Consider the following 144,179-nt stretch of genomic DNA (forward strand, 5'->3'; position numbering starts at 1 on the left):
CAGCCTTGCCACTGCACTGTGACCAATTCCAATCAGCGGTTTTGAATCGCTAAACCCTCCTTCCAGTTCTGACTGGAGGAACTTATAATTAATGATATATTTAAAATGGACAAATGGTCTGGATGCAAGAAAGTCAAATTTTATTAAAACTAAAGAAACTACATCACACGATCAAAGTAATCACGGTAAAATTGCTTAACAGGGGAAGGCAGATGGCAAAAACGAGGGATAAATGGCTACAATGTTAACCTTACAATCTTAGCAACATTTCCCTTAAATTACCACCCCTTTACTTCTCACTAGATTGTCTTGCTAGTGGGTCAGAAGCCTTGCTCACCTGCAGTCTAAAGAGTAAAAGAGAAGAGAGAGCTGCTTCTGGGAAGCTATCTTTTATACCCCTTTTTTGGGGCCCGCCCAGATCTGATGTTTCTGGGCTAAAACAAAAGAGATCCAAACTGTCCACTTGTCTGGGACGGGTTTGGTTAAAGTTGCAGTTTAAATGTGTCCATTGTCTGTGATGGCTTTCGAATAAAGCTGCAGTAGTTTGAATGTGTTTTCATTCATCCTGATGGGTTTTGAATGGAGTTATATTACTATGTAAACAGCTTGGGAGGAGTGTAAACAGAAACCCATTGTTTTGTGGTCACTCGAAACCGCAGTCAAGTGGTTTAATCCCTTGTGCAAACATCCTTGTAGCAGTTTCTGTAAACAAATCGATTATCTCTGCAGGGAGGGAACTTCCCGAACTGCCTTTGATTGGCAGATTCAAATGGGCTACTCCCCAGTGTAAACAAGCAGCTTGCAGGTTATCGGACCCGCCCAATACCACAGGGTGACTGACAGCTCGGGCTCCATTCAGATCCACTACAGGGCAGCGCTGAGCTTTTCCATATGCTAACAGCCTGTCTGTTTCATATGCTAACAGCCTGTCTGTCCTTTTAAATTCTGTTTCCATGTGGTCTGTTCAGCCATTTTTAACAGTCCAAAACTCAAGAGTACATCTTTTAATAAAATGTACAATCTTAAAGTGTGCGATTTTCACAAAGTTCTTTGATTCCAGTGTCCAAGTGCTGCCTAGCTTACAAGCTTTTTAACGCAGCCTTTTGCGGCTCTGAGTATGTTTTAAAACATTGTCCAACCCAGAGACAATTTAAATCACACAAGTCTTCATCCACGATGTGGATTAATATTTCCCGATCTTCGGGGCTGAGGGGATTTTGCAACCCCTACAATGTGAGTGTTGGTAGGTAGAGATTGTTGGTGGGTGAGTGCTGGGTGACGTAAGAAAACTACTAGGCTCTTGGTCTAAGTGTTAAACAACGCTTTAATCAACTGTTTTACAACATGGAGGTCTAGTTGTGTCCTTCACTAGTTCCTGTTAAGAATGTCCTGTGCAAGCTGGGCCCGTGCCCGAGTATTTATACTCTTCCTGGACAGTGCCACCCGTAGGCCGCTCAGTATTATTTCATAAGTCTTTCTTTCATGAATGACTGATTCATGTCACTGGGGGTGTGGTGCATTGAGCACTGTGTGAAGCTTGTGGTGCAGATCGTGGTATATAGCATTTGTTGAAGCCTTCACTCACCCTGCCCACCCATGTGAGCTCGTTAAACTTCCTCCTGCACTGTGTGTGGGTCCTGGAGACCACAGTGTTGCCCGTGATATGGTGTGCCATCTCCATCCACATAGTCCAGCAAACTTGTGGTGTGGGCCTCCTGCCAGTTGGTACAGGTCCGCGCACCTTCTCTCCGCCACTAAAATCAATATCTCCAAAGCTTCCTCCGAAAACCTCTGGGCTCTCTCCCTGGGACGGCAATCTGCCGTAAGCATTTGTAAAAAATGCTGCTTCTCTTTGTCCTTCTTCTTATGGTTGTTGAGACAGCTGCCCACCCAACAATGCTGAGAATGAGGTGCTGAAGCACCAATGGACCTCCCCTTTAAGCAGTGAAAAAAGCCTGTGGCAATCATTACTTGCGTTTATACTACACTCGATATTGTTCCATCTTTTCAGTGTAATGCCAATGAGCTTGGGTTTTTAGACTAGACTTATGACATCAATCATTTTCAGGAGGAGGACAAATTTTGCATGCAGTCTAGACGATTTTCACCTGGCGCTAATTCACCACTTTTAGTCAAAACACTGCCCATTCTTTGGCTATAATGAATTTCTAGCCCATTATCTATTATTCTATTGCTACGGTGCAACTGTATGAAATTGATGTGCCGTTTTAAGATCTATTTGTTGTTTAGATTCATCCTGGGCTCCATTATAAGCTAATTTATCTTAAGCAGATCCTGAAGTCAATTAAAGCATACTTGTCTGTTGCTGGTCAGTTTCTCTTCAGATTGGCAGGCTCTATTAACTTCCTGGCTTCCCCCTAAAATCAGAAGAAACCATCAAGAACACTTGGAAAAAAAGATTGACACAAAAATTTGCATATGTCATGAAATATGATGCCTAAAGTATGTTGGAAACATCTAAAATCATGGCACTCTCCCATGATATTGCTCATGGAAAATCGGACAATGTGTCATTTGAGAAGACTAGGATGATTATATGGTTCCATGTGGATTGTTTAATTTTACAGCAAAATAGAAAGTACAATAAAACAAATGTTTATATATAACTATAGTGGTTTGAAAAAAATGCAAATGACAACAACAACGACTCGCATTTATATAGCATCTTTAATGTAGTAAAATGTTCCAAGGTGCTTCACAGGAGCATTATCAGACAATTTTGGTGAGGTTGTTTGTGTCGGCACAGGGAATGTGCACCAGAAGTATAGAGATCGTGATGTCAACGTGCAACATTGATTTGACTCCAGCTCTGCCATTTTTGACCTCAACGCTGGAGCTAGCGCACTTTCTTAATCTCCCACAACTAAACGTGTGTTCAGCAGCAGAAGGGACCTCCCCACCAGTGCTACTTAAAGGGATCATTACCTGCTTTCAGGTTAGTTACTGATTGATTTCTGCTGGCTCTTGGTGAGTTTGCAGAGGGATTTCTTAGTTTGGTGTATTATTTGAAGTTGCCTAAAGTCTCCAAGGAGTGGTGTGGCAGGTTACTTCAGGGCATCTGCTCAGAGCAGTTGCTCCCAGATATGGGTGCTGTAATTTGTATCCCCTTTGGCCTGCAGCATGACAGGGAGAATGAGCAAAGGTGACAGAGGAGGACAAGCTGCTCGAAGAGGGAGGAGGGGGGAGAAGGGCTCTCAGCAGGAAGTCATATCCACCCAGGGTCTTCAGGGAGCACTTCTCCGACCTCAACCTCAGCGAGGAACAGTGCCTGCGATGTCTCCGCTTCACTAAGGAGGCGCTCACTGAAATCTGCCACCTGCTACAGGCAGACCTGCTTCAGAGCCGGGCGAGGACGGCATTGCCAGCGGCTGTCAAGGTGAGCGTGGCCATGAATTTTTATGTGTTGGGCTCCTTCCGGGCTGGAGCAGGCGACATTTGCAACCTCTCACAGTTCGCCGTTCATCATTGCATAAGGGAGGTCACTGAGGCTCTGTATGCAAAGAGAGGTGAATACATTTCATTCTCTCTTGTCAGAGAAAAGCAGGCGGATCGAGAACGCTGCTTTTCCAGGATAGCAGGCTGCCCCATGGTGCAGGGTGCCATTGACGTTGCTTTGCAGGTGCTGCATGTCCAGCTGGTGTGTGTCCATCCTCAGCACATCATGCAAGTCAATGCTTGGTATCCTGGCATGGCCAAGATGCCTTCAATCTGCAGCAGTCTGCTGTGCCAGCTGCATTTCAGCCACCATGACAAACCAGAGGGTGGTTACTGGGCAACAAGGGCTATCCACTGACCACCTGGCTCATGTCTCCAGTAAGCAACTTAACCACATGTGGGCAGCATGCATACAACGAAAGCCATGGTGCCACACGGAATGTGGTCGAGCAGACCATTGGGGTCCTTAAGCAATGCTTCTACTGCCTGGACCAATCTGGAGGAGCCCTGCAATACTTGCCAGAGTGCAACTCAAGATTTGTCGTGGTCTGCTGCATGCTCCACAACCTCGCCATCATGAGGGCACAGCCTTTACCACCAGGTATATGGCGACCAGCTGAGGAGGAGGCAGAAGAGGAGGAGGAGGAAGAGAAGGAGGAAGGGAGGAGAGAATCCACACAGCCCCTTTCTGCTTGGGCTGTCCGTGATCGACATTTCTGACTGCAGTACCACTGAACGCAACCCAATTTACCAACAGTCCCACACCTCACCTTATGTCCCTTACTGACCATCACAGCGTCCACTTGGCCACAATGCTACAATAAAAGCCACGACAAAACAAGCATTCCAAACAACATTTATAAATCAAAACATTCCAATATTTCATACAAAAGTCAACTAATCACCCTTGTACATTTCCTTAGTGCTGGTGTTCCGTGTGCCTTTGCCTGTCCGAGTGCTCCTACGCAGTGCTACCCCAATGGCTGCAGCATGGCTGGTGGAAGGCTGCTGACTTTCAGTGGGGGAGACTGCACCTGGCCTTGCAGGATGAGCTAGAGCAGCTCTGGGCCTAGTAGGCCTGGCTGCGGACTACACCACCTTGGCATGGGCGGCAGTAGTCTGGGTTGGCTGGCTGACAGGCAACAGCAAGGGCACTGGCGGAGTAGCAGTGGTGGGAGGACGAATGCTGTCATCCTGAGAAATGACAGCAGGTTTGTGCTCCAGGGAACCACAGCCACTCCCCCAGGGCGGCGCCTCAGCAATCCTAGTAATCTGTGTTCTGCTGTGACACCCTGCAAGCCCTTTTCAACACTGATAGAAGCAGTCTTTGCTTGCATGGCAACAAGTTGAGCTTGCACGACTTCAGTCTGAGCTTCCACTGCAGCACTCAGATGTTGGGTGGCTTCTGTTTGTGCTACAGTGGAAGCTGAGACATCGGCCATCAGAAGCTGCATGATGGCTGGGTCCACAAATGTGCTAATGGAGTTGCCCACTACTTCCATGCTGGAAAGGATGGGCTCCAAACTCTGCACAAATCCCTGTGCAAGGTTGGTGTTGTAATCTTCCATGCTCCTTGACATTGCATTCAGGCTTTCTGGCAGGCCTGTCAATGCACCAAGCATTTCATTGTGCATACCCATCAGCGTTCTTCTGTAGACTGCCTCATCGAAGTCCTCATCTGAGTCCTGTGAAGCAGAACCTGTGTGCGACCTCACCTTCTGGGGAGCTGGCACCTGCGCTACCCTTTCCCCCTGCCCTGCCTGCAGCCCAGTCATGCCCAGTGACTCACCATATGCAGATCCCACATCTATGCTACCCTCTAAAGTACATGGCGTGCCAGTATCTGAGCTGGTGGCTGCAAGCGTGAGATCGAGTGACGGTGCTTCTTCTTCATCAGTATCTTCTTCCTCTTCCACCATTGCATGCCCAGGTTGGTTTTCTTGGGTGTCTGAAAGGAGAAAGGCACAAGGGTAGGGTTGAGGTGAGGGGAGCGGGGGGCGGGGGGGGGGAACAAGAGGTGCATTCTTACACCACGTGTAGCTTGTATATAAGAAGAGATTGTGGGATGAGGGGGAAGTGGGATGTGAGAAGGAGGATTAGGTGTGAGTATACCATTATCTTCAAAGGTTTCAACCCTGCCACTGGCCACAGCCTCGTCACTGCCACTCCAATAATGGCAAGCACCGTCTCCTCCATCGGGGTTAGGATACACAGGCGTGCCTGTCCCCCTCCGGTTACCTCTTGCTGCCTGCTGTTGTGCACCACCTTCTCCCACAAGAGAGAGGAAAGTGTATCAGTGAGCGTGGTACAATGGCCTAGAAATTGGGTTGGGGCACCAAAGTGGCGCAAAAGTCACCTGAGCGCAGGATTTAGCGCAGCGATCGGAGTAATACCGATCGCCAGAAATTCAGTTTCAGTGCCCCTCGAGGGACACGGGGAGAGGCTCGAGGTGCTCCGCGTCCCTCTTAGGGCACTGAAACTGATTATCGCAGCGCAACATGCCGCAGCGCCACATGCTGCGGCACGGCACACTGCGGTACTGCAGGCCTTCCTCCCACTGTTAAGGGGGAGGTGCCTGCAACAGCGCGATCCCCGCTCGCGAGTGCCGGCAAATGAGCCCGGCACCAAGGAGAAGTGCCGGGCTCTCGGGAAATAGCCGGCAATGCCGCAGGGGGGGGGTGGTTAGGAGGCCAGGTACGGAGGTGCTGGCAGGCGGCCGCCGAAAAAGCGGCCGCCCCGCACCTCCACCTTAACTTGCGCCACTGCCGGCACAGTAAGGCCCCGTGAACCGGGCGTGGGTAGCGAGCGGCGCAACTGCGGCGTTCGCTACCAAATATCGCGAACGGGGCACAAATGGGGTGCTGCGCACACCAATGATGTCATCGGTGGCAGCGTAGCGCTAATGCCTAACGCCACCATTAGCGCCCCTACTGAATATCGCGGGAGATGCAGCCAGTGGCGCTACAGCCACTGACTGACTCTTTAGGCACTAACAGGTGGCGCTACTCACCCAATTTCTCCCCCAATGTGTTTGGTTGATGTGGATGTCATGGTTGAATAGCTGGCAGGGTGTGCAAGCTGTGAGATGTGGGTGTGAGGCTTGCAGCAGTAGTAAGTGTGTAAGGGTGAGGTGGAGCATATGAATGTGAGGTATGAATTGTGATTGATAGAGATTGTTGGTAGGTGAGTGATGGGTCAGTGGTGCATTGAGCAGTTTGTGAGGCTAGCGGTGCAGTTGGTGGGATATGGCATTTGAAGATGCATTCACTGACCTTGATCACTCATGTGATGTTATTGAACTTTCTTTCAGGTCCTCGGGGCAACACTGCTGGCATTGACATTCACAGCTATCTGCTCCCACTGCCTTTGCAGTGGCTGTCTTGAGGGCCCCCTGCGGATACAAGACCTCACACCTCCTGTCCACCTCCAGTGTTGTGTCAGAGAACCTTGGCACCCCCTCTCTGGCATGTTGAGCCATTCTTGTTTCTTTCCCAGGTGAAACTCCCTTCTGCAATGACTTCTAGCATCTGCTCTCGTCAAACTGCACCTCCCCTTTAAGAGTTGCAGGCTGGCTTTAAAAAGTACAGGCTAGCTTTAATTGGTGCTAGCCTCGCACAAACTTGGATCCCCTGCTGAGCGTGAGGTGGGCACATAATTAGGAATGGGAGGAATGGGAGGTTGGAAATGGGACGGTAGTTTGTGAGGGATCATGGGTGGGTACCTGGGGAGAGGGAACCATTTACAATATCAGCTAGCATGTGGGCAAGGAAGGGATATTGGGTGGTCAGCAGTTTGTGGTAATAGGGTCGAGAGAGTAAGAGGAGGGTCTCATGGACAATATAAGTTTGGAGAGGGAATCAAATCAAAGGGTCATATACTCTAACCAGAAAACAGCAAGGGCAAGAAATTTGTGGTCGTAGCTTCACTCCATCGTGCCAGTAAATGGCGCTACAACGGCGGCGGCCGCTCTTTCGCCAGCTGCTGACCTACCTTTGAGCTGCCGGTAAGTGGCAATGCCATCTCCAACAAAATGGCGGCGTTGTGACGTAAATTGGTATGCAACGCCAACTATACATCAAAAGCGCGAACTTCGAAGGGTCCTAAGTGAACCTGGTGCGCAAGTAGGCTGACAGTGGCGAAGTCTGTGCCTCTTAAAGGGACACACCATCATTCAGGTAAGTTTGGATTTAAGATTTTGGATTTTTAAATTTTTTTTATTTAAGTGGTGGCTTGCTGCAATAGATGTGAAAAGTTTTTTTTAAGTGTGTATGGAGTGCTGCTGGACGCTTACAAGGGCTTGGATGGTAAATGAAGGCATTTGAGAAGACAGAACATGCTGCAAATACTCAGCAGGTCATGCAACATCAGTGGAGAGAGAAACAGAGTTCACATCTCAGGTTGAGATGCTGCCTGACCAGCTGAGTATTTCTAGCACTTCATGCTGTCATTTCACATCTACAACATCTGCTTGCAGAGGGAAGAGGAAAACACAGAAGAAGAGGAAGCCGAAGGTTCTGTGATAGTGGATTGGCAGTTAGGATCAGATCAGCCATGATCTTATTGAATGGCGGAGCAGGCTCGAGGGGCCGATTGCCTACTCCTGCTCCTATTTCTTATGTTCTTATGTTCTTAAGAGGAAGAAGCAGAAGAGGAGGAATCAGAGGGAAGGATGCAACCCAGACAGCACCTTTGTGGCCGGGATATCCAGGATGGAATCATCTGCCTGCGGTCTCAGTGACCACAACCCCAATTCACCTTTCAACATTAGTCCCACACCTTACTTTCCCTCTGTTACTGACCATCACAACATCCTCTTTGCCATGATGATGAATAAAAGTCACCACAAAGCAAACTTTCCATCCAATGTGACATCAAGAAATCAACTCATCACCCATATCTTGTGTGTGCCTTTGCCTTTGCCTATCCTAGTGATGTCACACAGTGCTACCCCAGTGGCTGCAGCATGGCTGGTGGAAGGCTGCTGACTTTCAGTGGGGGACACTACAAATGTCCTTGCTGGTTGACCTTGAGGAGCTGGTGGCTGGGAGTGTGAAATCAATCTTCTTCTTCTTGTTCTTCTTCACTCTGCTCTCCCTTTTTTTGGTCACCCACTGGCTGGGCAGGCTGCAGTTCTTGGGTGTGTGAAATGAGGAAGGCACACGGATGGAGTTGTGGTGATGGGAGGGCAGGAAAGCAAGAGGTGCATACGATAGGAGGATAACGTATGAGGATACCAGCATCTTGTATCATTTCAGCCCTGCCACTGGTCAAGGGCTCAGCCATGTTCCTGCCAAGAATGGCCTGCACGGTCTCCTCCAAGGAGGTGGGTGAGGCTAGGAATGGGAGATGAGCCTTGTGATTGTTGCAGATTGTTGGTAGGTGAGTGATTGGGGTGGGGGGAGTCATGCATCGAGCAGTGTGTGAAGCTAGTGGTACAGTTGGTAGGAGACGACGTTTGAAAATACATTCACTGAACTTGACCACTGGCCTGAGATCATGAAGCTTCTTTGAGCACTGGAGCTAAATGGTGGGGGCGACACTGCTGGCAGTGATGGCCTCGGTGATGTAGTCCCACATCGTTCCTTCTGGAGGGCCTCCGATGGCTAGAGGACCTCACTTGCAGTGTTGACCCCCTGCACAAAGCTGGAGTGTTGCATGTGAGAACACGACAGTGCTGCACGACCCAGTGTTCAGCGCTGCTGATGTCTCCACCCCAACTGTTGCCGATTGCGCTCCAAGAAGGAAGTGGAGCACTTGATTTAGCGTTCCACTTCCTTCCTGGAGCACGACACCGTGAAAGCTCTGGTCGACAGTGGTAGACCCAGCCATGATGGCAGCAGTCAGAGCTTGCATGGCATTAAGCTGAGACTGCATGAGAGCAGTCTGAGATTGAATGCCACCAAGCATAGACTGCATTACAGCACTAAGACATTGCATTGCTTCCGCCTGTGCTGTAATGGAAGCTGCCAGATCGCCCATTACACACAGCATCAGGTCACGGTCGCCACGGTCTCTCTAGGAGTCTACCATCCTTTGCAGACTGGAAATGATGGGCTCCATGGTGTGCGCAGAGCCTTGTGCAATGTTGGAGGTGGACTCCTCCACGCTCCTTCCCATTGTTGAGAGGCTCTCGGGCACCCCTGTCATTGCACCTATCATCTCTGTGTGCATGCCCATCAACCTTCTTCTAAAGACCTCCCCATCGAGGTCCTCATCTGAGCCCTGTGCAGCAGACCTCACACATGAACCCGCCCTCTGGGTTGCTGGCCCCTGAGCTACCCTTTCCCCCTGGCCTTGCTATGACCCACTCATTCCCAGTGCATCACCCTGTGCAGATCCCGCTACTACACTAGCCTCTAAAGAAAGTGTAGTGCCAGTACCTGAGCTGGTGCCTGTGGGTGAGACATGCAGTGACGCGGTGTGTTCCTCCTCCTCTTCTCCCACCTCGCTCTCTACGGTGCCCTCAGGGATAGGCTGTTCAGGTGCTTGCTCGTTATCTGAAAGCATAAAGGCACAAGAGATGGGTTAAGGTGAGGGGAGGGGGTCAGGAAGGGAGAAATGCATGCATACAGCATAATTAGCTGGAAAGAGCGAAACACTTGTGGGGTAAGGGGGAAGTGGGATGTGAGAAGAAGGAATAAGGATGAACATACCATTATTGTCCTCAGGGGGATCAACTTCGCCGGTGGCCACGGCATGCGCCACCTGGTGCCCAATGATTTGCAGCACTCAATTCTCCAGCGCAGACAGTGATTGGGTGTCGACTTGTTCCCTGCCTGTGCGCTCCTGCTCCCTTCTGTTGTGAGCCATCTTGGCCTGCAAGAAAAAGGAAAGTCTGTGAGTGAGTGTGGAGCAATGTGTTTGATTGATGCGCCTGCCATAGTTCAATGACTGTCATTGTGTGCAAGATGTGAGATGTGGGTGTGAGTGTTGGTAGGTAGAGATTGTTGGTGGGTGAGTGCTGGGGGTGTGGTTTTTTGGGCAGTGTGTGAAGACTATAGTTCAGATGGTGGTATGTAGCATTTGTTGAAGCACTGACTCGCCCTGACCACCTGAGTGAGGTTGTTAAATTTCTTCCTGCACTGTGTGTGGGTCCTGGGGACCACAGTGCTGCCTGAGACGTGCTGCGCTACCTCCCTCCACATGGCACGGAAGACTTGTGGCGAGGGCCTCCTGCCACTTGCCAGGTAGAGCACCGCCCTCCGTCTCTCCACAGTGAACACCAGCGCCTCCAATGCTTGACCGCAGAATCTGCGGACTCTCTCCCTGGGGTGTGGATCTGCCATGAGTACAGCTGCTTCAGTCGTCTGGCTCCTTCTCCTTGACTTGCTGCTGCTTGCTGAGGCACTTGCACAACCAGCAATGCTGAGAATGAGGTTCTGTGGCACCCATGAACCTCCCCTTTAAGTACTGGAAAAAGCCTTGTGGTAATCATGACTTGCGTTTAGACAGCACCTGATATTAGTCCACCCTGTGAGTGTAACGCCAATGAGTTGGGGCATAAAGAGTTGAATTAGCGCTCTGATCATCTCTCTGAGCAGTGAGCATGAATTTTGCATGCAGTCTAAAGCATTAGCGCCTGGTGCTAATTCTCCAACTTTTCTAATTGTACCACCCATTCCTGGGCTATAATGAATTACTAGCCCAATCACTTTTAGTATACTAATACAAGACATGGACACATAAATTCTTAACACTCTTGTTGTGCATCCACTGACTCTCCATGATGACATGTCACAAATACACACTGCAAATGTGGGAGGAAATTTTCTTATATAATTTGTGATCACAGGTTGCAGTACTAAATACAATATAGCATCTGTGTGATTTACGTGGATGGGCAAAACTATGGCAAATGGAGTTCAATGTGGGCAAGTGTGAGGTCATCCACTTTAGGCCCAAGAAAGTAAATCAGAGTATTTTCTAAATGGTGAGTAACTAGGAACTATAGAGAAGAAAAGAGATTTTGGAGTCTAAGTACACAAATCATTTAAAGCTAGTAGACAGGTACAAAAAGCAATCAGAGAGGCTGTTGGAATGTTAGCCTTTATCTCAAAGGGGCTGGAATGCAAAGGGGAGGAAGTTGTGCTTCAGTTGTACAGAGCCTTGGTCAGACCCCATCTGGAGTGCTGGGTCAGCGTTGGGCCTTGCGCCTCAGGAAGGAGGTGTTGGTCTTGGAGAGGGTACAGCGCAGATTTACCTGATAGATACTGGCTCGGTCTCAAAGGGTTAAATTATGAGGGCAGGTTGCATAAACTTGGCTTGTCTTCTCTTGAGTATGAAAGGTTGAGGGGTGATCTGATTGAGGTGTTTAAAATGTTAAAAGGCTTTGATAAAGTAGATACGGAGAACTATTTTGTCTGATAGGGGAATCAAGAAAAAGGGGACATAATCTTAAAATTAGTGCTAGGCTTCTCAGCAGCAAAATCAGGAAGCATTTTTTCACACAAAGGGTAGTAGAAATCTGGAATTCTCTCCCGTAAAAGGCTATAGATGCTGGGACAATTGAAGGTTTCAAGACTGAAATGGACAGATTTCTGTTAGGTCATGGTATCAAGGAATGTGGAGCAAAGGTGGGAAAATGAAGTTTGAGATGCAGATCAGCCATGATCTAATTGAGTGGTGGAGCAGGCTAGAGGGGCTGAATGGCCCTGTTCCTAATGTTCCTATGTATAACCACTGAAATTGTTTACCCCATATTGATCACACAGTAAAATATTACTGACAAACATGTGAGGAGTAGTGTGACATTTGTTTAAATTCAATAAAAATACATAGACATGAAAAATATAGCAGCGTCTAATGTGAACACAAACATGTTAATTCTCAGTGCTGTTCCATTCAGTCATAAAGGCTTTGTCTGGTTCTGTTCAATATCAAAATTGAAAACAACAAATGATGAGACCAGTCAGCAAGCCTCCTAGTTCTTAAAGACCTCGTGATTCCAAACAAAATGTTACCATAACTAATGCCTTCTTCAAACATCAGCAATGTGCTTTAGCCCAGCAAACTATATCGTCTAGTGATTTTGTCTTGCAACGTTTTTTTTCTTGGCAACTGATGTCAGCTGCCAGAAATTGGATATCTAATTTAAGTTTGAATTCTATTACATTTACTTCAATGATTTTCAATCATTTTTACTTCAGTTTTCTTTTCCAAAATGAAGAAATTATAGAGATCAAAGGTGTGTTAGTGTTCCCTGTCACTGTTGCTGCACTGTGAAGTACAAGGAGAGCAGATTTATTGTTGGAAAAGTAATGAAGTTATCACTATATATCCATCTGCTTCTTGGGATAAATAGAATGTCAAGTCACGACTATGTTGTTTTGGCTGTAACCCAATCCTTCAAGTTCCTACTGGTACAACTATGTGTTTAAGACCTAGCGAAAGTATTTTTCCACTTCATGCTGTAGGATTACACCCACATGTAAGGAATAGCTAATCAGAGTCCTGACCGGAATTTATCACTAACTAGTCTAACCATTGTATAAATAATCCTGATTGCCCTCGGAGAGGCTAGGTATTGTAAGTACGCTCCCGTTCTGCGTCTGGTTTACTTTCTGAGTTTCGATGTGTCTTTTAAAGTATTGGAGCGTTCTGCTTGTGCTGCTTTCACCATTGACGCTGGAGGCATCTGGGCCGATCCGCTGCTTGCCCTGCACCGATGAGAGGTTGGCACACTGCCCACCCGTGGACAATACGTGCACAGAGGATGTGGTGAGGGAGCCCGGTTGCGGCTGCTGCCGGATGTGCGCACTGTCTCGCGGCCAGCCATGTGGGGTGTACACGACGCGCTGTGGCACGGGGCTCCGCTGTTACCCCCAGCTCGAGGAATCCAGACCTTTGGAGACACTCATGCAGGGAAGGGGCATATGCATGGAGGTAGCTGAGGTGGAAAGGATTCAAGCAATACAAGCAGGTAACCAAGAGAAATACATTTGTAATATGGCGATGGAAAATAATTTCTTTGTTATTAGTAATAACATGATACACTAGTATTGCTGCTGCTAGAATTATTAGAATAAATGGAGATAATCTACAGTTGCCGGTACAATTGGACTTTAATATCACTTAAAGATGTACTGTTGTCTTGTTTGCCCAAAATTCCTACAAAACAAAAAGAGTTTGCACAGAAAATGAATGTATCTTCATGCAAAGCCTTTTGTAAAATGTCACAATTTTGAGATGATCATATATCATAAAACCTGAAAGAGGTGTTGTGAATATCCTCCAGTGTTTGAAGCCTTGCTCTCGCTGATATTTGACCACAGGAGTGTTTGGCTTACAGATCAGGTTTCTGATGACAATGCACCTTCTAATACATGCTTCATTTGCTGCATTCCAGAGAAATGATCAGAAACACACATTTAATAAACAGAACTATGGCAGGGGACAGTGCACACAGATTGCATACTCAAAGCTGCTGAGGGCAATACAGAATCTACAGAGTGGTTTTCTACAGCTAGTTAAAAAAAAAAATCACAAGAAAGGACTATTTAATTTCATTAAAAAATCATAAATGTGTTAAAAAGGAGCTGGAAAGTGTGATATGATCTACTTCACTGCTCGCAGCAACTACATAGCTAGAATCTGTCATGTTTCTGAGTCATTTGATCTTTACCCCCTCAAGTAGTGAAATCAGTATCATACTTGTCATCATTTATATACACTTGTAAAGTTCACTCATACAGTTCTCCCTCTATGTAGACCGTGGCACAGGGAATGTTTCATGGAACAGTGCCACAAAGTCATAAGCATGCATACTAAATAAAAGAGAGAAAGAAAAGCAGATATTTTTTTTTAATATATTATAAAAAATCTTTGGGGGAGCCAAATTAGAGCCAGATGTTGGTGCTGCTTTACAAAAAATTGTTTAGAATCAGAAATGATTAACATGATGTTTCTCTTCATATTAAATCCTGTTATGGTATTATCCATTCCTGATCCCACCCCAAGTACACACACATAGCTGGAACAACACGGCATTCACCAGCATTTTATGGAATTTCTGAATTTAAGATTAAAGGTGCTGATGCATGCAGTCATTTAAAGATCTCCCCAATGATGAGGAGTTCCAAGCCTCTGTTCACTCCTGTGAAAAATTGTCAGACTCACTTGCATACACAACATTTGAGAGTTATGGATCTACCACACTCGTGAAATGACGAGAGAGGAGATATGATTAAGGATTTCCAAACCAGGAAAGTAGACTCTGAATGCCAGCAAATTCTTTAACATAATTAAGAAATGTTAAAACATGTTTAAAAATATCAGCTCACGTAAGGTTGCTAAGATTTCAAAATGAACAGCCTACTAGTGCAGTAATGCAGAATTTGTTTCAAAAGGGATTAAAACAGATTTATTGGTGAACAAAGGTATAGAGGGCTATAATCTTCAATCTAAGGACAGCCGATCTAGGTTGAGCAGGGAATGAAGGGACCAGTAGGGGCTGCTCCGCTTCCCCAGTGGCTCTATTATGTATTACCCTGTGTGGTACTGAACCATACAGGCCAGGAAAGTCCTGGTTTTAATCCCCAATTTGTGCTGCGTTAGCTGATCTCAGCTGGGAGGTAGCAGCGACATTAAAATTGACCTCACTGTCACTGGGCTAGAGAAAGGGAAGACTACACAGGATTCATGCTCCTGGTTGCCATATAGTGGAGATTTGGTAGGTATGGAATTAGGCTTGGCTCCATTGCCTATCATGGTCATTTAGCATCCCTCTCTAGTATGGCACATGAAAAATGGTAAGATCTGTGATTGCAGCCAGCACCATACCTCAGCATTAGTGACCTCAGGAGAGAAGGAGAGAAAACTGAGGGCAAACAGATCTGGGCCCCAATTTTAATTCCGGTCCAGTTACAAACTCACCCACTGTTCCAGAAAAGAGGCCCGGGGTATTTTAACTATTGGGTCTCATTTAAATCCCGTCGGCTGATGTCGCATCTGTTCTGGGTGGGAAGTTGGCAGGAAGCGGTGAAACATCTTGTGGCCTGGACACCACTCCTGCTCCTCCTGGCCCCACAAGAAAAGTTTTTTAAAAACTTAACTTTTGGGCCTCTTCTGGCCCCAATCCTCTTCACCACTCTGTTGGCCCTGCGGGAAGCTCACTATTTACTTCTCACTCAGTCAGTCAAGTTAAAATTGCAGGCAGGTCCCAATGGCATAATTGTTCATATGTTAAAAAAGGACCCAGACAGCTTTTGGCAGGTGTCCTCGCAACTTCTGGACAAACAAGTTAAAATTGTGATTGGTCAGTTCTCAGCGACTTCAGGGCCTGTAAGTAACCTGGGCGATTTTAACTGCCCACCTGTCTGGTTTCTGTCGGGCGGGAACGGTTTTAATCACCCCCATGGTCTATAAACAGCACTATTCCACTAATATGATGAACCAAACAACCTACTCTAATGCCAGATTGAAATGTGTCTTTATAATTAAGCTTGTATGAGATATACTGCATTTCACTGTTCCTTTTAACAAATCTTGTAAGTCTGGCTTCCTTTGTTTCCTGTGACTGGAGTGTGATTGTTAAGCAGTCATGCCATAGAATGGACCCCAAATCTCACTCATGCTGTAAACAGTTCTACAGTCAGTAATGTCACTCAGCTCCTTCTTGATTGTAACACATTTGTACTCATTGTGGTTCTCTGGTGTTCACATCATGCTTTGGTAGGTCAGTGGTTGATTTGAATATAGAGCCATACCCAATTTTGTGCAGCAGTAGCACATTATAGGTAGATCTTAATTAGCACAATTCAATCTGTTCCCATTAAGTTATTAGCATGTTTTGCTCATTATGTGTTTTTCATAGCAAAAGTATTCACTTATCAGGCATTCTTTGTGCAATACTAGGATGAATTCCTGTTGTGGAATTTCTTATTTCTTTTAACTGTAACTGAAGACTTTCTTCATTTAAATTGTTTTGTACTGTTATTGTTTTTAAGCTCCTGCTTTTTAATGGATTGGAATATGATAAGTCTTATAACCTAACATACTGAAGGTCACTGTGTGTAACTGTAGCTATAAACATAGCAAAAGGTATAAAAAGAGCAGAAGTACTCATTTAATGAGAGTTCATGGTTAAAATGATTCAGTTGACAGGAATCAATAAATTAAAATTAAAAAATTGCATTTTTAATATTTATGTTCATGTTGAGCAAATATTTCTCATCAGTTGTTAACTTAAGTGAAATCAACTGCTTTTACAGAACAGGTTGTGCAAACAGGTTTTCTGATACTGCACAGTCTACCTAGAATACACTACATGAACTGCCTAAGACCACACAACTGCATGGTTTTGCCCTATTGCCAGAGTTAAGTCATTTCAGCTGAGTTTTACAAAGCGGCTTTCTCAATGTTTCCAGTCAGTAAAAACAAGTTTCCCATCCTTTACTTGTCAACAACTTTGAGTAAGCATGTGTCTTCAGTAGAGTCATTTTTGATTGGCAGTGCGAAAACGCCCCTGATTTGCATGTGGTAAATTTTGCTTTGTTTCATTGGATGGCTGGGAGTTTGAAGTATGCATTAATGTCGCTATCAAAATAAGTCACAAGTGCTTTATGACAATGCTGTCACTGGTTCTGTTTTCTTTCCAGTAAATTGTACACATTTTCATTTGTACCAAAACATAAACCACATAGCTAAAAGGTACTCCTTCAGCTTCCTACCTAATAATGAAAGAAAAACTTGTATAGCACCTTCCACAATCTGAGGATGTCCCAAAGCGCTTTACAGCCAATGAAGTACTTCTGAAGTGTAGTCACTGTTGTAATGTAGGGTAACCGACAGCCAATTTACGCACAGCAAGCTCCCACAAACAGCAATGTGATAATGACCAGATAGTCTGTTTTTTTTAGTGATATTGGTTGAGGGATAAATATTGGCCAGGACAATAATGGGTTTAAATTAGCAAAACTTGCAGAAAAACAGAAAAGTCTTATTCATTGATAAAATGATACTGAAAATCTGCTACAGGTATTACATTCTGTGAAAGTAGGCATGAACATGTTTTTTAAATATTATGGATTTTAAAGTAAAAAAACCCAAAATGGTTTAAGGTATCTTAGTAGGTTTTGCTGCATGTATATATGGTATAGATAGATTCATGATAGCACCGATTGCACCTTTTCATTGCTGAGTTTATTGGTGAAGTATTCTGGCTTTCGGAAACCATCAGCTTTATTTGAGACTATTGAAATCAGTGGAAAAGAAAATCGGCCGAGCTGTATAACTACTGCCCAAGACCAATTTCACCCCCTACAACTCTGGACCAACACAGGACTGTCTGTGTGTCAACAATATTCGCCGTACTGACTGTGGGAGCTTTTCTAACGAAATGCAGCAGTTACGGCAACCAGTTATTTGTTCAACATCAGTGCTGGACTAACAGTATGATTTTCATGGTTAGCACTGTCATTCTGCAAAAGTCACCTGCAAACCAAAATGTACCTACTTTTGATAAAAGTGCAAACTGCTGATTACTGCGTGTGATTCAGTGGCATATAAACTCCGTCCTGTCTGAAGGGAGCCAGACCAGCTGGGCTCTGGTTACATTGGCCAGTACATTTGCATCGACATGCTGTGGGCTTCCATAAATTCTTCCAGCCGTAAGAGTTGTGGCTATCTTATACAGGAAGCTGTTCGAGGGTTGATGTGAAGCTGTCATGCATGTTTGTGAAATGAATGTTTCCTGTCAGCAAAGACTTGAGAAAGGGTTAATTGATTACTTCTTTCAGTTCAAACTCAACATAGTTCTGAGTTAATCATCACCTCATCTTGTCTACCTCAGTTAGTCATTTAACTGAACCTTTCCCGTTTTAAATTTCCCTCAGGGTACAAATGGCTCTTTTATTTCCCCCAGTCTTACAATCTCCACATTTCCAGTGGGCCAGTCGGCAGACGTGAGGTCTCCTCTGAGGTCTCTACAGATATCACTGGATATCAGCACACAAAAACAATTAGCAGACACCTCTGTCCCTGATGTTTCTTCTCTGTGGCAACATAAGCAATTCGGCAACGTGGGAGGTGAAACTTGCATCCCTCCCTCCCCCGTTTGTTATTGGCTCCAAACATCAGTATTGCAATGAGCTGTGCCACTGTGCTAAAGAAAAGCTTTCCGGTTTTCAATTTTCCTTATGCAAAGTAAATCTGACTCCCAAAATATTTGTAACATTTAATTGTACTTTGTTCTTAATTGTAATGAGGCAATCGGATGCATACGTAGCTCCGGTGTTGATTTAGTGAGTGGACGGTGTATAATTGGGGCAGCATGCCCGAGGACGGCACAGAATGCCACTCTGCGATCAGGCACATTTTGAGAGCAAATGGCTCTTTTGTGTGTTTTCCTCCTATAGGTTTGAAGTCCTTGCAGATAGATTTAAAGTACGTGTAGGTGCAATTTTGTGTGTTCAGCACGAATGTGTTAATGATTTAAAATGCGCGCTGCTTTGAAAGCCTCAACAGCTTTTTTTCCAAAATTGCTTGCTTGAAGGAAAACACTGTACCACTATCAGATGTAGAACTTTATTTTGCTGCAATACTTGTTCATTCAGGATTTTTGCAGTGTTCCATTGTATTTGTTGTTGGTTTAGGTTGTGGCCTTTTTTTGTATTTATTTGAATTGTTGATAGCTATAATTTAAGTTACCGCAATGACGTATGAGGAGAGATTGTGTCGATTGGGCTTATACTCACTGGAGTTTAGAAGATTGAGAGGGGATCTCATCGAAACCTATAAAATTCTGTCAGGCCTGGACAGACTAGATGCAGGAAGGATGTTTCCGATGGCCGGGGAGTCCAGAACCGGGGTCATAGTCTAAGGATAAGGGGTAAGCCATTTAGGACTGAAATGAGGAGGAATTTCTTCACCCAGAGAGTGGTGAACCTGTGGAATTCTCTGCCACAGAGGGCGGTGGAGGCCAGTTCATTAAATATATTCAAGAAGGAGTTGGATATATTTCTTAAGGCTAAAGGGATCAAGGGATATGGGGAGAAGGCAGGGACAGGGTACTGAATTTGGATGATCAGCCATGATCTCATTGAATGGCGGAGCAGGCTCAAAGGGCCTAATGGCCTACTCCTGCTCCTACCTTCTATGTTTCTATGTTTCTATGCAACCGCAGTTCAGAAGGTGGGCATCATTTCTGACAAAGGGTCATTGACCTGAAATGTTAACTCTGTTTCTCTCTCCACAGATGCTGCCTGACCTGCTGAGCATTTCCAGCATTTTCTGTGTTTATTTCAGATTTTCAGCATCTGCAGTATTTTGCCTTTGAATCATTTAAATATATCTTTCTATTTGTTGGTTGTGAAGAAGCAAGAGGAGGATCTGAAGAGGCATGAAATGGAGGCATACTTACATCAGAGGCGGTCTTGCCACAACACCCTCACCCAACTATCAATAATTAGGGGGATAGAGGGTAGCCTCTGCCATCACGATCAGGAGTCCAGGAGGGTGTGTTGCCTTCCTGGTACCAGGGTAAGGAATATTTCAGAGCAGCTTGAAAGGAACTTGGAAGGGAAGGGAGAAGAACCGGTTGCCCCAGTCCATGTCAGAACCAATGACATAGGAAAGAATAGGGAGGAGCTCCTGCTGAGGGAGTATCAGGAGTTAAATTTAAAAGCAGAACGTTGAGGGTGGTAATCTCTAGGTTACGATCCGAGGCACATGCTAATTGGCAGAGGGATAAACAGCTCAGGAAAGTAACTGCAAGGCTGAAAGAGTGGTGTGGGAAGGTGGGGTTCCAGTTAATGAGACACTGGCAGCATTCCTAGTACAGGAAAGAGCTGTACCATTGGCAACTGTACCCAGCTGGGACCAAGGTCATAGAAGCAAGAATAAAAAGGACTAGTGTAAGGAATTTAAACTAGTAAAGGGGGGAGAAATTTGAGAGGATATAATAGTAGCCTAAAGATAATAGAAAGAAGGGCTGAGAGCAAAGGTCAGTGTACAAAAAGAAATGAAGATAACATACATACTCAGGGAACAGAAAAGGTTATCGGAAGTAATAATAAAATACATGACAAAAAATAAGGCAGGAGTAAAATAAGACCATATTAAATTGTCTGTATAGCAATGTGTAGAGCATCAGCAACAAAACAGGGGAATTGGAGACAATAATTAAAAGTGAGGAAATAGATGTAATAGGGATAACAGAAGCATGGTACAGGCAAGACAGGATTGGTAGTTAAATATTGCAGGATATAATGTATTTAGAAAAGATAGGGAAGGAAGAAGAGGTGGTGTTGTAGCTGTGTTAATCAGAAATAGGATAACAGCAGCAGCAAGAAGGGATATAACTAACAAAGAGACAGAAACAGAATCCATATGGATTGAGATAAAGGATAGGAAGGGATCAGTCACACTATTAGGGGTATACTATAGACCACCAAACAACAACAACTTGTATTTATATAGCACCTTTAACATAGTAAAACATCCCAAGGTGCGTCACAGGAGTATTAGAAGACAAAACATTTGAAACCGAGCCACATAAGGAGATATTAGGGCCGGTGACCAAAGGCTTGGTCAAAGAGGTAGGTTTTAAGGAGCATCTTAAAGGAGGAAAGAGAGGTAGAGAGGCGGAGAGGTTTAGGCAGGGAATTTCAGAGCTTACGGCCTAGGCAACAGGAGACACGGCCACCAATGGTTGAGCGATTATAATCAGGGATGCTCAAGAGGGCAGAATTAGAGGAGTGCAGATATCTCGGGGGGTTGTGGGGCTGGAGGAGATTACAGAGATAGGGAGGGGTGAGGCCATGGAGGGATTTGAAAACAAGGATGAGAATTTTGAAATTGAGGCGTTGCTAAACCAGGAGCCAATGTAGGTCAGCAAGCACAGGGGTGATCGGCGAATGGGACTTGGTGCGAGTTAGGACATGGGCAGCCGAGTTATGGATGACCTCAAGTTTACATAGGATAGAATGTGGGAGGCCAGCCAGGAGCGCATTGGAGTAGTCAAGTCTAGAGGTAACAAAGGCAGTGGATGAGCTGAGGCAAAGGCGGAGACGGGCAATGTTATGGAGGTGGAAATAGGCGGTCTTAGTTATGCCGCAGATATGTTTTCGGATGATATTTCAGGGTCAAATATGACACCAAGGTTACGAACAGTATGGTTGAGCCTCAGACAGATGTTAGGGAGAGGGATGGAGTCAATGGCTAGGGAACAGAGTTTGTGGCGGGGACCGAAAACAATGGCTTCGATCTTCCCAATATTTAGTTGGACAAAATTTCTGCTCATCCAGAACTGTACGTCAGACAAGCAGTCTGACAATTTAGACACCGTGGAGGGGTCAAGGGAAGAGATAGTGAGGTAGAGCTGGATGTTGTCAGCATACATGTGGAAACTGATGCTGTGTTTTCAGATGATGTCACCAAGGGGCAGCATGTAGATGAGAAATAGGAGGGGGCCAAGGATAGATCCTTGGGGGACACCAGAGGTAACGTTGCGGGAGCAGGAAAAGGAGCCATTGCAAGTGATTCTCTGGCTACGATTAGATAGATAAGAATGGAACCAGGTGAGTGCAGTCCCACCCAGCTGGACGACGGTGGAGAGGCGTTTGAGAAGGATGGAGTGGTCAACCGTGTCAAAGGCTGCAGACAAGCCAAGAAGGATGAGGAGAGATAGTTTACCTTTGTCACAGTCACAAAGGATGTCATTTGTGACTTTGATGAGAGCCGTTTCGGTACTGTGGCAGGGGCAGAAACCGGATTGGAGGGTTTCAGACATGGAGTTGCGGGAAAGATGAGCACAGATTTGGTTAACAGAAGCTCTACATACAGCAGCATTACTAGTAATCATTTAGGTACACAGCCACCACAGTTCAAGGACTTTGGAGAGGAAAGGGAGGTTGGAGATGGGGCGGTAGTTTGCAAGGATGGGGGGGTCAAAAGGAAGTGAAATGAGAAATACGCAGTGAGATATATATGAAATGAGTAAAAAACAAATAAACTGGCAGGGAGAGGAAGTGAAAGGGGATGGAGTTGTTACAGTTTGTACAAGACTAATTTCTGACCCAATATGTAAGAAACCTAACACGGGAGGAAGCACTACTAGACCAAGTGGCAGGAAATGAACCGAAGCAGATAAGAGAAGTAAGCATGGGAGAACATTTAGGGAGTAAGTGTGGGAGAACATCTAAGGAGTAGTAATCACAATATAATAAGATTTAATATAATAATAATGATTGAGATAGATATAGATAGTACAAATGCCAAGGTAATAGACTGGAAAAAAGCCAACTATGAGGGAATGAGGATGGAGCTAAGGAAGATAAACTGGAGAAAATTATTAACAGACAAAGGACTAGAATGGAATTATTTGACGAGGAGATCAGGAACAATATATTCCACAGGAAAAAAAACACACTAGCTAAGAATGAGATGTCATGGTTAAATAAAGAGGTGAGAATAAAATTGAATCTAAAGAAAAAGGCAGGCACATTTACATAAACAATAAAGGCGAGGATAACAAAAGGGAATATGAGCATAGGAAGAGGTTAAAAAGGCAGTTAGGAATGTAAAGAGTTAATATGAAAATGAAATATCAAAAAATATAAAAAGGAATAGTCAATTATTCGATAGGCACATAAGTAACAAAAGGAGAATGAAGATAGGGATAGAGTCAGTGAGGGATGAGCAAGAAAAACTCACAGGAGATGAGACTGAAATGGCAACAATACTGAATAGATACTTTGCCTCAGTTTTCACTGATGAAGCTACCAAAGAGACCATGACAGCAGTAGAAGAACTCGAGCAAATATTACAACAATTAAGCTAGATAGAAAGGAAATGCCAGACAAACTGATAAAACTTAAGGAGGACACAACCCTAGGTCCACGTGGATTGTACCCATGGATACTCAAAGATACTAGGCAAGAGATAGCAATTCAGATTCAATAAAAAAAGGAATAGTACCAGAATACTGGCAAACAGCAAATGTAATGTTAATCTTCAAAAAGGGAGATAGAACTTACCCAGGAAACTACAGACCAGTTAGATTAATGTCAGTGGCAGGAAAGATGTTAGAATCTTTGCTAAAAGATCAGATAAAAACCATCTAGAGACCGAGAAATAATAAATACTCAGCATGGATTTCTAAAAGGAAGGTCATGTTTAAGGAACCGTGTTGAATTCTTTGACAAATTAAGAAAAAGAATAGATAAGGGCAATGCGGTGAATGTGGTATACGTGGACTTTCAGAAGTCCTTGGATAACGTGCTACATAGGAGACTCATGACAAAGGTTAGGGTATGCATGTTTTATGTGGACAGTAAACTGTTTGTACCCAGTATTTATGCACCAGTATTTACAGGTAAAAATTAGTGGGGAATTAAACTTCCTGTGTTATACTAAAATTGTCCCATAAGCCATCATAGCTCCTACTTGATATTTTTGATTTCAGGGATTGAACTCTCCTGCAAGCTGAAGTAAACAAAGATGACAACAAGAAGTGACAACAGATGAAATCAACTGATTTCTCTGTATTAAATTATAACAGGTTTTATTGACACCCGAGACAGGGAAGGGGGAATTCCTCATCTCATAAGTTTGTGTGGATAAGCAATTCCCATCATAATGTGTGATGTAAAGTTGGATTTTTAAATCGTTCCATGGAAAAGAAAATTGAACAGAGTGCAAAATGGCTGATGATTTTCTATTGCCCATTTTGCGTTACTGCTCAGGACAAATTTATACCCCACTGTTCTAGAAAATCCCCAAATACATTCTAGAGATGCATTGCCTTTACTACTTGAGCTACTCTGCTTCTTCCAGTCTGTGTGAAAATTTAAATCTCTCCTTATACTTCATTGTTTTTGCTACATGCTTCCCCAATCTCCATATTTATACAATCCCTCCACTACATCATTACTATCAGAAGGTCTGTAGAAAACTCCAACCAGAATCTTGCATTCTTTGCTGTTGTACCATCTTGAGCTTGACTGTTGGATCAACACATGAAAAAAAGCTTATTCTCACATATATAACCTGCATTTCAAGTCAAGTTTCCATTGCAGCAGATCCTGTCACAATGTACATATAGTAAATCAGAGCAATATTCAGATTTGTATTTTCAAATCAGAATAACTTGGATGTAGATGAATTCTGAGAATTCCCTTCAATAAGTAGTTCACATAGATAGGAACATGGGAATGCACAGGTCAAGAAAGGATAATTGCAGTCCATTTAGCCAGTCTCAAAGTTCAAAACAAACCATAGAATTCTGCTCAGTGAAAATGTATGATTTAGCACTCCCAGCGCTAGAGGTTTGCTTGCTGAATTTGGGTGTAGAAGTCAACATGACTAATCCACAGACTGCGCAATTTTCCATCCATTAAAATTAATATAGCATTCAACGGTCTCATGGGTCATTCAACACGGTTAATCATGTACTGGATGCACCTCAAGGGCATTTGGCTAAGAAGTGGAACCAAGTTATTCTAACCTTGTGTAAACCATCAACAAGAACACATTTGGAATATTAACCCTAGCATTACAAGGCTCCACTAGTTATGCAGAGCCCGGTGAGTATAAATAATAAATCTCTAGGGTGAGATTGTATTCATTCCAGAGTGCTGAAAGAGGACTAGGAAAGAGATTTGTGAAGCATTGACAATCTTTGAGAGAGAATCATTGGACATTGGGGAGGTACCAGAAGATTGAAAACAAATTAATGTGGTGCCCATATTCAAAAAGGTGACAAAACAGACATGGGTAACTATAAACGCATTCAGGTTACTTCCATTCTGTGTAAAATAATGGAATTGATTATCAGAAGTAAACTGATTATCTGTACAACAATAACCTAGTTAAGAGAAATCAACATAGATTCAGAAGGGGAAGATCCTGCCAGACAAACTTCCTCAACATCTTTGCAGAAGTGACAAACCAACTGAACTATGGTAAGCCCTATGACATGGTGTACCTAGTCTTATAAATGGCTTTTGACAAAGTTCCACAGGTACATCTAGTAATTAAACTCAAAGATGTGGGGATTTAGGATAAACCCTGGGAATCGAACATAAGAACAGGAGTAGGCCATTCAGCCCCTTGAGCCTGTTCCTCCATTCAATTTGATCATGGCTGATCTATACATACACTCCATCTACAGAGTAACTCAATGAATTAGAGACAGGTTGAAAGGTAAGAAACAAGAGCACTTATTTCAGAGTGAGTGGAAGTATTGACTGGGATGCCTCAGTACTGGGAACACTACTGTTTCTGATTTACATAAGCAATCTAGGCCGGAGTTTTCCCAGTCCCGAGCGTGCAGGATTGGGGGCGGGTCAGCAGTAAAAATCGCAGAAATTGTCAGCACGTCAGAAACCCGCTCGGTAGAGGTGGGCAACCTCATTGAAGTAATTAAATGCTTATCGAGAGACCCTTAAGAGGCTTTTATAACTTCAGGTTTTAGCTTTAACTTCTTTAAGCTACTTCTTTAACACGCACCTCAGGAACCTCACCTGTGAAGCGGAGGTGGAAGCTCAGTGGCCATTGTGCAAGTTCATTAATTGGCAGCTGGAAAAACCACATAAATACTCCCACATTACACCTGCTTGTTTGTCTAATGGAAAGACTCTTGCTGACTCCAATTTGTGCAGAGATTTAGCTTTCAGGAGTTTGAAGGTCATTTCTGCAACTTTGGAATCCACTCTCACCACATTGCTTATCACTCTCAGAACATTGAGGGATTGGGCCTCTGATCTCCACTTTACCTGCCATCTAGTAGATCAGCAAGGGTGCCGCTTACGCTGTCTCACCTTGAAACTCAGAATTGGACCAAGATGAGCCCCAGAACCAACAACACCAGCCACACTAGCAGCAGCAACCACAACAGCAGCCTTCTCCTCAACGACCTGATGCTCCACAGGAGAGGGGGCTGCAGTGTGCCAGAGGCAATACCTGCAACACAAGTACACAGGCAGAGGATGAGCGTCCTGGACATGACTGAGCAGCAGTGCTTCAGGAGGCTCAGGCTATCGCGCCAGGTTGTCACAGACATTTGTAGCTTGCTGGAACAAGACCTGCAGCCCAGAGGACCTGATGGACATGCCTTACCATTGGCTGTCTAAGTCACCACCGCCCTCAACTTCTTCACCTCAGGCTCATTCCAGGGATCTGCAGCAGACATTTGCAGGATCTCGCAGTCGGCCACACACAGATGCATCACCCAGGTGCTCGATGCCATGTTTCACAAGTCAGGCACTTATGTGTACTTTACCACTGATGAAGCCAGTGTTACTGAGCGGGCGCTCAGCTTTGCTGCTCTGACTGGCTTCCCACAGGTGCGGGTCATCTTCAACTGCACACATGTGGCCATCAAGGCACCCCCACATCACCCAGGAGTGTTTGTGAACTGCAAGTGCTTCCATTCCCTTAATGTGTGCACCAGATTCCCTGGCAGCTGTCATGACTCTTTTGTGCTGAGCCAGTCCACCCTCCTGTTCTTTGTACCTCCAAACAGACTTACAGGCTGGCTGCTTGGAAACAAGGGCTATCCACTGAAGGCATGGCTGATGACACCCTTGAGGAGGCCAAGTGCAGAGGCCGAGGATCGTTATAATGAGAGCCACATGTCCACCAGATGAATCATAGAGCAAGCAATTGGCATGCTGACGATGCGCTTCAGATGCGTTGACAGATCTGGAGGAGCCCTTCAGTACAAACCAGCCAGAGTCTCCAGAAGCATCATTGTATGTTGCGCGCTACACAACATAGCGCAGCAGTGCGGATCGGAGCTGCAGGAGAAGCAAGACGCAGAGCGCACAGCCTCTTCAGCGGAGGAGGAGAAGGAACAGGTGGAAGACGAGGAGGAGGAGGTGGGCAAACCTGAGGTGGGGATGGCACCAGCACATGGCTGCCTGGGAGGCCCAGAATGGCCTCATAATCACCAGATTTATTTAACTTCCTCCAGTGCACCCATATGGCTGCCACTTCCTGCACTAAGTTCCACCCCACAACAACACCACAAAGCAGCCCTACAATGACCAAGCCATTCCTCTAACCCAAATTCCCATAGCTCATGGTTAACTAATGTCTCACCATTCACTCCAAGTGATAAAGCCACTTCCCAGGTGGCAGGCAAAAATAGACAAGACCAGAAAGTGGTGCAAAGAAATAAATTTATGCGCGTCATAAATAGAACTGAAGCTTATCACTAACATTTTTTCATATACCAATGTGCATACCCTTGTGCATATAGGGTTGTGCCTTTTTTCTTTTCTGTGTGCTTCTACGAGGTGCAATCCCTGTGGCTGCAGCAGTGGTAGAGGCTGGCTGCTCACTTCCCTGCTGCAACTGCTTTGACACTTTTGACGGACATCCTCTGGGTTTTGGAGCCTGTGAGGGCCCCGCCAAAGACTGCTCCTCCTTCAACTGTGCAGGGGCAGACTTGGCCATCGGGAGCCGAGGAAGCATATGGGGCTCTGACTGAGGGGGTGGCAATGGGGGAGAAGTGGGAATGCTTTGAGAAGAGCCTCCACTTCCATGTCCCCTGTCAACATCATCCCTCTCATGGGCCACCCGCACTTCCCTGCTAGCAAGGAGCTGGAAAGCACCTTGCTGCACATCAGTGGGGCAATGAAGGCCCAAGTCTACATTTATATCTCTCCTCGAGATGAAGTCAATGAGCATCTGCCATCTGTTGTCCACAGCAAGCATATTCTTGTTGGACTGGTGCATTAGTTGCTCCATGCAGGTGGCCATCCTTTCCATGGAACAGCACATCGTCGCCATCGCCTGCGACATGGTGGTGCTCATGTTGGAGATGGACTCCTTCATTCTCTGCACATTTGCACACATCGCAGCTGCAAAAGCTGCCGGAGCCTCCAGCAATTTTTGCTGCCCCTCCAGGATCACCCTCTTTCTCAATGGCCCCCCAGGCTCAGCGCCTGCAAGCAGCTTAGCAAAGCTTGGAGCGTCTTGCGCCCTCCGGCGAGGAGCCTTCACTGCTGTCCCTGTCTCCACCATCTGCTCTTGCTCACTTGTGACGTGTGACACACCAGGTGACAACGCTACTGTATCTCGCACTGGACCCATCGAGGTGTGTGTGTCTGCGCTGGTGCTGGTGCTGGGTGTGCTTGGGTCTGCTGATGGTGCACCCTCAGAGGCTGGAGCTTCCTCTGAGGAGTCGTCCTCCTCATGCGGTTGGACAGTGTGGGGTGCGGGGGTGTCACTTGATGGACCTGTGGGAGAGTAAAGAGATGAATTAGAAGTGTTATAATAAGAATGGGTAACGTTACAATTCTGCACATGATGACATTTCACGGCTGCTGACATCAGTCACCATATGAGTGACTGCTGTATGCCATGTGGCTGTATGCAATTTAATTCTGCCACCAGATTTTTGGGAGGTCCCTCTCTCTCCATCTCCCACTGCCAGCAGCTCTGCAACTCCAGAGATCTCCAGGGCCTCCTCCTCTGTTGGAGTCAAATGACTGAAGACTGGAGGGCCACCTCCAGCTCTCTGCTTCTCCCTATTGTTGTGTGCTCTCTTCTCCTGCAAGGGGGGAAAGAAGAGAACTTTGAGTGAGAGTAATGTAAGGAATGACTGGGCTATATCTGAAAAGGGTGATTATGAGGGAGTGGTGTGACATGACCAAATGGCCTCCTTTTGTGGTGTTACTTGCTATGATTGCATTAGGATGAGGGTGAGTGTCAGTGGTGGTTAGTCAAATGGGGATGTGTGTAGGTGCACAGACAGAGAGGGATGGGTGCACCTGCAAGTGTGAGGAGTGATGTGCAGGAGTACATGCACGTCAGCATGTAGGTGAGAGTGGCATTGCAATCACCCTTCCTGACCTCATGAGATCATGGAATCTTTTCCGGTACTGGATCCACGTCCTCCTCACAACATCCCTGCTACTGACCTCCTCTGCAATCTCCAGCCATGCCCTTTTTGTCTCTTTGGATGGTCATTTTCATCGATCGCCAGGGTAGAGGACCTCCCTGCATGCTCTTACTGCTTACACCAAAACTTCCCAGGAGGCATCGGTGATTCTTGGCACTACCCTCTGTCTTATCTCCATGACCCACAGTTTTGTCAGTTTTATTGCATTATTTAGACCTCTGGAAACCACCTTCTGCACTCCGACATCAACCTTCAAATGAGCTGTGTGCCAGGCTGCTTTAAATATCTGCACTGAAAATGAGTCATTGACAATATCATCAGACCCACTCCATTTAATTTGGCCAGGAAATGTGCATGACTGTTTTAATTGGGGCCATTGAGTTCAACGCACAGTGCAAAACACGCTGTTCAAATCTTCGGGTTCCGGACTCATTACACGGCTCGCTACACACAACCCAACTCCAAGGTAAGGATTCCGGCTCTGAATTCAGAAACTCAATGGGCTGGATTTTACGAAACTCGGAGGGTCGACCATGGTGACTCCCGACCCCGCTGCTGTCTCCATCCCGGCCTCCGAAATGAATTTCCCCTGATTGGGTTTGTTAAGCCCGCCCAGCGTGTTTCTCGGCCAATTAGACGTAGCAGGTCTGGTGACGTCATTTGAAGCTGTCAACTCATCAGCTGATTCACTGGCCACTGACCTCCCACTTCAGCTTCACAGACGAGGCCTGGGCACAGCGGGAAACCCGTGGGAGACCTGCCAAATTCAAAAAGCTGGGAAAAAAACATTGTTAAGTGGCTGTAAACAAGCCACTAATGATTTTAATTGTCTCCCCCGCCGCTGTGTGTTGGGTCTGCTTAGTGCTGACAGACCCGACATTTGGTAAACACGTGTGGCGGCGGGTTCACAGTGGGGTCTCGGACGCGCTGGGGAAAAAAAACACTTTCCCACCCAACCCGCCACTGATCGCGTCGGCTGAGCCCCGCAAAATCCAGCCCAATGCAAAGTGATCAAATTTGCAGATGATACCAAACTAGGAGGGGAATGGAAATGGGAGAGATAGTTCAGAAATGATTCAGACAAGTTAAGTAAGAGGGTAGAACAGGGACAAATGAAATTTAATACAGACAAATGTGAAGTGCTGCACGAAAAAAAATAGATGACACATTGGTGTTGAAATAGCTAAGGATGAAGCTGAAGGAGACCTCGGAATCTTGGTAGACTCAACACTAAACATGTCCAACCAATGCAGAGCAGCAATCAACAAAGCCAATAGACTACTGGCCTAAATAGACAAAGCAGTAGAATCTAAGTCAGTGGAGTTAATGATCAAACTTTATAGTGCTCTAGTCAGACTGCACCTTGAATACTGCAATCAGTTCTGGTTGCTAAGACATTCAAGCAGTGAAGGTGGTAGAATCATAGAATCATAGAATGGTTACAGCACAGAAGGAGACCATTTGACCCATCGAGCCCATGCTGGCTCTCTGCAAGAGCGCTTCAGCTAGTCCCACTCCCTCACCCTTTCCCTGTAGCCCTGCAATTTTTTTTCCTTCAGGTACTTATCCAATTCTCTCTTGAAAGCCATGATTGAATCTGCCTCCATCACCCTTTCAGGTAGTGCATTCCAGATCCTAACCACTCGCTGAGTAAAACATTTTTCCTCCTGTCGCCTTTGGTTCTTCTGTAAATCATCTTAAATTTGTGTCCTCTGGTTCTCGACCCTTCTGCCAATGGGAACAGTTTCTCTCTATCTACTCTGTCTAGACCCCTTATTGTTTTGAACACCTCTATCAAATCTCCTCTCAACCTTCTCTGTTCTAAGGAGAACAACCCCAGCCACTCTACTCTATCCACATAACTGTAATTTCTCATCCTTGGAACCATTCTTGTAAATCTTTCCTGCACCCTCGCTAAGTCCTTCACATCCTTTCTAAAGTGCGGTGCCTAGAATTGGACACAATACTCCCATTGAGGCTGAACCAGTATTTTATAAAGGTTCATCCTAACTTCCTTGCTCTAGTACAGCGACTAAATTCCAGTGTCAGGGCTCTCAGTTATGAGGAAATTCTGAAGAGAATTGGGATTTTCAGCCTGGAAAGAAGGCATCTGAGAGGTGTTCTAATAGAGGTATATAATATTGTTAAGAGTATAGAAAAGTTAATCCAGAAAACTATTCCAAATTAAACTGCAGGAGTAGAACTGGGGACATAGGTTCAAACTGGAGAAGGGTACTTTTAGGACAGATATCAGGAAATTCTTCTTCATATGAAGAGTGAACCAGATCTGGAATAAGCTCAGTGTTTCCACAACTCACAGGTTCCCTGAGTGCTCCAGGAGTGATTTTTGTTCCCAACGCTGAGGACCACCCTCTCAACTATCAGTGCAAATGGCACTTTTCACTCCCCAGTATACTTCACCTAGTTTCTACAATCTATCTCCTAACTACTCTCAATACCTTCCCTGCCATTGTCTTCTATAATTTTAACCTAACGCACCCAGCGGGAAGCTGATGGGATTTGATCAGTTGCCCGTTTTACACTTCACCCGATTTTGCTTTCTGATCAGTGTGTTAGCAAGTAACCATGCCTCATGCAACTAGGTTGTATTGCAATAACTTTAAGTGTGAAGCCCTTATAAGATGTGAATGTGGCAGCACCAACAATTATTTATTATATCTTGAATATGTACCTTGCTGAAGTATACTATGCACAAGATGCAATGAAAAAGTTTGCCAAGGGCAAACAATAAATGTGGAATAAATTTACAGGCAACAATAAGGTCATTTTCAACTTTGCAATCTAGGCAGTAACCTAGCGAAGCGGATCACCCACATGTTGCTGAACCTCCCCAATTTCCCTCCCATTAACATTCCAGGCTGTAAAGTTGAGTATTACCCCCCACTTTGTGACACATTCTTGGGTTTTCGGCCTGGGTAAATGACATTATTTGGTGACATTATTAAAGTGCGCCATCTTCTCCCTTTTTCGTTCCTAAGTTCTGCAGGTAATGTGTAGGCTTTAGAGCCAGGCTCTCAGCTCCTGACAGGCATGTGTACTGTTTTCCCCTGGGAAGATTGCCTTGGAGTTCCAAACAGGACACAGCAGCAGCAGATCTGATTCACAAACCTTCAAACAGGAGGCTGGGCACTGTACTTGCATTTATATAGCACCTTTCACGACCACCGGACGTCTCAAAGCGCTTTACAGCCAATTAAATACTTTTGAAGTTGAGTCACTGTTGTAATGTAGGAAACGCAGCAGCCAATTTGCGCACAGTAAGCTCCCACAAACAGCAATGTGATAATGACCAGATAATCTGTTTTTGTTATGTTGGTTGAGGGATAAATATTGGCCAGGACACTGGGGATAACTCCCCTGCTCTTCTACAAAATAGTGCCATGGGATCTTTTACATCCACCTGAGAGAGTAGACGGGGCCTCAGTTTAACGTCTCACCTGAAAGACGGCACCTCCGACAGTGCAGTACTCCCTCAGCTCTGCACTGGAGTGTCAGCCTAGCTTTATGTGCTCAAGTTCCTGGAGTGGGACTTGAACCCATAACTTTCTGACTCAAAGGTGACACTACTTTTGAAGTGTAGTCACTGTTGTAATGTAGGAAAAGTGGCAGCCAATTTTCATACAGCAAGGTAATAATGACCAGATCATTTGGGTTTTTTTGTGCATGTTGGTTGACTGATAAATATTATTCGGGACACTGGGAAAACTCCCCTGCTCTTCTTAAAATATTACCTTGGAATCTTTTACATCCAGCTGAGAGGGCAGACAGGGCCATGGATTAATGTCTCATCTGAAAGATGGCACCACTGACAATACAGCACTCCTTCGGTGCTCCCTTTGTGCTCTAGTCTTTGGAGTGTAACTTGACTTCTGACTCAGTATGCTTTAACCTAGCATTGTTCTAGCAGTCAGGCATTCCCAGCTCTACTTCTTTGGAATCACAAAATTGTCCCAAAGACCCTATGAGGGTGAAGTTGGGCTATGCCAGTAGCACGTATCGGGGTCATAGCTGCCCATTTTACACCATACCAATTCGCTATGTGCCCATTTTGTGCTACTGGCGAAAACCAATTGCAGCCCCTATATATTTTTGCTCGATCCTCCATGTTGTTATTTGCAATATTTGTTTAAGATACACGAAACTCTTTGGTATCCAGCACCGACGGAACCGGGATGGTGCCAATTGGTTAAAAATTCCGAGGCTATTTTTAACAAACAAAAATAAAAAAATCAAGAAATGTGCAGTATACAGTAATTGGGTACTCACCTACAGAATGTTGTGTTAAATGGATGGTAGAAGATGCTTGATTAAGTACAGTACTGCCAGTTGAGGGTAATCCATAACTCTTTAATCGGAAGAGACTACTAGCAGTGTGGGAGACACACAGAAAAATGACGGATTGGAAGAGACTACTGGCAGCGCGGGAGAGTCAGACTCCTGTTATTGAGATGTTCGGACTTCCGACAGCGCCAAGAAGCCGAGTAGTGGCAGTTTGGAGAACTACCCCCACTGACTAACTCGGCCACCGCGGGAGACTCAGACTCGGACTCGGCAACATTTCCGGCTATTGAGGTGTTGTTTTCGGAGTATGAATTTTGCTGGTTAATAGAGAATTCCGGATATTTAGGTGTCGTTTAAACGAGAGTTTCCTGTACAAGTATTTAAATATATTGATTTTTCTCTCCTCCCTGTTACAACTTTACTTTCAGGTTTTTATCTGATTATAAAATATATTTTATCCTTATCCCACAATACAATTGTACTATTTCCCCTATCACATTTCCAATGAGCAGGAGTTTGAAGAAATGATCATTTGCCATGATCCATGTCAGATTGACTGACCTCAATTTCTGAGCTCAAAGTGCTGCGTAAATATGCTCATGTGGACCAGATGAAAACATCACCCCCACCCCACCCCGCAACCCCAAATGCCACAAAAAAACCACATATCTCAAACACTGTGAGCTCCCAACTTTTATCTAATGGCCTAAATTGTATAAAATAGTGTGTGTGTGTGTGGGGGGGGAAATCCTTTTACTTTTGATTTGTTTTCAATGTTGTGACTGGTAGATTTCTGTCTGGTTGTCATATGACATGAGTTGTTATAATACATCTTACATAGTCTTACATAGTATTTACAGCACAGAAACAGGCCATTTGGCCCAATAGGGAGACCAGAACTGTACACAGTACTCCAAGTGTGGTCTAACCAAGGTTCTATACAAGTTTAACATAGCTTCTCTGGTTTTCAATTCTATCCCTCTAGAAATAAACCACAGTGCTTTGGTTTTTTATGGCCTTATTAACCTGTGTCGCTACTTCTAGTGATTTGTGTATCTGTAACACCGGATCCCTCTGCTGCTCTACCCCATTTCAACACTTATTTTCCAAGGAGTATGTGGCCTCCTTATACTTCCTACCAAAATGTACCACCTCACACTTATCTATATTGAAGTTCATTTGCCAATTACACGCCCATTCTGCAAGTTTATTAAGGTCTTCCTGTATTTTGTTCAAGTCTCCTCTGTATTAACTACACCAATTTGGTGTTGTCTGCAAATTTTGAAATTGTACTTCTGATTCCCGAATCCAAATCATTTATGTAAATTGTTAACTGCTGTGGTCCCAGCACCGATCCTTGTGGAACACCACTTCCCACCTTTTTGCCAGTCTGAGTATTTAACATTAACCCCATCTCTTTGTTTTCTGTTTTGTAGCCAGCTTGCTAGACATTCTGCTACTTGTCCCCTGATTCCACGTGTTCTGACCTTAGTCATGAGTCTATTATGCAGTATCTTATCGAAGACTTTTTGGAAATCTAAATATATTACATCTGCTACATTACCCTTATCTACCCTTTCTGTTACTTCTTCAAAGAATTTAATAAGATTAATTAAGCATGGCTTTCCCTTTTGAAATCCATGCTGCCTACTCTATTATATTTTCAGTTTCTAGCTATTTTCTATTATATCTTTGAGTAAGGAAACCATTATCTTTCCTACCACACCATTATGCTAATTGGTCTAAAGTTCCCTGGACTTGTTCTATCTTCCTTTTTAAATATAGGAATCAAATTAGCTGTCCACCAGTCCTCTGGCACTATTCCATTTTCTAATGATTTATGTATATAATATATATATATCTATATATAATAGTGCCTCTGCTATCTCTTCCCCAACTTTTTTCAATATGCATGGATGTAATCCTGCTGGACCATAAGAACATAAGAACATAAGAAATAAGAGCAGGAGTAGGCCATGTGGCCCTTCAACCCTGCTCCAACATTCAATAAGATCATGGCTGATCTTCTACCTCATCTCCAATTTCCTGCACTATCACCACGTCCCTTGAAGCCCTTAATATTCAAAAACTATCGATCGCTGTCTTGAATATATTAAATGACTAAGCCTCCACAGCCCTCTGGGGTAGAGAAATCCAAAGATTCACCACCCTCTGAGTGAAGAAATTTCTACTTATCTTAGTCCTAAATGGCCAACACCTTATTCTGAGACTGTGACCCCTGGTTCTAGACTCCCCAGCCAGGGAAAACATCCTTTCTGCATCTACCCTGTCAAGCTGTGTAAGAATTTTGTATGTTTCAATGAGATCACATCTCATTCTTCTAAACTCTAGATAATATAGGCCTAGCCTGCTCAATCTCTCCCCATAGGACAATCCCTCCATCACAGGAACTAGTCTGGTGAACCTTCATTGCACTCCCTCTATGGCAAGTATATCCTTCTTTAGGTAAGGAGACCAAAACTGTACACAATACTCCAGGTGTGGTCTCACCAGGGCTCTATATAATTGCAGTAAGACATCTTTATTCTTATACTCAAATCCTCTTTTAATAAAGGCCAACATATCATTTGCTTTCCTAATTGCTTGCTGTACCTGCATGTTAACTTTCAGTGATTTGTGTACAAGGACGCCCAGGTCCCTCTGAACACCAACATTTCCCAATCTCTCACCATTTAAAAAATACTCTGCTTTTCTATGTTTCCTACCAAATTGGATAATTTCACATTTCTCCACATTATATTCCATTTGCCATGTTCTTGCCCATTCACTTAGCTTGTCTATATCCACTTGAAGTCTATTTGCATCCTCCTCACAACTTACATTCCCACCCAGCTTTGCATCATCAGCAAACTTGGATATATTACACTTGTAAATTATATATTAATTCTTTAAATGCCAGCCATTGTTTGTCCACCACCATATCTTTTCAGGTAGTTTCTCAATCTACCTTAGCCAAATTGCCCCTCATACCTACATAGTTTGCTTTGTTTAGACTTAAGGCCCTAGTTTCAGATTTAACTAAATTGCTTTCAAATTCAATATAAAATTCTATCATATTATTTTCAATCTTCCCTAAAGGCCCCTTTACTACAAGATTATTAATTAACCCTTTCTCGTTGCACAATACCAGGGGTTTTATCCTATCTAAGTTTGATCAGTTTATCAATTATATCCCCCGTTTTTATCTTAAATGTCTTTATACCTTTTTTGATCTCTTCTTCTAATGTCATGCCCAACATATTAGTCTCCCTGGTAAATATTGAGGCAAAGTAAATATTTAATATTTCTGCTATTTTTATGTAATTACCTATGAGTTTATCATGTGTATCCCTTAGTGGTCCTTTCCCTATCCTGATTTTTTGTTGTTTATGTGTCTGTAGAATACTTTACTGTTTCTTTTTATATCCCTTGATAATTTAATTTTGTAGTTTATCGTTGCTTTCCTAGTTGTTTTTTGATATCTTTCCTAACCTTTTCATATTCCCTTTTGTCTTCCACTCCATTGTTGTCTATGAGCTTAGTGTATGCCTTTTACTGCAGTTTCAATTTTGTCCTTATTTCTTTACTTATCCAAGGTGTGTCATTACTGGTTAGTTTGTTCTTGCTTTTTAATGGGATATATTTCTCCTGGACTCTATTGATCACCATTTTAAATCTTTCCTACTGCTGTTCTATTTCTTTGCTTGCCAGTAAATTTTTAGAGTTTATTTTGCTTAGTTCCATTCTTATCCCTTTTAAAATCAACTTTTTTCCAGTTTATTACTTTGGTCTTTTTCTTACTTATGTCCTTCTCAATCATTATCTTAAACCTTATTATTTTGTGACCGCTATTGCCTAGATTTTCCCCTATGCATACTTCTCTTATCTGTTCTGGTTCATTTCCCATTACTAGCTGCAACAGTGCTCCCTCTCTTGTTGGGTATTTTACATACTGGGTAAGAAAGGAGCCCTGTACACCTTGTAAAAACTCTATTCCCTGTACCCATTTTGCTACCTCTTCTTGCCACTTTATTTGGAGTAGTTAAAATCTCTCCTGATTATTATTCTATGTCCTTTACTCATTTCACGTATTTGCTTACATATTTCTTCCTCCACCTCCTTGCCACTATTAGGCAGACTGTCGTATTTCCATATTAGTGTGATCGATCTCTTATCTTTTCTTTCCATCCATATGGATTCTGTTTCTAACCTTTTAGTTATATCCCTTTTTGTCTACTACCATTATTTTATCTCTAAATTAATAAAGCTACCCCACCCCTTCTCCTTTCCCTCTCCTTTCTGATTATGTTATAACCTGCAATATTTAGTTGCCAGTCCTTATCTTTATGTAGCCATGTTTCAGTTATTCCTACTACATCCAATTCCTCACTATAGATTATTGCCTCCAGTTCCCCTGTTTTACTTTGGATGCTGTGTACGTTGCTGTACAGGCAGTTTAATTTGTCTTTAACAGTTGTCCCTTTTACTTTATTTTTAACTGTTCTTTTATACTTCTGTTTTATAACTGTATTTGTTCCCTGCTTGTTTATTTTACCCTTGTTCCTTACCTTGGTTTGACCTTTACTCTCATCTCCTATTTCTTATATCTTTAGACTTATGTTATTTTCACCATATTGCTCTGTGATATCCGAGTGGTAAGATCAGAAACTGAGAGAAGCGAGATATTAGGAACAAAACCCAACTGTTTATTTACCCGGTGTAGCAGAGAAACATCTCTTACAGGCTGCAAGCAAAGCACCATATTCTTACTGCATGATGGCAAGATGGAGGAATCACCTCTGAGTCATACCCATAATGCAATGCCACAATACCGTAAACACTGGTGTACCAGGACATTGAATACATGACCCATTACCTTAAAAACTGGTGAATGTGAACCCTTACTATTTGGCTCCATCTGGTGGATAACTTAAACATTACATTCCAGATTACTATATCCCTCCCCTCTTAAGTTGAACATTAATTTCTTAACAACATTCTTAAAAAGTCCCATAAGGAAACTCCTTTAACGATAGTCCATACTGAATGAATCTAGCAGGTCATTATCAATCTCTCTGGTGGCTTGTGAGGCCTTGGTGAACATCTTACAGTCAAGTCCCTGCTTGGTTGTGGTAGAGCCACCTGCTGCTCCTGAGCAGTACTCAGAGTATCTGACTCTACTATGATGGTTTCCTCTTTACGAAGGGGTCAACGTGGAACTGGCTCTGTTCGTGGTGGTGGTACCACCGATGCATTTGGATAACTGGGGGCCAACTTGTCCTCCGACATCTCCTCTGGAACCTCCATTTCGATTTCCCCTTGTCTGGTCAGTATCTGATCTACATGTCTGCGTACTACCTGGCCAGTTCCCACCATGACCGTATATAATACTGGACCGGTCATTGAGTCTATGACGCCAGGAATCCATTTTGGACAATAACTGAAATTCCTGGTAAGGACCGCATCTCCTTCTCCAAAACTGCGGCTCTTTGTCCTTCTGTCATGGTTCACCTTTTGTTTGATTTGTCGGTTTTCCACCTTCCTTTTTAGGTCTGGGTGAACCAGGTCAAGAGTGGAGCGTAGTCGACGTCCTAACAACAGCTCAGCAGGAGAGAGTCCTGTGGTAGATTGAGGTGTTATTCTGTAGCTGAACAGAACTCGTGACACCTTGGTTGCCAAACTCCCTTCCGCACTTTTTTTCATCATCTCCTTAAATGTTTGTACGGCTCTCTCCACAAGTCCATTTGAAGACGGATGATATGGAGCTGAGGTCACGTGCACTATGCCATTGTTTCTCATGAACTCTTTTGTTTCGGTACTCACAAAACACGTGGCATTGTCACTTACTACAATCTCCGGTAGCCCTTGATTACTAAAACTCCTACGCAGGCAGTCTATGACGCCAGGAATCCATTTTGGACAATAACTGAAATTCCTGGTAAGGACCGCATCTCCTTCTCCAAAACTGCGGCTCTTTGTCCTTCTGTCATGGTTCACCAGTAACAGTAGATGAAGCAGAATTTACAGGATACACATCCATCCATTTGGAATGTGCATCAATGATTATGAGGAACATCTTTCCCATGAATGGACCCGCATAATCTACATGTAATCTTCTCCATGGTTTATCCGGCCACTCCCAGGGGTGGAGAGGAGCCGCTGCTGGTGCCTTCCTGTGTACTTAACAAGTGCTGCATGTCTTGACTAGATTTTCTATCTCCTCATCTAGCTTTGGCCACCACAAGTAACTCCTCGCCAAGGCTTTCATATGCGAAACTCCAGGATGACACTGATGTAGTTGTCCTAGGATAGACTGTTGTGCTGGCTGTGGAATAATCACTCGTGCTCCCCACAACACGTAACCATCCTGCACACTCAGCTCTGTCTTCCTGACACTGTAAGGTGTGAAATCAGTCCCTTCCGGATGCTGTGGCCAACCCCTCATCACGTATTCTCGGACTCTAGACAGTAACGGATATTTACTGGTCCATGTCCTTACTTGTTCTGCAGTCACAATTGCTGTGTCCGTGTCCTCCAACATCAAAACTCTGTCCTCTGGAGCTGCACGGATAGGTGTAACCGGCAGTGGAAGATGGCTCAAGGCATCTGCGTTCCCATGGTACTTGCCCACCTTGTAAACGATGACATACTCATATGCCCTCAACGTCACTGCCCACCTCTGGATCCGGGGTGACACCATCTGTGGTACTGCTTTCATTTCATTAAAAAGAGATAGAAGAGGTTTATGATCGGTGCATATGGTGAATTTCCTGCCATATATGTACTTGTGAAACCTCTGTAGCCCAAACATTACTCCAACCACTCTTTATCTAACTGGGAATAGTTTTTTTCCGCTGGTGTCAGAGTTTGAGACATAAACCCTATTGGTCTTTCTGTTCCATCTTCCAAGCTGTGTGAAAGAACCACCCCCACCCCATAAGGCGAAGCATCATAAGAGAGAATGATGTCTCTCTCTGCATTGTAGTGAACCAGCACATCCGAGGACAGCATCAGTTTCTTGGACTGTTCAAATGAAACCTTCTGTTCCTCTTCCCACTGCCACTGTGTCTCCTTGCACAGAAGTTTGTGAAGAGGTGCTAACACTGTTGCCAAGTTTGGTAAAAGTCTGTTATATTAGTTCAGCAGTCCCAGGTAAGCTTTAAACTCAGTCACATTGGTAGGAGCTGGGGCCTCCTGCAGTGCTTGTACCTTCTCCTTGATTGGATGGAGCCCGGTGGTGTCCACTCTGTGTCCCAGGAACACGGCCTCATTCCCCAGGAAAGTGCACTTACTCCTCTTGAGCCGTAACCCAGCCTTATCCAATCTTTGTAGTACCTCTCTTAGAGTGCTCAGATGCTCCTGGTCGGTTCTTCCCATCACCAGAATGTCATCCAGATAGATTGAAACATGTGGGATCCCTTGCAGTACACCCTCGATAGTCCTCTGGAAAATAGCTGGACTAGATGAGACACCGAATGGTAAGCGGTTATAGGTAAACAAACCCTTGTGTGTATTTATGGTTACATACTTCTTGGATTCCTCATCTAGTGTAATCTGCAAGTATGCATGACTCATATCCAGCTTCATGAATTTCTTCCCTCCAGCCAGGTTTGCAAAGAGATCCTCTGTTTTGGGAATAGGATACTGTTCTAGCTTAGACACCCTATTTACTGTCAATTTATAATCTCCACAGAGTCTTACCGAATTGTCCGATTTTAAAACAGGTACAATGGGAGCTGCCCATTCTGAACATTTCACGGGTTCCACTATGTTCTCTCTCAAAAGATGGTCAAGCTCAGCCTCTACCTTTGGCTTCATGGCATAAGGCACAGGTCGTTGTTTAAAAAACCTTGGCAGTGCCTCCTTGTCTACATAAATCTTAGCTGGGGGTCCATTAAATGTGCCAAGTTCTTCCTTGAACACGTTCTCATGTTCAATCAACACGTCTTGCAAAGACAATTGTTTGCCTCCCTCTATTTGATTTATTGCTCCCCAATCTAATTTAAGTTCTTGTATCCAGCCCCGACCTAACAAGTTTGGTCCAGAACCCGATACTACAACTACAGGTAGCTGTTCCACAGTGTCCCTGTGTTGCACAGTTACACTAGCTGCACCCAATGTCGCCATTCATTCACTGTTATATGTTTTAAGCTGCATAGAGCAAGACTTTAACTCTGGGACTTTTGCACGGTTCCACAATTTTGAATACTCCTCCCTGTTCATTATGGTTACGCCGCATCCTGTATCCACTTCAAAGTTGACCTTAGAGTCATTTACTCTCAGTTGCAAAGTGATAGGATCCACTTTTGGAATGTTCTCTACCATACTATGCATTATGAACATGTCGTCTTCTTTCTCAGCTTCTCTGCTGATGTGATGTGCTCCCTGTTTTTTCACTTCTCTTCCTAGGTTTTGCTTTCCTCCCCCTTTTGGTTTATATTCCTCCATGATTGCTTTTGCCCTGCATGCACGTTTTATGTGCGCTTTTTTCCCACACTTGTGGCACTTTTCCTCCAGAAACCTGCATTCCCTCACCAGGTGATCGCCATTGCATCTATAACATGCCTTTACATGCTCACGTTGTGGTTTCTGACGCATATTTAGCTTGTGCACAACAACCTGACCTGCAACGTGCTTTGTAGTAGCCCAGTCTGAACCTTGTATTTCTTTTACATCTCGGTTTGCTGTCTCTATGGCTTGAGCAAGTTCCAACACTTTTTCATACGTAAGCCCAGTCTCGGACAATAATCTCCTCTGCATTCGATCATCCATTATCCCGCAAACTAACCTATCTCTCAGCATGTCTTTCAAGTTGTTGCTGTAATTGCAATCATGTGCCAATTGTCTCAACACTGCTACATAATCCAATACAGTCTCTCCCGGTTTTCTGTTCCTTGAATTAAATTTGAAACGCTGTACAATCTCACTCGGTCTGGGATTGAAATAGTCCTTCAGCAAGGCCACTAAGTTAGCAAATGATCTGTCTCCAGGCTTTTCAGGACTGCATAAGTTTCTCATTAAACTATATGTCTGACTTCCCACGGAAGTGACCAAAATAGCTCTCCTTTTTCCGACATCATTTATATCATTCGCTTCAAAGAAATGCATCAGCAACTCACAGTACTCAGCTCAGGTCTGCGTCTGAACATCAAAAGCAGAGATCTTTCCTACCGTAGCAGCCATGATCCTCTATTCAGCGATCTTTATTGTTTCTTCTTCAAGATGTGATCTGTTTATCCTCGTCGCCAATATGTGATATCTGAGTGGTAATGTCAGAAACTGAGAGAAGCGAGATATTAGGAACAAAACCCAACTGTTTATTTACCCGGTGTAGCAGCAAAACATCTCTTACAGGCTGCAAGCAAAGCACCTAATTCTTACTGCACGATGGCAAGATGGAGGAATCACCTCTGAGTCATACCCATAATGCAATGCCACATTACCGTATACACTGGTGTACCAGGACATTGAAAACATGACCCATTACCTTAAAAACTGGTGAATGTGAACCCTTACTATTTGGCTCCATCTGGTGGATAACTTAAACATTACATCCCAGATTACTATATGCTCCCTCCATCTTATTGGTTTAAAGTCCTATCAACAGCCCTATTTATCCTTTCTGCTAGGACACTGGTCCCATTCCAGTCAGGTGGAGCTCGTCTCAACAGTACAGCTCCTTCCTGTCCCAGTACTGGTGCCAGTCTCCCATAGAATGGAACCCCTTCTTCCCACACCAGTCTTTAAACCATGTGTTCACATTCCTGATCTGCCAATCCCTATGCCAATTAACACATGGTTCAAGTAGCAATCCCGAGATTACCACCCATGAGGTCCTTTTTTAAATTTGGTTCCTAACTTCTGATATTCCCGTAGCAAGGCCTCCTTCCTTTTCTTCCCTATGTAATTGGTCCCAACATGGACCACGACAATGGGATCTTCCCCCTCCCTTTCCAAGTTCCTCTCCAGTTTCTCCAAGATATACTTTATCTTTGCATCAGGTAGGCAACACACCCTTCTGGGTATTATAATTCCGCAGGGTATTATAGTTCCGCAGGGTGAAAACTACAACTGCCATGAGAAATCTCTCTCACTCACACACAAAATTTAGCAACAGGAGCTGGAACTTATCAGCACCCAAAGTCCAGGTGAAATTTCAATGCTGGGAATGAAGCACAACTCATTACTCAAGGCATAGAGAGAGGAACAGTGCTGTATGCTGGGGATGTGGGGAGGAGCTGTTTTCAGCCATTTTTAGCATTAAATGATTCATTTTCTATATAAATTAGCGATATTTTCCTTACTCCAGATTTACACTAACACTTCAATGCCAGTAAATGCAGCCTAAGAGAAATGATTTTATTTGTAGCCATTGTTAACATTTAGTTCCAGGTTCATTATACTATGAATAAATTACCCGCTGATTTTCCATTTTGTGCAGTAGCAATCCGAACTGCCCCAAGTGTGTTATTCTTAAATCCAGGGTCGTCGTCGTCGTCGTACGTGTCTTCACACTGTTCCCTTTTGGGGAACTGTATGAAGTGGTGGAAGGATTTCTGGCCACGTTTAACGCTCCTTCCGTGACCGTAATCATCTTCATACCAGCCATTAGGGTGGTTAATCCTATGGCGGGAGGGTTTTACGGGCTCCCACAACCCATACGAGGGGGGGGGACACCCACACCCACGAACGCAAGTATCCCGCTGGATGTCAACCCAAAATTTAGAGCCGGAACTCTGACTCCACTTGCCGGGACTGTCTGGAGCAGAGTTTGAAACCCTACACCTACTGGCCCAGCAGCGGGGATGCTACCGCTACGCCAAAGGCCCACTCCAATCCAGGGTATGAATATATAAATAGGACATCAAGGTTATACATCTTTAGATTTAGCCTGGTGAAGTTGATGGGAGTCAGAGAAAGTAGATGCTGACAGCAGCTGAAAAGCATGTCTTTGGTTTTGCCGATATTGAGCTGAAGAAAATTTTAACTCATCCAAAATTTTATGTTGGACAGTCAGAAAGTACAGCAACAATCTTCGAGTTGCTGGTAGAGGCAGAAATGCAGAGTTTTCATTAGCACACTTGTGGAAGCTGGCTTCAGCTTATCAATGATGTTGCCGAGGGGTAGCAGCAGGGATCAGAATCCAAAACGCAACAGAATAGAATGGATTTAGAAACATAGAAACATAGAAGATAGGAGCAGGAGTAGGCCATTTGACCCCTCGAGCCTGCTCCGCCATTCAATGCGATCATGGCTGATCATCCAAATTCAGTACCCGGTCCCTGCTTTCTCCCCATACCCCTTGATCCCTTTAGCCTTAAGGAATATATCCAACTCCTTCTTGAATATATTTAATGTATTGGCCTCTACTGCCTTCTGTGGTAGAGAATTCCACAGGTTCACCACTCTCTGGGTGAAGAAATTCCTCCTCATTTCTGTCCTAAATGGCCTACCCCTTATCCTTAGACAGTGACTCCTGGTTCTGGACTCCTCGACCATCGGGAACATCCTTCCAGCATCTAGTCTGTCCAGTCCTGTCAGAATTTTATAAGTTTCAATGAGATCCCCTCTCATTCTTCTAAACTCCAGCGAGTACAAGCCCAATCGACCCAATCTCTCCTCATATGTCATTCCTGCCATCCCAGGTATCAGCCTGGTGAATCTTCGCTGAACTCCTTCCATGGCAAGAACATCCTTCTTCAGATAAGAGGTCCAAAACTGCACACAATACTCAATATGTGGTCTCACCAAGGCCCTGTACAACTGCAGCAAGACATCCTTGTTCCTGTACTCAAACCCTCTCGCTACGAAGGCCAACATGCCATTTGCCTTCTTAACCACCTGCTGCACCTGCATGCTTACCTTCAGCACCTTTACTTTAGAGGTAGATAAAGTCTTTGCTTTCAAAATCATAATATTTATGCACAAGTCTTGAGACTTGAACACTTGGGTGGAAAAGTAAAGGATTTTATAAGCATTTCAAAAGTTGAAGAATAGTTAAAGACAGGGTAGAGCCACTTGGGGGTGAAGGAGGTACTTTAATTGTGGGGGATGTACAAATGGCAGAGACATTCACTGTCCTACAATCTGGCGTAGGACCCCTATTTGCATATTTAAGGAGCTTAACACCGTTTCAGGCGGGCGCCTTGGACAACTAAAAGTTTCCCAAGCCAACATGCTCGCCACATCACCAGAAATTCGAAGGCCTAACGCCCATTTTATGGGCAGAAAATGGGCTGCCATAAGTTGAATTTCTTGCCTTATGAGTCCACTTACTAATGAAGCACAGCTAAGCAGAGCACAAATCATAAATCATACAAACAATTAGTTAAAAAAGCATCTTTTGCTAAGGGGAGCTGCAAAATTCTCAGTGGGATATTAACTGTTCCAAATAAATAGGGAAATGACCTAAGTCTTTGAACATGGGTCTTCGGGTATAAACTGGGATAATCTCCAAATGCCATAATAAACAGGGATTTATATTCAACTAAAGGGTTTTGACATCTTAGACATAACTTGAACAGAGAAGATGACTATTAACAGCACATAGTCCAAGAGAACAATCAGATACATGCCACAATCCTGGATTGCTGCCATGTGGGAAAGGCGGAAGAAAAGACATGTCAATGCAAACTAACTCCCATTTAAGTTGGAGTAGAAGATAAAATCAGAGGCCTTCTACTTGTACCTTCTCTGGACATCCTCAAGGTCAATGTTCACACAGCAAAGCAAGGCCCATTTCTGACATTGTGGCCGCAATTTTCTCAGCGGTGTCAGGATGGGGGCGGGTCAGCTAGTTTCCGGGTTCCAGTAGCACCCCCAGCTGCCTCCGCTCTGCAGACGTGATTTTCCCCTGATTGGCCTTGTTAAGTCCGGCCAATTAACAGGAAGCGGGTCTGGTGATGTCATTTGATGATGCTTCATCTGCCAGTTTCCTTAAAGAGACCATGCACAATTTTATTTTGACAGTTGATTTTTCAATGTTTGATAGCATTGAGGTGCTGAAAACACTGACAATCACAGCACAAAGGTGAACTCTTGCACCCAGGCTCTCCAATGATCCCTCCATATGCTTATGGAGGGAGTCACAGTAGGCAGGGAGGTTCTCTTCCCTTCCAAGGGTGGAAGAGACCTCCCCAGGACACCAACTTACCTTGCACCTCCACCCAACCCTCTCTATCTACTTTATCACTTCCCCATCTCACTACCCATGCCTCACACTCACCCTCATTCTACTGCAAGCATACCAACTAACAACACACAAGGGTGGGCACTTGAGAGGTTTAGCTAATGTCCATGTGAAGTTTCTGGTAACGTGTTGTCATACAGTGAAATCTCTTTTTCAAAAAGTGCCTCTTATTGGACAGATCTGAGCGCATCTTGAGAAGTGTCTTACTGAGATCCAGTGATTATTCAGTCATAACTCCCCCCCCCCCGCTCCTCCCCACCCCGCTATAGTGATGTGTGTGCATGGAATAGCTTGGGCATTAAAGGGATGCTTCACAGTGCTGGTGTGGGATGGTGTCAACCTGGCGCCTTATGTGGCAGCCAGAGTTTACATCATCAAGTGAAGAAAGTCTGGCCATAGTGATGCCATTGCTGGCCTCCCAGCCAACAATTTTGTCAGGGGCTGATGTCCTGTGTCCAGTGCAGCATCAGGTGATGGCGGCAAAGGTTGGTGATGAGGTTAGTGATGTTGGTGTTGGGGATGATTGTGGAAGGATTCGGAGGACCAAGTTCTGATTGTTTCATTGGCTCTGATGTTGCTGCAATAGATGGCAGCTGCAGGTGAGATGACAGAAGTGATCTGTCACTGGTGAGAAAGGTTCTCCCAATGAGATGGCACTGGACATACAGTTGGATTTAAAAACTTGTAAGCTAAAGAAATCTGTATATGTATTAAAAACGCAGCAACCAACAGTTTCTTTGCTCTGAAACTCACAATGTGCAACATGGCATCCTTTACACCACTCCTGCAGCTGTCATCTTTTCACAAACATCAGACCAGACACACAACATGCCAGGTTGAGCTGGTGTGTTCCCGAACAGCAGGTAACCAGTGGGGGAGAAGGTAAAATTACAAGTAAGCCTCAAAAGACTCTTAAATTGGCTCTTAACAAGCCATTTAATTACCAGAATTGTCTCCCCCGCCGCTTGGTGTCGGGTCAGTTCTGCGTTGACAGACCCAACACCTGGGAGACTCGCGTAGAGGCGGGTTGACAGCAGGTTTCCTACCCGCTGTCAATCTTTACTATTTTGACAGCGGTCCCGCCTCCAAACACACACTCTGAGCTCCAGCAAAACTCCAGCCTAAGTGACAATTTATCTTCCCTGGGATTCAAGAAACTTCGATCACAGTATTATCACACAGAAGGGGAGATTAAACAGAAAAAGCTCAGTAATAAACGCTAGAAGAATCTGCTATGGATGTATGCACACTAATAGAGTCATCGTCATAGAGTCATAATGGCACAGAAGGAGGCCATTCAGCCCATCAAGAGTGATCAATTTTCCTACTTTGGTTACCAAAACCACTGCATATAGAACTGACCTGCTGCCATCTTCTAAAAAAAAACAGGAAATTCTACATTCCAACCTAACTACATCACTGCATCTCCAGGAGAGGAAGAAGAATTGGAGACCTACCCAATCTGTACGAAAGCATTGCACGTTTGCATCATCCTGACAAAACAATATATTTTTTCTCAGTGGAGAAAAGGCAGTGACTTGCATTGCTTAATCTTTGTTTTAAAAAAACTTTAAAAGTAACTTACGGCAAGTGTGCCTTCAGTTTTTTGTGCCAATTAAAAAATGATTTTCAAGCACTTTAATTAGAAGATGAATCAACCAGGACGGCCCTCACATTTTCCTAGTGGAAGGATAAAATCAATTTACAAACAGCTTTGGAAGAGTACTAGTAGCAGATCACCTTCCTGCCCTCTTATTCAGAGAACGGTGTGTGACGCTAAAGGAATTTGTAGTGAAGATGAAACAATTAAGAACTGAGTCAAATGTTTTTAGTAATAAACATTAACATGCCACACTTCATGTGATTATTATAGATTCAGAATTTTACAGCATGCAGTTAAAAGGTGCACTTTGAATCCAGCCAAAGTACATGTTAAACAAATACATGAGGCATAATGCAATAAAAGTGCTCTTCTTTCCAAGAACAACCTCTCTCTGGATATTAATCTAGCTCGCAGAAACCCATCTGATATGATATATAACTAAACCATGAAAATTATTATTTTTAATAAACAATTCAATGTGAAAAGTAGAAATGTATTCAATAATACAATTATATCAAAATTTTATGTAAAACACCACTGTCTGTGCATATATTCCGTTCAATTTGCTACCAAATGATGGAGCCCTGTTTTCTCTGCTGTATTTATTGCTTTTATTCTGTGCGTTTTCTCATCCGATCTAAAATTATTATTCTGTTTGTCATTGTACTTTTCGCTCCTCTTCCCTTCCATCTGAATTAGAAGAGGAAAATAATCTTTAGTAGAAGTAGTAATATAGCAGGAAGAATACTCACAGCAGTGTAGAAGTTGGACCTGATTGAGCCTGTATTACGTAGCATAGAATGGACACAATGAGAGCTGACTAATGTCCTGCACCCAAGGGACGCCTGAAAGTTGTCCGACCTGATAATGGCCCAGAAATTCGGGTTGGGGGCTTCCCGCTGGTGCAAGCCCCTGACCTGCACTTATCTTGCGCGCCGGCAGTTGAGCTGTAGGGCCCTGTGGAATTCCGCTCCGGGGCCTGGCCCAGCTGCCGGCGCGCTGTGTTTGTGTATCCCAGGAGCATAGTTAGTGCGATGCATCCCCTGGGATCACGTGAGCCATGGGCAGCCAATTGGAGGAGGGAAAAGCCCATTCATAAGATTGACAGGAAGACCTGTCAAAACTTATAAATACTACGGGCCCCAAAATAGCAGTAAACCTTCAAAAAAAATGTTTTTTAAATCACACTTTTTAAATAAACTAGTTACATTAAATAACTATTTTAAACAATTAAAATTTTTGAAAAAAATAATTTTATATTCTAACGGGGCTAAAAATAAACTTACCTTGCTTTAAAGTATTTAAAAATAATAAACCTATGGAAAAAATGTTTTAATTTTAATTAATTGACCACTTACCTTGCAAAAAGCAGGCCTTACGCCTGCTTTTTAAATGTGTAAATCCTGCAGGCTTACCCTCCCTGGAAAACCTGGAAAAAAAACCTAAGTTCAAAGCGCACGCGCAGCCTCCCCTGCGCGCACGTTCGACCTCTGAACCCCTTCGTTCAGAGGATCGGAAGTGCCGGTTTCCCGCGCATGCGCAGTGCATGCAGGAAACCGGCACTTCCATTCGGCCTACGGGTGAGTGCCCAGTGCGTACTCACCCGTGGAGACCCGAATTTCTGGGCCAATATTATTTCAAACAATTTTTCAGGCATCCCTGGCGGCTACTTAAAAACAGGAGTTAGGTCCATTATGTATGTAAATGAGGGGCCTTATACCTCTTTTAGGCCCCCTTGCCAAAATCGATATCACAACGAGCACCAACAGCTTGCTCAAATAATATTACTGAGGTCCAATTTTAGGCCAACCTCAGGCCTTATTGTTCGGGCACGTGTTGCGGCCGCTTCGCATCAACGGGTGGCAACAAATTTACACCCCAGCATATGCAGAAAAAAAAGGCAAACAAACTTGTCCCTTTAACAGACTGCACAATCTAACCTATTATGAACTTTACCCCTTATTAATGATCTGAAGGAACATTCTGAAAAATGTCTTCCTGTCCCCAGAAGGTACTTGAGTGAAATTTCAGAAAATCTATCTATTCTTATGTTTCCTTCATTCAACTCTGGCTGATTGCTTTGCATAGATGGTGATATATTTTCTGACTGGTGATTCAGGTACAAACACTTAACATCCTTATACTAAATTCCTCTATCCACTATTTTTAGGCAGTCACCAACCGCTTTATTTTTAATGGGTTAATGTGCAACTAAACATAGCATACAGAAGAATGTTCCATGAGCACATTTAGGGTCCATATACTAAATTTTGCCAGTTGGAAAATAAACATGTTGGTTCCATGGTCTCAGCCTTACAAGAGCTATTCCATCAAGTGTTTGATCATCTCTGTTCATGCCTATCTCTAAACCTTCAATGCAACTTCTAACCAGACATGCGTCCAACTATTTTGGAAGGAGTTAATTGATGCCAGGTACAATGCTTTTGCTGGAACTGGAAAATAAATAATTTCTACTAATTTGTAAACTTACTTGAAGATTGTTAGTTATGTAGTTATGTCCAGATCTGAGTGTACAGTCCAAGTTAAATAACATACATTACCTGTGTCTCTCAGCATGTTAAATATTTGAATCAATTTTATTTTCTTTTATGAAAAAAGCTCTGAAAACCTCTCATCGTAGCTTAGAGCCATAAGTCTTGAGATCATCTTTGTCACTCTTTCTTGAACACTTTCCAACACATCAATGTCCTTTAGACGCTAGTTACTTAAACATGTATGCAGTATTTCGAATAAGGCCTCATTCATGATCAACCGAACACTATAATAATCTATTTCTTTATAATAAAATGTCCTTAATATGCATCACAGTATTTAGTTAGCCTTGTTGATACCATCTTCACATTGGCTGGATACTTTCAGTGATTGTTCAAACATCAGAGAATTACAAAATCATTTTACCTTTCTTTACTGTCTATACAAATGTTATGTTGATTGCTCTCATTAACTATGTTTTGCATTTATCCATTTTAAAATTCACTGGCTTTTATTCACTGCATCTACTTATTTGATTCAGATCCCTTTGAATGCTGCCAATCTTCATCATTCTTGTCACCTGACCACTTGGTGTAACTAATGTGAGGGATAGATTGCAATTTGTTCTACATCTTTCATTGTGCTCGATACATTGCATTGACTGACATAAAGGCTTGACGGGATTCTACTCTGTGTACATTTGGTTAGATTGAAAGCGAGCCTCATTCTGACTTAGTAACATTAGGGCGGCTTATATGTTGATCTGATGTTAACCAGTTAAATGACTACCCGAAGCTACTTATAATTCTCCTAATAATCAAATTGATGCTTTAGTCATTCTACAGTTTTTTAATAATGGTAATGTCTGATTAAATGCAAAAGAAATGTGGTAATTGCACAAAAGACAGTATTATTAATAGTAATTATCCAGCAACATTACTACAACAGGGTATTTTACCACAAACTTCTTTACTGTCTAAACTGGGAATAGTGTTGGACCTGAATGGCTAGTACTGGTAGGAAACTAACAGTTGTTCATGCACATTTGTGGTTTTCATGTTAACCTTTTACAACTTTTAACAGACGTATAAATTATATTAATAGAGTAGGAACTACATGAGTTGTACATATCCACAGTAGTGATCTCTTGGCAGTAAAGCGGTACAGTTACCCCATATTCTGCACTTTGGTTGGTAACCAACTGAAGGCACAATTTGCACTAAAGTATCTTCAAAATTCTCAGGATAAAGATTTTTCTGAAGGAGAGCAAGGCCCTTTTGCAATAAAGCCATTATGTGAAATCAAAATGTAAATAAGACTATAATCCATCCCTCATGTTAGCGACTCCAACAGTCACCCGATGATCATGGATTCATTCATCTGCCATGCACCATTAGCAGAATTTTATTACCTTCCTCTAGATGCACCATTTTATTTTGGTTCCTACCATGCGGATTGGCTAGAGAGCAAACAACCATAGACCCATATGATTGTACTGTGCTTTCAACAGTTTGTAATTAATTCAATTTGCTGGTCCATTCTCCAATGGGAAGTATGCCTAATTTAATCTATTTATGAATACCTCTCCCAATCATCTAGGACACTTATCAAAATAATAGTTGGCATAGTTGGCCATTACTCAGTCTGTATACAAATGTCCTTTCATTGTCTTCTTAAAAGGATACAAACATGAAGTTTGTCTATATACCACTACAACTACATTATATTGTTAAAAGATCCAGGCCCCAGAATTTCTGGGGGCCTGCTCTGCTAGCCCAAATGCAGTGGAATAGAACACCCATAAACCCTTGCCTATAGGCCCCATTTCAAATTGCAGGGGGGTGTGGGGGTCATCCAGCTTTCAAGGGCACTTCAGCAGTGCCCACCATGTACTATCAATCAAAATAGTGTCATGCTGCTCTGACAGCAGAAAAAAGGCCCAGCAAGGATCCAACCAAGAACATTCTTTCTTAACTTTCTATTTTCAATGGAACAAAAAGGCTGCTTTGGAAAGGTTGTTCAGGGGTGTTTTTGAATCTCCTGCTACAGTTACGGCAGGAGATTGGGAGATCCCCTACGGAAATTATTGGTATTTAACTATTGATAGTCTACAGCTGCAGCACTAATATATACTGTTAGAAGTGTGGGAGACTACAGTCTCCTGCGTAAAGAAATAGGCAACACAGCGAGCTACAATAAATCGGTCTTTACTCCAACTCTCACAATACAGTACTGAATTCGTAAAGCCCGCAAACCTGTGATGACTCACGGATTGGTCACCTGCTGGAACCTGATTGGTTTTCCTTCTCTCAGCAGCAGGCAAGTCTGAACATGCCTTATTCCTCTCAGCTTGCAACTGTCTTGCGGGGGGAGGGGAATACAGCAGTTAAAAGGGGATTATACAGGTTTATCTACATACACACAGTGTTTCCCCATACGCCCCCCCCAGAATCCTCGTTAACTGTAAAAGTCAGTCTCTGCGGAGGTTTGACCAAACGGCCGTAGCGGCTGTAGTAGCCATCTGGCGTGTGAGGAGGGCTGTCTGGGAGGTCGGCCGGTTGGTTCGTCGGCTGGTCTGGCGGCTGGTCTGCCGGTGGGCTGGCTGGACGGGCTGCCGGCGAAGGTGGGGCGGCGGCCGGGAAGTAAGGTTCTGGCGTGTCTTGGTCCTCTTGTGGGGCCGCCGCCAACGCGGGAGGTCTGCCCCGCCGTGGGGGAAGAGCCGGACGAAACGGGAAGCTGAGGTCCAGGTGCGCCGGTTTGAGGCGGTCTACTGAAATAAGGTCCGGCTTCCCGCCGACGTTGATAAGAAAAACTTTGTCCCCCATCTCCAATACTGAGAAGGGGCCGGTGTATGGTGCCTGCAGCGGGACTCTGTGCGTGTCCCGGTGCACGAAGACGAACTCCGCATGTCGTAAGTCCCGAGGCACGTAGGACAGCTGCGTGCCGTGTTGCGAAGTGGGCACTGGACGGAATTGCTGGGCCACGTCCTGGTGCAGGGAAAGCTGTCTGGCGGCCGACCACGGCTCCGTTGTCAGGGGGAGGAAGTCGCCTGGTACTCTGAGCGGTTGGCCATAGACCATCTCGGCTGCGGAGGCGCGGAGGTCCTCTTTGGGTGCGGTGCGCAATCCCAGGAGGACCCAGGGTAGTTTGTCGATCCAGCTGGTGTTGGCCAGGCTGGCACGGAGGGAGGCTTTCAAGGAACGATGAAAGCGCTCGCAGAGCCCGTTGGCCTGCGGGTGGTAGGCTGTTGTCCTGTGCAACTTGGTGCCGAGGCCGGCGGTGATGGCATTCCACAAGTGGGAGGTGAACTGGGGGCCTCTGTCCGAGGATATGTCGGTCGGCACGTCGAACCTGGCCACCCATGTCGAGACGAATGCTCGCGCGACGTCGGTCGTGGTGGTGGAGGCGAGGGGAACCGCCTCGGGCCATCTGGTGGTGCGGTCGACGATCATGAGCAGGTGTGTGAAACCGTGCGACGGCGGCAAGGGGCCTACCAGATCGACGTGGACGTGGTCGAAACGCCTCTCGGGCACCGGGAAACACTCCAATGGCACCTTGGTGTGCTGCTGGACCTTAGCCCACTGACACGCCACGCATGTGTTGGTCCAGTCTCTCACATCCTTGTGGAGTCCAGGCCAGACGAACTTGGCGGACATGAGTTTCTGAGACGCACGCATCACTGGATGTGAGAGGCCGTGGATGATGTCGAAAACTCGCTTGCGCCAGGCGGATGGGACGACCGGCCTAGGCGAGGGGACTGAGACGTCGCACAGGAGGGTTGTGCCGGCTGCGTGGAAGTGGATGTTGGCCAGAGTGAGGCTGGTGGTTGACGTCCTGAGGGCCTGGATCTCCGCGTCGGCGGCCTGGTCTCTCGCCATGCTGGCGTGGTCGACGCCCAGGTGCACTGCGTGGAGCGAGGGTCTTGAGAGGCAGTCGGCCACCAAATTGTCCTTGCCGGCGACGTGGCGGATGTCCGTGGTGAACTCCGAGATGAAGTTGAGTTGGCGCTGTTGGCGCGCGGACCAGGGTTCGGTTACTTTGGCCATGGCGAAAGTGAGCGGCTTGTGGTCCACGAATGCGGTGAACGACCAGCCTTCCAGGAGGAAACGGAAGTGCTGGATTGCCAGGAACAGGGCCAGGAGCTCTCTGTCGAACGTGCTGTAGGCCTGCTCGTTCTTGCGCAGCTGTCGGCTGAAAAATGCCAGTGGCTGCCACGCGCCTTCGACCCACTGTTGCTGGACAGTGCCGACGGCGTAATCCGAGGCGTCCGTGGTGAGGGCGGTCAAGGCGCCCGGGATGGGGTGGGCCAGTAGTGTGGCGTTGGCCAAGGCGCTTTTGGTCTGGTGGAAGGCTGTCGCCATCTCGCTGGACCAGGTGAGTTGCTCTTTGCCCATTTTGCCCCTGGTGGCTTCGTAGAGGGGGCGCATGAGTGAGGTGGCCTTGGGCACGAAACGGTGATAGAAATTGACCATCCCCAAAAATTCCTGCAGTGCCTTGACCGAGGTGGGCTGGGGAAAGTCCGCCACCGCCTGCACCTTGGAAGGTAGGGGAATGGCTCCCCTTGGCGAGATTCTGTGGCCGAGGAAGTCAATTTGGGCTGCTCCGAACTGGCATTTGGCCGGGTTGACGATTAGCCCGTGTTTGCTGAGGCGCTGGAAAAGGGAGCGCAAATGCGCGATGTGCTCGGCCTTGCTGGTGCTGGCCACGAGGATATTGTCCAGATAGACGAACAGGAAGCTCAGGTCCCGTAGGATGGAATCCATGAGCCGTTGGAAGGCCTGTGCAGCGTTCTTGAGCCCGAAGGGCATGCGCAGGAACTCGAACAGTCCGAAGGGGGTGGTGACCGCCATCTTCTGGACGTCTGCGTGGTGGACGGGGACCTGATGGTAGCCGCGAATCAGGTCGACCTTGGAAAAGACGGACTTTCCTGCTAGGTGTGCCGAGAAGTCTTGGATGTGCGGAATGGGGTATCTATCGGGCGTGCTGGTGTCGTTGAGCCATCTGTAGTCGCCGCAGGGGCGCCAGCCACCGCCCGGCTTGGGCACAATGTGGAGGGGGGACGACCAGGGGCTGTTCGAGCGGCGGATGATGCCCAGTTTCTCCATCGTGGCGAATTCCTCCTTGGCCACCGCCATCTTGGCTGGGTCCAGGCGTCTGGCTTGGGCGAACACTGGTGGTCCCGTAGTGGCAATGTGGTGCTCGACACCATGCTAGGCTACCGTGGCTGAGAAGGCCGGTTGTGTGAGCCTCGGGAAATCTGCGAGTAGGCTGGCGTAGCCGTCATCTGCCGGGGCAGAGCAGGACCCGACGAGGGCCGGGCTGCTGCTCTGCTGGCAGGCCAGTGAAGTGAAAGTTGCTGCGTTGCTCAGGCGCCTGTCGCGGACGTCGACCAGGAGTCCGTGGGCGCAAAGAAAATCGGTGCCCAGCAAGGGATGTGCCACCGAGGCCGTCACGAAATCCCACGTAAATCGCTGGCCGTTGAAACAAACCTCGGCCCGTCGCTTTCCAAAAGTAGCGATGGCTGCGCCATTTGCCGCCACGAGGGGTGGGCCGCTGCAGCCTGCCTGGATGTCGAGCTGGGAGGCAGGAATTATGCTGCATTGGGCTCTGGTGTCACAAAGGAATCTGCGCCCTGAAAGGGAGTCGGTTATTTACAGCAGTTTACCTGTGGTGCCGATGGCCATCATGGCGGCGGGGGTGCGGTTGAGCGGGCCTAGACGGCGGCGCGGGGCTGGCGCGTTGGGCCGGGCGGCCATCTTGGTTTGATCGAAAGAGCAGGGTGCTCTGCAGCGTTGGGCCTTGTGGCCGAAACGCGCATGGTAGTAGCATAGTTCTGCGGCCTGGCGTGGCGGCGCGCACTCGGTGGTGTCGGGGAGCCTTGCGGCTGCACAGCCGAGTTGGGCGATGGCGAAGACTTTGTCCGCGGCAGCTGCCAGTTGTACGCAGTCCGTGATCGGGGACCCCGCGAGGGCAGTCTGTACCTGCTGAGGAAGCAGGCTAGGAAAAGGGCCCGAAACAAGAAGCACTGCGGTTCAGATCCCAGGAGCGCAAGCATCCGGCTCATCAACTGGGTCGGGGTAGAGTCGCCGAGGCCTGGTAGTGAAAGAAGCCTACGGGCCCTCTCCTCCCCGGACAGGCCGTAAGCCTGCAGCAAGCGGCCCTTAATGGTTGAGTACTTGCCGGTCTGTGGTGGGTTCCCCAGCAGGTCGAGAACTTCGGTGGTGGTGGAGCTTGCTAGTGCTGAGACTACGTGGAGGTACCTTTCTTCATCGTCTTGCACCCTGCGAAGGGTGAATTGGGCCTCCGTGTGCACGAACCAAGCTGGTGCTTGGTGTTCCCAGAAGGTGGGGAGCTTCAAGGACGCGGCGCCGGCCGACATCGGGCTGCTGCTGGTTGTCGTCGGGTCGTTGCTGGCCTCTGTAGGGCTACGTGAGTCAGGGGCTTCGGCCGCCGACATTCGGGGTCACCAATGTGGGAGACAACAGTCTCCCGCGTAAAGAAATAGGCAACACAGCGAGCTACAAGAAATAGGTCTTTACTCCAACTCTCACAATACAGTACTGAATTCGTAAAGCCCGCGAACCTGTGATGACTCACGGATTGGTCACCTGCTGGAACCTGATTGGTTTTCCTTCTCTCAGCAGCAGGCAAGTCTGAACATGCCTTCTTCCTCTCAGCTTGCAACTGTCTTGCGGGGGGAGGGGAATACAGCAGTTAAAAGGGGATTATACAGGTTTATCTACATACACACAGTGTTTCCCCAATGTGGCAATGCCACAGAAGTATATTAAATGTTGGCAAAAGATTATGTGCCACATTGAAAAATATACCTGTTTGTTATTCATTGCTTAGTTGTAGTTATACAAATATTTTGCAATGTAATTGTGTGGGGTTTGGGCTTTAGTATACACCCATATTTGGAATATCTTGCACTATCTGGTCTTACTAAATCTAAGATTAACACCACAATTGTTTTGGGTGTCTCCATGACTGTTGTTGGAGTCTCATTGTCATGGAGTTGCACTGTGACCGTTTTCACTTGTGAGCCTTCTGTAGTCCTGATTCCTTTTGAAGTTTTGGCTTCACCTGTTGGCAGCGTTGGTGTAGGTATCTTAACAGGTGTGCTTAGATCCTGGATGTTCAAATTATATTTTCTGAATGGCTTTGGTCATGACTAGTGAATAAACTGAACTTCTATTCTTTCTGTAACTGTCCTGCATGTGTTTTCTGTAGGATCTCTGATCTCGTAGACTGTGGTAAACCATGTTTTTGTCTTTGTGCACAATATCATTGTCTACAGCAGGTTTATCTCAGAAATATTATTATTCCTTGAAACCAATCGACACATCTGACTTGGTTTTTGGCCATCCTGACTTTATTATGACAATTGTTTCCTGCAGCATACAATATTCTGCAGTCTTATCTTGTATTTCCAACATTTTATTGCTTGTTTTGGATAAGTTTGGCATTATGCAGTATATGTGCAGTCATGTCTTTCTTTCTCTTTTGCTTCATAGCTCAGTTAATAATGTTTTGAAAGCGAGTCCGCAACTGGGATTTATTTCCTCTGCTCGTAATGGACATCTGAATTAGACTTTGGAAGTTTTATGATCATATTCTTCACCTGCAGTGATACTGCAGATAATGATTTTTCATAATGCTCATAAGTGATTTGAGATCAGTTTCCACTTTGACCATATGCCACAAATACATTTATGGAATTTTCCACAATAATTTTTTTTTAAATCTTCGTTTTATTAATGGGGTGAATTTCTGTGAGGGCTCTCCCAATCTCCACTGTAACTTTGGCGGTGGAGTCACAATAAACCCTGAATAATTTCCCCATCCTTGTGGCATTTGGAATTTATAACTAGGCAGTTGTCCATGCAGGCACCCCTATCTCTTTACACTTGCCAGAAGTATTACAATTCTGTAGGGGGTTTGTTGGCGTGTGTGCCCAGTCAGCTCTGCCCCTGACTGTTTCTGAGCGGTTCGAATCGCTCCCACACCCCCTGAGTTCTAGACACCGGACTTAGGTACAGGCGGCGATACAGAAAATTGAGTAGACAAGTGGTTTGGTGCAAGAAAACCAAATTTTATTAAAAGTCTGAATAAAACACAATACTACTGAGAATTACTGGTATAGTTACAGGCATAAAACGGTTAATACACTCATATGGCAATGGGGAACACACGGCACATCGAGGGAAAACAAATACATTAAAAATCCCCTTATCCTTAATCCCACCTCCTATACCTAACTAGATTAAGCTATGAGGGGCCAGGAATTCATGCTCACCAATTCAAAACCTGTCGCTTTAGATGGTGGGGTTTGAGGTCCGCTCTTCCTGTCCTTTGGGGTATCCCGTCGCCACGTGGTCACAGGGCGCGGCGCTGAAGTTGTTTGTGCAAAGGCACACTCCCTTTTTCTCCGTTAACGTCTTCGTCGAGTACTTCATCGCGATGGGCCTTCTTCTCCTTTGGGCGGTCGCTGACGGTATTGCTGTGGTCGGGGGTCGGTTGGCGGTTTTTACCGTCTAATGATTTTGCTATCCATGCTTGGAACACCAGCTTATTCTTCAACTGGGCTATTACTGTCCATGTGACAAATGCCAGCTTATAACTAGGCCGTTTGTCTAGATTTTGCAAACCATTCTTCGAATATCAGCTTATTCTCAAATTGGGGTTTTACTGTCCATGCATATAATGCCAACTTATTCACAGAACACCAGCTTATAACTAGGCGTTTGTTCCCCAATGCATCTTTCACTGCCCTTCTCTGCTCTTGTCGGTTTACCGTATTCTTCGTCTTGTCTCGTCTCGTCTGCCCATTTGTGGCCTGTGTGTCCTGTGTGGTTTCGAACTCGGGTCTTGTTCTCTTCCCGCGTTGGGCCCTCGGTGTAGTAATGGGCGTCCTTGGTGTTGAGTGGCGCGGGGAGCGAGAAGAGAGCCCGCCATGAGGACAGGGCATGAGAGCTAAGAGCCCAGAGCAAGCATGATAAGAGAGATAAGAGAGACCGATCACTACCGATGGGCCTACAATTATACACGATTCTTCATTCCTTATCTGCGCGCCAAATCAGGTCAGTCCTTTGTCTAACTTTTGGCGGGCTCGTTTAAACTGATTACAGCCATTTACTTTAACGACTCCTGAAATGGCTGTCTCTGTGTTTTAATGGTTCCGATGTCCTGGCTGTTGGTTATATATGAAACTTAATCGGGTTTTCCTGACTTGATGGCTTCTGTGAGCTGTTACCGATTAAATATGCAGAAACCTGATGGCCTTGATTGCGGCCCATTCTAACCTGCTCTGTTTCAAGGTGAATGGAATGCATATTCTGTGTTTGCACTGTCTGGCCCCACAGAGTCTATTCACAGGTCTATACATTTTAAGTTTTGTTCCAGGCTTGAAAAAAAAGGTGTCTGCCTGTTTGCAGAGCCTTGCTTTGAAAATCCTGTCCCTTTGGTCACAAGGTTGCAGAAGCCATTTTGGGCACCCTGGCCTAGAAATTCAGTTGCGTTCGCCAGCCGTTAGCGCCTTAGGAGGGGTAGATCTCGAGCACTAGGCACTTAGCGCCTGGGCGCAGGACGATCTGCACCTACGCCCAACTTCAGTAGACATTTAGCGCCGGCGCAAAGTGTTTGCGTGCGCTCAGCTGCGCGCGCAACTTATGACGTCATTTTGTCGTGCAACGCCCTTTCTGCGCCCCAAACCGGAACTTCAGTCGCACCCGCCCAATGTGGGCGTGGCGGTGTTAAGAACTGTGAAGTGGAACGCAGCAGAGGCCCTGCGGGCCTCGGGGAGCGCTAATTAAAGGGCACTTACACTGAACTATAAAGGCCAGCCATTTTGCTGCAATGACTTTTCTGCAACGGATTTCTGGACAGAGACCAAGGAAGAGACCTTACTGATTTGGCCCAACATAGGAGAGGTATTTTTGGCTTCTGGCCAGAGCTTGGAAATTTGCCTCATTGTGATTTCATTGTTTGCAAGTATAGTATGGGGGCTGCATGGGGTTCCAACCCTCAGTTCCAGCATTATGTGCGAAGGGCTCGCAGACGCTGTGTGAGAGGGGCAGCCATGCCTAGACGCAGAGGGGGCATCAGGCGTGGGCAACGTAGGCCTTACCCACTCAGGGAATACCGCCAGCAGGTGTCCTATCTCACCATGACTGCCGCGCAGTGTGTTAAGAGGCTGCGCTTCAGAAGGGAGGTGGTTGCAGCACGGTGGCATAGTGGTTAGCACTGTTGCCTCACAGCGCCAGGGACCCGGGTTCAAATCCGGCCTCGGGTGACTGTGTGGAGTTTGCACATTCTCCCCGTGTTTGCGTGGGTTTTCTCCGGGTGCTCCGGTTTCCTCCCACAGTCCAAAGATGTGCGGGTTAGGTTGATTGGCTATGATAAATTGACCCTTAGTGTTAGGGGGATTAAATACGTGGGGTTACGGGGATAGGGTGGGGTATGTGTTGGTGTAGGGGTTACGGGGATCGGGTGGGATATGTGTCGGTGCAGGCTCGATGGGCCGAAATGGCCTCTATCTGCACTGTGGGGATTCTGTGAATTCTGTGAATCTGCCAGCTGCTTCACAGAGATCTGCGTCCACAGCTGATGTGCAGGACGTCTCTGTCGGTGGAAGTGAAGGTCACGGTGGCTCTGAACTTTTATGCAAGCGGCTCCTTCCAAGCCGCTGCTGGGGACATAGCTAACATCTCCCAGTTCGCCGTGCATCGCTGCATCCGGCAGGTCACCGATGCCCTTTTCACAAGGAGACACCAATTCATCTCCTTCCCCATGACCCTAGAGAGGCAGGAGCAGCGTGCAGTCGGATTTGTGAGGATCGCCGACTTCCCCATGGTGCAGGGCGCCATTGACTGCACGCATGTGGCTTTGCGGGCACCTATCGACAATGCCGAGGATTACCGCAACCGGAAGGGCTACCATTCCCTCAATGTACAGCTGGTGTGTGACCACAGGCAGCGCATCCTAGCTGTCAATGGCCGCTTTCCAGGCAGCAGCCACGATGCATTTATCCTGCGCCAGACTACTGTGGCTGACATGTTCCAGGCACAGCCTCCCCCAAGAGGATGGCTTATCAGGGACAAAGGCTATCCTTTGTGTACATGGCTCATGACCCCGCTCCGCGCGCCCAGGACCCTGCTGAGGAGGCATACAACGAAAGCCATCAAGCCACAAGGAACATCATAGAGCAAATGATTGGCATCCCCAAGCAATGGTTCCGCTGCCTGGATCGCTCCGGCGGATCTCTGCAGTATTCGCCGGATAGAGTCTCCCAGTTCGTCGTCGTTTGCTGCATGCTGCACAACCTGGCTATCCGCAGGACTCAGGCACTGCCACCTCACGTTGGACCACCACCTCAGGAGGACGAGCAGGAGGACCATGAGGAGGAGGAGGAGGAGGAGGAGGAGGAGGAGTACCAGCCCAGGAGGGAGCCACAAGGTCCAAGGGCCGTCCGTCGGCGGCTTATTGAACGACACTTCTAGGCCCCCTGTCAGGGAATGGCTTGTGGCAATGAAGGCACATGAATGCAGCCGCTTCGCAAGCCCTCAGCCGGTTAACGCAACAACCACTTGAAACATCACACATGGACAAGCTGAATAAAGAAAAAGCTTTATTGAACAAACTCAGGGCCCTTCCCACATGAAACCCAAAAACAGACAACACCCCCAAAAAACAGTCAAAAACATATCTCACTCCCACAACCTGGGGAGGAATAACAAAACTTGTCCATCCAAATGGCCTTCATCCTCGGCCTTACCAAAAGAACCCGCCCCATAGACAACACAACCACCCCCATATAAAAAAACATTTGCCAACACACTCTACTTTGTGTGCCAAGAGGGCGAGTCCTTGTCCAGGCTTTTCCGGCCCCTGGCCGACCTGCTGCTCCGCCTCAACCTGGGCCCTGTGGGTGTTGCAAGGCTGGGGGAAGGCTCCTGAGGGGCACATTGCGTAACGGCAGATGCCCTTGGGGGTCGGCCTAGACGAGCTCTGGCCCTCGAGGGGCCGGCTGCTGACTGCTGCAGCTGTGGCTGGGCAGCATCAGTCCCTCCAGCAGCTCGTCGCAGCTTCGCTGGGGGAGTGGCAGTGGCGGCTGCAGCAATGGGGGCAAGCTGGCTGATGCCAGGCGCTCGCTGCTCGCCTGAGACACTGGCACTCGGCCGGGCTGGCACTGCAGCAAGCGCAGCAATCTGGTGAAGGCCAGACCGCTGTGCTGCTGCAGCGCGGCGGGTGCCCTGGCGATGCCTGCCTGACACAGCGAGTGTGGCAGCAGTGAGTGCCCGTACTGCCCTGGTCTGTGCCCGCATCAGACCAGCCAGTGACTGCACGGCACCACTGATCAACTGTCCACTCGCTGCCTGTGCTGCCTGAATTCGTCCCGACTCGCGTCCTGTGCTGCCCTGAATTCGGCCCGACTCGCGTCCTGTGCTGCCCTCAATTCGGCCCGACTCGCGTCCTGTGATGCCCCGAATTCGGCCCGACTCGCGTCCTGTGATGCCCCGAATTGTTCGAGACCCCTGGCCTGTGCTGCCGCGAGTTGTTCGAAACCCCTGGCCTGTGAGGCCCCGAAATCGGACACACTATGAGCCAGGGACTCAATGGCCTCAGGCAACCGTGCCACAACCCCCATGAACTCGGTGTGCCGACGATCCGAGTCCGCGGACATTTGATCAAGGAGGCGCACCTCCTGGGCGAGGACCGTCTCCGGACTGGAGGCCGGACTCTCCCTCTGGGGAGAAGGCAGCCGAGCTGCCCGACCCTTCCCGCGTGGCTGCACGCCACTGGGCCCAGCAACTACACACCCCTGCAACACTTCCCCCCTCTGGGGAGAAGGCAGCCGTGCTGCCCGACCCTTCCCGCGTGGCTGGATGCCACTGGGCACAGGAGCTACACCCCCCTGCAACACTTCCCCCTGGCTCTCCTCCAGGGAAGACGTGTCCCCTCCATTGCCATCCCCTGGCGCGGATGAGGGTTCCCCCGATGGGCCGCCTTCCTCTTGCTCCTCCTCGTCCTCCTCTTCCGAGGGACTGACACTCGCAGCTTCAGGGACCTCCTCCTCACCAGCTGAAAGCAGGAAGGCACAAGAGTAGCTTTAGAGTGAGGACAGGGCGTCAGCGAGGGAGGCATGAGTGGTGGCATTCTGCGCATTGGTCAGACAGTGGCAAAGGATGTAGATCTGAAGCGCAAGGGGAACGAGAGAGGTCCAAAAGGTCATGTCCTTACCATTGGGGCCCAGCACAGGGTCGGCATCTCCAATTGCAACGGGGTCAATCACCCGAGCACCCATGAGTCGACCCACGCGCTCCTCCAGGTCACTCAGCTGCTGGAACTGGGGACGGCCTCCCCCGGTGACAGTCCGGCTCTTCAGATTCTGGGCCAGCTTGGCCTGCAAGAGAAAGGACGGCCTCTAAGTACAGTGTGGTGCCCTGTTGTTGTGTGCACTGCCTCCCATGGTCAAATAGCTTGGCCAGTGTGGTGCCCTGTTGTTGTGTGCACTGCCTCCCATGGTCGAATAGCTTGGCCAGTGTGGTGCCCTGTTGTTGTGTGCACTGCCTCCCATGGTCGAATAGCTTGGCCAGTGTGTAAAGTGCAGAAAGTGCAATTGATGTTCATGCCAGTGCCATAGCTGCTGGATGAGGGCTGGCCATTAGGCCTTTGAGGTCCCTTTGCCCATAATGTGAGGTGCACATGCAAGGATGAGGAGGACACTGGAAAGGGTACTCACCCTGACAATCCGAGTGAGGTCGTTAAACTTTTTCCGGCATTGGACAACAGTCCGGGGGACATCGCAGGTGGCTGTGACCCTCTGGGCGATATCCCTCCAGGCTCTCCTGTACACCCTGTTGGGAGGCTTCTTGCCACTGTCCGGGAACAAGATATGGCTTCTCTTCTCCAAAGCCCTAACCAGCACCTTTAAATCATGGCCAGAGAAGCGCTGCGCTCGCTCACGGGCCCTCTGCGTCCTTCCTGGCGCTATTTCTCTCCAGCAGCAGTGTTTAGGCCTAGCTGGAGGGCTGCAGTATCCAGGGCGTGGCAGCAGACCAAGTCGACCCTTCCCCCTTTAAGAGCTGGCCGGCGCCAGGGTGTCTGCTGTCAATCAAAACATGACCGCACCTGCGCTGCGCCCGGCCTCGGCGGTATCAGTCTGCACCGCCGGCTTAGCGCCTAAGGATAGCCGTGCATCGCCAGTTTTAGCGCTCGAGCAAACTCCTTGGCCAAAGCTACTGAATTTCGGCGAACTGCCCTCCACTTTCCAGCGGGCGCAAACTTTAGCGGCCGCCCGACTTTACCGCCCCAAAAGTGGCTATACTGAATTTCTAGGCCCCTGTCTTTTCATAACTTGTCCATACAGGGTCCCTTTATCCATAACTTTGGGGAATGTGGGAATTTTGAGAACCCTACAATTCTTGTGTGTATTTTTGATTATATCTATGGATGTTGTGACTTGTGTTCACAGTGGATCACCTTTGAGCAATGATAAATACTTTATGATGAAATATCCATTTAACTTTCCAATTCATGCATCACGTTATTTAATGTTGTCATCTGTCAGGTTGAATAATCCAAGAATATCCATTGCTTTATCACCTGTTCAGTAAATCAGTGTATTTAGTTTTCTAATTACAATTCTATCAGCTCCTTCTGACATGACATTTCCAATGCTTTTACAGCTCTTCCTCTATTTGTGCTTGGAAAAATTACATTTCCTGGAGGAGCAATATTGGTTTCTGTCATATTTAGTTTTGGTTGACACTTAACTTATGTTTTGGAAGGTCCTAATAGTCTTTAATCCACAACACTTGTGGCTTTCCCTGCTCAATGTTCACATGGACTTCTGTTTTGTTTTTTCCTCTTCTTGCTTACCAAGAATACTCCAGCAGCTTAGATTAACAATTTCCTTTTGTTTTCAGTCCATTATGCCAATGGCTTTTGAAGAGCATGCGGAGGTTTTGCAACTCTTCCCCCCCCCACACCACCCACCACCCCGCCCCCCCCCCCCCCCCCCCCCGCCGCCCAAAGGTCATCTCGGAAACTGCAGCTAACGGCCAGGACTTCATGTATCAGGTCCTGGCTGAGTTTCCAACCATTTCTTAGCTGAAATACATTACCATATCACTAGTGGTCATGCTCATTCCCAGTTTATTTATTCTATTGTAATCTGCAAACAAAACTTCTCGTTGCCTTTTTCTTTCTCAGTTACATATGCACAAAATTTCATAAAACTCAACATGCCAATTTTATTTTTCTCAGAATATTTGCGTAACATCTGTAACTACATGTAAGGATGAGCACTGCACAGCAACAGATAGATGAGTTTCTCCGAATTTATCACGGCTGTTTGACCTCAAAACAAATTCAAACATTTGTGACATTTCAATTTGGGTTTAGTTCCAACTTTTCTTTTCCAATTGTCTCCTGTTCTCTCCTGGAGTGACTCACGCTGAACTACGGTTCGACAGGCATCCCTGTTACAATACCAAGGTTACCATTCCTAAATGGTGAGTGTGCTATTCAACTTGGAGAGTGGCTGAAGGTAAAACAACAACTTATGCTGCACCTTTGACGTTGAAAAATGTCCCATGGCACTTCACGGGGGTGTAACCTGAAAAAAAAATAGAGGTCAAACCAAAGAAGGAGATATTAGGATGCTCAAATAAACTTGGTCAATGAAGTGAGTTTTAAGGAGATTCTTAAAGAAGGAGAAGGAGGTGGAGAGAGAGGGGTTTAGGGAAGGAATTCCAGAATGTGGTGTTTAGGTGGCTGAAGGCTCAGCTGTCACTGGAGGGGGATTGCACGAGGCCAGAGTCTAAGAGGCCAGGGGGGAAGCCCTAGAAATCCAGGACATATAAAGTGGGCAGAGACTTGTCGAAATAGAAAATTCCACCTCTTTGCATTGACCTTTGTGCCTTGGGAAATGGACAGGAAATTCACCTCTCAAAATCATTTGGACATCACCAGATGACTAACTTTTTATTCGATCGTGGGATGTAAGCAACACTAGCAAGGCAGTATTTGTTGCCCATTCCTAGTTACCCTGGGGCCATTAAGAGTCAACCACATTGAACTGGAGCTACACATAAGCCAGATCAAGTAGGGGTGGCATATTTCCATCCCTGAAGAACATTAACAAGACAGTGGCTGGGATTTTACTTACCTGAGCAGGTCCAGTGCGGGTGATGTCAGTGGTGAGTCGCAACCCCGCTGCTGGCTTCATCCCGCTGTCCAAAATGAACTTACCTCAATGGGGCTTGTTAAGCCCGCCCAGCGTGTTTCCCAGCCCAATTAGAGGAAGCGGGTCTGGTGACATCATTCATGATGCGTCAACAGCTGCTTTCCTTAAAGGGACCATGGCCACCTTACTTTTAATGTTTGTACTATCAGTGCTCTACAGCATTGAAGTGCTGCAAACATTGACAATTACTTTACAGAGGCAGAGGGCTGCACCCAGTTTCTCCCATGACTCCCTCTATATGCTTATGGAGGGAGTCAGAGCACGCAGGGATGTCCTCTTCCCTTCCGATGGGTGGAAGAGACCTACCCAGGAGATCAACACAGCCTGGTTGGAGATTGCAGAGGAGGGCACAAGCAGGGATATGGTCAGGAGGACCTGGGTGCAGTGGTGCAAATGTTTCAATGATCTCATTAGATCACAAAATATTAGTACAAAGCCACACTCAACCTTATCCTGCTGTGCCTCTCATCACATCCCCATCACTCTGCCTTCCCTAACCTACTCCTGCACATCCTTACTCACACCAACTCATACCATCCCTCTCTATCTACATTATCACTTCCCCATCTCACTAGCCACCCCTCATACTCACCCTCATCCTAGTCCAATCATACCAACTAAAACACACAAGGGTAGGCACTTGGGTGTTTTATGCAATGTTCATGTAAAGTTTGTAGTAATGTGCTGTCAAACATTGAAATCTTTATTTTCAAAACTTTGCATTCTTGGACAGATTTGTGTGCACCTTTTAGTGGTTTAGTGAGTTGCAGTGAATGGTGAGACATAATGGTACCCCCCGCAATGGTGATGAGTGTGAAAGGAATGGCTTGGTCATTGTAGGGATGCTTTATGGTGTTGGTGTGGGGTGGGGCCAACCTAGTGCACCATGTGGCAGCCAGGGTGTACAGTGTAAAGTTAAGTAAATCTGGCCATGTTGAGGCCATCCCTGGCTTCTCAGGCAGCAATGTGGTTGGGTGCTGATGCCCTCTGTCCTGTGCAGCATCAGGTGATTGCGGAGAAGGTTGGTGTGTTGTTGTTGGTGCTGCTGGTGTGCCTGGTGCTGCTGTTGTTGGGGCTCATCGTGGTCCGATTATGAGAACCAAGGTGAGACTGTATAAATGGCACCCATGCCGATGGAATAGATGGCAGGTGAAGAACAGATGACAGAAGTGATCTGTCAATGGTGAGAGAGGTAATGAGGTAAGACTGGATGGAGACTTTAGTGGAAACACTTGCAGCCTGCTGATTTTGTTATGGAAATGCAGTGAGGTGCAGCTTGTGGCTGAGGAAAGTGATCATCTGTCAGGTGGGAGCTTTTACTGTACATTTGAAGCTGTCAAGGAATCAGCTGGAGCAATGGCCACTGAACTCCTGCCTCAGGTTGATAGATGTGGTCACCGAACAGTGTGGTTCCCATGGCCATGAAGTTAAAGTTAAAAGGTAAGTTAAAAAGGCGGGTTCCCGACCCGCTGTCAAAAAAAAACTTTCCCACCCGACCCACCACCAGTCCCACCCGCTGACACCCTGGAAAATTCTGGCCAATGGGTTTTTACAGTTTTCATGGTCATTTTCTGGTGCTATCCCACAAATTAAGAGATTTTGGAATTCAATTTCACAACTTATTTATGGTAGGTAAATATTCCCATCTACTTTTTTGGGGGGGAAAATGATCACAATGATGTAGCTTTTGGCCCGTCGTATCTGTGCCAGCTCTTTGGTAGAGCTATCCAATTAATCCCTTGCCCTGTTCTTTCCCCATAGCCCTGCATTTTTTTCCCTTCTCTTTTGAAAGTTATGATTGAATCTGCGTCCACCACACTTTCAGGTAGTGTATTCCAGATCACAGCAAATCACTGTGTAAAAAATGTTACCTCGTGTCGCCTCTGGTTCTTTTGCCAATCACCTTAAATCTGTGCCCTCTAGTTACTGACCCTTCTGCCACTGGAAGCAGGTTCTCCTTATTTATTCTATCAAAACTATTCATGATTTAGAAACCTCTATCAAATCTCCCATTAACCTTCTCTGCTTTAAGGAGAACAACCCCAGGTTCTCCAGTCTCTCCACATAACTGAAGTCCCTCATTTCTGGTATCATTCTAGTTGTAGTGTATGTGCTTTAAGTCAGAACTACTTTTTACAGCTCCTGTATACTGTAGTACCGGCAGTGACCACACCGGTATATAAGCTGTGCGCATGCCTCTGTACCCCAGTCTAGAGATGACCCTCCTCCAGTAAAGACCTGTTATTTGTTTATGTACAGCATCCGTGTAATTATTTATCCACTGAACCACGGATCTAACAGTGGCGACGAGTGTTGATGCGAATCTACCTGCAACATAAAAAAAAAAAAAATAGTCGAGTCCAGGAACACGGGCGTCGACCGCGAGCAACCGCCCAGCAGTCAGGCAGAGATCCAACTCCACTGGGGAGGATGTGGAGAGCCGGGCTTGGTTCCCCAGCCACAACGAGCAGTAAGAGACCGACGACAGGTCCAGAGCAGACCCTTCCCAAGCAGCGGTGGCTGGAGCCGACCGACAGCAGAGAGAGAGAGCCGGGCAGCGTCGACGGGGTAAGAAAGAGAGTGAAGAGAGCGGGGCGCAGCCGGGGGTTGATCACCGAGCGGCGTTGAGGAAAAATACTGCAAACCGGAGAGAGAGAGGGTAAGAAACAGCCAGGTTCTAGACTGAGTGGTGTCGACAAATATCAAGAGAAGAACGCGCAGAGCACAGCCAAGGATCACGTGCTGATCAGGGTCTGCGGGGCGAAGCAAGGGGAGACGCCATTGAGCCGCGGAGAAGCAGGGAGAGCGCGGGAGGCGCCGCTGAGCCGCGGAGAAGAAGGAAGAGCGCGGGAGATGCCATTTTGCGAAGCCGCAGCGGAGAAGACGGGCGAGCGCGGGAAGGAAGGAAAGCGCGGGAGACGCCATTTTGTGCCAGCGGAGAAGAAGGGGAAGCGCGGGAGGCACCATTGGAGATAGTTAACGCACAACCAAGGTTGCCGAAGAGTGGCAGTATCTCTACATTCGACAATGAAGTCAAAGATTGGGCGACATATGTGGAACATATTGAGGTGTACTGCAGGGCGAATGAAGTGCCAGATGCTAATAAAGCACTGGTTCTGTTAAATTCCATGGGTGCAAAAACTTATGGGTTACTGCGAAATCTAATAACCCCAGAGAAGCCGGTAAACAAGAATTTTGAAAGCATAGTAGAAATCCTACAGGACCACTTAAACCCCACACCGCTGCTGATAGCAGACGATTTAAGTTCCATAAAAGGAACCAACACAAAGACGAAAGCAATGCTGAGTACCTAACGGAACTGCGCAAGCTATCGAAATACTGCCAGTTTGGAGCGGGACTAGCAGACACGTTAAAGGACAAGTTTGTGTGTGGACTACAAAGTGAAGGAACCCAGAAACGGCTTCTATCAGAAAAGGACCTTACGCTGGACAAAGCTTTCAATATGGCAGTATCACACGAAGCAGCCGCAAGGGGCGCTGCAGAGATACAACGGAGACCGCAAGAATATGGCACCAACAAAATGACCTATGGAACAGGGAAGTGCTATCGCTGCGGCAGAACAACACATGACCAGAAATATTGTTGGTTCAAGGACCAAGTGTGCAGACAGTGTGGGAAAGCAGGACACATAGCAAGAGTCTGCAGGTCTGGGAAGAAAACCAACAGTAAGAAATCTCCACAGGAGAAGTACAAAAAGGTACACCAGGTGATGGACAGTGGTTCAGACGAACAGAAAAGTGACACAGACTCCGGAAGCAAGGAGCTGGGTTGTCTGAAACTACATAATGTAACCGAAATGGAGGATCACCAGACTATCTGGGTTACACTCAAGATAGATGGAGTCCAAGTGGAAATGGAATTGGAAACAGGGTCAGCTCTAACAGTCATAAATCAAAGAGACTACAAGCGGCTATTTTCACACATACCCTTGAAAGCTACAGAGATTGTCTTGAAGACGTATACGGGGCAAAAAGTCTACCCCAAAGGAAATATAAGGGTGAAAGTGACATATAAAGGTCAGGAAATACCTAAAATGGGTATATATGTATTGCCAAATGGAGGACCACCACTGCTAGGATGTGAATGGATCTGGAAGATACATTTAGATTGGCATTCCATACAGGCACTGAAGGTGGAGGCCAAAAAGGATGACGACGTCACACCTGGTCGACTGTCAAAAATGCTAACTGACGCAAAAGAAGTGTTCCAGGAGGGACTAGGAACACTAAAAGGAATAACAGCAACAATTAAAATAGAGGATAATGCAAGCCCAAAGTTTCTGAAGGCCAGACCTGTGCTTTATGCGATCAGGCCAGCGGTTGAAGCAGAGCTGGAAGGGTTGGAACATTCAGGAGTACTGTCCAAAGTGGACTGGAGCGAGTGGGCTACACCCATCATTCCTGTAATGAAGAGGTCGTTGAGTAATACACCTGGGGAACCAAAGAAGGTCCGCATCTGTGGGGATTTTAAGGTGACAGTGAACCCAGTCCTTCACACGGTGCAATATCCGCTTCCACGAATTGAGGATATTTTCGCCTCGCTATCTGGTGGTAAACGCTTCACCAAAATTGGTCTAGCCCAGGAGTACTTGCAAATGGAGGTAGAAGAAGCTTCGAAACATTACCTTACGATCAACACCCATAAAGATCTCTATCAATATAACCGGCTGGTGTTTGGAGTAGCCTCGGCTCTGGCTATCTGGCAAAGGGTGATGGATCAGGTCCTGCAAGGGATTCCAGGGACCCAGTATTATTTGGACGACATCTTGGTCACGGGCGAAAATGACGGTGATCACCTCGCTAACTTGGAGAAGGTGCTCGCCCGATTAAAGGAATATGGGCTATGAGCTAATCGCCACAAGTGCGAGTTTTTCCAGAAACAGATCTCGTATTGCGGCCACGTCATCGATGAAGAGGGGTTACATAAGTCCCCTGACAAGATTGAGGCAGTAGTCAAGGCTCCAGCACCGGAAAATGTGTGACAACTGAGGTCATTCCTCGGGCTGGTAAACTATTACCACAAGTTCTTACCAAATTTGCCTACGGTATTACACCCGCTGAACACCCTACTGCAAACAGGGGTACCATGGAAATGGGATGACGAACGTAGACGAGCTTTCCAGAAGTGTAAAGAATTGATCACATCAAAAGAGGTGTTGGCCCATTTCAACCCAGCACTACCAATTCGTTTGGCATGTGATGCATCACCCTACGGCATTGGAGCGGTGCTGTCGCACAAATTCCCAGACGGGTTGGAGAGGCCAGTAGCCTTTGCGTCTCGGTCACTAACCTCAGCCGAGCGCAACTACGCCCAGATTGACAGGGAGGCCCTCAGCCTAGTATGGGGAGTACAAAAATTCAACCATTATCTGCATGGGCAGAAGCTCACCTTGCAGACTGACCACCAACCACTTGGCTCCATCTTTAATCCTAAGAAGGGCGTGCCAGTAATGACTGCACAGCGGTTACAAATGTGGTCCCTGTTTCTCGGGGTGAATCAATATGAAATAGAATATAAAGGCACGAAACAGCATGGGAACGCTGATGGGCTATCGCGCCTGCCACTGCCTACTGTGGAGGAAGCACCAGCAGTGGACCCTATCGAGATATTTTACTTGTCGATAATTGAACGATTGCCAGTAACAAACGCGGATATAGAGAAGGAGACCTGCAATGATCCGACGCTGTCACGGGTATATGAATTGACGGTGAGGGGATGGCCAACACATGGCGACTCACTGTTGCCAGCATTCTCATCCAGAAGAGAACAGCTGTCAGTATGCCAGGGGACAGTGATGTGTGGATCCAGAGTGGTGATTCCACCCAAGTTAAGGGAGAGAGTGCTAAAGGAGCTACATGAAGGTCATCTGGGGGGAGTGACAATGAAATGCCTTGCTAGGGCTTATGTGTGGTGGCCGGGAATCGATCAACAAATTGAAGACCTAACTCAGAGCTGCTTAGGATGCCAGAAGGTCCAAAAGGCACCACCACATGCCCCTCTACACCCATGGCAATGGGTGCACATTGATTTCGCTGGTCCATTCATGGACTCAGTGGGCTGGATTTTGCTAGGGCCGGGGAGGCGGGATTGGAGGCATGTGGGGGATAAAAATCGCAAAACTGGCGTGCGGGCCCAAACCCGCCTCCATCCCGCCTCCACGCAATTTTCCTAAATTCGTGTCTGCTGGTCCCGACTCCGTCCCACCTCCAGGAGGCGGGATAGGCCCTTAAGGCCCTTAACAAGCCCTCAATTGGCTCTTTAATCCCATTTTCCTAACCACTTGCAAGTTTACTCGTTTTGCCACGTGAAACGCGCCTGGTGGGAAACACACATCTGAAACCTGGCGGGAGCGCAACTGGCTTGCGGAGTAGCAGCTGCAGCTCAACCATTAAATGGCAGATTTGAACAGGCTTTAATTGCAGGTGGCATAACTTTGCTCTCTCAGGTCTGGGGGATCTTTCAGAAGGCATACCCACAGCTCTGGAAGTTTGCAGCCTGACAACCATCTCCAGTGTGACCTCCTGGGAAACCCCTCTCGCCACATTCACTGAGCGCTTCCTCAACTGAGGCATCTACCAGAAGCATGGGAGCCATTTTTGTCCTGCCCTTCTGGATATTACATGAGGCCGCCCAACAGCAGCAGCAACAACAGTTGCGCCAAGCTGCTGCTGCCCCACCTGAAGATGCACAGGCCAGAAGGGGCCAGCGCATGGAAGGCCGTCGGCACAGGAGAGACCCCCCAAACAGGGTCTACAGACGCAGGGTCAGTTACCTCAACATGTCTGAGCAGCAGTGCCAAAGGCGGCTCCGACTTTCGCGAGAGATAGTGGCTGACATCTGCGCAATGCTGCAGCAAGACCTGGAGCCCAGAGGAGCAGCTGGACACCCCTTATCAGTGGCCGTCAAAGTCACCATCGCACTCAACTTTTTTGCCTCAGGCTCATTCCAGGGATCAGCGGCAGACATCAGCGGCATCTCCCAGGCGGCCGCACACACCTGCATCAAGCGGGTAACCGATGCCCTCTTTGCCATCGCGCACAATCACATCCATTTCACCAAGGATTGAGCAAGTGTCCTGGCTCGCTCTTTTCGGTTGTGAGCTCTCTTTTCCTGCAATGGGGGAGACAAGTGGAGTTTGAGCGAGAATGAAGAAGTGAGTGTAGAGAATCGATGGCATAGATGCTTAGAAGGAGAGAAAGATGGAGTGAGATGGCAAGACCAAGGGCCCTCCCTATGTGATGTAAGTTGTTTTCATAGCATGACAGTGATAGGGAGTGTGAGGGCTGCATAGTCCATTAGTTAGGTGAATGTGACCATAGAGAGAGAGGGAGTGGGAAAGGGTGCATGGATGTGAGTGTCAAGTGGGATGTGGAGGAAGAGATTGGTAAAGCTGAGAGCTGGTGAGGAAAGGCAATGGGGATCAGATTAAGAGTGATGGGAACATCATACTCACTTTTCCAGTGCGCAGAAGGTCATGGAAGCGTTTCCGACACTGGATCCATGTTCTGCTGGTATTCGAGCTGGCGTTCACCTGCTCTGCCACCCTCAGCCACACAGCCTTGGTTTGCTGGGGTGGCTTCTTCCTCCCTGAGGAGGGGAAGAGCACCTCCCTGCTCTCTGTCGCTCCCTCCACCAATGCCTGGAGGGCTGCCTCGTCAAATCTGGGGGATGCCTTACTCCAATGTATCGCCATGATTGATGATGGTAGCAGCAGCTGCCAGGGCCAGAAGCTTGGCAGTCTGCTGAAGTGAGCAAGGCTTGTGGAAGCCCTTAAATGAAGCAGCAGTGATGATGTCATCGGAGGCGAGCTGCCCACCTGAAAAGCTCTCCGGCTAGGGGTTCCCACACGTGGGGAATCAATTGGGCTATAAAATCAAAATTGCATCAATTTCCCACATCGTTCAGGATTCGTGTGGGAAACACGAAATGTGGGGAACACGACCCCAACCCGCCCCCGTAGCAAAATCCAGCCCAATGTTCTTAATAGCAGTGGATGCTCATTCAAAGTGGCCTGAGGTGATAAAGATGTCTTCAACCACTACAGAGAAAACGATTGCAGTCCTATGGACCATATTTGCCTGAAACGGTTTGCCAGAGCAGATCTGCTCTGATAATGGACCACAGTTTGTGTCCGACGAGTTCCAAAAATTCATGAAAAGGAATGGGGTAAGGCATTACACATCCACCCCGTATCATCCAGCCACCAATGGATTGGCTGAGAGGTTCGTACAAACCTTTAAGAAGGCGATAAAGGCCATGTGCGATGAGGAAATTCCACTACAGCATAAGATGGACAATTTCTTATTAGCCTACCGAAACGCAACACATGCAGTTACCAACCAGACCCCGGCCATGATGTTCTTTAACCGAAGGTTGAGATCTCGTCTGGACTTGCTCAGACCAAATGTGCGAAGAAATGTTGAGGACAAACAATTCCAGCACATCAACGAGAAGCCGACAAGGAGCTTCAATGTCGGGCAACCAATCTTGGCCCGTGACTATCGAACAGAGAAGTGGCAACCCAGAACGATATGTACAAGGCAGGGGCCATTAATGTACACAGTGGATGTCGGGGAGAACATTGTGAGACGCCACGTCGATCAGATCTTAGCGTCACAGGAAGGCGTCAACCCCATGTCTCGAGTACCTGGGGATGAACCCGACATACCGGTAGCATCTACTTCAGACCCAGTAGCAGTGGAACCCGATGAACTACCCGATGAAAAGGGGTCAGAATCGCCTCTGCACCAAGAACAAGAACCTCCGGAAAGGCGCTATCCCGAAAGGGTCAGGAAGCCGCCCCAAAGACTGAATCTATAAATGGACTTTTGTTATTGAATGTACATTTAAAAATGTAATTGTTATTTGAATATTAAGGAGGTATTATTAATCAAAAAAGGGAGGAATTGTAGTGTATGTGCTTTAAGTCAGAACTACTTTTTACAGCTCCTGTATACTGTAAGTACCGGCAGTGCGCATGCCTCTGTACCCCAGTCTAGAGATGACCCTCCTCCAGTAAAGACCTGTTATTTGTTTATGTACAGCACCCGTGTAATTATTTATCCACTGAACCACGGATCTAACACTAGTAAATCTCTTCTGCAGCCTCCCCAAGGCCATGACATCCTTCCTAAAGTGTGGTTCCCAGAATTGAACACAATGGGGGAATTTTAACCTCCAAAAATAGGTGGGTTGAGGTCCGGTGGGAGATAAAGTGTTAAAAATTCGAATCCTGACCCCAAACCACCTCCAACGCCTTCCACTTCTGGGCTTAACAGGGGCCGAACAGGGGGGGCGGGCAGCCAATCCGGTCCCAATAGTTATAATGAGGCTGGAAGCTTTGGATTTAACCTGCTGTGCAGGTTTAACTGTGGCCGGCCGGGGATCGGACCCCCCCGCCGCCACCACCACCCCACGGTCGGGTTCGGACCACTCCCGGGAACGGACCCCCGCCCAGGGTCGGTGATCGGAACCCGCCCCCCCCCGGATCAGACACCCCCAGGATCAGACGCACCCTCCCCGGGGTCGAGGCTTTAACCTACCTGGGGTTACAGCCTCTTCTCCAGCATTCCACGCCCGACTAGAAGCCAGCCTTTCAATCAGGCTGACTTCTGGGTGGGGAACCTATCCTTTACATCACACACACACTGTCATGGAGGGAAATCTCTGAACCCCCGCCCCACTCCCGGCATGTCAAAGACTTAAAATTCCGGCCAATACTCCAGCTGAGGCCTAACAAGTCTTTTACAAAGGTTTGGCATAACTTATTTGTTTTTGTACTCTATGCCTCTATTTATAGAGCCAAGGATCCCATATATTTTTTTAACAGCCTTCTCAACTTGTCCTGCCACAAGCAAAGATTTGTGTACATACACCCCAGGTCTCTCTGATCCTGCACCCGCTTTAAAATTGTATCATTTCGTTCATATTACCTCTCCTAATTCTTCCTACCAAAATGTATCACTTCACACTTCTCTGTATTAAATTTCAACCACCATATCTCTGCCCATTTCACCAGTCTGTCTGTCCTCCTGAAGTCTGTTACTATCCTCCTCATTGTTTACTACATTTTTTGAGTTTTGTATCATCTTCAAACTTTGAAATTATGCTCTATATTCCCAAGTCCAGGTCATTAATATATATCAAAAAGAGCAGTGGTCCTAATAGCGATCCATGGGGAATACCACTGTATAATTCCCTCCAGTCTGAAAAGCAACCATTCACCATTACTCTCTGCTTTCTATCCCTTAGACAATTATGTATCCATGCTGCTACTGTCCCTACAATCCCATGGGCTTTAATTTTGCTAATAAATCTATTGTCATATACTTTGTCAAACGCCTTTTGAAATCCATATGCACAACATCAACCGCACTACCCTCATCAACCCTCTCTGTTACCTCATCAAAGAACTCGTTCAAGTTAGTCAAACACGATTTGCCTTTAACAAATATGTGCTGACTTTCATCTAATAGCCCATACTTTTCCAAATGCCAATTCATTGTGTCCTGGATTATGGCCTCTAAAAGTTTCACCACCACTGATGTTAGGCTGACTGGCCTGTAGTTGCCAGATTTATCCCTCTCCCCTTTTTTGAACAGAGGTATAACATTTGCAATCCTCCATTACCCTGGCACCACCCCCAAATCCAAGGAGGAAGATTGTGGCCAGAACCTCTGCAATTTTCACCCTTACTTCCCTCAGTAACCTAGGATGCATCCAATCCGGACGGGGTGACTTTCCTACTTTGAGGACTGCCAACATTTTAAGTACCTCCTCCATCTATTTTTATCATATCAAATATCACTACTGCCTCTTCCTTTTCTGCTGCATTGGCAGCATTCTCTTCTCTAGTGAAGACAGATGCAAAGTTCACAGTTAATACCTCAGCCATGCCCTCTGCCACCACAAGAAGATCTTTTTGGTCCCTAATCGGCCCCACCCTTCCTTTGACTAGCCTTTTACTATTTATGAGTTTATAAAAAGACTTTTGGATTCCCTTTTATGTTAGCCGCTAATCTAGTCTCATCCTCTCACTTTGCTCCACTTATTCCCATTTTTTTGATCTCCTCTGTACTTTCTTGCAATTGTCATAGGCCTCCTTCTTCTGTCTCATTTTAACCTCTAGCTCTAGCTTTTGGATGCTCTTCCTTCCAGGCTGGAGCAGGTGACATCTGTAACATTTCCCAGTTCACCATCCACTGCTGCATAAGAGAGGTGACAGACACTCTTTATGCCAGGAGAGGGGACTTCATTGTCTTCTGTCTGACCAGAGAGGGGAGGAAGGGAGGAGGCAACCCAGTCAGCCTCTTTCTGCCCGGGCTGTATGTGATCGACTTATCTGATTGTGGTACGAGCAAACGCAACCCCAATTCCACATTCACCAATAGTCGAACACTTTACCTTCCCTTTGTTACTGACCATCACAGCATCTTCTTGGCTACAATGTGGAAGTAAAAGCCACCACAAAAGAAACATTACAATCCAACTTAATCCATCAATCCATTCAAAATAACATAACATTTATATAGCAGCTTTCACGATCTCAGGACATCACAAAGCACTTTACAGCCAATGAAGTACCTTTGGAGTGTAGTTACTGTTGTAATACAGGAAATGCGGCAGCCATTTACACACAACAAGCTCCCACAAAGAGCAATGTAATAATGACAGGATAATTTGTTTTTGTTCTGTTGATTAAGGGATAAATATTGGCCAGGGCCCCTGGGATAACTTCCCTGCTCTTCATCGAAATAGTGCCATGGGCTCTTTTACTTCCACCTGAGAGAGCAGATGGGGCCTTGGTTTAACGTCACCACAGTGGCTATTTGCTGCCATTGCATTTTGCTCTGTTGCCTGGAGGGCCTCCTGGCCCCCTGTGGAAAGAGAACCTCTCTCCTCCTATTGACCTGCACCAAGGCCTCCAGTGCTGCATCAGAGAACCTTGGTTCATGCTCTCTCCCCTGTTGTGCCATCATGTTCTTTTCCACTGTCTTCCCCAGCCAGTTCAATGATTTGCTGCAGGTAGAATGCACCTCCCCTTTAAGAGGTGCAGCTCTGGGGGTGTGGGCTTGTAGTGTTGAATGAGGTTACAGAGATATGGAGGGGTGAGGACATGGACAGATTTGGACACAAAGACGTGAATTTTATATTTCAGGCAATTAGGGAGCAGGAGCCAATAACAATTACTGTATGTGGAATATTTAGAGGCATACCACAAAAATGCAAAATAATTTTATTTCAATATTTTAATAAAGATGCAATGCCGTTTTCATGTGTCCAGAAAATTGTAAAAGTTCAACTATAGTTTATTTAAAGGAAATGTTTAAATTAATCAATTGACCAGGATTTTTTTTTATTCGTTTATGGGATGTGGGCTTCGCTGGCAAGACCAGCATTTATTGTCCATCCCTAATTGTCCTTGAGAAGGTGGAGATGAGCCACCTTCTTGAACCGCTGCAGTCCGTGTGGTGAAAGTACTCCCACAGTGCTGTTAGGTAGGGAGTTCCAGGATTTTGACCCAGCGACAATGAAGGATCGGCGATTTACTTTTAAGTCAGGATGGTGTGTGACTTTGAGGGGAACTTGGAGGTGGCGGTGTTCCCATACGCCTGCTGCCCTTGTCCGTCTAGGTGGTAGAGGTCACGGGTTTGGGAAGGACTGCCGAAGAAGCCTTGGCAAGTTGCTACAGTGCATCTTGGAGATGGTACACGCTGCAGCCATGGTACTGCTAGTGGAGGGAGTGAATGTTTAAGGTGGTAGATGGGGTGCCAATCAAGCGGGCTGCTTTGCCCTGGATGGTGTTGAGCTTCTTGAGTGTTGTTGGAGCTACACTCATCGGAGAGTATTCCATCACACTCCTTACTTGTGCCTTGTAGATGGTAGAAAGGCTTTGGGGAGTCAGGAGGAGACACTCGCCGCAGAATACCTAGCCTCTGACCTGCTCTTGTTGCCAAAGGATTTATGTGGCTGGTCCAGTTAAGTTTCTGGTCAATGGTGATCCCCAGGATGTTGATGGTGGGGGATTCGCTGATGGTAATGCCATTGAATGTCAAGGGGCAGTGGTTAGACTCTCGCTTGTTGGAGATAGTCATTAACTGGCACTTCTATGGTGCGAATGTTACCTGCCACTTCTCAGCCCAAGCCTGAATGTCGTCCAGGTGTTGTTGCATGCGGGCATGGACTGCTTCATGATCTGAGGAGTTGTGAATGGCACTGAACACTGTGCAGTCATCAGTGAACATCCTCATTTCTGACCTTATGTTGGAGGGAAGATCATTGATGAAGCAGCTGAAGATGGTTGGGCCTAGGACACTGCCCTAATGAACTCCTGCAGTGATGTCCTGGTGCTGTGATGATTAACCTTCAATCACCACAACCATTTACCTTTGTGCTTGGTATGACTCCAGCCAGTGGAGAGTTTTCCCCCCGATTCCCATTGACTTCAGTTTTACTAGGGCTCCTTGATGCCACACTCGGTCAAATGCTGCCTTGATGTCAAGAGCAGTCACTCTCACCTCACCTCTGGAATTCAGCTCCTTTGTCCATGTTTGGACCAAGGCTGTAATGAGGTCAGGAGCAGAGTGGCCTTGGCGGAACCCAAACTGAGCATCAGTGAGCAGGTTATTGGTGAGTAAGTGCCACTTGATAGCACTGTTGATGATATCTGCCATCACTTTACTGATGACTGATAGGGCAGTAATTGGCCAGATTGAATTTGTCCTGCTTTTTGTGGACAGGACATACCTGGGCAGTTTTCCACATTGTCGGATAGATGTCGGTGTTGTAGCTGTGCTGGAACAACTTGGCTAGAGGCGCGGCTAGTTCTGGAGCACAAGTCTTCAGCACAACAGCCGGGATGTTGTCAGGGCCCATAGCCTTTGCTGCATCCAGTGCGCTGAGCCATTTCTTGATATCACATGGAGTGAATCGAATTGGACCTCAGGAGGAGGATGATATGGATCATCCACTCGGCACTTCTGGCTGAAGATGGTTGCAAACGCTTTAGCCTTGTCTTTTGCACTCACGTGCTGGGCTCCACCATCTTTGAGGATGGCATGGAGCCTCCTCCTCCCATTAGTTCTTTAATGGTCCACCACCATTTATGACTGGATGTAGCAGGACTGCAGAGCTTTGATCTGATCCATTGATTGTGGGATCGCTTAGCCCTGTCTATAGCATGCTGCTTCCTATTTCAGCAATTATAAATGCAGTGAAATGATTTAACCTATCAACAGCACCAAATGTAATAGAATTTTGGAACAGTTCAAAACCACTATCTACATATGTGGCTCATGTGTCACAGACGAATTGAGTGCTATGAGCCAGGTAAGTTGGCATTTACAGGAAGCCATTGCAGCTTGGTACTTTGTAACTTAGAAGCAGCATTTGAGCAGAAGCTAATTTTGGCAAGTTTCAGGATGGATTCTAACCTTTCCACGTTTGAATTCAGCAACCCAAAAATACATTATGAGTGAGCCCTTCAGGGTGCCCCTGCTACCTAGAGGAGGAGGACAAAAGGGGAAGCCACGCTCGATGCCATCGAGGTCTGGCAACATCAGAGAAAGAGAGCCCATCTATGCAATTACCCCAGAACAAGAATATATTGGTCACAGCAGATATTCCTACACCTGTCAATGGAACAATTTGTTGACTTCTCCTGCACTAATAAATGCAACAATTCATTACTTTTCATAACCATTGGGTGAAGACTCTACCCTCCCTGAACTTACAGATTTACTAAGGGAGGAAGGTATGAGATGAAACTGCTACTACAGATAATGTATTGCTAGCTCTCCTTCATGGTCTAGGGTGGGCATACTCTGTGTGGGATACAAAGAGCATCTCAGTGTCACATATGGGGAGGTGGGTTGTTGTGAAGGTTTTCCAACTGAGGTACTAATGTCCATGACTGAGTTTGGTTCAAGTGCCACACAATGCTTCTCTACACATTGTGACAGCAAAAGTAACCTTTCCTCTTCAGGATGAATTTTCTGCAGCACCGTAATCAGTTCCTCTGCTACGTCTTGCTATGCATTTCTTCCCATGCTCATTCATCTTCTTGCCACTTGAGGGGACCAGTATTTCTGTCTTCTTTTCCACTTCCTGAAGCTCTCATCATCGGGGGTGGGGGGAGGGGGAACACTCAATGTAGGATCCAGTGTTTGCAGACATTCTTTAAATAATCCGTAGAAAGTGAAAAACAGGCACCCAGGAATTTACTTGGCAGAAACACCCACTGCAAAGATCAGTTTCTTTAACTCCTTCTCTCTTTCTCAAGATAGTCACCAGTATCCTCTCAATACCTGCAGACCTTTAAGGCTGAGCACAGACCAACAACTTCCTGTTAATCAGGAGCCCACATCCAATGACCATCCCCAGCAGGTGCTTGTGTATTGCAAACAAGGAGGGATATGAAATACATGCACTGATAAACACTTCCAGTGCACTCCACCCCATTTAGTGCATGTATAATAGGATTCATGGAACATTTCCCCAAGGAGTCTTTATTATTGCTATGTCAGGATAACAAAAGATAACAGAAACCATTTGAGCCTGCAGCTACTGAGACAGTCACAGTGGGTTGTTGAACAATAGAATGTTCAGCCAAAGAAATGATAGCTCGGTGTTGTCTTGGTTACAGAGTTAGGTGCAGATCTTTGGACTGAGACCTATGCTTTGCACCAGGAACCAGGAATTGTGCCATGATTTAGAAGTGACACTGTTCTATGCTATTTGAATTAATAAATAAATTGGCATCAATTCCTGTATTTGGGAACAAACCAGTTCAAGGTTTAGTCTAGGCTTTTATTCAAGAATTTCTGATGCAATTGACTTATTTCCAAGAACTCCAATCAATTAGCTTCACACTTTTTATGACTGACCTCTCAAACATGGGCCCTCAACATTAATATCAATCAAAATGAATGAGAAACGACAGCATAAATGAATCAATTCAATCTTAAATATGTCAGATATGAAAATATTGAGGCATACTTTCCTATACATGTATAGTTACATTTTTTATTAAACTGTATAAACAAATTACATTGTAGTGAAAGAACTTTTCTCTAACTTTCTCTATATAGATGAAAATATGCCCATAGTCTCCTATATCCAAAATGTGCCTATATGAAATACTTTACTTTAATCCTGGATGCTACTTCTCCTTATCTTCTGTTTGAAACTATAGCAATTAAACACCGGGTTTGTAATGTTAGAAAGGTCAAAAGCTTGTTTTACTGCCATGTTTACTGTTTCCCTTTTAAGCAAACAACCCTTATCTGCTGTAAGCAAAGTAAATTTGCACATTAAGCACCTTTCAATTTTATGATACAAAGAGGACGATTAACAAAAGAGGTTTTCCCAGGGAGTGAGCTTATTTTACACATCCATCAATACAGTGATTACCTTGTTTGATGTGGGAGGTAGAGTGAAAAAGTAAAAAGCCTTTTTAGAAATGTATCAGATCGTCTTGATTGGGAAAACGATGATACAGCACCAGATCTAATCTCACTTTCTGATTAGTTCATTTTACTATCAAGTGCCTTTGTTTGGCCATGTGAATTTCTTTTAACTGGTACGTTAGGGGAAGCCTGGCAATTGAGGAGTGTGTACTAAGTGGTTTACAACTGAGCAATGGTGGTATCACACTGTTATTGTGGAGGAAGATATTTTAGGGTTTGGCATACAAGTAACTGTTGTTAGGAGAGAATGGTAGCCATACTGTAAAATCCTGAGTTAGTGCTCCCTCTTGCCAGAGTGCATTATGAAGGGTTAGTTATACAGTTGTATCTTTTAAAAGGTGAAGAGTGTACTGATGCTCAAGGACGAAATGGGAGAGTGGTCACTGTGTTACCTTGCCTGAGCTGGTCAGGTCATTGAACTTTTTGTGGTACTGGTCTAGAGTCTTGTGGATGAAAGTTGGCACTCAGCTCCAGTGATTGTTAACAGGCAGTTAATTGGCACTAATCCCCTTCCCACCTCGGGTACCCACCTCCTGGGAAACGGGCATGGAGGCGGGTTGGGGGCGGGAAGGGTTTGTGCCCCCCGATTCTGCAATTTTCCCCCCACTCCTGCCTCCAAACCTGCCTCCACGGGGCTTGGAAAATCCAGCCCGGTGAGTCTAATTGGCTTCTCAGGCACAGTGGTGAGTCTAATTGATTTCTCAGTTACTATATTCCAGAAACCTTATATGATTGTTGCTGTCAGAAATATTATTATGACATTCATGATTTTTCTGTTGCAAGCATAAATTTGCACTGTAACTTTTGGATTAAAGGACCCTGATGGGAATTTAGCTTTTAATGATAAATGGAGTGTTCTGAAATGTTATGCATCAGAATGATGTGGAGCAGCCTGGTTATTACAGATATATAATCTTATCTCATGGTACTGAAAGTCTCTCTGATGCATTTGTCTTGCAGCTCTCTGCCCAGGAATCATGCATTTTATTCTGTTACATTTGATGTGAAAATGTTGCTGAGGGATTCCATGGAGCGTGTTCAGTGGCCTGCAGTGTTAGAATTTATTGAAACCAATCAGGACCTATCATTTCTGTTTCTGTATTCCCTTTAAGCTGGGAAAGATTTGAAACAAAATTAATAGGACCCACTCTGTATTAATAAACCCAAATATTGTAACATTCAGTGCTGGCTAATTGACAGAGCCCATGGCAATTCTGCTATCTTATAACAATATAACATACACCTATTAAAAGTATCAGGGTAAAGTATAATTCCTGGGGCCTATGGAGGAACCTTTCAACATAGGATGTATACATCCGATTTTGAATCTTCTGACATTAATACAAAGTACAACAGGCTTATCCATATTGGAAACACATCTTTATCCAAATGCTTTGTTTAGCCCTTTTCTATCAATGACTTTGAAAAAATTCCATCATTTCCTGTGGGACTTTTACTTTTTGACCATTTCCAAGGGATTTGAAAAGCACTGTTAGATGCCACCATATCCATTATGTTCTGAAGATTCTGCAATGCATATCATATTATTAGTGGGACTTTTGTTATTTTTGAAGTTCTGAGTTATAAGTGGATAATAAATTAATCCTTAAATGTTCGATTTTCCAATGCATATATAACAAATGGAGTTGTGTGAATTGACCTGGTTAGGTGGGAAAGCTTTAGAAATGAAAATAGGATATAGAATATATGGGAATTAACTGGTGCCTATTAATTGTCACGTAGTGTACTCCTGAAAGTCACTTATGTTTAAATAGCTTGGTGCTACAATGTCCCTTGAGGGACTCAAGTGATATAAATCATGAAAGCAAAGCTTGAGCAGTTTTTCAATATTGTCTGAGTTCCAAGTTATGTAATTTTATGAAAAGTATTATTGTATATATTTATATAGAAGTATTTACTGTTCTATGACCTTTCTGTACCATGTGAGATTATTTATTTCCTGGTGGCCAGAGGTAATTCCAGCTCTCTGACACTAATGTCCATTACAAGTACTGTACATAGAAATAAAACCTTGATACTTACTTGATGCCTTCAAATAAAAAGGCATTGTCCCTACTCTGGCACCACTGTCAGACAATGGTCCAGAAATTCAGGTCGGGAGCTTCCCGTGGGTGCAAGCTTCCGACCTGCACTTACCTAATGCGCCGGTCATTGTGCTGTGGGCTCGCGTGGGATTCCAATCCTGGGCCTGCTCCAATTTCCGGCACACAGTGCTTGCGTATCCCAGGGGTGCAGTTAGTTTGAAGCGTCCCCTGGGATCATGTGGGCCATGGAGAGCCAATGGTAGCAGGGAATCTGTATTCATAGATTTGACAGGAAGACCTGTCAAATCTATGAATACAATTCAGCCCCGAAACATCACTAAAACTTCAAATAAATTTTAAGAAAACATCACATTTTTAAAATAGCTATAAATTACATAAAATAACTATTTTAAACAATAATTTAAATTTTTGAAAACATTTATTACAGTTTCTAACAGGGCTAAAAATAAACTTACCTTTCTTTAAAGTATTTAAAAATAATAAACCTGTGGAAAAAATGTTTTAATTTAACTTAATTCACCACTTACCTTGTTAAAAGCAGGCCTTGTGACTGCTTTTTACAAGCGTAGCTCCTGGAGACTTACCCTCCCGGAGAAAGCTGCAAAAAAAATGGACGTTCCAGGCATACGCGCTGCCTCTCCGGCGTACGCGTTCAACCTGTGAACCCCTTCCTTTAAGGGAACGGAAGTTCCGGTTTCCTGCGCATGCGCAGTGCATGCACGAAACCAACACTTTCGTTGGGCCTACACGTGAGTACCCAGCGCGTACTCACCCGTGAGGACCCGAAGTTCTGGCCCAATATCTATCAGTGCTGGCACTGATGCAACAGAAAATAATTTTGCCCAATATATTAGAAAAATGTTACAAGGGTACGAAATCAAGGCTGTTGTTTTATCTCAGGGTTGTCATAAACCGTTCAATCTTCACTCCAACTATTTATGATATCAGTTAAGCCTCTTGATTAGATTTCAAAACATAAAAAGCATCAGTGGAGAGAACAGACAAGTTAATGTTTCAGGTGTAACCTTTTTCCATATATGTTGATTGACCTGCTGAGTGTTTCCAGCGTTTTCTGCTATTGTTCCAGATTTCCAGCATATTTCAGTTTTTCGGTTTCTATTTTGATTAGACTCCAGCTCTCTAACCCACTCTAATGTCTCCAACTTTCTGTCTATAATACTTCAGCATTCCAAAATCTACTTTCTATTATTAGTACAATTAAAAAAAGTAACAGCAACTTGCACTTAAGGGATGAAAACATCACAATGCACTTTCCAAGAAGGGAAGGAACACTCAACAAGAGTTAGGGGAGGGGATGATTGTAGGATTGGTTGAATAAGTCAGTTTTGAGCTGGATTTTGAAGGCGGGATGAGCCAGAGCAAGATAGAGTAGTATAGGAGTGAAGGGGCATGATGGTTGAGAGCTCTGTCACTCACTGGAGTAGAGCGAGGGGAAGTTGCACAGTAGACTAGGGTACTTAAGGAGGTGGCCCTGGAGATAGCAGATGCTCTAAGGATCATCTTCCGGAACTCCATTGACTCGGGAACAGTACCCGTGGATTGGAGGGTAGCTAATGTTACCCCAATATTTAAAAAGGGGGGTAGAGAGAAAGCAGGGAATTATAGACCAGTAAGCCTTACATCGGTTGTGGGCAAAATGCTAGAGTCCATTATTAAGGATAAAATAGCGGAGCACTTGACAAATGGGGAAAGGATCGGACAGAGTCAACATGGATTTACAAAGGGTAAATCGTGTTTGACTAATCTGCTGGAATTTTTTGAGGAAGTAACTGGTAAAATAGATGGGGGAGAGCCAGTGGATGTGGTGTACCTTGACTTCCAGAAAGCCTTCGATAAGGTTCCACACAAAAGATTGTCATGCAAAATTAAGGCTCATGGGATTGGGGGCAAAGTATTAACGTGGATAGAGAACTGGCTGGCGGATAGAAAACAGAGAGTTGGAATAAACGGCTCGTTTTCAGAGTGGCAGGCAGTGACCAGCGGGGTGCCGCAAGGATCTGTCCTGGGACCCCAGCTGTTCACAATATATATAAATGATCTGGATCAGGGAATTGGATGCAATATTTCCAAATTCGCTGACGACACTAAACTAGGAGGAGGGGTGGGCTCTGATGAGGATGTCAGGAGGCTACAGTGCGATTTGGACAGGTTGGGGGAATGGGCGGATACGTGGCAGATGCACTATAATGTGGATAAATGCGAGGTTATCCACTTTGGGGGTAAAAACAGGAGGGTAGATTATTATCTAAATGGCAATAGATTGGGAGATGGGGAAGTGCAGAGGGACCTGGGTGTTCTTGTGCACCAGTCACTGAAGGAGAGCATGCAGGTGCAACAGGCGATTAAGAAGGCAAATGGTATGTTGGCCTTCATATCAAGGGGGTTCGAGTATAGGAATAGGGATACCTTACTACAGCTGTACAAGGTGCTGGTGAGACCGCATCTGGAGTATTGTGTACAGTTTTGGTCGCCCCATCTGCGGAAGGATGTTCTTGCCATGGAAAGAGTGCAACGGCGATTCACCAGGCTGATACCTGGAATGGCGGGAATGACCTACGAAGAGAGATTAAATAGTTTGGGCTTGTACTCACTGGAGTTTAGAAGATTGAGAGGGGATCTCATCGAAACATATAAAATTATGGCAGGCCTGGACAGGCTGAATTCAGAGAGAATGTTTCCAATGGCCAGGGAGCACAGAACCAGGGGCCACAGTCTAAAAATAGCGGGCAAATCATTTAAAACAGAGATGAGGAAGAATTTCTTCACTCAAAGAGTGGTGAGCCTGTGGAATTCCCTGCCACAGAGGGCTGTGAAGGCTAATTCAATAAATATTTTCAAGAGAGAATTGGATATATTTCTGAAGGCTAAGGGGATTAAGGGTTACGGAGAAAAGGCGGGGACGGGGTACTGAACTGGTAAGATCAGCTATGATCTCAGACGAGGATCAGCCATGATCTCATTGAATGGCGGAGCAGGCTCGAAGGGCCGAATGGCCTACTCCTGTTCCTATCTCTATGTTACTAGGGTCAGAAGAGTGGAGGATGCAAGCAGGAACAGGGTTGCAACGATAGTGTGGTAAAGATTTTCAAATCTGTCTGCTGGGTGATGGGAAACCATATAGGTCAGTGAAGAAAGGGTTAGTAGTTGAACTGAACCTACTATAGGAGAGAATGCAAACAACAAGATTTTTGGATGAGTTAGAACTTATGTAGGGTGAAACTTGGGAGCTGGTGTGGAGGCCATTGAAAAAACTCAAACCTGGAAAAGGTGAAAGTAGGAATGGATGTTTCAGCACTGCTGTTGGTGAGGTAGAGATGGAACTCAGTCATGTGACTGGTGAACATGGGTGATCTTGATGAAGAATAAGAGATGGGATTTGAAGCTCAATTCAGAGCCAAACATGAACCTGAGGTTAAGCCTCATGTTATACATCATGTTCATTATTTTGATTATGAGGTTTTACAACTTACATGAACTGATAAGAATTCTGAAAGTTACCTTTTTAGCTTGCAATAGTTTATTGACTATTCAGGTATTTGTAAAATCACTTTCCTGGATCTTCATTAATATATTTACCTTTATTAATACCTTTACCACATGGACTGCAGTAGTTCAAGAAGGCGGCTCACCACCACCTTCTCAAGGGCAGTTAGGGATGGGCAATAAATGCTGGCCTCACCAGCAACGCCCACATCCCATAAACGAATTTTAAAAATATATTTGCTCCTTCGATTTCAGCCTTGATGATGCTGAGGATACTGCAGTTGTCCTCAGCATCCTCTAGGCTATGGAGGGGGAGAAAACAATCAGGTAAAGTTTCTATTCCTGTTCAGTATCCAGTGACTCCTGTTGGAAGATGTGCATGTGTTGATGTCTGTAAGAAGTCACACAACACCAGGTTATAGTCCAACAGCTTTATTTGAAATCACAAGCTTTCGGAGCGCTGCTCCTTCGTCACCTGATGAAGGAGCAGCACTCCGAAAGCTTGTGATTTCAAATAAAGCTGTTGGACTATAACCTGGTGTTGTGTGACTTCTTACATTTGTCCACCCCAGTCCAACTCCGGCATCTCCACACCATGTGTTGATGTCAGGTAAGGACAGGATCGAGCTTGACTGTGATATTTCTCATTACCAGATAGCCTGTGGTACTTACTGTTTAGGATGACACATGAAGAATGGCCACTTGGGTGAGATACTTGAAGGCCTGCTGCCATTTGTGGAACTGCACACCACCAAGAACCAGTATTTCAGAATATCAGGGAGAAATCTGGGGGGAAATAAACAGGGAAAATAAAGGCAGTATTTTATCATTTGGGCCAGACGATAGGCCTAACACGAGTGTCGATTGGCCGGGAGGGGTGCCTGAGCCACCTATTAAACTAGCAGCAGAAAGATGGTGGTTGGATGGAAAACCAGAAGTAAGTCTACTGCTTTGATTTTATCTCTGAGTTGCTGCCAGGTAGAGGAAGTTAAAATCCCCCCCCCCCCATGTTTCTGGTGTACAGCAGTTCTGAACAATATCTCAGACATGTGATTTGTGGTTAAATTTTATTGAATTGCTGTTGAGCTATGCAGAAGAATATTTATCTGGCAAAGGATAATCTAAAGCATCTTTTGGTGTTAATGGGTCCTGGGAGTTTTTAAAGGGCGTTTTCCCAAGGAAAATAAAGAGTTCCATTTCTTTCTACTCTACACTATTTGCGTTTGTGGTCTGCACAGTCAGAACACACCTTACTGTCTCAGCATTCTTAAATATGTTACACTGCTCATTAAAGACAAGTTAGAAAAGAGTGATTTCATTTTGCTAAAACTCCTTTATCTTTCAGACCCCCCGTATTTATTTCAACAGGCCCTTAGTAAACTAATGTTGAACTCCAGCCTTGAAATCATCCTACTTGGGAGATAAATAGTATTTATAAGAATGAGACATAATGTTCAGAGGAATTCACAATTCAGATTCTTTGTGTTGAATTTCATTTATAAGATGACTGCTGTCTGCACAACAGCAAAGTGTCAGTTTGGCTCAGTGAGTAACACATTTGCCATGGGTCAGAAGGTCGTGGGGTTGAACCCTGCACCAGGATTTGAGTGCATAACATAGGGGGATACTGCATTTCAGCAACAGTCAATCAACCCCAACAAAATGAGATTAACTGGCCATTCATCTTATTGCTATTTATGGCACTTTGGTGAATCCAAAACAGTTGTGGTGTCCATCAACATCATAGTGAATGTATTTCAAAGCAATTTATTGTATGTAATTAATGTGGAGCATAAACATCGGCAAAGTAAAGTTGGGCTGAATGTCCTGTGCTGTAAATTATATATAAAATGTAAAGCACTTTGGGACATTTCTGAGTGATGCGATAAGGCACTATATCAATTCAAGTTCATTCATTCTTACTCAGTGAAGGAGTGCTGCATTGTCAGATGCATCATATTTTGAATGAGTCATTAAATGGAGGTCCTGTCTACCTGTTCAGGTAGAGCTATCATCTCACTCCTTTAACAGTGACTGCCTCACCAATACATGTTCAAGCTGCAGTTTTGATGATATTTAAAATATTTTCAGTACTTCTGTGAAAACTGTCATTTTCAGAAACTGAAGCATCTGATGTGGAAACTGAGAATCCCAGTCCAGGTGGCACGGAAGGTACCCAAGATCGTTTAGCAGGCACCAACCTCAGATTTATGCCAGCTTCTGGGCATGTCATACTGTTCGATACGCGAAATTCAGCTGATGCACAGATGGGAATGAGGGCACGGATAAACTTCAAACAGAAGCCAAGAGAGCAGCCGGTAAGAATCAGAAAGTTCTTGAAATCATTCGGAAAAAATTGATTAAATTACTGTTGGCTTGACATTGGTAAGCATTTTTCCTGGGTTTCCTTTACCATTGCCTGATGATTAACTTAATGCCTCACCAGTTAATTCATCCAAGTACAACATTCTAGGCAATGGTTACACTTTTTTAAAATTGTATTTCCTCTCTATTTTCTCCTATTTGCCATTGGCGCTGGCTCATTTTGGGCTATGGTTCCAGGAGCACAGACTGACCAGTGGTACTTTGCTGAGACAGTGGCTATCGATGGGCTATTTGATAATAGAACACAATGCAGCTGAACCCAATCATATCATCATCAGTTATTCACACATTGATACTTTCCAGCATCTGGTTGGCAATCAAGGGTGAGAACACTGGTCATTTTCCCCCACCTAAACCAAGGGCAATGAGGACAATTATTGCCCCCTACCCCTGCCCTGGCTTAGATCAGTAAGTCAGCACATATCTGGGATCAAATCTGGGACTTCCTAGTCTCTATGGCCCATCTATTCACTGCTTTAAACAGCTGAACAATTATGGGATTGCCTTTGAAGCAATTGTAAATCAATGATATGATGTTAAGTTGAATATGTAGGCCATGATTTTCCAGTTTTGCGCAATACCGACACATCTTCGGGGGGACGGGACATCAAGAAGCTAATTTTCATTTTTGAGGCTCACTCCCCAGTCTCCACCAGGGAGTCTGCCTGGAGGGGAATGGCCATTGGTTGTGGCTGACCCTGAAGGTCTGCAGCAGTGCAACGTGGCTGGTAGCCTCTCTGGTGAGATTTTTTTTAATGTTTTGAAAATGATAAAAACAAATGCTTATGCAATTGTTCTGCAATCAAATGCCTAGTCTTCTTTTGGCCCTTTACAATTGAAATGGGTCTTCTGCCACTCATTGCAATATTGGATGTCAGGGACAAACAGGTGTCCATTGTGCTCAGTGTTGCTATGGCATAAATGACATAAATAGGTCATATAGCATATTTCTGTTATTTGCATAGCATTACAGAATGCCCACCTTTTTATGGGCACCTGTATTCTACTTTTCTGTTAATTCCAGCAGGAAATCTGAGAATTAGTACAACTTGAATGGAAAATCTAAGGCTCTAGTATTGATCATTTGATACTCACTTGATAACATTATCACCATGCGACACTGAGAAACCTGTAACAATCTTTGAAAACTTGAACTTAAATGTTGTAAGCCCACTTTCAAAGCACGGTAGTTACACCATCATTATACAACATGCTTGGTGTGATGCCATCCTGTCCACATCAGCAGCAAATATGTCCTCTACTTCTGCAATTTTCTAGCAACCTTGAAAGTAGCACTCGTATCAAGACCGCTTGATAGGGATGATTTTGTCCTGTTAATGCGATGGATTGACATTGTATCACTACAATAATCATGGTCTTATTGGGTAATCATTCAAAGTGCACCACACACTGCACATTGATGGCAGGACAGCAACCCATGTGAAATAACACATGTCTACATGTTGAATATTCAACAAATATGCATGGGACCCTCCTCAACATGGAGCTGTTAAAATCATCAAACACTACAAGCTGTTCAAGCAAGCAACTCCATTCTTTCCACCTACATTGCTTCAGATATAGTAATGATGTTACACAGTATAGCTGCAAGATTATACATCCATCCATTCAGCATGATTTCCTCTACAATACGATGCGACACACAAATGATTCTATTTTATATATTTTTTATTCGCTCCTGGGATGTGGGAGTAGCTGGCAAGGCCAGCATTTATTGCCCACCCTTAATTGCCCTTGAGAAGGTGGTGATGAGCTGCCTTCTTGAACCGCTGCAGTCCGCGTGGTGAAGCTACTCCCATAGTGCTGTTAGGGAGGGAGTTCCAGAATTCTGGCCCAGTGACGATATCTGCGATATACTTCCAAGTCAGGATGGTGTGTGACTTGGAGGGGAACTTGGAGATGATGGTGTTCCCATGCGCCTGCTGCCCTTGTCCTTCTAGGTGGTAGAGGTCGCGGGTTTGGGAGGTGCTGCCGAAGAAGCTTTGGCGAGTTGCTGCAGTGCATCTTGTAGATGGTACACACTGCAGCCACGGTGCGCCGGTGGTGGAGGGAGTGAATGCTTAAGGTGGTGGACGGGGTGCCAATCAAGCGGGCTGCTTTGTCCTGGAATGTGTCTAGCTTCTTGAGTCTTGTTGGAACTGCACTCATCCAGGCAAGTGGAGAGCTGACTTGTGCCTTTATATGCAAATATCTTCTGCTATTTTATTTGACTTCTAATATTTGCATATGGGTAACTTTGCGAGGAGAGGCTCCTGGTGTGGAGCATCTCTAGATGGGAGCGTGGGACACAGATTTTTTTCCTATAGTGTATAGTTCTATCTCTGACCCATGCTCTGGCAGCAGAGCCTCATGGTTACCATAGCAGTAGCTATGAATGGAATTTAAATATACAGTTTGATCTCCATTTGATGTAAAATTGGGCTTGGATAGTCCACTTAAACTGTGTAAAGGCATGCTTCTTGCTATGCATGTATATGCAAGCTGGTGACGAATAGACTCAACTTACATCAGTGTTTTTATTCCTGGTGAAAATAATCAGGATTACTGTATTCAAATAAGCAGGATGCATTTATATGTTCCCTCAGCTGTTAGTTTAGGAGATATATGTGGAAGGATTGCATTCACATGGGCCACTTACCACTAATTGGAGTTTTTGCAAAAATGTTTTCATTTGTTAAAAAATATGTCCCTTCTTATTTGTTAGACTGACAATCAGATTCATTCTGCAAATGTCAACAGAAGTTTTCCATATGAAAGTGTCACACATCACCAAAATCAGCTCTATATAATGTTGATGATGGAATATTCACTTTAGTAGGAAAAATAGAAAAACAGAATATGTTTTAAATGGTGAGAAACTATTAAATGTTGGTGTTCAGAGAGATTTAGGTGTCCTTGTACAGGAAACACAGAAAGTTAGCAAGTAAGTACAGCAAGTAGTTACATCATTACATAAATTTAAAACAGAAATAGACAGTTTCCCAAAAGTAAAGGGAATTAAGGGTTACGGGGAGCGGGCAGGAATTTGGACATGAGTCTAGGTTCGGATCGGTCATGGCCCTGTGGGTAGCGGAGTGGGCCCAGGGGCCGTGTAGCCTGATCCTGCTCCTATTTCGTGTGTCTAATTCTGTTAGATTCAGGAGATGGTTCGGTGATAGTGGATTGGCGGTTAGGATCAGATCAGCCATGATCTTATTGAATGGCGGAGCAGGCTCGAGGGGCCGATTGGCCTACTCCTGCTCCTATTTCTTATGTTCTTATGTTCTAACCAATTAGGAAGGCAAATGGCACGTTGAACTTTATTGCAAGGGGGGTTGGAGTACAAGAGTAAGGAAGTCTTACTACAATTGTACAGGGCTATGGTGAGACCACACCTGGAGCACTGTGAATAGTTTTGGTCTCCATATCTGAGGAAGGACATACTTGCCTTAGAGCCAGTGCAACAAAGGTTCACTAGATTGATCCCCGGAATGAGAGGGTTGTCCTATAAGGAGAGATTGAGTAGATTGGGCCTATACTGTCTGGGGTTTAGACGAATGAGAGGTGATCTCATTGAAACATATAAGATTATGAGGGGGATTGACAGGGTAGATGCTGAAAGATTGTTTCCCCTGGCTGGAGAGTCCACGACTAGGGGGCATAGTCTCAGGATAAGCGGTCGGCCATTTACAATGGGATGAGGAAGAATCTCTTCACTCAGAGGATTGTCAATCATTGGAATTCTCTTCCCCAAAGGGCTGTGGATGCTGAATCATTGAGTATATTCAAGGCTGAGATAAATAGATTTTTGGACTCTAGGGGAACCAAGGGATATGGAGATAGGGCGGGAATTACATCGGATTACATAGGATTTACAGCACAGAAACAGGCAATTCAGCCCAACCAGTCCATGCTGGTGTTTATGCTCCACTCGAACATTCTCCCGTCTTTCCTCATCTAAATCTATCAGCATAACCCTCTATTCCCTTCTCCCTCATATGCTTATCTAGCCTCCCCTTAAATGCATCTATACTATTTGCCTCAACTACTGCCTGTGGTAGTGAGTTCCACATTCTCACCACTTTCAGGGTAAAGAAGTTTCTTCTGAATTCCCTATTTGATTTATTGGTGACTATCTTATATTGATGGCCTCTAGTTATACTCTTCCCGACAAGTGTGAACACTCTCTCTGTATCTAGTCTATCAAACCTTTCATCATTTTAAAGACCTCAATTAGGTCACAACTCAGCCTTCTTTTTTCAAGCGAAAAGAGGCCCAGCCTGTTCATCCTTCCCTGATCGGTATACCCTCACATTTCTGGTATCATCCTTGTAAATCTTCTCTGCACCCTCTCCAGTGCCTCTATATCATTTTTATAATATGACAACCAGAAATGTACGCAGTACTCCAAGTGTGGTCTAATCAAGGTTCGATACAGGTTTAGCATAACTTCACTACTTTTCAATTCTGTACCTCTAAAAATAAACCCTAGTGCCTGGTTTGCTTTTTTTATGGCCTTGTTAACCTGTATTGCTACTTTTAGTGATTTGTGTATTTGTACTCCGAGATCCCTTTGCTCCTCTATCCCACCCAGACTTATACCCTCCAAGTAATAAGTGAACTCCCTATTCTTCCTATCAAAATGTAATATCTCACATTTATCTGTGTTGAATTTCATTTGCCAATTATATGCTCATTCTGCAAGATTATTAATGTTTTCCTGTAATTTGTTGCAGTCCTCCTCAGTACTAACGACCCCCCCCCAATTAGGTGTCATCTGCAAATTCAGAAATTGTGTTTTTGATTCCAAAGTCTAAATCATTAATATAAATTGTGAACAACAGTGGTCCCAGCACTGATCCTTGTGGAACACCACTACCCACCTTCTGCCATTGTGAACAGGTACCCTTTAACCTTACTCTCTGCTTTCTGTCTTGAAGCCAGCTAGCTATCCATTCTACTACTTGTTCCCTGACACCACATTATCTGACCTTGTTCATCAGTCTATTATGTGATACCTTATCGAAGGCCTTTTGAGAATCTAGATAAATTACATCTACTGCATTACCTTTGTCTATTCTCTCTGTTACCTCTTCAAAAAATTCAATGAGGTTGGTCAAGCAAGACTTTCCCTTTTGAAATCCATGCTGACTATTTATTATTATATTTTTGGCTTCTAGATGTTCTTTTACTTTCTCTTTTAGTAGGGATTCCATTATTTTTCCTACCATTGATTTTAAGCTGACTGGTCTGTAGTTCCCTGGACATGGTCTATCTCCCTTCTTAAATATAGGTATTATTATGTTAGCTATCTGCCAGTCCTCTAGCACTACATAATTTTCTAATACATTATTAAATATGTATAGTAATGCCTCCACTATCTCTTCCCTAGATTCTTTTAAAATGCGCAGATGTAATCCATCCAGACCAGGGTTTTTGCCTGTTTGAGTTTGATTAGTTTATTTAATATTTTTCCTCTTTTTATTTTAACTGCAGTTATTTCAATACTAATCTCATGATCCAATGTCATGTCCACCTGTTCTATCTCCCTGGTAAATACTGAGGCAAAGTAATTATTTAATATTTCTGCCATCTCTCTTTCACTGCCTGTGGTATTATTCTGTCCATCCTTGAGTGGCTCTATTCTCATCATGACCTTCCATTTTTTATTGATCTGCGTATAAAATATTTTACTATTTTGTTTTATGTTCCTTGATAATTTAATTTCATAGTTCCTCTTTGCCTTCCTAATTGTTTTTTTGACTTCTCTCCTAATCTCTTCGTATTCTCCCATATCATGCACTCCCCTGCTACCTATGTACTTAACGTATGCCTCTTTCCTTACCCTCAATTTTTCCTCTATGGTTTTATTCATCCATGGTGTCTCATTAGTGTTTAGCTTGTTCTTGCTTTTTAGCGGAATATATTTTTCCTGGACTCTGTTGAACATCATTTTAAAGATTTCCCATTGCTGTTCTACATCATTGTTTGCCAATATTGTTGTCCATTTTATTTTCCCAAGTTCTATTCTCAGCCCCTCAAAATCAGCTTTGCTCCAATCTATTACCCTGGTCTTCGTCATACTTATGTCCTTCTCAATTATTACTTTAAAGCATATTATATTATTGTCACTATTGCCTAGATGTTCCCCGACTTTTACTTCTCTTATCTGCTCTGGTTCATTCCCCATTATTAGATCCAATAGCGAATCTTCCCTTGTTTGGGCATTTTACATATTGGGTTAGAAAAGAGTCCTGTACACATTGTAGGAACTCCATTCCCTTATTGCCTTTACCTACCTCTTCTGTCCAATTAATATCAAGGCAGTTGAAATGCCCCTTGATTATTATCCTATGTTTTTTACTCATTTCCCTAATTTGTTTGCATATTTCTTCCTTCACCTCCCTTCCACTATTAGGTGGCCTGTAGACTACCCCTATTAGTGTAATTGATCCTTTATTATCTTTTATCTCTATCCACAGGGATTCTATTTCTGTCTTGCTGATAGCTGTGTCACTTTTTTCTACTGCCATTATGTTATCCCTAATAAGTACAGCTACTCCACCTCCCCTTTTTCCCTCTCTATCTTTTCTAAATATTTTATACCCTGCAATGTTTAATTCCCAGTCCTGATTTTTCTGTAGGCATGTCTCAGTAATCCCTATTATGTCTGGTTCCTTGCAATGCATGACTACCTCCAGCTCCCCTGTTTTATTACAGACACTGTGTGCATTGCTGTACAAACAGTTTAACTCATTTTTAATAGCAGTTCCTTTCACTTTATTTTTAACCATCTTTTTTACACTCTTGTTCGATAACTCCATTTATTCCCTGGCCACCAATGTCCTCCCTGACTTTACTCTTTCCAATGCTCTCCTTTCCAGTTTTGTTTATATTCGGCTGGTTTCATTTCTTGTAGATCCCTCCCCCCATCTTACTAGTTTAAAGCTTTTGCCACCTCCCTATTTACCCTTTCCGCTAGGACATGGGTCTCATCCCGGTGCAGATGGAGCCCATCCCATTGGTACAGCTCCTTCCTGTCCCAGTACTGGTGCCAGTGTCCCATGAAAAGGAACCCCTCTTTCCCACATCAGCCCTTTAGCCACATGTTAATTCTCCTGATCTGACGGCTTCTATGCCAATTTGCACGTGGCTCAGGCAATAATCCAGAGATTATTACTCTCGATGTCCTGCTTATTAATTTAGCTCCTAACTCCTGATACTCCTTCAGCAGGACCTCCTCCCTGTTCCTACCTATGTCATTTGTTACAACATGGGCCACAACAACTGGATTTACCCCCTCCCTTTCCAAATTCCTCTCCAGCCGTCTCGGGAAAGTGGAGTTGAGGTTGAAGATCAGCCATGATCTTATTGAATGGCAGAGCAGGCTCGAGGGGCCATATGGCCTACTGCTGCTCCTAATTCTAATGCTCTTATGTTCTTATTCCTGCTCCTTACTAGCATTGCACTTAGTGGGTGAATCCAATCTGAATCTGACTAACCACAAATTAAACTTCACCAAATCTATGTATACTTTGTTATTAATTATAATTGGTGTGTATTGGTTCTGCTAACATGATTCCATTTCTTGGATATTAGAAGGAGTATGCAACATACAAAAGTGTTTATATATTTTATAATAGTCCAGGTGACCTGGTCTCCTACTTACCTATGGGCCTTGGTACCTAGCAAACTTGCTCCTCTGTGTGTTTTGCTCCCTCCATGAAGAGTCTGCCTTGCTGTGTGATTTTGCTGATGCTGTTATTTGGGCTTTTCCGTTCCCTCGCCTCTTGTTCTCCAATTGGACGCCATCAGGAAGAGGAGAACGAGAGAAGATAAAGCATCATTCCACAACATAGAGCTCAGCAGGTATTGAATGGAGGAAAAATTGAAAGGAAGAAAACAGAATAAGAGGAAGAAAGAATAAGAGAGAGAAAGAAGCAAACATCTTAAACAAAGGATTTCTTTAAAATTATATAATCTGCTATATACAGTAATCTAGGTAGATTAACTATGGAAGCATGGAATTTGTAAAACTAACTTCAAAAAATATATCAACGTATTCCATATTCTTTGTGCAATACATTCAAGTGGCCACATGGAGGCATGATCGCTTTCTTGATTAAACTTTTTGTGGCAGTTTCCAGGATTAGGCTCAAATTAAAAGGCATCCATGTGAAAAGTAGTGTGTCATGCCTCATTTGTATTCCTTTATTTTCCCTAAATATATGCAGGGATATTTAAAAGAGAAGGGACTGTGATATTAATTGCTTTATGTGTTCTTATTTCCTTTCAGATAAATATTTAGTTGAAGAGCTCATGGCCTAGAAATTCACTAGCCTTAGCGCCGCTTTTGAGGCGCTAGAGGGACTAGCGCCAGAGTTATGGCCAGTTTAAAAATTCCCTGGGGCCCTAAATCGGCGTTGCACCGGTAGCGCTGCGCTGGCACCGATGATGTCATCGGTGTGCGCAGCGTCCCGGTTGCCGTGGTAACCCGCCCGAACTCCGAAATTGAGTTGCGGCCGCCTCGCCCGTGGCAGCCGCAAGCAACGTTCTGGCAGAGGTGCCTTACTCCAGTTTGCGCCGGCGCATTAAAGGCCCCGCGGCGGCCGGCCACTTTCCCGCCGGCCGCCTGCCCGCAGCTCCCTCCCCGGACTTCTCCCCCCCCCCCCCCGGAACAGATGCAAGCCCGGCACTTGTCCGAGGTGCCGGGCTCATTTTTAAGCTGATTTGCGCGGGCCGCGGCCGGGTGCAGGCAGCTCCTCCTTAACGGGAGGAGGAGGCCTGCACGTCCCCAGCCTGCTGCACCGCATCGGGTGCCGCAGCGCCGGAATTGCGGCGCGAAACGGCAGTTAGCGCCGATGTACCACTGCAAAGACCCTTCAGTAGCGCCGGCAGCCGTTTGGGCGCGGCGCCACTGAATTTTTGGCGCGCGCAGGGGACTTAGCGCCGGCACTAACTTCCGGCGCTAAAGCCCTGGCTAAGCCAAAACCCAATTTCTAGGCCCTTGTGTGGAGAGCAGGAGATACCATTTCAGTTAAGAGAAAGTGAAACAGCCTAGCTCCACTGACATCAGGCAAAAGAACCACATTTTACCACAGTGTTTGCTCTAATCAGAAGCCACTGTTAAACTTTTGGCATCATATTAAAGTAAAAAGCACAGGCTCTGATCCATTCTGAAACAAATGTCACTGTATTAAATAGCCGCTAATGCATACAGTCTGTGGCCTGACATCAGCAGAGTGAGACTGCTCTATTTCCTCTTCATCAAAATGTCTATCTGCCAGGGTCTATAGGAGGGATCTTTGACTAAGGATTTTGCTGTGAAAAATAGATTGCTGTTTAGATCCATTGTTGTTATTCAAACTGTTAAAGCTTTCACTGCAGTAGACTTGGTGGTCCAGTGAATTAGACATTGTTTAATTTCTGGGATGTGGTTTTGAATACAGTCCAGTTTAATGGTTGAAAATCCCTCTGTCTGCTGGCTGTATAAGTGTTTCTGGGGAGATTCAACACACTTCCTAATAGGTAGCTCTTAAGGGGAAGAAAGTAGCAATAAACTAGTAACCTCATTCAGACAGGTCAGGAGGATTGGTGTCACAAGTGGAAAATGTCACAATGGTGCAGTATTGGTTTTTTTTAGAATGAGTTCAGGTTTATTTTAACGGAAGAACAGCAAGACCTATACTCTGTATCTAACATTGTTGTAGTTGAGCTGCAAGTGCTTGATCCAGATATCCGATAACTGAAGTCAAAAATGCCTCAGTCTTTACCTTACCCCCACCACTGCTGAAGCCCTTATTCACACTAATCTTCAACCACTCCTCTCTGCCCCCTTACACAGACTACAAAGGGTAGATTTTAACTTGCCACCCAGTTGTATAACTGGCATTGCTGACCAATGGATATGAAAATCAGGCAGTCTTTATAGTTGGCAGTCAATCCGTAAAGCCAGCTTTACGCCCAGGCGGCAAGTTCAAAATCTACCCCACATCAACCAAAACTTTGCCACTTGTATTGTGTCCTGCAAGAAGAACATTATTCTGCACTAATATCATTCACTTTGATGAGCACAAAGTTCACAGGTGAAAAAATTGTTTTCACTACTTCAAAATCAAATTCTTACAGTATAGAGATAGGATCGAATAATATTGATTCATAATTTCATTTCTTTTTATGATTTCCAATTTATTTGTTTTTCAAGTTATTTTACTGCTGTATAAAATTTCTTCTCCTACAAACATCCTTTGGCTGAGAGAGCGAGTGGATAATCTGTTCTCAGGCCTTTGTCAAATACGCTCTTAAATTGCTCACTGCGAGGTACAGGATAGTGGCCTGCGATGACTCATTGTGGTGAAGCATCTGGCTGCTGTTTGGTGCCTTTTGAATGACCAAGCCAAGATCAGGAACCTATTGGGCTAAGAGTTAAGAATTCAATATCGTAGCTTACCTTTCATGTTTAATGAGTGTATCACTGGAAGATACATTTTCCTTAATGATATTATTTTTCCTTTAAAGAAATAGATAATCAGTAATGTGTGGGTATGTATTGACACTATTGACCTCACATCTATGCCCATTCCTTCCCAGCTATTCTCAGAAACCTAGGGCAAAAGAGTAGAGGTCAGTGACATCAGTGCACAAATAGCATTGCCCTTATTGATCCCTTAGGAAAACACTTGATAGCTTTAAAATGGGACTATGTTTGCAATTCTTTTTCCCCAGACTACATTAGCTCAAACTTGTATAAAAAAATAGATTATAAAGCTCTCCAGATTTCAATTAGCCCTTAATAATTTTGAAGTTTCAGTTCTGGACCTCATCACAGCTTTAATCCAGACATGGAGGCTAGAGCTGAATTCAGGAGGAGAAGTGAGAGTAGCTGCCCTTGACATCAATGCAGCATTTGACCAAGTGTGACAACAAAGGGGCCCTAGTAAAACTGACGTCAATGGGGAAAACAGCAGGATCTAAACAACATCCAGATTTGGGCTGACAAGCAGCATTTGTGCCAGGTAATGGACATCTCCAACAAGAAAAGGCCCAACCACTCTCATGACCTTCAGGCACCACCATCACCAAGTCCCCCATCATCAACATGCTTGGAGTCAACATTGGCCAGAAGCTGAATTGAACCAGTCATATTAACAACATGGCTAGAAGAGCAGAGGCAGTGTACTCTGCAATGAGTAGGTCATCTCTTGACCCCTCAAAGCCTCTCCACCATCTACAATGTCCAGGTCAAAACTGTGATGGAATGCTCACCACTCATCAGAATGGGTGCAGCTGCAACCGCAACGACATTCATGGAGCTCAACAAAATCCAGGACAGAGCAGTTCACTTGATTGGTGCCCTGCCACTGAACTCAATATAGACCCCATCCATCACCAGCTGCTGTATGAGCTATCTACAGAATACATTGCAGCAACTCACCAAACTTACTTTGACAGCACCTCCCAGTCTTGCTTGAGCAGCAAGATCATGGAAACACCATCACCTCCAAATTCCCCTCCAAGTAACATGCCATCCTGACTCAGAGATATACCACCATTCATTCATTGTTGCTGGGTCAAAATCCTGACGTTCTATCTAATACTATCATGGGAGTGCCATCACCACAAGGACTGTAGTGGATCAAGGAGAAATCCCACCACTCCCACCAGAAATAATTACGAGGAAGACATTTAGTTGATGGGCCAAATGATGGCATCAACCACAAAAAAATGCTCAAATGGTTTGCAATGATCATCTGAACAAAAGAGTGAGATTACAGTCTTGAAATCACTCCAATTAGTTTGTTACTTTTTACTATAAATTTCAAACAGTTGGTTTTATTTTATTTTAGTTTGGGCCTAATCTTTTGCAAATAACCAATGTACTCCATGTTATTAATGTATGATGGCACTCTATCAAAGGATTAATGATTTTGACATAATCACTGAAAGTTTATTCAGTGATTATCAAAAGTTTTTAAATATAATTATGTTTATGAGAAAATTGAATATGGTCAGTATATACCACTGATTTTTAGAAGTCACGTTTGAATCAGGGAAGAGTTAAGGATGTAGAATAATTACATTTGTGTTTTACTATAATGTTTGGGGAGCTTACAGTACAACACATAAAAAAACCTGGGTCATAATGTCAATACTATGTTGATTCTACCCAGGGTCCATGCCAGGAGGAAATGCAGCGAGCTATTGACAGGATTACTCTGGTTCAACAGCATACTAATGAAGAGCTTTACAGGTTTCACATCCCGAACTGTGATAAGAGAGGATTCTACAACCTGAAGCAGGTATGTGGATTATTATAGTTAAAAGAATAATGAGGGATATAGGAACCTCGGAACAGGAGTAGGCCATTCAGCCCCTCGAGCCTGTTCCACCATTCAACTATATCATAGCTAATCTGTACCTCAACTGCATTTAGGCGCCTTGGTTCCATATTCCTTAATACCCTTGCCTACCAAAAATCTACCAATCGCAGTTTTGAAATTTTCAATTGACCTAGTCTCAACAATATTTTGGGAGAGACAGTTTCAGATTTCCACTAAGAAATACTTTCGGACATCACCCCTGAATAGCCTAGCTCTTATTTTATGATTATGTTTCCTTGTTCTGGACTCCACCACCAGAGGAATCAGTTTGGGAGAATTTTTCGGGGGGTCAGTGGGTCCGTTCGGTGGCGGGTCGGGTGGGAAATTTTATTTTGACAGTGGGTCAGGACCCCGCTGTCACATGACTTTCCCAGATGTCAGATCTGCCAACACTGAGCAGACCCAACAAGCAGCGGTGGGGGAGGCAATTCAGGTCATTATGATCTTGTTAGCAGCCCATTAAGAAGTATTTTGAATTCACCTTATCATTTGACGAGGTTGCCCACGGGGTCCGCGCTGCTCGGGGATCACATCAGGTAAGGAGGTCGGGAGTTGTATGACCATGGGATCATCTCATTACTTAACAGCTGCAAATTTGCTATAAAAGCTCCCATCTCACAGCTGTTCACTTTCCAACCTCAGAAGCTGTTGCTTGCTGCATTTGGAAGACAGATTGAGGTTTATGCAGGTTGCAAGTGTTTGGGGTAAACTTTCTATCCAATGTCGCCTTATTGGAACAACCTTTCTCACCATTGACAGATTGCTTCTGTCATCTCAACTTCACCTGCCATCTATTACAACAGCATCAGTGCCCTTGAAACTATCTCACCTTGGTCCTCAGAATCCCACCACGATCAGCCCCAACACCAGCAGCACCAGGCACACCAGCAGCAACAATAACAACACCAATCTTCTCCGCAATCATCTGATGCTGCACAGGACAGAGGGCATCATTACCCGACCACATTGCTGCCCGGGATGCCAAGGTTGGCCTCACCATGGCCAGATTTACGTCACTTGACGCTGTACACCCTGGCTGCCACATGATGTGCCAGGTTGGCATCACCCCACACCAACACCATAAAGCATCCCTACAATGCCCAAGCCATTCCTTTACACTCATCACTATTGCGGGGGGATGGGGGTACCGTTATGTCTCACCGTTCACTGCAACTCACTAAGCCACTTCCAAAGGTGCACACAGATCTGTCCAAGAATGCAAAGTGTTGAAAATAAAGGTTTCAATGTTTGACACCACATTAACAGAAACTTTACATGAACATTGGTTAAAACACCAAAGTGCTTACTCTTGTGTGTTCTTAGTTGGCATGATTGGACTAGGATGAGGGTGAGTGTGAGGGGTGGCTAGTGAGATGGGGATGTGATAACGTAGATAGAGAGGGATGGATGCAAGGTATGTTGGTGTGAGTAAGGATATGCAGGAGGAAGGTAGGAAAGGCAGAGTGATGGGAATGTAATGAGTGGCACAGCAGGATGAGGTTGAGTGTGGCTTTGCAGTAATGTTTCATACTGAGGTCATTGAAAGGTTTGCGCCACTGCAGCCTGATCTTCCTGACGATATCCCTGCTTGTGGCCTCCTGTGTAATATGCAACCAGGCTGCTTGGTCTCCTGGAGAGGTCTCTTCCGCCCATTTGAAGTGAAAAGAACTTCCCTGCGTGCTGTGACTCCCTCCATAAGCATATGGAGGGAGTCAGGCGAAAGCTTGGGTGCAGCCGTGCAACTCTGTGCAGTGATTGTCAGTGTTTGCAGCACCTCAATGCTGTTAACACAGAAACGTAGAAGATAGGAGCAGGAGTAGGCCATTCGGCCCCTCGAGCCTGCTCCGCCATTTAATGGGATCATGGCTGATCATCCAAATTCAGTACCCTGTCCCTGCTTTCTCCCCATAACACTTGATCCCTTTAGCCTTAAGAAACATATCTAACTCCTTCTTGAATATATTTAATGAATTGGCCTCAACTGCCTTCTGTGGTAGAGAATTCCACAGCTTCACCACTCTCTGGGTGAAGAAATTCCTCCTCATCTCAATCCTAAATCGCTTACCCCTTATCCTTAGACTGTGACCCCTGGTTCTGGACTCCCCCGCCATTGGGAACATCCTTCCTGCATCTAGTCTGTCTAGTCCTGTTAGAATTTTATAAGATTCAATGAGATCCCCTCTCATTCTTCTAAACTCCAGCGAGTATAAGCCCAATCGACCCAATCTCTCCTCATACGTCATTCCTGCCATCCCAAGTATCAGCCTGGTGAATCTTCGCTGCACTCCCTCCATGGCAAGAACATCCTTCCTCAGATAAGGCGACCAAAACTGCACACAATACTCAAGACGTGCTCTCACCAAGGCCCTGTACAACTGCAGCAAGACATCCTTGTTCCTGTACTCAAACCCTCTCGCTACGAAGGCCAACATACCATTTGCCTTCTTAACCGCCTGCTGCACCTGCATGCTTACCTTCAGCGACTGGTGCACAAGGACACCCAGATCTCGTTGCACTTCCCCTTCTCCCAGTCTATTGCCATTCAGATAATTATCTGCCTTCCTGTTTTTGCTACCAAGTGGATAACCTCGCATTTATCCACATTATACTGTATCTGCCATGCATCTGCCCAATCACCCAACCTGTCCAAATCATACTGGAGTTTCTCGGCATCCTCCTCACAGCACACACGCCCACACAGCTTTGTGTCGTCTGCAAACTTGGAGATATTACATCTAGTTCCCTCGTCTAGATCATTAATATATATTGTGAATAGCTGGGGCCCGTTGCCGTTTTCACTCTGGCAGGTTGTGTGGCGTCCTAATGTCATTCCGTGGAGAGGCAGAACACTTAATTAACATATTTAAATCGGGCTCCCACGGTGCAATTGGGAGCCTGAATAAAATTTGACAGTTGCTGTGGGGGGTCTGGAATCCTGGCAGTGAAAGGGAGGCGGGGACTGCCGGCTCCACAAGTTAAGTGCCTTTTAGAGCACTCCCTATTGTCCAGGAGGAGTAGGAGTGCTCCCCCAACCCCTCAAGGAAGCCTTCAGCCTCCCTTCTGCCGATCGTGGCCGATCCCACCCCCCGCCCCACTCCAAGTACGATTGCCGTTCCCCAGTGTCTCCAGCTGCGGCCTCCTGCCGCTGGTTTTCCCACCTGGCAGCCGGCCAGCCTGTCAATTTGGTCGGCTGCCGGGCGGGAAAAAACTGATAATGAGGTCCTGCCATTAAATTCAACAGGACCTCTGCATCGCCAGCCTTGTCAGGTTCTTTGGCCGTTTTCAGCCTCCCCATAAATATCCGGGCCAAAGTGCCCCGAATCATAGTAGTTGTTGTATGCTGCATAACTTTGCTCTGTAATCGCGACAAAACATAGCCACCATTGGACAAAGACCTTCAGCAAGATGAGGAAGAGGACACTGATGACATAGAGGATGGCAAAGAAGTAGGAGTGCTCCAAAAGTTGCCTGCAACCAAAACTCTTCAGCAGCAGCTCATTGAAGCGTACTTCAGCTGAACACGTGCCCCCTGAATTGCCTGTCCTGTCCAGTGAGACATGATATATCCAGGGATGCTGACGGTGAAGTCTGTGACGTTGGTTGATATAATAAATAGAAAGGTTTACTTTGTTGTTTCCAAGGGTACATTCCCTTGTGGTCATAGCTTAGGCTTTTTGACCAGATGGCTGATATTTCTGACATACCAATTAGATTGATATATTATTCTGAGCCATATTATTTTAGGGTTCTATTTAGCCATCCAGCATTTTATATTAAAAAAATATTTTGGAGGTTAGCAAGAATGCTGGGAAATGTGGATTTTAAATTTAAAAATCGTCAAATTGTCACTTACCTGTTAGGGGACTAAGATGTATAAGCGATAGTGCAATGACACTGGGAAGTGGAGATTGGTGGCGAGGAATCAGCTATGAACAGAAAAATATATATATAAAAAAATGATGGACCCGTAAAGATGCTTTGCTTTTCAACTTATACATTACCTACAACTTTGTGAATAAAATTAACAAAAAATGTCATTGCAACTGTATTAGAAGGCAAATTAAGATGTCCTAAGAGATGATGGACAAGGTGCCCATTGAGATCTATCATTTGCACTGGGGCCATTATGAATGAGCTGGTACTCTATTACAGTTTACAGTAGCAATCCTTTCTAATAAAGTCAATCATGTGAGCAAAGGTTTTTTTTGTATTTGCATGTGTTATTGCCCATTTTGTAGTTTACGACATATGAAGTAACATTTTGCAAGCAGCAAAAAAATCACTTTAATATACATGTAAGAAAATGTTTTCAATGTATTACAGTTTATAGCATATTTTACCAAACATGTGCAAGGGGTATAGTACTGAAAATAGTGAACATCATGAATATCCTGATACAATGATCTGAGAACTTACAACATTTTCCTGTACACCTTGAGATGTTATTTAGAATCTGGCAATTTGTTTTTCTTTTCTCCAGTGCCTACTCATAGGAGACAAATGTGAAGTGTGTTGTGACAGTTAATTTATCAATTGGCTGGAGTTCCCAGCGTAAAATATCTGCTTCTGAATCAGCAACACTGACTGTCATGAAGGAAGTCAGTGTTGCTGTGCTCCCAGTGAGGGGCTTTGTTCATTAGGCGTAGGTATCAGGAAATCGTGCAGGCACAACCCCTGATTTTCCATCCATAAATTTATTGCATGGAAGATCAAGGGCTGCATCCATACGATTTTTCAGAATGCCTTCCCAGTGGATGGGGCTCTACACTGTGAGCGCAGAAGTGGAAACTTTAGCCTGTTTGACAAGACAACAGTGAGTACCCTTCAAAAGCAATTCATGAGCTATGATGCATGTCCTGAATATGTGAAAGGTGCTCTATATTGTTAGGTTCTTCTATCTTTCTTCTTAAGAAAATTAACATGCCACCTAGTGAAGGTTTGAGGGTGTAGTTCAATAAATTGAAGAGAGCCTTAGAAATTACAGCACAGAAGGAGACCATTCATCCCTCAGTGATGGTTTGCCTCAGTTGTAGCACTCTTGCCTCTGAATCAGAAAGTTTTGGGTTTAAGGTCCCCTCTATGGACTTCAGCATTTAATCTAACTTCAATATTGAGGTAGTACTGCATTATTGGAGGTGCTGGCTTTTGGATGAGACATGAGATAGATGACCAGGGACATGAGTCAGGTGTGCTGAAACACCACACCTGATTATTCAGTCTGCCTTCCCTTTGAACAAGGCTACATACTAGCAGCACTTAGATTGTGCTGTTTTGCATGATTATTTTGTGTAGTTACATTGGAAAAAAGCTTTTTTTTTATTTCTGCACTTTACATAATAATTTTATAAACATTTGACCTGCTGTTCACAAAGATGACAATAAATATTGTGCGCTTATGTTTTAAAAGTGCGAGTCGTCATTGGATGGGCAGCGTGGAAGATGTTGGTGTGTTTTTCGCTGGAATGGAAAGAGAATCCCTGGCTCTCCAGAAGTGAGAGGTGATCCCCAATGCCACAGGCACGACAGGCACGTTCCGTCATCGGCAGAACAGAATAACTGAAGTGTCTTAAGAAACTGATAAGGCGTCAACATCTTTGCTTTTCTTTCACACGTTACACCACAGCATTTGAAGGTGATATCTGCAAGATTACAGTTATCTTTCATGTATGTAAGCTATTTATTTCCTGCTTTTTTTTAGTTTAAAGATTGCATGTAAAAAAAAGAAAAAGATCACATTTAACATAGCGTGTATATGAATTGTCCTGTGAAATAATCTACTGTTGCTAGTTGCACTTTTGGTTCACTACTAGGTAACATGCATAAAAATATACCTGTTGTGAAAAATGCATGACTGGATTATTCTCAGTTGGAAAAAAGTAGTATCTAAACAGTCACTGGGTACACTGCAAGTCAATATGTATAATCAGGATTGTAACACATATAAGTATTGCAATAATGGATTTCATGGCATTAAAATAATGTAAAGCTCGAATCCTATGCCACAGACATAATTTCTGCCAATGTTAATTGATCATTGTCTCCTTTAGAATCAAAACCTCTTCAAGTCATACAATCGTCATTTCTGACGTCAATATTTTATAGAACAAAAACATAGTGGTGTGTTTCAAGGTGATACACGTCTTCCGGTTCAGAAAACTTTTATTAACTGCTCGAACTTCATTCTTGTGCTTTGATATCTGTGCTCTTGGCTTTAACACACACCTATGTACAATATTTGGTACATCTAATGTTAATATGGAAAATGAACTCATTTGGTGCTGAACTTTTTTCATTTAAATGCATTCATCATCTAATGTAACACTTACATGTTAATTATAAATAAACAAAAGATGGTTACTTTATTCTTATGGTGCAAAATTACACTATTGTCTCACATTTTCTTAACAATTTTGAAATAATGAAACCGATACCTTAGCTGAAGGTAAAACCCTTATGCCCACTTCCCCACGAGGTGTGTAATCACATCTTTTATTTTTGTAATAACAATAACCAGTGATTGATATGGATTTCACCCTTTGGCCTCCCGCAAAGCAGTTTTGCTTCAACTAATGTTCAGACACACATCTGCCAAGAGGCTGAGGCATCACTGTGCTCAGCATAGTAAAAGGAGAATCTTTTATCAATAAATCTTCAGAGCATTAAATGAATAAAAACCCATGAAGCTGTCTGAAATGGTCAATTAGTACACCGCGACTCCTTGGTCATCATCAGATGTAACTGAAGCCGCGGTGAAAAAGCTCAGCTGACCCTCTGCCAGCCAAGAGGCTTTTTTAATGAATCTGCCCACTCTAATCGTGGACACCCTACTGCTTTGGGAGTCACCTTTGCCAGGTGCCAATTCTGATCGAGCAATTCTCATTTTGTTTTTACCATCATAGCACAAGTGAGCAAAATAACATTTAACCAATACAACTTTCATTATGCAAATTTTACTTTAAACATCGTTTTACACATAGGGCGGTTTTGAATTGAACCAAATTTAGTAGTTTGTTTTCTTTTTTTGCTTAAGTGTTGATATTTCCTATACCAAAATTTATGAATTCAAATCCATCATAAAGCAAGAAAGCGTGACTAAACATTTCATGAGTGAAGAATGTTTGCAGTGGAGTAGTTAATATATTTTTAAAAAGCAATATCCAGTGTTATTAAACAACGGTGTATTATTTTACTGACAGGCACTTTTGTGTACAATCAATTTTATTTGTGTTGAACATATTGACTTGGTAAAGTCTAGAGAATGTGATATAGAAAATATGATTTCCTGCACCTGCTGGGTTTTCTGGTGATGTCTTAACACCCTGTAACCACTAGATGGCACTCATACATTTGTTCACATTTTCTCATTTACGATAATTGTTTTAAATCAATCAAAATTGTTGTACGATAGTATATGTCCATTTAATGCAACTGCATCATCTAAATTTTATTTTAGAAAATCATTACATAATTATGATGCACAATTAATGGACTTATCTTCAGTGAATTTGTGATTTGTGTAATATTGTGGTATAAATTAAGCTATTGACTTGTTGCTGTAGAAAATACAATGCTTCATGTTTATTCGGTTTAAATAATGTTTATTAAAAAACATAATTATATTAAATACAGACCATATTCTAACAGTATATTCATTTCATTTAAGGAAAAATAATCATATGACTTTTTAGTAACATGAAAGCTTTTTTTTTAAAGAACAAAAGTCCTTTTTAAATTTTATAGAAAGTTTTACCCGTGAAGGCTAGGTTCCTGTTTCAGACCTGCAGAACAAGACATTTCAAAATATGTAGCATCATACACTAATATTTTTACATAAGAGCACAAAGTCTGTCAGGATCAAATTGGTCACAGGCAGTTCTTAAATAGTCAAGTGGAGATTCCCTGATTCCTTTCTGAAGTGCCTTTTCCTTGGGAACTATAGTGCAGATTTCTTGGGAATTAAAAAAACTCCCACTCTTTCAGGGAGCTGGAAGAATATGTGGCAGGATAGAGCTGCATCATCTTGGCTGAAGAAGAAAGCCACCTTTCCCAACCTAAGCTGGCAGCAGAACTCACAGCTCCAGAACACAGGCGGTCGATGCGTACTGCCAGTTGCTCGGAGGTCTCCGATTGATCAGTGTCTCTCGCTCGCTCTCTTTCTCTCTCACTCACACATACAGAGTCCACAGGAGCTGCAGGCTTCCTCACTTACTCTCAAAGCTGTAACAGCGCAATTCCCCATTCCTGTCATAGCTGGGCAGCCGAGTGCCATATTTATCCACACACCAGCAGAAACCTCTCCTCCTACCTTTAGAAGATCGGCACTGTGGTAAAGGGGGAAAAAAAAGTCAACATTTAAAAAAACTATAATGCCATTTTTCCTTTAAGCATAATATAGTAATTAACAGCCAAATTACTTGCTATAGTCATTAAAAGGTCCTGTTTTTGTTAGACTGTCATGTCCTAATATTGACTCAGTGAGGTAGAGATGCCGAGCAGCATTCATACCGTTAGCAAAGATTTGCCTCACATTTGTCAATTTTGCATATTACGGGAGCAGTAGCTGCAGCACGGCAGCCATTCTTTCTGAGGTTTCAGTAGCTGCAACACCAAAACATCCTCAAGGAGTGGTGGTGTACAATGTGCAGTTGGTAGACCACCATCTTAGTTTTCTGTCATGGTGCACTGGACCTCTTAGTAGTTTGCAAAAGAATAATCGGACTCTCCTTGATGCTTTCTAATGAAGTTTCTCTTACAACTTTACAAATAGCAAGTTTAAAGTTTATTTCACAGTCAACATTATCTCCTGATATCAACTACGGTGAAGGATATCCATTCCTAGTTAGTTTTATTGAAATATCACAATGTAGCCTTGCAGAGCACCAAGCTGCAGTCTGTGAATAACTGTTCCATGTTGTAGAGTATCGATATACCAGTAAAATAATAGGACTCGTCGACCTGATGGAATGATTCAGCAATTGTAGTTTCAAGGGGAGCCAATCTAACTCTTAATGTGGTAAAGAGTGGAAATCTGGAAACCTCTCTCCTAAAAAGGTGTTGAGGCTAGTGAATTGAAAATCTCAAAACTGAGATTGATAGATTTTTGTTAGGAAAGTGTATTAAGGGATATGGAACCAAGGCAGGTAAATGGAGTTGAGATACAGATCAGCCATGGTCTAATTGAATGGCGGAACTGGCTCAAGAGGCTGATTAGCCTACTCCTGTTCCTATGTTCCTAAGTCATTTGTTTCCAGGAGCAGTTACATTGCTGCGCTATTTTAGAAGGTTCCCACCTAGTTTAGTTGTACAGTTACTTCTAACTTTAAAAGAATTTTGGGCATAACAGTTTTACCAGTGACAAAAATGCAAATCCTACTGGGTCAAATCTCAGATTTTAAGGTCAAATCAATAACAAGTGACGGGATCCTTAGTCACCTGAAATGATGGCAACTTCAATTTCCGCGCCGTGGGTCAGCCAAAACACTAAACATTACAGATACAGAAGGGGTGGGACAGCTGTGGCAGGATCACACTACCTCCATGCCGTCACTCCCAATATTTCCCAAAAAACACGCACAAATATCATGTCAGTTCTAGGTGTAAATATTATATTTGATGAAAGTTGGGCATTATTTTTGCACAACTTTCAAAAAATGTTAAGTGTATGAGCTGTGTCCAAGAAAAAATCAAGTGCAAAGTCTTTCCTTTTGTCTTGAATATTAAGCTCTGAGCAAAACATCAGGAATGGACTGCATACCCTCCCATTGGTATCGTAAAAAAATTCCTTGGAGTTTCTGCATTTTAGCCAGTACATTATCTGGTTGGTAATCGATATGCATTACATGTGTTAGGTGTAGAACAATGTCATTCTCTTGCTAGGCAACTTCATGGTGTGGAGATGCCGGAGTTGGACTGGGGTGGACAAATGTAAGAAATCACACAACACCAGGTTATAGTCCAACAGCTTTATTTGAAATCACAAGCTTTCGGAGCGCTGCTCCTTCTTCAGGTGAAGTGGAGAAATGCATAAAGACACAGCTTATATAGTCAATATAAGCTGTGTCTTTATGCATTTCTCCACTTCACCTGAAGAAGGAGCAGCGCTCCGAAAGCTTGTGATTTCAAATAAAGCTGTTGGACTATAACCTGGTGTTGTGTGATTTCTTACATTAGGCAACTTAAGCGAGTGCATCCTACACATAATTAGGAAGGGAAACATTTATCAAATGGAACAAACAAAGGAACGCTAACAGCAATGGGGCCGAGACATCTACAAACCTGTTTTTTCTTGTAGAAGCCTTTCTTGTCACAATTTGGAATGTATACACCTCTGGGGCTCAGAATGGACACAGCTTTCAGATTATTTAGGATGTCTTCCATTTCTCTCCGACAAGGACCCTGATAAATATATAGGAAAAAAAATCTCATGACTTTGGCGCATAAGACAAAGATGAACTTTACTTTGTGAAATTAAAATCATTCATTCTGAATTAAACTATAAATCTAAATGTTGAATTGTTTTTAAAACCAAATGTGTTTCATTGAAAATGTAATAACTTTCGATTCACTGAAATAAGAATTACAATGGTTGCTTATGTTTAGTGACATTGCAAATACGTTTTTGCTGATTTCCTGTGTTCAGCATTTCTTGTGAACACACTGGAAAAAAACCACATTAGTGTTAGATTTAAGTAGAAATTCTGCAGTGGAAATCTTCAGCGCATTTATGATGTCACTACATTGGGACCCGAGGAATTCTTATCTCACTGTGGTAGGTAGTACAGGTGCATAATTTGTTTTCAGAGATTAGAGGGAATTTCCTGTTGAACAGGAGATTCAAATCCTTCAAAAATTATATTAATTTAAGAGAAGGATCCACTGCTCACTCACATATTCTGTGTCATGTTTTATTTCTGAAGAAAAGTTGGTAGTTTCAGTGTTCTCTGCTTCATTGTTAATTTTGTACAGCTGGGATTTTCTTGATGCTTCTTTCCGCAGCAGCTTACTGTGTTGTTGATGAGTTTTACTCTCTTGCATTCGGTGTGTGTTGGGACTCCACTCATTCCCGGAGTTACTGGCATTCCTTTCTTCCTCTGAACGGTTGACATTTCCTAAATGTAAAAATAGGAGTCACGTCAGTAAAGTTTGGTGCAAAAATCCTACGGAACAAAAGGCTCGTTTATTGCTTAAACTACATGATAACTGTGCTGAGAGAGGGGGGAACGGGCAAGTATACAAAATGGTTTAACTTCATCATCATCACTATATTTCAGTTGATTCCAGTCGTCAGTCTGTCCTTGTAAGGCTTTTAAAGCGGATCGCAGCTCAGCAGCAATCCCTGCAATACTCCCTTCTACCAGATGGTGGTGAGCTAACATCGCCAATACACATGCTCACGCTGTCTGTTAGCAGCGTTACCAATACAACAAAATTGTGCCCCCAGTGAGGACTGGAAATTGTAGTTATTCTTATCCCCACCTTTTCAGTAATAATACTGAGGCTTTTAATTCATTTTGCACTGTTGTATCGTTGCCGTAACCAAATATTCATGGAAAAACTTTTTTTTTTTAAATGAAGAGCAATACCAATGTATCAGCACGAAATACGTCCAGCAGCGCGATTCCACGTGTATGCAACATCTTCGAGCAAGCGACTTCTTTTAAAACAGATGTTAAAATACATCTAAACTGAAAACATTCAGTACATCGCATATAATTATTCTGTTACTGAAAGTACATTCAAGGCAGAAATTAACTTTAAAAGTTAGTACCAACCCAATCGTCGCTGCTCGCTCTGATGAAAGGGCCGAGTAACGTTGCAAAGCGGCAATGTTGCCATTTCTCCCAACCCCAACTGTTTAAACAGTTCTCGGGTCAACACCCGCTTCCTACCGGCTAAGAAGATAAACTTAGCATCACGTCCTTTTCAACCATCCAGACGCAACAATGATGCAACTACTGGACCTCCAGTTCAATGCACAAATATCTTAGTCAAAGTACCCGAAGTTAGAGCAAATCTTCACGTATAGTTGCTGATGTGCTTAACGACGGACCTTTTACTCAGGCAAGCACCCAAACCTAGAGCAACTCATATAAAGCTATTTTAACAAAAAGAAAAACTGCCGGCAATCTGAAATAAACGTGTTAATACATAAACTAGTTAAGACTCTTAACTTGGCTTTCGCCCTGAAAGAACAGGACTGTAAAATGCATGATTCTGTACCTGCAGCGCTCAGGAGGATGCGGAGTCTCGCCGTCTCGTTAGTGCAGAGCCCCCTGCCCTCCAACAGTGACTGCAGCGGTCTGCTTTCGCCCGCCTGGGGCAGGCAGGTGAGGCCCGAGGCGCAGCGCTCCGTGTAGACGCCGCACTGCTGCCCCTGGCGGAGGGCGCAGGTCACGCAGCAGCCGCAGCCCGGCTCCCGCACCGGCTCGCAGTCGCCCTGCAGCGGTTTGCACTGCGCCAGCGCCCGGCCGTCGCACGGCTCGCAGCGGACGACAGGTCCCAGAGAGGCGGCTAACTTGACACTCACCGCCGCCACGGCCAGCACACACAGCGCGTACACCATGGTTTATTAACACAGCCTTGCCGAGCGGACGCCGGGACTCCCCGTCTTTGCAAAGAGCTCCTCACAAAACAAAAGTTTTGTTTTACAAAATCAAAAAGGGAGGGGGGGAAGAAAGCAAAAAAGCACAAGCTCCGAGGAATTCAAATCGAACTTGTAGGAAAGTTTCCTTTTTATTTTACTTTTTTTTTTAATAAACTTTACCCGCTCGCACTTTCCTCGACTCCGAGAAACCAGGAGCGAATGCAGGTTCTCTTATATCAAGAAGCGAGAGATCCCGCCCCCGGAATATGAATAATTCACTCGCCTCCCATTGGATTTGTGCAGTTGGTTATTTGCTGATACAGGTTTCGGGGCGGGGCAGTTTCTTTGCCCCTCTCCTCCCTCCCCATCCGATACAACAGCGGCTTCTTTCTCTCTCTCGTTCTCTAAAAGTCGCCCAAGTGAGTGCCACCCCGGAACACGAATAACCAATCCCAGTGTCATCTTGGACTCGGAGAACATCTTGGGCTATTCAAGTTGCAGGGTGCCACATTACCTTTTTTTTGTCACTGAGAGATCGTTAGTGTTTTAAACAAAGAAAGTGCGTGCATCCGACGGTACAATACCAACAGCGACCTGTGCCACAGGGCTGATTTATCTGTGACCTGCAGGAATAGATGATTAAAGTTGATCATTTTGCAATTGATGGATGGAGACTGTTCTCAGTCAGGCGGAAAGGCTCCTTGTAACTTAGACTTTCATTCACCTGAGCCAAGTGAAATGATGCTGCACCGCTGACTTTTATTGTTAAGTGTTTAGTAATCGGAAGAGTCTCCTCTTAAAGCTTGGTTTTATTACACACGTTTCCCTCACTAAAAAGTTGATTCGAACCTGCTGGTCAAAATTGAAACAGATCTCGTACACCTTTAGCCGCACGTACGCTTCCCTTGCTCTTATCTGCATTAACAGAAAGGAGATAGCAGAAACCCATTTTTCTGAACAAGCAAGGTCGCTGCCAAGCGACCGGCAGCCCTACTTGTTAAGAAAGGACGGCGGGAATATAATGCCACAGTTAGATTCAAGTTTAGTAACAATTTTTGAGATTTATGAGAAACATTGTCTCTTGGTTTCAGGGTCGGTTTAGGATGCATTCTGTGCAATAGGTACCTGCAAATCAGTTTTACTATTTTAAAAACGTCTTTCCCCAAAAAAGATTTGGCAGGCACTCGGCTTTTTAAGTGTACATTGAGGTTTTATTTACCGTGTTTTATTTACCGTGTTTGGATGCAAATCTCTTCCAGCTCCCCCGTCTTTTTTTGGCCCAAAAAAAAGAAATCGATTGAAAGGGGTGAAGCGCTCGCGGAAAGCTGCTGACTGCAGGTTGGGCAGGGTTGAAGTTGCCTGCCTCTGAAAGCATGCGCTTCAACCCGAGCAGGAGAGCCCAGGCATCGAGTCTGGGATTGTTTAAAGCGTGTCCTAGCAACCGTGAGCACCCCAAGCAAACTCGTGACTGCTCGGGAAGGATACAAAGACATTCAGACATTGCTGCACGCTGCCTTGACACAACTTGCTGCCGCACCAGCCTCTGGCTCAGTCCTCCGAACTGCACCACAAAGCCAAGTCTAATTGCATCCAGGCAAGGGCTGAAAGCGCAGCCGAATGCAATATTAATGGTACGCGATAAATGTTTGTGTTTAATTTTTTTTAAAACAGTGGCTATTTTCCAGTCTTTGTGGGGCTATTTTTACACATCTTGGCTGCCAGGACCACAAAAAAAAATCGGGTTGGGATGGATTAACAGCCAGAAATGAATCGGCTGGTGAGGAAGTGTTTTAACCGAGATTTACTTTGTTTAATTGAACGTAAATTTAGAAGAGGTGAGGAGACGTGTCTACATACAAAGGAAATGTAAAGGCGCGCCGGGAGGATTTGGGCGGGTTGTGGGCTCAGGGGGCCGGTGCGGTGGCGGTGCCGTCCATTCCTCTCCCGCCTTCATTCAAGGGCTATTGTCCCGGCCTCATTTCCTGGCGCCGGCCGTGAGCATGCGCAAAAAAAACCCGACCGCCAGAATAGCCCCGAAACTTGGTACTCAAACTGTGTCCGAGCGCCCGGCGATCTCATCGATATCAGCCTACCTCCCGGCACCTTTCCACTTCAACACACACATCACATCACACACACAAGGTCAGAGCTTGATAACGTTTCTCCAAAATGAAAGCGATCTCAGCTGTTGATGTCGCTATCAGTAGTAATAAAAAAACAAAATGCTGGCAATACACAGCAGGGCAGGCAGTATCTGTGGAGAGAGAATCAAAGTTAACGGGCTCGATTTTCATTGGGCCGTGGAGTCGGGATTGGAGGGGGGGGTTAAAATCCCGAAATCGGGGGTCCCGACCCCATCCCGCCCCCAACCCGCCTCCATGCCAGTTTCAAAGGAGGCAGGTACCCACCCCGCACTGGGACCTGCCGACCCGAGGTGGGAAGGGATTAGTGCCAAGCAGTTTTTAGCCTAATCCCTATTTTAAGGTTGAACTGTGATTCCGGACGGCTCCAAACCACACCAAGTTAGAGGAGTCGGGCGAAGGACTTGGAGGGGTCGAGATGTCGGTGTTCAGGTGAGTGATGTGTGCATGAGTGCAAAGGTAAGTGTGTTTGGTGTGTCTAAAGTGATTAAAGAAGTGTAAATTACCTTTTCTTACCTTTTCAGCCTTCCTTCCTTTAGGTTCTGGGAGTCCCTCATCTCACCGGCACAGAAAGCAGAATGGCTGCGAACTGTCAAAAGTGACAGCCTGCAGCTTTCTGTGCAGGAGAGATTTCTAACTGAGTCTGTGGAGAAGGATTCAGGTTAGAAGTAAGACTGTCAGGGCTAGAAATTCAGTAGGCTTTGCGCCCAGTTTTCGCCCAAAGAGGGCTTTTGCGCCACTTGCTGAGCTTTCGCCGATATTCAGCGCTGCGGTAATGGCGGCGTTAGCCAGTAGCGCTGCGCCGCCACCGATGACGTCATCGGTGTGCGCAGTGCCCCGCTACCGGCCCGACCGCCATATTTAGTTGCGGCCGCCCCTTCCGCAGCGGCCGCAAACAGCGATCAGAAAACAGGGCCGTCCTGTAGCGTTAGTGGGGCGAGTTAAGGCGGAGGTGCGGTCGGCCGCTTTTTCGGCGGCCGCCTGCCCGCGCCTCCTTCCCCGGCCTCCTCCACCCCCCCCCCGCGGCATTGCCGGCTGTTTTCCGGGAGCCCGGCACATCTCCGTGGTGCCGGGCTCATTTGCCGGCACTAGCAAGCGGCGATCTCGCTGTTGCAGGCACCTCCCCCTTAAGAGAGGGAGGAAGGCCTGCAGTACCGCAGCCTGCCGCTCCGCAGCGGGTGGCGCTGAGGCACCTAGCGCGCCGATATTCAGTTTCAGCGCCCCAAGCGGGGGCGCCGAAACCCTTGAATAGTGGCCGCCTTCGAGTTGGGGCGCTGAAACTGAATTTCCGGTGGGCGCAAGTGGCTCCGCGCGCAGCGGTACTTTCTGGGCGCGAGCGAGCTGGCCGCCCCAAACTGAATTTCTAGGCCTCAGTGTTTGACAGCTTCAAACAGCGGTGAAACGCTGATATTTCATCTGTCAAAATCTCTTGACAGATGAAATTTCAGTCTGTGACGTCACCTGTTGCCGGGTGGCCCTTCATTGGCCTGCTGAGCCCACTGGGCGGGCTCAACAAGGTCAATCAAGTTAAAATTGCGTGGATTGGCCGCATCTCGATGGAGGTGGGACTACAACCCCAAAAGTTATAGTCCCGCCTCCAACCCGACTCCTGAATGAAAATCCTGCCCAACGTTTCAGGTCGATGACCCTTCGTCAGAACTGGAAAAAGTTAGAGATGTGACAGGTTTTAAGCACGTGCAGGGACAGGGAAAGAGGAGGAAAGGACAAAAGGGAAGGTCTGTAATGGGGTGGAAGGCAGGAGAGATTGAATGACAGAAGGTATGATTGTACAAAGCAAAAGGAGATGGTAATGGGACAAGTAAAGAAACAAAAGTTAAGCCTAGAGATCGGTAGTTCTGATTTGCATGTCGCCGATCACTTGGCCAAATCCGTCAGGTTGTTCCCGTCCCTTAAATAGCCGGGCACTGATTCACAGGGTCCTGACCGGAGGTCATCGACCTGAAGCGGTAACCCTACCTTCCTCTCTCTCCACACATGCTGCCTGACCTGCTGGGTGTTTCCAGCATTTACTGTTTTTATCACTGATTCTTACTCATTGGCAGGGCCATGAGTTAATAACTCAAATTCTGTTTCTTTTATACGCAATTCTAGGATTTTTACCAGTGTTTAGGGGATTAAATTCTAAAATTCTGCCCGTTTATAATTAAGAGTCTTGGCTATACATCAAATTTCATTTTTAATTGCATAGGATTACATTAAAAAAATATATTTTTACCAGTGTTTTGGGGATTTTACTCCATGAATTCAACCATTTTTCCAAGAAGACCACAAATTAGGGGCGTTGTTCATTGATGGTGCCCTTTCTGTCGATCCCTTATCTGTCCCTAACCTCTAGGCTCATTTCAATTAAAACTTCTGAATAACAGCAAAAACCTGCATATGTAGAAAAAGCTACTTTACATGAGGAACGCAGATGCCAAGCCAAAGAAGGAGATATTAGGAGGAGTGACCAGAAGCTTGGTCAAAAGTTGGGCTTTAAGGAGGGTATTAAAGGAGGAGAGGAATGTGGAGAGGTGAAAGGGTTTAGGCTGTGGGGCCTATATGGCTGATGCCATGGCCACTAGTGGTGGAGAGAAGGAGGGAGTGGAAAAGAGGCTGCAGTCAGAGGAACAAAGACAGTGGGGGTTGTAGGGCTGGAGGAGGTTACAGATATAGGGAGGGGTGTGGTCATGAAGCAATTTAATAACAAGGACAGGCATTTTACATTTTGAGCCATTGGGGGACTCGGATCCAATGTAGGTCAACGAGGATGGTCACAAAATAAAATGGAGAAGCTCAACTGTCTCCGCTTCCTCTTCCCTCAATGCCTCCCCTGCTCCTGACCATATCCTGCCCTTCCTACCCCAGCTCCGCCACTAGACTTTGTAGCTTCTCCACTGTCTGGTGGGACATTAAAGATCCCATGGCACTATTTGAAAAAGGGCAAGGAAGGTCTCTCGGTGTCCTGGCTAATACTTATTCCTCAACCAATTACGTTAAAACATATTATCTGGTCATTATCTCATTGCTGTTTGTGGGACCTTGCTGTGCACAAATTGGCTGCCATGTTTCCTACATTACAATAGTGACTACATTTCAAAAAGTACTTAATTGGCTGTAAAGTGCTTTGGAACATCCTGAGGTCATGAAAGATGCTATATAAATGCAAGTCTTTCTTTTTTATGTCTCTTCCAGCTTTCATCAGACACATCTACTCCATGAAAATCATGTCCACTCACAGCTCCTAATCACTGCACTATCCTTCTTTGCTCAAATGCTCACTAATATCATTAACTGCACCCTCTCCTCTGGCATCTCAACAACATCATCTGCAAGTATGGTTCCAGCTTCCATAGGTATACCTGCCTGTCTAATATCAAGCTGTGGATAAAGCGGAACTTTCTCCAGCTCAACATCGACAAGACAGAAGCAATCCTCTTTGTCCCCCACCAGAAACGTCATGCTAGAAAATGTCATCCTCCTTCATGGCTGCTTGATCAGGTGAACTTAGCAGTGCAGAGCCTTGATACCCTGTTTGATAATGAGGGTACCAGTGGCAGTAGGGCTGAGGTGGGGTGAAGGCAGACACTTCCACCTCCGAAATATTGTCTGCTGTCACCCCTACCACCCCCCCCCCCCACTGCTACTCTATTCCATGACTTTGTCACCTCCAAGCTCAATATCTCTAATGCTATCCTTGTTGTTCTTGCAAGTCCCACCCTATGCGAACTTCAACTCATAAAACTGGCTTATCTATCACCTCTCTACTTGCTGACAATGACTGGCTCCCCACACTCAATGCTTTCAGAATTCTCCTCCTTGTCCACAAATTCCCCCACGGCCTCGTTTCACATCCACCTGCAACTTTTCCATCTCTACGTGCCAGCTCGCACGCTCCACTCTTCTGACAGACCACCCGTGCATCTTTCCTCCTGCTCCACCATTGGTGGCAGAACCGTCAATCATCACATCCCAGCACTCTGGAACTTGCTTCCCAAAGCGCTCCATCTTGTAACTTTCAAATGTGTTCTCAAAATCTAATTGTGTCTTCAATTATCTCCTCTAACCTGCTCCCAAACTCCAGCCATTGGTCGGTCACTTTCTGTAAAATCTCTCATTCGATACGATAAAGACACTATGTTGTCTAATCGTGGAGCCTGGTGCGATCTTCTATGAAAAAATAATGATCCCACAACATTCAGAAGTTTCAATATAAACATTTAAATCTAAGCGCGGGCTCGTTTACAAACCAATCACGTGTGTGTGTGCGAATTGAATAGGAAATAGGCTCGGGTGAAATGGAGAGGCACTCGCAGGTTTTTGGTAGGTCACCGTGTTGCCATCTGTAAGTCTAATGATGTTGTGACGCTGTGGGCTGCAAAAACTCTAATTTCCAATTAATTTTGGATGCTATCCTGGGTATGTTGAGATGGGCAGACAGCAGCGCTTTCAAAGGTTGAATCAATAACGATTAGTTAATAATAATTGAACCAAAATGGCAAGAGGAATAAAGAGGGAAACCCCAAAGAACTTTATTTCATGGAATTTCTTGTTCCGGGTTTTATACATGATATTTGGTGCATTTCAATTATAATGTCCTGGGTTGTCATATACTCACGATTACTGTGTTCCTCAATTTGTTTAAATTTTCCAGTCTATTAAAGATACATAGTGCTCAACGCCATGTACGGCACTCAGTTTTCATTTTACTTGTGGACCCGATGCTGTTTAAAGTTCAAAAGAAATCATTGCACAAACATGCTTAACAAATTAGATGTTATATTGTATGCATTACTCTTCCCCACCCTCCTACAGTTTAAAGCGCGCCTCTAAAACTTTTATCTTTGAACGTTTTCCATATCTGCGAACTGGTACAGGTGGAACTGACAACAACCAGGAACCGTGCTGCTGATATCGACGGTGAATTCCCTAACTGATATTTGTAATTATAATTTGAAATGGCTTTTGATGTTTTGCACTATTTATTCATTGAGCATTACTGGAGTACTGACCTAATTTGTAATCTATACTCTCTATAACTGCTTGATTACAGATAGAAAGTGAAGACAATATACCCCTTCTATTTAGTTAGTAAGGCTGCGGTGAAAGTTTCAGATTGATCGTTGCAGAATCAATTTCAGCCGCGACACATGGCTGGAGCCGCACTGTGAGGAGCAGCCGAGTGCTCTGCACGTAGGTGCTTACAGAGAGCACATGCTGCAGTGAAGTACATTTTGCAAGTAAAAGTGGTAGCATTCACTTTCTCTAAATATTTTTTTGAAACCTTGAGCACTTTCTAAATCTTTTGGAGTTATACTCCACCAGGTGTCATGCCCAAGCAGTCAGACTGCCTGCTGAGGGAATCTTACATCGTTGTGCTCCAGAGTCAACTTGGGCCTGTCACGTTTGCATCAATCACCCTTTGTGAAAGGGAAACTGCCTTAATAGCTGCGCCCTGAAACTGCTCATACTAATGCTGGACAAAAATGGCCCAGTACTTGGTTACTTCAAAAGTCCGAACCAAAATGGATTGTTGAGTTTCAAGTACAATGTCCGTCTTATCTGGGATTTGTATGTTTATCATCTTGCATGGTTTAATATCGCCGATTGTATTTTTCTCTGTAGCTCTCACCAAGTATTATTACCAAATTTCGCAGTAGATTATTTTACAAGAAAGCATTTCTGAGCAAGGGTCTACATCTAAAACGTTAACCTATAGTTTCTCTTTATAGATGCCGGCAGACCTGCTGTGTGTTTCCATTTTTTTTAAATTGTGAGAAAGATTTGTTCAGAAAATTGTGGAATCAGATGGAGTAAAATAGTTGTATTCCGATTCAAGCATGGAGTTGCCGTAAAAAGGAGTTAACTTTTGTATAATGTTGGATTTAATTTGACCATTGTATAGAATAACCGAATGTTCTTTTAAATGCTACAACTCTTTAAAGTTGTTTGTTCACAGGAACGCAAACAGGTAAACGCTAAACTTTGTGAATTACCGATTTTTAAAAATGATTCTTACAATATATTTGATGAGCTCTACTAGTGACTGTGATGCTCGCTTAAACCTGCGTTTGTAATATATACATTATATTTTGTTTCTCTGTACTCCATTTCCCTCCAACAGATGGACCTGGCAATCCATATTTAAAGCCAAACGAGGTTAGAATGTGGAAGTCGCTACCAGAAGAAGGTGAGGTGACTGGCACAGATGCACTTAAGGGAAAGCACATGAGGGTGAGAGGAATAGAATGTTGACAAAGTTAGATGAAGGGTGGGAGGAGGCTCCTGTGGAGCAGAAACACCGGCATGGGCCTGTTGGGCCCAAATGGCCTGTTTCTGTGCTGTAAATACTATGAAATTCTATGTCATCTGACTGGAGATGATATTGATAAATCGACGTCAGATATTTAACATATGCGTACAGCAGATTGCTCTTTTTGAAGGAGTATGCCTGCGAATGTCGCAACAATTCTTTGCAAATGTTTGAAAGCTTAGCGTATGTGTTAAATTAACTTTGGACTCGTAGTTTGGCTTATTTTTAGAAAACTGAAATGGAAATGTAGGCCTGGTACTGTGAGCCTCCTACCTCACCACACACATACACACAACCATGGTGACAACCCCATCTATATATATAATTAATTAATAGATATAAAGAAGCCAGTTCTGGTGACCCTCAGTTAATTTAAAGCAGGTCACCCTGAATGATATCAATTCCTTGTTAACCTAGTGGCTTAATCTATTTACTATTTTAATAGTTGAATCTTTACTGAACTCTTTTAAAATCTCTGCAAAACGGGCCCATCTTATAACGAGCTGACCACATTGATATGAATTACGGTTCTATATTGTTTGCTACACATTCCGTTTGTTATATCAAAGAGTGGAGACATTCCCGGCAATGCTGTTGTTTCCTTAAATCCGTGCCTCACTCCGAGCTGCTTCTGCTGCTGCGGTTGGGCCGCAGTTTTTGATGACTCAGATGAAGGTCAGATGAGGAGAAGGATTAGAAACCGTTCACGTTCTTTTCTTGTAACCTCAGGGCAAGTGGTTTGCTGTTAAATGACACGTCTCCCCATTTCCTGTCACTTGGACGATATGTTTTTTTTTCAGAGTGCTATTGACGTGAACAGCAGTGGGCGTGAGCACCCGACTCTTCCGATACAAATTCATTTCTTACTCGAACTGAACAAAAACCAGGATGCATCCGGCCACGGTTCGGCCATAAAATGACGTAAATTGGAAATCCCGTGCCTGACGAGGACAAGCTTCCCACTGCAACAGTTGTTACACACGAACTAAATCAAACTGTCGGAACTTAGGGCACGACTGTCACATTAAATGTACGGAAGGGCGCTTCCCGTATCATTCAGAATCGCTAAATGTTCCTTGCAGTTTCGATTGTATACAGATGTTCCACATTGGAGTAAGGACAAAAAAAATCAGAAACAACAATTTCTATAATTCAGTGATTTCCGAATGTCATTTAATTCCCTTGGAAAAATGTTTCACGTAGTGAAATACGTGTGATCATAGAAGGGGATTGAGCTAATAGGGATAACCTAATCATTGATCTGTGGGAGAATATAAAGTTACCTATATGTGTGAGATACATATGGTGTGATTATAGATTTAGCATTTTAATTAAATACTAATTAAATGAACAAAAATTTCAGTTAGCATTGGTTCCTATATCTCAGAAGATATCATTAGTTAACTTGACCTCCATCGGCAGCAGTTAAGACGTCTCAGAATGCGATTTGTATAAAGCACCTTATACAAACAAACTAATCTTCAAAATACTTTATTTTATTAAGTCATCAGTTTGATTTCTAGTGGCATCAAAACGTTGAGGTACCTGCTTTTCCCACTGCCTGCCTAACTGCGTTTCACCGAGACAGCTTAGCAGGGCCCTCCCAGGGAGTGTTGTTGTGTGAATGGGGTTTATAGGTTTCAGACACAAATGTAAATGTGATTGTTACATTGATATGTAGTCTCTGTATGCCACAAATTAGCTTTGCCTCTAGCAAAGTTAGAGAACTGGTAAGGCTCTTTGAACGAATGTAACCTCAATCAGCCTTAAAATTAATCCTGCAGAGGAGTCTGACTAAATTGTTTTAAAAGTCACCCGCAGTTTAATCTTCCACCTCTCTCCCACTGATGTTGCCACAATGGCTTTTTGATCTAAGTAAGGATGAGTAGCATCAGGAAGTTTGAAATGCCACTGGGATGCTGGTGTAAGTATGAAAACTTCTAGAGTCTTGGTTTACCACTGGGTGCCAGGTTTATGACTTCAAAAGAATAGCTAACTTTGGATATCAGTCTCTGAAGAAGGTCATTTTGTTCTGAGCCAAATGCCAGCAAAAAGGAACACAACAGTTCAATCTGCAAAAACACTCAGACGCCCATTCCAAAACAAAAGCTGTCTAGTGGTTTGGAATGTCCCCTAAATGCTAGCTGTACAAGCTAGAAAGAAAGAGGCTAAGAGGGTCTCTCCTGGAAATAGATAAAATAGTACATTGCATAGGTATGGTAAATCCAGATTATTACATAAATATTAGTTTTTTTTTAAAGAATGCTATAAATAACAATTTGGGACAAAGTTAATTAGCATTTGAAAAAGTATGGGCTAATAAATGAAAGTCAGCATGGATTTATTAAAGGCAAATCGTGTTTGACTAATTTGCTTGAGTTCTTTGATGAAGTAACAGAAAGGGTTGATGAGGTTAATACGGTTGATGCTGTGTATATGGACTTTCAAAAGGCATTTTAAAAAATTCATTCATGGGGTGTGGGCATCGCTGCCAAGACCAGCATTTATTGCCCATCCCTAATTGCCCTTGAGAAGGTGGTGGTGAGCCGCCTTCTTGAACAGTTGTAGTCTGTCATGGTCAAGATACTTCCACAGTACTGTTAGGGAGGGAGTTCCAGGATTTTGACCCAGTGACGATGAAGGAATGGCGATATATTTTCAAGCCAGGATGGTGTATGACTTGGAGGAGGACTTGGAGGTGGTGGAGCTCCCATGCACTTGTTGCCCTTGTCCTTCTAGGTGGAAGAGGTCGTGGGTTTGGGAGGTGCTGTCAAAGAAGCTTTTGTGAGTTGCTGCAGTGCATCTTAGACATGGTACACACTGCAGCTACGGTACACCAGTGGTGGAGGGGGTGAATGATTAAGGTGGTGGATGGGGTGCCAATCAAGTAGGCTGCTTTGTCCTGGATGGTTTCGAGCTTCCTGAGTGTTGTTGGAGCTGCACTCATTCAGGCAAGTGGAGAGTATTCCATCGCACAACTGACTTGTGCCTTGTATATGGTGAAAAGGCTTTAGGGAGTCAGGATGTGAGTCACTCGCCACAAAATACCCAGCATCTGACCTGCTCTTGTAGCCAAGGTATTTATGTGGCTGGTGCAGTTAAGTTTCTGGTCAATAGTGACCCCCCAGGATGTTGATAATGAGGGATTTGATGATGGTAATGCCATTGAATGTCATGGGGAGGTGGTTAGACTTTCTCTTGTTGGAGATGATCATTGCCTGTTACTTGTGTGACGTGAAAGTTACTTGCCACTTATCAGCCCAAGCCTGAATGCTGTCCAGGTCTTGCTGCACAGACTGCTTCATTATTTGAGGAGTTGCGAATGAAACTGAACACTGTCCACTCATCAGCGAACATCCCCACTTCTGACCTTATGATGGCGGGTAGGTCATTGATAAAGCAGCTGAAGATGTTTGAGCCTTGGACACTGCTCTGAGGTACTCCTGAGGCGATGTCCTGGGGCTGAGATGATTGGCCTCCAACAACCACAATCATCTTCCTTTGTGCTAGGTATGACTCCAGCCTGTGGCGAGTTTTAGCCCTGATTCCCATTGACTTCAATTTTACTAGGGCTCCTTGATGCCACACTTGGTCAAATGCTGCATTGATGTCTTACCTCACCTCTGGAATTCAGCTCTTTTGTCCATGTTTGGACCAAGGCTGTAATGAGGTCTGGAGCCAAGTTGCCCTGGTGGAATTACCACAAAGTAGCACATAATGGAAATGTTTGCAAAATTAAAGCCTTATGGGACTAAAGGGACAATGGCAGCATTGATAAAAAAAAATTGGCTAAGGGATAGAAAGCAGAGAGTAGTGATGAATGGTTGTTTTTCAGACTGGAGGGAAGTATACAGTGGTGTTCCTTAGTGGTTGATATTAGGATCACTGTACTTTTTGATGTATCTTAATGACCTGGACTTGGGTATACAAGGCATAATTACAAAATTTGCAGATGATACTAAACTCGGAAATGTAGTAAACAATGAGGAGGATTGTAACAGACTTCAGGAGGACATAGAAAGATTGTTGAAATGGGCAGACACATGGCAGATGAAGTGGTACATTTTGGTAGGAAGAATGAGGAGAGGCAATATGAATGAAATGGTACAATTTTAATGGGGGTTCCGGAACAGAGAAACCTGGTGGTGCATGTACACAAATCTTTGAAGGTGGCAGGACAAGTTGGGAAGTCTGTTAAAAAAGAATATATGATCCTTTGCTTTATTAATAGAGGCATAGAGTACAAAAGCAAGGAACTTATGCTAAACTTTTATAAAACACTGGTTAGGCATCAGCTGGAGTACCGTGTTCAATTCTGGGCATCACATTTTAGGAAGGATGTCAAGGTCTTGGAGAGGGTGCAAAAGAGATTTACTAGGATGGTACCAGGGATGAGAGACCAGTTATGTGGAGAGACTGGAGAAGTTGAGGTTGTTCTCCTTAGAGCAGAGTAGGTTAAGAGGAGATTTGATAGAGGGGTTCAAAATCATGAATGGTTTTGATAGAGTAAATAAGGAGAAACTGTTTCAGTGGCAGTAGGGTCAGTAACCAGAGGACACAGATTTAAGGTAATTGGCAAAATTACCTTGAACTAGAGACGACACGAGGAAACATTTTTTCACAAAGCGAGTTGTTGTGATCTGGAATGCACTGGTGGTGGAAGCAGATTCAATAGTAACATTCAAAAGCGATTTGGATAGATACTTGAAGGAAAAAGCTTTACAGGGCTATGGCGAAAGGGCAGGGGAGTGGAATTAATTGGACAATTCTATCAAAGAGCTGGAAGAGGTATAATGGGCTGAATGGCCTTCTTTGCTGTATCATTCTATGATTCTAAATGCGAATTTGTGCAAAGTAAATTTAGAACATACAGGAAAAAAACTATTTGCTCAAAAGCCTTGAATTTACTCCATGGGACTAGATTTGAGTTGATCTGAAATTCCTCCCACTTCTGTTTTTGCAGAGGCATTAACCCATTTATTTTAAATAGGTTAATGTTTCTGTTAACATAGTAGATGGAGGTATTTTAGATGAATGGTTAGCACTTATATTTATCTCATAGAGTAATTTCAAAGGCAAAGAGTGGTAAGTGGAGTAACACACCCACCAAAGCAATACAGGAAAAAACAGTGGTATCAGTCTAAATACAATTAGATGCCATAAGGTGAGAATTAATGTACTAGAGGAATGAGCCTTAATGGGACAAATGGCCTTTATGCATCCCTGACCTTTATGTTTTAAGTACATTGGGGGAGAAATGCAACTTTCAACCATCCACTTTGTGCCCAAAAAATGGGTGGTCAGCAGTTGAAAATCGGGGAGAGGGAGGAAATTCTGCCACCCCTAGTATTTGGGGGTTGGTTACAAGTGTCATAATCCATGGTTTCAATGGATAACAATGGGTCCCAAAAGCTGGCCTTGTAGAATGTTGGCCTGTGCAATAACCTGTAGAAAACATGACTGATTCAAATAATGGAAGTGTGTTGAGCCTTATTTACTCTATCAAAATGATTCATAATTGTGAACCCCTCTATCAAATCACCTCTTAACCTTCTCTGCTCTAAGGAGAACAACCCCAACTTCTCTAGTCTCTCCACATCACTGAAGTCCCTCATCCTTGGTACCATCCTAGTAAATCTCTTCTGCACCCTCACCAAGACCTTGGCAGCCTTCCTAAAATGTGGCAGTTACCTTGAGAATTCTATACTGAATATCAGTTGCCTCCCTGGTGCCAGGGTCAAGGATGTCACTGAGCGGCTGCAAGACATTCTGAAGGGGGAGGGTGAACAGCCAGAGGTCATGGTCCATATCGGTACCAATGACATAGGTAGAAAGAGGGATGAGGTCCTGCAAACAGAATATAGGGAGCTAGGAAATAAATTAAAAAGCAGGACCTCAAAGGTAGTAATCTCAGGATTACTCCCAGTGCCATGTGCTAGTGAGAGCAGAAATAGGAGAATAGACCAGATGAATGCGTGGCTCGAGAGATGGTGTAGAAGGGAGGGATTTAAATTCCTGATAAATTCCTGAGGCATTAGGACTGATTCTGGGGAAGGTGGGACCCGTACAAGCTGGATGGATTACACCTCGGCAGAACCAGGACCAATATCCTCACAGGGGGGTTTGCTAATGCTGTTGGGAAGGATTTAAACTAGTTTGTCAGGGGGCTGGGAACCTAAGTGTGGGCCCAGAACGGAGAGAACCAAAGCTGGAAGTGCAAGTTAGAAAAGTAGGCAGCAAAACTAGTATGGAGCAGAAACAAAGGCCAACAGAAGAGGATCAAAGTGCAGAAAAATATTAAACAGGCAAAGTCGAAGGCACTTTATCTAAATGCACGTAGCATTCACAAAAAGGTGGATGAATTAATGGCACTAATAGAAGTAAATGGGTATGATGTAATTGCCATTACAGAGACATGGTTGCAGGTTAACCAAAGCTGGGAACTGAATGTTCCAGGGTACTCAACATTTAAGAAGGACAGACAAAAAGGAAAAGGAGGTGGCATAGCGCTGTTAATAAGGGATGAGATCGGTATGGTAGAGATATAAGATCTTGGCTTGGCAGATCGTGATGTAGATCTGGAATCAGTTTGGGTGGAGCTAAGAAACAGCAAAGGGCGGAAAACATGGGTGGGAGTTGTATATAGGCCACCAAACGGTAGTGGTAATGTAGGGCACAGTATCAATCAAGAAATTAGAAGTGCATGTAACAAGGGCAATACGGTAATCATGGGGGACTTTAATCTACATATTGACTGGGCAAATCAAATTACCACTAATGGTGTGGAGGACGAATTCTTGGAATGCATGCGAGATGGTTTCCTGGATTGTTGTTTTTATTTATTATTACTGTATTTCTACTATTATTTTTATCATTGCTATGCCATATTTATTTCAATGTTGGGAGGACTCGTAAAAATCAACATTTCATTGTGCAGTACACACGTTTGCTGCATATATGACAAATAAAATTGAATTGAATTGAATTGATCAGTATCAGTATTGGGCAAATCAAATTACCACTAATGGTGTGGAGGAACCAACCAGGGAACAGGCTATTCTGGATCTGGTACTGTGTAATGAGAAAGGGCTAATCAATAACCTTGTGGTAAAGGGGCCTTTAGGGACAAGTGACTATAATATGATTGAATTTTACATTAAGCTCGAGAGTGATGTAGTCCAATCTGAAACTAACGTCTTCAATCTAAACAGAGGAAACTCTCAAGGGTATGAGGAACAAGTTGGCCATGGTAGATTGAGAGACTACACTAAAAGGTATGAAGGTGGACATACAATGGCTAACATTCAAGGAAATAATGCATAATTTGCAACAAACATATATTCCTCTAGGGCATAGAAACCCAAAAATAAAGTGATCCAACCATGGCTAACAAAAGAAATTAAAGCTAGTATTAAGTCAAAGCAGGAAGCTTATAAAGTTGCCAGAAAAAGCGGTCAGCCTGAGGATTGGGATCTTTTTAGAAATCAGCAAAGGAGGACCAAGAAATTGATAAAGAAAGGGAAAATGGAATATGAGCACAAACTAGCGAAAAATATAAAAATGGATTGTAAAAGCTTCTATATGTATGTGAAATGGAAAAGACTGGCGAAGGTAAATGTAGGTCCTTTACAGTCAGAGATGCGAGAATTTATAATGGGGAATGAGGAAATGGCAGAGAAATTAAATAACTACTTTGTTTCTGTCTTCACGGAGGAAGATACAAAAAACCTCCCAGAAATACGAGAAAACCAAGAGTGTGGTGAGAATGAGGAACTTAAGGAAATTATTATTAGTAAAAAAACAGTACTAGCAAAATTAATGGGACTAAAAGTCAATAAATCCCAAGGACTGGATGACCTACATCCTAGGGTTTTGAAAGAGGTGGCCATTGGGATAGTGGACACATTGGTTGTCATCTTCCAAAATTCTATAGATTCTGGAACAGTTCCTGCAGATTGGAGGATAGCAAATGTAACCCTGTTATTTAAGAAAGGAGGGAGAGAGAAAACGGGGAACTACAGACCTGTTAGCCTCACATCAGTAGTTGTGAAAATGCTGGAATCTATTATAAAGGATGCCATAACCGGGCACTTAGAAACTAATAGTAAGATTGGGCAGAGTCGACATGGATTTATGAAAGGGAAATCCTGTTTAACAAACCTATTGGAGTTCTTTGAGGATGTAATTGGTGGAGTAGACAAAGGGGAACCGGTAAATGTGGTGTATTTGAATTTTCAGAAGGTCTTCGATAAAGTCCCACACAAAAGGTCGGTGAACAAAATTAGGGCACATGGAATTGGGGAGTAATATACTAGCATTGATTGAGAATTGGTTAACAGACAGAAAAGGAAGAGTAGGGATAAACAGGTCTTTATCAGGATGGCAGGCTGTGACTAGTGGGGTACCGCAAGGATCGGTGCTTCGGCCCCAGCTATTCACAATCTATATCAATGATTTGGATGAGGGGACTAAATGTAACATTTCCAAATTTGCTGATGATACAAAGCTAGGTGGCAGTGGCAGTTGTGAAGAGGATTTGAAGAGGCTTCAAGGGGATATCGACAGGCTCAGTCAGTGGGCGAGAACATGGCAGATGGAATATAATGTGGATAAATGTGAAATTATCCACTTTGGTAGAAAAAACAGAAAGGCAGAGTATTTACTAAATGGTGAAAGATTGGGGAAGGTAGATGCTCAAAGGGACCTGGGTGTCCTTGTACATGAGTCACTGAAAGTGAATGTGCAGGTGCAGCAAGCCATTAGGAAGGCAAATGGTATGCTGGCCTTCATTACAAAAGGATTTGAGTACAGGAGTAAAGAAGTCTTACTCCAATTATATAGGGCCTTGGTGAGACCACACCTGGAGTACTGTGTACAATTTTGGTCTCCTTACCTAAGGAAGGATATACTTGCCATAGAGGGAGTGCAACGAAGGTTCACGAGATTGATTCCTGGGATGGCGGGACTGTCGTATGAGAAGAGATTTAGTAAACTAGGCCTGTATTCTCTTGAATTCAGAAGAATGAGAGGGGATCTCATTGAAGCATACAAAATTATTACAGGGCTTGATAGGGTGGATGCTGGGAGAATGTTTCCCTTGGCTGGGGAGTCTAGAACCAGGGGACACAGCCTCAGGATAAAGGGTAGGACATTCAGGACTGAGATGAGAAGAAATTTCTTCACACATGGGGTGTTGAATCTTTGGAATTCTCTGCCCCAGAGGGCTGTGGAGGCTCAGTCATTGGGTATATTCAAAACAGAAGTTGATAGATTTCTGACTAGTAAGGCCATCAAGGGATATGGCCATAGGGCCGGTGAATGGAGTTGAGGCAGAAGGTCAGCCATGATCTCATTGAATGGCGGAGCAGGCTCGAAGGGCCAAATGGCCTACTCCTGCTCCTATTTCTTATGTTCTTATGTTCTTATCAAAGACTACCTCCATGCTGACTCGTCGATTGACAGTTCCGACGGGCCACAGCAAAAAATTGCATAGACCTCCTCAGAAGACAAACACGGGACACAACCAACAGAGTACCCTTCATCGTCCAGTACTTCCCCAGAGCGGAGAAACTGCGCCATGTTCTTCGCAGCCTTCAACATGTCATCGATGATGACGAACACCTCGCTAAGGCCATCCCCACGCCTCCACGACTCACCTTCAAACAGCCGCCTAACCTCAAACAGACCATCGTTCGCAGCAAATTACCCAGCTTTCAGGAGAACAGTGACCACGACACCACACAACCCTGCCAAGGCAACCTCTGCAAGACATGCCAGATCATCAACACAGATACCATCATCACACGTGAGGACACCACCCACCAGGTACATGGTACATACTCATGTGACTCGGCCAACGTTGTCTACCTCATACGTTGCACGAAAGGATGCCCCGGAGCATGGTACATCGGCGAGACCATGCAGACACTGCGACAACGGATGAACGGACACCGCGCAACAATTGCCAGGCAGGAGTGTTCCCTCCCAGTTGGGGAACACTTCAGCAGTCAAGGACATTCAGCCTCCGATCTTCGGGTAAGCATTCTCCAAGGCGGCCTTCGAGACACACGACAACGCAAAATCACCGAGCAGAAACTGATAGCCAAGTTCCGCACTCATGAGGACGGCCTCAACCGCGATCTTGGGTTCATGTCACACTACATGTAACCCCACCTGACGTAGGGTCACCCAGACTCGAGTCGTCGTTGGCTTGTTCTCTCTACACAGATGCGGCCGGACCTGCTGTGATTTCCAGCAAAAAAAATGTTTTTCGGTCTGTTTTTTGTTTTTCATACAGACCCCAGCATCTGCAACATCTGACCCCTTGTGACCCCACCTCATTGTTCTTTGATGTAATGTTTTCCTGACTAACCTGTTTGGACACCATTCACACCTTTGATCGCTGTGATTATCTCTCTGCCGAGGTGCGACAAATGGCAGTTAGAAAGATTACCTGTAATCATGTGGCATTATTCTCTGACTATATAAGCTGTGTCTTTATGCATCTCTCCACTTCACCTGATGAAGGAGCAGCGCTCCGAAAGCTTGTGATTTCAAATAAAACTGTTGGACTATAACCTGGTGTTGTGTGACTTCTTACATTTGTCGACCCCAGTCCAACTCCGGCATCTCCACACCATGACTAAATAGAACACCTCATGACTGATGAATGCCATTGGATTGACTGATGGAGCATGTATTTTCACACAAGAAGTCTACAACCTGCAGTTCCCTAGAATATGGAGGAATGACATGAAAAATTTGTTGTGTGGCTGCATTCGTGGAGAAATGAATGAATCTGGCAGCATGACTGAATGATGTATCAGTTATCTCCTAAATGTAACTGAAGTTGATAACCTAACTAATGCCAACAACGTAAGTTTTGAGCATCTGGAATGACCCCTGGTGAAGAAACTGATTGTTGCAGTCAACTTAACATCTAGTGGGGAAACATTATTTTATTTAATTTGATTAAGCCCCAATAATTGTTTTAATTTATATGAATCAGTGGTGAGCATTTACTGCTGAGCACTTTGGACCTTTGCTATGTTAAAGGTGCCATTTAAATATAGGTTTTTGTTGTTGAGTTAAACTTAAATTGAAACCTGCTATTTGGGGTTAATGTTGTCTAAAAGCACATTAAGACCATGTGTGGTGTTTTCTGCATGGTACTGCATGTCTAAGGTCAGGACATGTGGAGTCAGGGGACAAGCACAAGAATGGATAGCAAGCTGGCTACAAAACAGAAAACAGAGTAGGGGTTAAATGTAATTACTGAGACTGGCAAAAGGTGTGAAGTGGTTTTCCACAAGGATCAGTGCTAGGACCACTGTTGTTCTCCATTTACATAAACGATTTGGACTCAGGAATCGAAAGTACAATTTCAAAATTTGCGGACGACACCAAATTTGGGGCTATAGTTAATACAGAAGAGGACTTGGACAAAATACTGGAGAATCAGCTTGGCTAGTGGCGCGGCTAGTTCTGGAGCACAAGTCTTCAGCACGACAGCTGGGATGTTGTCAGGGCTCATAGCCTTTGCTGTATCCAGTGCGCTCAGCCGTTTCTTGATATCACGTGGAGTGAATCGAATTGGCTGAAGACTGGCTTCTGTGATGGTTGGGACCTCAGGAGGAGGCCGATATGGATCATTCATTCTGCACTTCTGGCTGAAGATGGTTGCAAACGCTTCAGCCTTGTCTTTTGCACTCACATGCTGGGCTCCACCATCTTTGAGGATGGGAATATTCATGGCGCCTCCTCCTCCCGTTAATTGTTCACCACCATTCACGACTGGATGTGGCAGGACTGCAAAGCTTTGATCTGATCTGTTGGTTGTGGGGTCGCTTAGCTCTGTCTATAGCGTGCTGCTTCTGCTGTTTAGCATGCATGTAGTCCTGTGTTGCAGCTTCTCCAGGTTGGCATCTCAGTTTTAGGTATGCCTGGTGCTGCTCCTGGCATGCTCTTCTGCACTCCTCATTGAACCAGGGTTGGTCCCCTGGCTTGATGGTAATGGTAGATTAAGGGATATGCCAGGCCATGAGGTTACAGGTTGTGGTGGAATACAATTCTGCTGCTGCTGATGGGCCACAGTGTCTCCACAAGGACTTTGCGGTGGTCATCTGCGACAGGTAGATTGGTGAGCATGAGGTCAATTAGGTTTTTCCCTCATGTTGGTTCTCTCACCACCTGCCATAGGCCCAGTCTTGCAGCTATATCCTTCAGGGATTGGTCAGCTCGGTCAGTAGTGGTGCTACTGAGCCACTTTTGGTAATGGACATTGAAGTCCCCCACCCTGAGTACATTCTGTGCCCTTGCTACCCTCAGTGCTTCTTCCAAGTGGTGTTCAACAAGGAGGAGTACTGATTCATCAGCTGAGGGTGGATGCTAGGTGGTCATCAGCAGGAAGTTTCTTTGCCCATGCTTGACCTGAAGCCATGAGACTTCATGGGGTCCAGAGTCAATGTTGAGGATTCCCAGGGCCACTCCCTCCCGACTGTATACCACTGTGCCGCCACCCCTGCTGGGTGTGTCCTGCCGGTGGGACAGAACATACCCAGGGACAGTGATAGAAGAATCTGGGACATTGGCTGAAAGGTATGATTCTGTCAGTATGACTATGTCAGGCTGTTGCTTGACTAGTCTGGGACAGCTCTCCCAATTTTAGCACATGTCCCAGATGTTAGTGAGGAGACCTTTGCAGGGTCGACTGGGCTGGGTGTGGCGTTGTTGTGTCTGAAGCCGGTGCCTAAGTCGATGCCAGGTGGTCCGTCCAGTTTTATTCTTATTTTTTATAGCAGTTTGTTGCAACTGATTGGCTTGTTAGGCCATTTCAGAGGGCAGTTAAGAGTCAGCCACATTGCTGTGGGTCTGGAGTCACATACAGGCCAGACCAGGTAAGGACGGCAGATTTCTTTCCTTAAAGGACATCAGTGAATCAGATGGGTTTTTACGACAATCCACTAATTTCATGGCCACCATTACTGATACTAGATTTTTATTCCAAATTTATTTAATTAACTGAATTTAAATTCCCCAGCTGCCATGGTGGGATTTGAATTCACGTCTCTGGATTATTAGCCCAGGCCTGTGAATTACTAATGCAGTAACATAACCACTATGCTACTATACCCCAGCATACCGCCGTAACCCCACCCCGCATACTTATTTGTTCCTGTACTTTACGCAGGAATTCTAACAATAAGAAACAGGAATAGTGGAAAGATCCCACAACATTTCAGCTTTGCCAAAATTAACGTTGAACTTAAAAGAGATTGATTTCAAAGTGTTAAATCAGTAGCACTCATAATAAATTGCATGGCATTTAAAAAGTTGACTTTAACCCTTATAGTGCTGAAGTTTGCTTTCCTTAACCTAACTGGCAACAGAAAAAGTGGCCTAGAAATTCATTTGCACCAGCCTGCCTGTGTGAACTGGGCTCGGAACAATCCCTGTTCCTGAATGTGGAGGCCCGAGGTACACCTAATATTAGGGTCTTGGGCCCCATTTAAAGGAGACTAGCGAGCTGCAGACACCTGCTGGCTATCCCTAAGCAGCTCGCCAGCATAGAGGCTAGGGGGGGAAAATTAGGTTGCTTTGCCCCTCCCGTTACCGCCCCTGAGTGCCCCAGCTAGAAGTAGTGCCCCGGCAAAGTAAGCGCCCCAAAGGGGACGCCACTGAATTTCTCCCCCATAGAATTTTGTGCTGCTGCAGCTGCTTAACGAGGAAGGGAAAGTGATATGACGGAGGCCAATCAGGGGCAGGCAATCATCTCTGGGACTGCAGTAGAGCCAGGAGAAGCACTCCTGCATCTCCTGGCTCCATCTCCAGGTAAGTATTTTTTAAAAACCTGCTATTTTGGTGGCGGCCTGCACCAAAAAGCCTTTTGTTGGTTGGGCTGCATGCAAACCTGGCTCTGGTTGCATTCAAGGCAACCCAATTTTGCACAGGGGACCTCCGACAGGTGTAAGCCTCTTAGGTGCATATTGCAAAGGGCCTAATTTTTGTTTCAGAAGCAGGCCCTAAATGATCATTTTATGCCTATACCAATATGATGGACCCATTTCTGGGCTGTAATCTTGAATTAGTTTAATTAACAAATTAGATGAATGCTTAGGAAAAATCTGATGTGATTACATATTGACCGAAGAGTGTGTATTTTATTAAAAACAGAAAATGTTGGAAATACACAGCAGGACCCTTAGCAACTGAAAATAGATAATAGATTAACGGCCCATACCACGGAACGCAGTTCTCAGTTTTTAAACTTTAACCTGTTTGTTCCCCAGATATTAACAACCTCAGTGTTTCTAGAATTTTCTGTTTTTATTTCCGATTTCCAGCATTTGCAGGTTTTTAAAAAAAATCTCTAGTTGTGTTAGTTCACCTTCAGAACCCTGTGAACCCATCTTTAACTGCAAACTTTTAGCAAACATCCAACAATTTAAAAAACAAACAAGCCATAACTGATTAGATTATCAGGCATGCACTATATCTGTGAATGTAATCTACCTCCACTCCTATTTCTTCTTCTTATTAGTTACACATCTTGGTTAATAAGCACTTATAGATTGTGTTACACTATAGTTGAAGAATTTGAATATTAAATTCATACAGAGCAAACCATTCTAAGAAATGTGCCGACTAGTTTCCAGTTTTAACAAAATGTTTCATATCTGTGCTCAGTCATGCAGGGAAACTAAAATGTGTTAATGTGTGATCATATGTGATTTATGCCTTCACTGACATGCTCGAGAACAGCTTCTTGACATTTATATTGCTTTTTCAAAGGCGATTAGCATTTTAATGCAGATTGCTTCCTTTTGAAGACCCAAATACACCATAATTGAAAATGATTAGCGCTTTTAAGAATGTGAAAGGCTGTGCTGTTAATTAACATTAGCCTTGGTGCGAATGAGCTCAGGACACACTGCACCAATGCCAAAGAGCTGCTTGGGCAGACTGAGCGTCTCCAACAGAAGCAAATTCACACCAATGTATAGGCGGCCATTGTATGCCGCTCCTGTCTCACTTCAGTGTGAATGTTGTGAGGGCAGCCCCAAACCCCGTCTGCTACCTTGATCTACCCAGGCAGAGGTATCAATATTCTAGAGCGTAACTATCTCCACTCTGGAGCTGGAGGTTGAGTATAGGCAGTTAATGGGTGATGCATTAATGGTGGATTATGTTTAAAGTAACAATTTGTTAGCACAAGTTAATTTCCTATACATACTACAAAGTTTGCTTCATATAACCAACTGGATAAAGAGGCCATTTAGATTGCCTTACATCACTCCATTAATTGACATTTTGATATTTCTCCCAAACCTGGCTTTGGACACAATTGTGGAACATTTGGCAGCTTTTTGTAGATTTAAGAGATTGATGTTTTAGCTGTGACTGATAACAAGGCAAACCTTAAAAGCACATATCTAATATTGCCTTTTTTGTATTAGGCAATTTTACAGGTATTTATTATTGTTGTAACTTTATAAAGACTTTGGGGGCAATTTTAACTTTGGACGATAGTGTAATTCGGGCGATATTGGATCAGCCGCCTGTTATACACCTCGCCTGATTTTCATAGAATCATAGAATCATAGAAAGTTACAACACGGAAGGAGGCCATTTTGGCCCATCGTGTCTGCGCCGGCCAACAAAGAGCTATCCAGCCTAATCCCACTTCCCAGCTCTTGGTCCATAGCCCTGCAGGTTTCAGCATCCCAAGTGTACATCCAAGTACTTTTTAAATGTGGTTAGGGTTCCTGCCTCTACCACCCTTTCAGGCAGTGAGTTCCAGACCCCCACAACCCTCTGGGTGAAGAAATTTCCCCTCAAATCCCTTCTAAACATTCCACCAATTACTTTAAATCTGTGCCCCCTGGTTTTTGACCCCTCTGCTAAGGGAAATAGGTCCATTCTATCCACTTTATCTAGGCCACTCATAAATTTTTACACCTCAATAAGGTCTCCCCTCAGCCTCCTCTGTTCCAATGGAAACAAACCCAGCCTATCCAGTCTTTCCTCATAGCAACATCCTTGTAACACCCTTTGCTGTTTCTAGTGTACATTAATGATTTAGATATGAATGTAGGCGGTATAATCAGTAAGTGCGCAGATGACATGAAAATTGGTGGAGTGGTAAATAACGAGAAGGGAAGCCTCAGGCTACAGGATGATATAGATGGGTTGGTCAGATGGGCAGAACAGTGGCAAATGGAATTTAACCCTGAAAAATGTGAGGTGATGCATTTTCGGAGGACAAACAAGGCAAGGGAATACACAATGAATGGTAGGACCCTAGGAAGGACAGAGGATCAGAGGGACCTTGGTGTGCATGTACATAGATCCCTGAAGGCAGCAGGACAGGTAGATAAGGTGGTTAAAAAGGCATATGGGATACTTGCCTTCATTAGCCGAGGCATAGAATATTAGAGCAGGGAGGTTATGATGGAGCTGTACAAAACGCTAGTTAGGCCACAGCTGGAATACTGTGTGCAGTTCTGGTCACCACACTATAGGAGGGATGTGATTGCATTGGAGAGGGTGCAGAGGAGATTCACCAGGATGTTACCTGGGCTGGAGCGCTTCAGTTATGAAGAGAGACTGGACAGGCTGGGGTTGTTTTCCTTAGAGCAGAGAAGGCTGAGGGGGGACCTGATTGAGGTGTACAAAATTATGAGGGGCATAGACAGGGTAGATAGAAAGTAACTTTTCCCCTTAGTAGAGGGGTCAATAACCAGGGGTCATAGTTTCAAGGTAAGGGGCAGGAGGTTTAGAGGGGATTTGAGGAAAAACTTTTTCACCCAGAGGGTGGTTGGAATCTGGAACTCACTGCCTGAAAGGGTGGTAGAGGCAGGAACCCTCCCAACATTCAAGAAGCATTTAGATGAGCACTTGAAACGCCATAGCATACAAGGCTACGGACCAAGTGCTGGGAAATGGGATTAGAATAGACAGGGCTTGATGGCCGGCGCAGATGCGATGGGCCAAAGGGCCTCTTTCTGTGCTGTATAACTCTATGACTCTATGGCCTCGATTTTCATTGGGCCATGAGGCGGGCTTTGAGGTGGGCGGGGTGTTAAAATCGCAAAAAATGGCTGGCGGAACCCCCCCCCGCCCCGCCTGGTTCCCGACTCCGAGCAATTTTAACTCAGGCGTGTCTGATGGTCCCGACTCCGTCCCGCATCCAACAGGTGGGACTGGTCTTTAAGGCCCTTAATTACCACTAAATGGCCTCTCTAATCCTATTTTAACAGGCCCTTGCAAATTTAACCCTTTTCCCACGTAAAACACACCTGGTGGGAATCACGAATGTGAAACCTGGCGGGAGCACTATTGCATTGGTGACTTTCAACTGCAGGTCAACCATTAAAGTTGAGATTTGATCAGCCATGATTTGCAGGTGGCAGGACTTTGTTGTCTCAGGTCTGGGGCAACTTTTACAAGGTTTAATCACACCTGTCGAAGGTTGGTGCCTCACACCCATCTCCATTGTGACCTCCTGGGAAACCCCTCTCGCCACCTTCACTCAGCGCTTCCTCAACGGAGGCATATACCAGAAGCATGGGAGTCATTTATTTCCTTCCCATCTGGGTATTAGAGGAGCTTGAACACCAGCTGCGGCACCAGCAGAACCAGGAACAACAGCAGCACCAGCAACAGCAGCAGGAGCGCCAGGCTGCTGCTCACCCACCTGAAGCTGCACAGGCCAGAAGGGGCCAGCGCCTGGAAGCCCGTCGGCGCAGGAGATACCCCCCAAACAGGGTCTACAGATGCAGGGTCAGCTACCTCAACATGTCTGAGCAGCAGTGCCAAAGGCGGCTCCGACTTTCACGACAGGTAGTGACTGACATCTGCGCAATGCTACAGCAAGACCTGCTGCCCAGAGGACCAGGTGGACAACCATTACCAGTGGCCATCAAAGTTACCACTGCACTCAACTTTTTTGCCTCAGGCTCATTCCAGGGATCAGCAGCAGACATCAGCGGCATCTCCCAGGCGGCCGCACACACTTGCAATCTGCAGGTAACCAATGCCCTCTTTGCCCTCGCGCACAATCACATCCATTTCACCAAGGATCGAGCAAGTGTCATGGCGCAAGCGGTTGGATTAGCTCATCTGGCAGGCTTTCCAAGGGTGCAGGGTGTCGTTGACTGCACACATGTAACCCTTAGGGCACCCCATCGCAATCCAGGTATTTTTGTCACCTGCAAGGGCTTCCACTCCCTCAACGTTCAGCTGGTGTGTGACCACGAGAAGGAAATTTTGCATGCTTGTGCCATGTACCCTGGCAGTTGCCATGACTCCTTCATACTGCGCCAGTCTTGTGTGCCTCCGCTATTCAGTCCACCAGATCAACTTAACGGATGGCTACTTGGAGACAAGGGCTATCCCCTGAGGACGTGGCTAATGATGCCATTGAGGAGGCCAGCCAACGAAGCTGAGGAGCGCTACAACTCCAGCCACATTTCCCCCAGATCCATTATTGAGCAAACCATCGGTTTGCTGAAGGTGCGCTTCAGATGCCTGGATAGATCAGGTGGCGCCCTACAGTACTCAGCAGCCAGGGTCTCCTGAATCATTGTGGTTTGCTGTGTGCTTCACAACATGGCACAGCATCGTGGCTTGAGATTCCTGAGGACCAAGTGGCTCCTCACATATCCTCCTCCTCCTCAGAGGAGGAGGAGGAGAAGGGCGAAAACAAAGATCCTGCAGAGGCCCATCAACCAGCGGCAGCATTACGCGAGGACATTGTTGCCCAGGATGCAAGGAATGCACTCATCCTGGCCAGGTTTGCTTAGCCTAGTCAATTAAACACTTTTGTTTCGCAGCTTCTTACCTGAGCATCGACAATGGCCAAGACCCTGCGGATTCCTAGCTATTTGACCAGCATACTGACAAGTGCAAGTAACCCTAAGCCCTCAGTATGAAAGTCCCATTCGCGAAATGACACACGCCATAACTGCAACAGTAGCCATCAGAATTTTTATGTACAAGAACCAACTGATGGCATTTTCACAATAAACACATTTCACCCAAGCGACTACCCTTGTGAGTACTTGTGCAGAATTTTCCTCTTACATGTGCTCCTACGTAGTGCTTTCCCTGTGGCTTCAGCAGATGTGGAGGCCCCTTGCTCACTTTCCTGCTGCTCCTGTCTCGACACCTTTGGCGGGC

The 144,179-nt window shown here is 44.9% G+C and overlaps 2 protein-coding genes across 2 annotated transcripts; one reads left to right on the plus strand and one right to left on the minus strand.

Annotated features, from left to right (window-relative positions):
• Positions 1-12,886: 12,886 nt before the first annotated feature.
• LOC147117266 (insulin-like growth factor-binding protein 4) lies at positions 12,887-111,594 on the plus strand. The gene is made up of 4 exons (XM_085988090.1): positions 12,887-13,375; positions 91,317-91,516; positions 103,754-103,882; positions 109,371-111,594. The coding sequence occupies exons 1-4, from the start codon at positions 13,027-13,029 to the stop codon at positions 109,521-109,523; spliced, it is 831 nt and encodes a 276-aa protein (XP_085844216.1). The 5' UTR covers positions 12,887-13,026; the 3' UTR covers positions 109,524-111,594.
• On the minus strand, positions 110,975-116,768 carry igfbp3 (insulin-like growth factor binding protein 3). The gene is made up of 4 exons (XM_085988091.1): positions 116,183-116,768; positions 114,851-115,071; positions 114,239-114,358; positions 110,975-112,284 (listed from the first exon to the last, which is right to left on the minus strand). Exons 1-4 carry the CDS (start codon positions 116,523-116,525, stop codon positions 112,165-112,167), a joined length of 804 nt encoding a protein of 267 aa, XP_085844217.1. The 5' UTR covers positions 116,526-116,768; the 3' UTR covers positions 110,975-112,164.
• Between the last annotated feature and the right edge of the window lie 27,411 nt (positions 116,769-144,179).

This window comes from Somniosus microcephalus, chromosome 5 (assembly GCF_052327205.1).
Source record: "Somniosus microcephalus isolate GS21.2 chromosome 5, FLI_Smic_1.0, whole genome shotgun sequence".
Classification (NCBI taxonomy): Eukaryota; Metazoa; Chordata; class Chondrichthyes; order Squaliformes; family Somniosidae; genus Somniosus; species Somniosus microcephalus.

Excerpts from the sequence above, each read along its gene's own strand:
- LOC147117266 (XM_085988090.1), top strand. The coding sequence starts at position 13,027 with ATGTGTCTTTTAAAGTATTGGAGCGTTCTGCTTGTGCTGCTTTCACCA. Across the intron at positions 13,376-91,316 it reads GATTCAAGCAATACAAGCAG|AAACTGAAGCATCTGATGTG; the intron begins GTAACCAAGAGA and ends TGTCATTTTCAG. Across the intron at positions 103,883-109,370 it reads GATTCTACAACCTGAAGCAG|TGCGAGTCGTCATTGGATGG; the intron begins GTATGTGGATTA and ends ATGTTTTAAAAG.
- igfbp3 (XM_085988091.1), bottom strand. The coding sequence starts at position 116,525 with ATGGTGTACGCGCTGTGTGTGCTGGCCGTGGCGGCGGTGAGTGTCAAG. Across the intron at positions 115,072-116,182 it reads CATCCTCCTGAGCGCTGCAG|GAAATGTCAACCGTTCAGAG; the intron begins GTACAGAATCAT and ends TTTTACATTTAG. Across the intron at positions 112,285-114,238 it reads GCTTCTACAAGAAAAAACAG|TGCCGATCTTCTAAAGGTAG; the intron begins GTTTGTAGATGT and ends CCTTTACCACAG.